We start from the raw sequence: 130580 nt of genomic DNA on the forward strand, positions 1-130580 counted from the left end.
ATCTGAATACGGTATTGGATTACAATTCTTTTATGTATGAAGAAAGTCTGGGGTTTTCATTTTAAAGAAATTTAAAAAAAAAAAAAAAAAAAAGAAAATTGAAGATAAAAGAAAAGAGAAACCTGATGTAACAGCCCTTTGATCTCTCACTACACCAGACAAAATTTCTTCCACTTGAACAAATGAAGTAACTTGATATCACACTTAGAGTGGTCTTCTTTGTTGATTATCACTAGAAGGAATAGGTCACCCTGTTAGCATTTGCTGATAGCAGCATGATAGCAGAGAGGAGTGTTGGGTTCTGGATGGAAAAGAATTGCCTTTCGTAAGGATGGACTATTCTGTCTGTTGTGATGGACCCCTTTTGGTCTTCTGAGATGCTTTGGTTTTGCCCTCTTCACAAATCTGAATATTTGAGTTTTGCAGTAAATACGTTATTTTTTTTATTCCACACAGAATCTTTGTCCTGGAGGGATTTGCAAAGCCCGTCTGTCTGCTGTTCTGGTCAGAGAAGTAGCTGATTGGGCATTTGAATGCTGAGAAACATCCAAGGAATGGCTACTATGTGTGGGCAGATCAGGAAGAGTAGTGAATTCAGTACAGCAGAGAGAGCCAGCTCAGTGCGGTAATTTTGGTATAACTTTTTCCATTAGGTGCACAGATATATACTGCACATATTTGGTGACCCTAGATTGAGTGCTATATAGTATGGATGCAGCCAAGTCACCAGGTGTCAGAGCTAGAGGATGGTCCCTGTCCCTCCTAAGTCACTGAAAGATGGCCACCAGCATTTTGAGGTATGTCCTAAAGACTTGTAGGATGGGTGTCAGTCACATGAGTTTTGACAGCAGTACAGTCTGGAGCCCTGTCAGTGAAGAGACACTAGAGTGCAGCTTGCAACCAGTTCATGTTCCTTCAGGTGGCTGCAGCAACAGCAAATGAAGTTGCAGTTACAGGGCAGGTTGCAATTTCTGAGGTGTTGGCTTAAATCTCAGCAATATTTGAACACATTATCAATGAAAGAATATTACTCTAGACCAGCAGCTGCCAGTATGCTAGCTACCAAGCTGGCAGTCATGCCTGCTACTGTGAAGGCATGAGCTCTCACCAGAGAGCTGTGCTTTTTAATGTGGGAAAACTACTGCTTGTAAAGCAAAGTATTGGTGTCCTTAACTTTCAGGAAACTACTGAAGGGGCTTTCCTGAGAACTTCAAATAAATGTAAGGGGCACATGTCCCTTATAAACTTTTGAATCTGAGGTGAGTTGTTGACTTGAAACATTTCAGATCAAATAGTTCAATTTCAGCAACTGGAAACTGTGTTTTGTAGTGGAAGGTACCAGGGAACTTTAAATAAATAGAGCTGCCACCCCTGCTTGTAATAAAAATTGCACATCCACAAAAGCACACACATGCTCTTCCTCAAAAACCTCATTTATGCCCACATGTCTGCTCCTGGACAGATCCAGCAGAGTTGGTCAGAGGCAGATGGGAAGGATAGAGAGTTATGAGAGCAAGTATGAATAGTCTGGAGTCAACCAGAAAATGAGACTCCCGCCTCTGCAGATGTTGCTCACAGGTTGTGGCTGTGCAGTATGTGTAACTTGAGAGCTATGAGTAGTTAGAATATCTTACAGGTTGTATGTGTGCAGACATGACCAAAGGGCAGCAGCACAGTTTGGACACCAGTTCTGCTGATAATACGGCGGGTGGCATCATTCCTTCTCATCAGCACTGAATCAGCTTCTCTGTTATATTCCCTGACTGAATGCATAGCTGTCAAACAGGACAAGATCCTCCCCAAGACAGGAGTCGAGACACACAGAGTGTTTCATTGCACCCCTTGACATCATTCCCATTAGGCTAGCTGCCATTAAGTGTGGATAGAAATGTGAACTGTGCTTCTCAGAGAGTGGGTGGCCTATTTAATGCTTACAGTAGTGTGTGGTTATTAATGTACCCTCTCAAAACAGAGGAAAACCGCTAAAGCTGCACGTTGAGGAGTTTAGGGGAATCCCATAGACTGACAGCTTCAAGGAATTCTCTCTAATAAACATGGGTCCCTAAGAAACAAACCAAATAGTAATATATTATGAAAATTAAACCTACTTTATTAAAAAAAGTACTTTATTATAGTATTTGGACTATTTTTCAGGTTTCTTGGCTCACACTTTCCTTCCTGCTGTTCCAGACTTTCCCACAAGCACTGTCACAGCTACAGGCTTCAACAGCCCTTCATCGACTCTTGAGGTTCTTATAACTTTTTTTCCCCATTAAAAACTGCACATAGAGCTCTTTACTAGTGCCAGTTTTTCTTTATTTTAATATAAAAAAGTAACTTAGACTGGGAAAACTTCTTTCTTGAAATGAGCAGTGACAGCAACAAATGCTAACATAGAAGGAGAAAATACCAAAAATATTCTTCTGTTTCTATTTTGCATACTATTTTTTTTCCCCTGGACTTGCACTTATATTGCTTATTGTGTTTCTCTTTTTGCAGTGGTGGGCTCACCTTCCTCACTATTCTGGTTTTCAGTCCCATAACTGATAAGTATGAGGGAAGAAAAAAAAAGTAAAAAATATTTGGACAGTGGTCAGATCCATGGCTCAGAAAACAATCATTCTCTGCTTTGGGCAGTGGGGGATTAAAGAGTGAGTGGGTACTTGTTTGAGCTGTTTGAGGAATGTGTAGGTTCTATATGTTGGAACCAATAATCCATTTACTAGTACTTAAATTTGGCTATACAACAGTTGCTCTCCAAATAGCGAAGCAACAAATAGGGTGGGAGTATAACTTTAAACTTGTTCCTATAAATCATAAATAATGTGAGAGACTGTTCTAATACTCTCATCATCATGGCTGGGCTTCGCGAACGAAGATTTGGGAAGGGCTCTACCCACATTTGCTGCAAGTGTGCTGGTGGCTAAAAAGGCCAATATGAGACAGGCATGTCCGGTTGCAAAAGGCACAGCAGAAAGACTCCTTAGATGGTATATTCTGCAAGGCACGATTCTTTCTGCATTGCCTTTTCTCCTCAAGGGTGATCCTGCATGCTTTCTCAAAAGCATCAGCAGTGTTATAGATGGTGTGTCTCCAGACCTCCCGATTGGAGGCCAGAGTAGACCAGTTATGTTGATCAATATGGCCAAGGCTGAGATGTTGTTTCAGGGAGTCCTTGTATCTTTTCTTTGGGGCTCCTCTCTTGCGGCAGCCGGTGGCAAGTTCACCATAAAGCAGGATCTTAGGGAGGCAGTGGTCCTTCATCCTGGAGACATTCTAATACTCTGGTACTTTGATAAATGGGCAAAAAAGGAAAAGTATCATCATATTATGAATAGTTAAGTCTGCAATTGGTTGCATTTTAATACCAGAGGGCAGAATTGAAAAGAGGTATTTGCATATATTGTACTCTAATTAGAAAACAGGATATCTATTTAATTTCTTGTCTTCTAGGATCATGACAGAGTTAGCTTTTTGCTCCCTTCATAAAATAAACTGTATAGAAGCATTGTCCGCTGGTCTGTTGGAGACATTTAAAACAGCAGCAAATATCTAAACAATACTTATGACATTATTCTCATAAGAGTAACAGCTGTTGTCAGGTCATATCTTTCCAGAAAAGACTGAAGACATTACATTAACAAAGATATGTTGAAACATTCAATATAACTTTGTATGCCTAAATGTGTTAACAATTTAACACCAAAGTGCTAAAAAGAACATCCTGGCAATAGTTTACAGCATGAAGAAGGTGGAGGGGTTTTCCCTTGAAATGTTCTGTTTCAGTCACCCTAAAAGTATACATAAATCTTGATAAATTTATATAATAGCTTAATTTGATTTTCTTCAAGTCAAATTTTTCACAAAATATCTGGTGTGAAGAACCTTCATCTGTTCTTTTTATCCAGTAGTTCAGGGGTTAAAGTACTAATCCAGGCAGTAGCTAATGAATTTTCTGGGTTCAAGTATTTTAACCCTTATCTTTAAAGAAGAGCTTGAAAGTTAGAAACCCTTCTGAAAGCAAGTGGGCAGACTCAGCTTCTTCTGTTGAAATGTTGTTATTTTATACTCTAGATCAGGGAGCGAAACACAAGCAACTGACAGTTGAGTGAGTAACTTAACTAGAACCAGCATTTATATTCCTGAGTATCAGGAACGTAAATCAGCCCTGTCCTACACGTTACTGGGTATGGTTCATTAGCCTCTTCCCTTCTTCAGACCAGTCACAAGACCAATATTGATACTGTCCTGCAGAAAGAGACGTCATTAGTTTGGACTTTGTTGCTCATACTCGTTGGGATCATGTCTTATCTTCAGTTTGGAAACCACTGGTCTAAGATTTACAGCATTCATCTGGAAGAGGATGATCAAAACTTAAATTTCTGTGATTCAGAACACATATGGCAGAAGACAGGATAGTGCTGGAGGCTCAACCCTAGCTTGTTTTGAGGTATGTCTCTCCTGTCACTTATACAGGAATATGTGCCTCACTTCTTAATCGCTGGAAAGTTTTCTGTTGGTAACTTTTACTTTCCATACTGTGGTTTCTGCCTAATACTTCTTGACCAGTGCTTCACTGATCGAGAAATCAAATATTTTTCTTCATCTGTTTATTTTAGATTGTCCCACCAGGTACACTTTTTAAAGTGTAACATTATTCATTCATTCTTTCCAGATAAACAACATCTTCAATATCTTACTCTGCTATTCCTTTCTTACTTGAACAACAATTTTTTCCTGAAGTGTAAGGCACAAAACTGGGCACAGCAAGACTTGATCAAAATAGAAGGATTCTATATTCAATCTCACATTAGAAAAGACCTTCCTTGATACTTCAGAAACTCATGAAGACTTCTTGCTCTGTTGTGATTTACATCTATCTTATAGAGGCCTTAGAGCCTTGTCCACACTCTTGCTATAGCTTCCTGCAAACACTGAGTGGGTTAATGATTAATTAAACTCAGATGCTTTGGCTTTTTCCTACATCTGATAATTCATTCTGCCACAACAATCATGGAATTATAACAAGATGAAACAGTCATTAAGAAAACAGGTTATCTATGGAATGGCCACTAAGAAGTTAACAGTCTTAGGGCAAGTGACTAATCCAGCCACTTTTTAGACCTTCCCTTAGCCAAAACACAGCATCAAATGTCTTTATTCACTCAACATAAAGTATCCAGGAAATCGTCACCCAGATATTTAAGATGTGAGTATAGCAGGCTGGACAAATAATTGCTTTTTCTATGTGACCACAGAATCAGAATATACAATGCAGTTCTTATGTTACTAATCAAAGTAACATGAACTAATAGTTTCTTAAATATTTCAGGAGTTAAAACAGGAATTCATAAGGAATGGCAGAGAGAACCATCACACTACATTCTGCCAGAAGAGGCTGGAAACACTTCAAAAAAGAAGCAGGTAGAGGGCTTGAGTAGGGCATCTTTTAAGGAAATACCCAAACTACTATATTGTGTCTTAACTATGAGTGCACTGACAGTGGCAAAACAGGGTTATGAAGGGCACCTTAGACTTGCTGTGAACAAACCCATACGATTTAAAGCATTTGGAAATTTCTGGTTTTCAAAATTTGTCTTTATTTTTCACTTGGCAGGAACAATTAAAAAAATGCAGGTCAAATTTGCAACTGTTTCTGAGTGATCTCAAATTGTATTTTAAAAAAAGGTTATGAAGGGGTAGAGATAATTGTTACTGGAAGAAAAAAAAGTCATCCAACTTCAGTAGTTAGATAGTGTATGCAGAGCATACATATGAGACTCTATTCAAAGCAAAACACTGGAAAAAAAGCCTGCAAATTTATCATGACAGTATAATAAAAATTTAGACAATATAAACCACTTTAAACTGCTATAAATAGTAACTTTTACTTAAACTCACATGCGGATGAAGTTTTCTTAGTATGGAAGGGCAGGAGATTAAAGATGTTCTGCCAAAAAGCAGGATTAAAAGATAGAGTTCAAATATATACTTAGGGCTGGGAAAGATGAGGGATGGTAGTAATTATTTTAGAGCTCCACCAAGCACCTTTGTCCAATTATCCAAATGCTTTCTTTTTCAGAACAGCTTAGAGGAGTCCAGAGTAGCTGGCTGGCCTATGGAGCAGATGTAAGTACTGTTGCTGGAGATCATTAATCTTATTGTCTTTAAATTTGGTATTCTGTAGAGTGAGAGAAGAATACTACCACTTATTCCAAAATGTTGAGGGCAGGTACAAGAGCTGTATAAGCACAAAGAGACTTTACTTCATAAGAATTTTAAAAATGTATTCTTTCACTTCACATTTTTTTCTTTCTCTCACCTAGACCTCAAGCATGAGATTCCTCTTTCAGGAAAAAAGTTTGAGTTGTCTTCCTAAGGGGCCCATTTCCCTGATTGCCTCAACAGTCTCACCCTGGATGTCTGTTTTTCTTGAATTCTCTAAGACTCTGTATGTGACAGTTTAAATGAACTAAAATATTTTAGTTAATGTGCAGGAATCTTCATAATAATTATTTTAGCAAATACTTTTTATTAAGCTGATCATCTTCAAATCAAAAATATTAAAGAGTGTAAGAAAACTCCATCCAAAGGTTGCTGCTAACATCAGAAGGTTCTCATAGAAAGCTCACAGAAAAACTTTAAATTATTACTAAGACTGAAAAATAACAACAACAATCATAATAATTGAAATTTTCCTCTCCTTTTCAGTATATATGAGACAAACTGTCAGATTAAAATATGAGTAGGCCATGCTCTAACTTTCTCATTGGTAGAAGAAGGTGGTTATTTGTGTATTGAAAAAAACTTAGTTCCAGAGTCCTGTTGCATTCTTTAATTACATCAGCTTCAAAGTACAAAACCCTCCCCAGGGGTTTTCTCTCCATCACTAGAATAATTAACACAATGGTAGCTGTATCACTAGAGCAGTTATTACCAACATAATGTGTCAGCCCTGTATTTGCTTTACCAAACAAAAGAGTTGGGTCAATACAAAATTATTAGCTAGGCCCTTTTATCTTACTCTTTTCACTTAGTTAAATTTTTAAATTAAAATCTTTTCAAATGCAGACATAAGCTTTAGCATTAAAAGTGCCAAAACAGAAAGATTTTCTTCTTTTGGCTGAAATTTTGCTCTGAATTCATTGACATTTGCTAGTTGTTTTAGTACTCATGAAACTCCTGTTCTGAATGAGTTTACAATGTCAAAACATTTCACCAGATGTACTTAAACAGTGTCCAAGTCACCATTGTGTCTTCTTTTTGATAACCTAAGCAGATTGAGGGGGTCTAGACATTTTCTCCAGCTCTCAAACCGTGTTGTAGCCTCTCCAATTTCTCAATATCCTATGCAAAATGCAAACACCAGAGAGATGTCTGCAGTGGTTTTTAGTATCCATCTCATGGATGGATTTGGAAGAAAAAAATAATCTCTCTAGTGTGTCACGAGAACAGAATAGGACAAATATTTTTGGGAAAATCCAAAGTATCAAAAGACACTATGAACACAGTGGAACTACTCCTCCTTTTCAACTGAGAATGAGTATAGATAGCAAGAAGATTATGGCTATGTCTGTGGACAATGAAGCAGGTTTTCTGTGAACAAGTTCAGAGCGCCCTGAGCATCTCATTGGAAGCAGTATGAAGGCTTGTACCTTTTAAGCATCATTTATACAGCAATGGTTTCAGAAAGATGGTGCCTCACTTTCAGAGAGGAGCTGATACTGAATGAGGAAAAAGCAGTTTCTCCCAGGACTGTGCTGGTGTACATCTTGAGTCTCACTGAGGAATGAAGGGAAAGATATGGAAATGTGAAACGGCCCATTCTTTGATCAAGCATATCTATTCCAATCTCTACATCCCTGTGGATTTAATTCAACACAAAGCATGTGCTGCCTTGAGGGCTCAGTGTGTGCTTACTGGTATTTTTGTAATGGAAATTAAGAAGATGGCCTGGAAATCAGCACATCTGAAGCTACTGGCCGAGGAAGGTGGGAGGGTTTAGTCTTCAAGCTCACACTCTTTCGACAAGCCTGCCATCAGTCCTATCTCCTGTGGCTCCTTTGGAAACAACTGTTTCACAGGGATATAAGCTAAGTCTACCATGAGAAACAGCCCAGCATTAACATCCCAAATTTTATGTCCCTGTAACCCCACTATACTGATCTTGCAGACACCTTCCTCTGCACAGGCAAGCTCAGTCACCAAGATTCCCACATCTGTTGTCAACCTTATCTTGATAGTTTTTGTCTTTTTTTAATTCTTTTTTTTTTTTCAAACTTACTTTATTTCTACACCCCTTTCTTATTTTTTGCAGCATTCTCTTCTGCCACAAATGCCCAGAACACAGCATGAAGTACATTGGAAAAGCCTATTTGCCTGGCATGCTCCGAAAGATGAAAAAAAAAAAAGGCTGATAAGAAGAAATACAAATGCAAATATAATCACAAATACATAGTGTTTTTAGCATCACTCTTTTGGAATCATCTTAGAAATTACATGTATGTAAAGAGTGAGGTACCTAAATTGAATCATGATCCCCCTACTGTGTCAAGTGCCAGTCTCAAAGCCAGTTAAATCACAGAAATTTGTGACACTCTGTTCGCCGCAGCAGACCGTCTACACCAGAAATATGCACCAGAGCACTTCCAGGAGGGGAAAAACGTCTCGGACAGGACTAAAAGGAGAAACTCAAAGAACAGTGGCCACTAGAGTGGAAACCTAATCCCGTTAAAGCCCATGAAGCATAGTGGAGCCAGGATTTCACCCCAGCCTCCTTTTTCCTGCTTTAAGTGTGTGATTTGGCAGGGGAAAAGTTCAACTGAAGGCACACAGTTAGGCTATACATACAACAAAGAGGCAGCGAAGGGGCAAAAAGGAGCAACACAAAGTATTACTTTAAAGTTAGACCTTGGCTCCTTTAGCTTTACACAATGAAGGACAGCACACAGGATAAAAGCAGACTTCGTTTTGTAAAGAGATCTCAGGATGAAACAAAGGACTGTAATTGTACCTTCTATCTGCAAATCTGAGGTGATGAAGGAAAAGAAAGTGGGTGGATGGTTAACAACTATAGCTTGAAACCCTGCTTTGTTAACAGTAAAATTAGCTTGCTGAGAACCTTTATTTTCCACATAACTTTTAACAGGAGCATTATTTTACATATCCCTACGGTAGAGAGGCCATTTACAAATTTGCAACAAGTAACCACTGAACTTGAGCTAATTTTTCTCAGTTTTCTGTTTCATCTGCTTAATTAGTGACAATACATTTGAGCTGGGTTGCTAGCACATCTATATCTAAAAGTCTGAAAGCATTTCCATTCTGTGCACCTCAGGCACTTTCACACTGTCTTAATTTCAGCCAGTGAAATCAAATCTGGAAAAGGCTTAGAGGTAAAAGTATTGTTTGGTTTTCAAAAAACATCTTTCATGTAGTTCTGTTTGAAATGATGAACCAACTAAAAACAGAAGAGGACTCAATTCACATGTCCTTTTTGTTTTCTCATTTTTGAACATATGAAAAGCCACAGGTGGGTCATACCAGAGATCTGCAGTCAGCTCAGCACCTGACTGCTGCAGGAGTTACAGTAGATGCTCAGAGGAAATAGATCCCCCTACCCTGTCCTGCCATGCCTCCCAGCTACTGCCATAGCATTGTCCCACGTGTTCATCATAGAAATGAGTTGAGATCTGATTTTCTGTTGTTTTTTTTTTTTTCTTTTACAGTGCTTGGCATCATAAAACCTGGTTCTAAGTACAGTTATATTATTATCAGTTCATTCTGCCATGTCTACAAACCATCTGTGGTGGGGTGTGTGGGAACATACTTTTACACTTGAACATTTCTGTTTGTGTGGTGCTTAGCACCAACAAACTGGTGAGGGCTGTCAGAGCTGCCATACAAAATCAGAACTCACCAGCCTGTTTTAAAAATCTGGCAAATTCTTTCTTTTCTAACCTTCTCTGCATTCTTGCAAATCCAAAATGCAGTCTGTCCCTGTCATTTGTTTCAAAACCTGATCGGTTTTTGGCTGGAAGTCCCCTCTACAACTTCTCTTTCAAATTCAGACATAGAGATTTTCCACTCTCTTTTTAGGACTTTTCTATCTTGTGAAGTGAATTTCATTATGAGTTATGTCATGGCAGGTGTTCATCTCCCCTCACCTTCTTAATGCAGGAAGCATATGGGGCATTACCCACAATAATAACCCCACTGAATGTCTCTACCAGCAGTGATGACGGGAAAGCCAACAGGCCAGTCTGGAGTTCCCTTTCATAAGGGAAATTCCGCAGGAGTTATGGGGCTTGTATAATAATAGTCTTATTCTAGGATATTTTCCTATATGAACTTCATGTTCAGGTTATGGGCTTGAGGAAACATTTTTTTAAAGAAAGAAGTTAACATTTCTGAATAGAAATTCAAGAATATGTCGATTCAGATTTAATTTCAAATTGTCTTGGTTTTGGGATTATAGATTCAGACTTTCGATCTTATCAGATTGTATTTTTTCATGCATTTCATTTTTTTAAAGCGTTTTAGTTCATTTAAATTTATTTAGCAGATCCATCTTTGGAGGAGGAAATCCCAATGTTATTAAATTCAAGGACTCAAAGAAAGGAAGGTAGAAAAAATATGTGTTACTTGGAAAAATCTGTTGATTAATACTGAAGGGCTCTCAAACCAATTTAAAAGTAAGATTAATCTGAATCCATGTAATATACGGAAAATCATTCTAAAATTGCAACTTGAGAAGCTATATTTCAGTCCTGAAAAGCTTTGTTTCTTCTGCTACAACACAGGGAATGTATATTTGCACTCTGAATTATATAAACAACTCATACTCCAAATTATTTTTTTAGAGTTTTCATTAACTGTACAGTAATACTTTTTAAATATTATATATCAGCATTTTTTTGGAATACAAGAGTCACAATATAAAAATGCTATACAAACCACATCAAATAATCACTTAGCTAAAGAATAGATAAATTTTGGGGGGTTTATAGTGCTTCTTTCAGTTTTGGAATATTTCCAAAGAATTTTTTGCACCTAATTTCCCTTTCTCATGTAACACATCAGCTAGTCTTTATTTTCTTCTGCTATTGTTTTAGCCAGACCGTGCTGCCCAATTCACAGTGTGTGGTATTGTTTATATTCTGCTCTCAGATTGGGACAAAGCAATCCATTTCCCTTGCAGTGGCAAATACAGAATTTCCAGTGCTCAGTGGAAGTGCTATTCTAAGGCAAGTTTCTTGCTGGGCCAGACAATGTCTCTACACTGCACAGCACAGATTGAAGATTAGTACAAATGCACAGATTTCACAGTGTTTCCATAAAATTTTATGGCAAAACCAGTCTAGATGTTCCCCTACTCTCCTTCTAGCCAAGAAATATTTGCCAAGCAATCACTGAGATAACGTGTCAAAACCAGACCATGAAAACTGCTATTTGTTTTCTCTTCTCTGAAGTACAAAAAATAAAAAGTACAAAAAAAGATAAAGGCACAAAAAGCACAAAAAATTAAAGGTGTTTAAAAAGTAAATTATTAAACTGAAAATAAGTATTGATAGCTACTCAAAGATATCTATTAACAAAGTTGAGGGCCTTAGAGACTGTGACTTGGGGTAAATATGACTTCCTATTGGTACCATGCTTCTGTAATAGGGAATGCTGCACCACCAGGCAGCCCTCTGCAGTGGCATTGAAGTTATAGCCAATAAACTTGTGCAGATGCTTACTTATCTAAGGCTGCAAAAAAAATCTTGCTAGTGCTAGATCCTGTGGTTTTGATTATGTATAACTTTTCTCCCATTATATGTGCTCAGGTATTGTAAGAAAGATTTAAGTGATATACTGCAGGAGGGTTGAAAATACTTTTATTTTCTTGAAACTTCGGAAAATTATATTAAACACTGTGATTCGGAACTGATGATTTGGAATCCTTCAAAATCCTTTAAAAATGAGGAATTCAAGGACACCTGTATATGGGATGAAGGAGTAAAAAAATGCAAGCTAAGACCACTAACTACGCTTCTGTATAAGCCACACTTTGCTTAAGGATACAAATAAGTAGAGCTTTGCTCTGGAGCAGAGCTTGCTTCTTTTGTCTTTTCCAGTTATGAAGAGTTCCCAACAACAATACTACAAGACCAGGAGAGGAGAAGGCTCCCAGTGCTATATTTTAGTGTAGTGAATAGTTGTAACCACAGAGACTGAATGGTATCTTGATGCCAAATCTTAAGGTTTTTTCAGTTTTCAAATTTCACTTCTACTAATGGTTTAACTGTTGCTTCCTTGTAATAGTACAGTAATGAATGCATGTCAAATACCTACAGGGAAGATGCAATGGAAATTTGTTTAATCTACTTTAAACACCAAACAGTTACAGATACAATAAAGTAATAACATTAAAGGGAACAGTAGATTTCAGAAAACAGCATCAATAGTACATTGTGATTATAAGGATTCCTCTTGACAGACTCTGCTCTCACACAGATCAATACCTCTGTATGAATTGTCATTGCGTTACATTTTAAATTAAGAGATTTTTATCCCCTCGATTTTTCTGGATCTAATTAATGCAATGTGAAGCAGGATATAAGTTTACTACATGAATTACACCATTTCTGACATCCAGTGGTCCTATTTCAGGCATGCAGAACAGACAAAATCAGGTTATCATCAGGATCTAAGGTTTTGTGACAATAAGGAGTAAAACATAAGATTGTTCACAGAAGATGGAAACTAAGATGGTTTGCTAATTAAACACCATAGCATTAAAACTAATGTTAGGACTCAAAATTGCTGGGATATGTACTTGATGGGAAGTGATCACAGCCCCAAGTGTGTCAGAGTTCAATAAACATCTGGATGATGCTCTTAGTCATATGGTTTAGTTTTAGGTAGTCCTGCAAGGAGTAGGGAGTTGGATTAGATAATCCTTGTGGGTCCCTTCCAACTTGAGATATTCTCTGATAATATCAACTCACTTTTGATATAAAGTGTTGCAGAAGAGTTTGGTAAGGTCCAAAACATACTCCAAATTGTATTGTAAGCAGCTGTCAAATTGTCACACTGTCAGTCACCTGACATGATTGATTCAATCACTATTTTTCAGCCAATTGCAAATACTGTTGAAATACATATATAATATGTCAGACGCTCCTGCAAATCACAGAACAGGTAAAGTTGGAAGGCACCACGGTGGGTCCAACCTCCGTGCTCAAGCAGGGTCAACGTAGAGTACATGGCACAGAATTGCATCCACATGATTTTTGAGTATCTCCAATGAGGGAGACTCAGCAACATTTCTGGATATCTATTCCAGTGTGTAGTCATGTGTGGTCACTTCCTCATATTCAGGTGGAACTTCCTGTGCATCAGTTTCTGCTCGTTGCTTCTTGTCCTATTGCTTGGCACCACCAAGAAGAGCCTGGCTTTATACTTTTGGCACCCTCCCTTCAGATACTTATAGACATGTATGAGGTCCACTCTCTTCTCAAGGCTGAACAGGCCCAGCTCCCTCAGCCTTTCCTCGTAAGAGAAATGCTCCAGTCCCTTAATCATCTTTGTAGCCTTCCACTGGATGCGCTCCAGGACCTCCATATCACTCTTGTACTGAGGATCCCAGAACTGGACACAGCAGCCCAGATGAGGCCTCGGTAGGGCTGCCAATGCTCTTCCTAATGCACCACAGGATACCATTGGCCTTCTTGGCACAAGGGCACACTGCTGGCTCATGAACATGTTGTCTACCAAGACCCCAAGGTTATTTCCTGAAATGTCTAGTGTTTTGTGTCTCCTAGCATTCTCATCTGTATATCTGGGCTTTACTAGTCTAATTCTTAAGTGTTAGAAATATATTGGTAAATACCCAGCCTCCCTGGGATCCAGTCTCAGTGAAATCTTGCAGCGAGTTCCACCAGCTAACCATGACTGGTATGAAGAAACATTTCAATACGTCACTTTTCCAATTGCTGCCAAGAAATCACTCAGTTTTTCCTTCTTTCTTTCAGCCAGTTGATCTTTCTACAGAACAAGGTGATCCACCCAAACCTAGCAGCTGCAACTTGCTGTGATTCACACTGAGAGGAATGTGGTGTTACATGGGATTTTGTACAGAGGCAAAAGCAAACCAAGGGTTTGGAGGGCTGATCTACAACACACACCGTGGCTATCTGTGTAGTCAAATTCTAAGTAACCTGTAGAACTAGTTTGCAGTTTGAAAGTGGATGAGTTAAGTGCCACTGAAGTATTTTTTTTAAGTGCCACAGGTGTTTTTAAAGTAATTGTCTGTATTCCTTTGATGCGCTTTGCCTGAAGGCTAATGACTGTAAACATTCTTGCATAATAAAAGTCTTCATTAGCAGATCGTTAGCGATTGTCTTGGAAGGAAAAAAATGTAAGAACTGTATGGCTTGAAGGAAACAAAGCCTTTTTTCTTCTCTTCTTTTTTTTTTTTTAATTTTTTTTTGAGAGTGCTGAATGTGATGATGTTTTGGCTACTTCTTCTGTTTAATAACGCTTTGTGTTTAACATGCTTTTCCCAGTGACATTATAAAACAACTATGTTTTTGTGGCACCAGGAAGTTATGAGGTTTGCAAGGCAAAAATTGGATGCTTATAATGCCACTATCTTTTTTTTTCCTTTTCTTTTTTTTCTTTTTTTTTGAGATCAAATTGTCTTCTAAGGAGTTTATTCACATTCTATAGATTTGCTCAAAGCTGTGAAATCTGGCTCAGTCAGTAGCATGGACTACTTCAGTTGCTTTCCCCAGCTCTGGCCAGCTAATGCTAATAGTCTTAATTAAGTGACCATGTTGTGGACTTTTATGAGTTTCTACCACAAGATATAGGTACAATCATTAGGAATAGAGTCATCCTGGAAAACACAACATACATGGCAAATGTTCACCCTGTACTTGAGAGGTTGACTATGAATACATTTATTCCATTTGCTTTTGAGTATAAAATGTCCATTATGTGATCTCTTGAAAGCTAAAGAGTAGCTAATTTTTTCCAAAATATCTTTGAAGGTTTTGCCCTTTTGTTGTTCTGGAACATTTGAAGGAGACAAGTGTGAAGTTTCTTTTTTTTCCCTGAGAAATAAATCTCTGTGGAAAGATATTGGTACAAAGTAATTTTTCTTCAGTCTTACTCAGGGAAATTTTAAAAATAGTGTTAACTGAGTAATAAGTGTAAAATGGAACAAATGCATTAAAACGACATGCGTTAGAACATTCTGAAAATGAAAAAGAAGTACATAAAAAGAGAGCAGGAACTTACAGACAATACAAGACATTAGCAGGCTTTTAAAAATGAATTGTTGATAGTTATGTAGACAAAACTTTTTCTGTATCTACTGCTCAGATAACCCTTTCCCAAACTTTATTACCTTTATAGTAGTTTTGGCATGGTATCACAACTGCTGTCAGCAAAGGCAAAAAGCACGCAGAGATGTTTCACTTCTAGAGATACCAAAGCAGCTACTTCACCTGATATGACCTACCTTTGCTCAACAGAAATGATCTCTGCATGCTCACAAACTCTGCTATTGATTTTACTGTGCCCCTTTCTGAGCAATTTGACATTGCGGAGTGCTAGCACCCAAATCCTTCAACATGGAAGTTCTTCATCACCAAGGTAAGTAAGGAAGCTACAGTTTCAGCAGCTGAAGTTTCTGGCATATGTCAGATTTTAATTATCTCTGTCCTGTAATGACTGCTAATCTCCTCACTTTGAGCCTTACTGTATCTGCTGGTCTCTGCTTGCTCTATCTGATAAAAAGCAGTGTTGGAGTCTACAACTATCCACATTCTTGAAAGATGCTAAAACATATATTTAGGCTTCATGTGTTAAGCTAAGAGTAACCTCCAGGAAGACTTGGTAGCCTGTCTTTCACTGATTGGTGCTGATTTTCTCTCAGTGAATTCAAAGTTCATTTGCTATTTTAAGAGAATCTAGTAAGATTTTATTCTATGAGAGGGCAGTACAGTGGGGAAGCAGTGAGGTTTGGCTTGCAGCCAGAATTAGCTGGAGAATTTCTGGGTTTTGGCTGCACTTGCAGCAATAGCAGATTAGTCTATGATGAGAGATTTACCAAGGCCTGCACAAAATTAGAAAACCAAATCTGCCTTTGGTGAAAACTTCTCTACCATGTCAAAGCCTGCTTAGGTGTTCTTGTGCAATCCACCACTACCTGTCTCCCTCAGATATCTGATGGCTGGATCATAACAAAGCCACCTGAGAAGAACATTTCTTTTGATCCTTTGGATGAGTTTTCTTGAACATATGAAAATGGAAACAAAGACAGAGAAAGAAGGGAAAAAGTCTAGAACTTCATTCTCTTCATTGTTTCTCCACAGTCTAGTAATTATTGAAGAGTTAAATGCCTGGATTTTAATATACATGGCAAAATATGTTTCCATTAATATTTGTGAATCACCTACAATTATAAAACAGTTTTGTTGACTCTGATTTTTTTACCAAATCTCTTCCAGGTGGACTATTTTTTGTCATAGGAGCCTGCCATGAACATTTTATGTTTAAGCATAAATTTATACTAATTTGTTTTGGGTTTGTATCAGTAACTCATTTTAGCTCATGACATTTTTCCTTAATTAAAACAATACAAATCTCAGCAGCTTCTGACAGTAAAGAGAACTGTGGAGTTCCTATGGATAGTGAAAGTCATATTTTTTTAAACAAAAAAGCTTTATGCATATGTCAATACTATTGATAAATGTTTCATGTCACAGTAGTTAGTGCATAAATATCCATTAAATTTTGGGTTACTGTAAGGGATTTCAATCATCATTTCGTAGCTTTTTTTTTGTCTTTGTACACACAATTTGTATATTTGTGTTTTATACTGACTAACTTTTAACAAAGTAAAGGTATTTGCATATAGAAGTCAAATTTAGAAATGGGAAACCCGAGAATGCTATTTCATGGAAACAGCATCAGGAAATTGTAGAGAAATAAATATTATATTTCATCTCTGACCATGAGGTCATAGTACACCCAGTAATGAAAAGTCGTTTATAAACTACTACCTCTGTGGTTTCAAGGGAGGGGAGAGTATTCTTAGTTTGCACCCTGCAAATCACAAAACTAAAGGATTCACTCTTATGGGAAGAAATTTGTGAATTATATTAGTCTAAGACTGGATAGTGTTCTTAAAAGTAGGGTTACATTATTAAAATAAATACATAAATTGAAAGCTGCACTGGGACAAGCGGAAGAAGTTATTTTCACCACAGGAAGAAATCCTCAGACCAAGCAGCCTCTTTTCAAAGTGTGATTGTGGAATGTAGCAGCTGCTCAAGATTCTGCTAACTGTGGGAGATTCATGACCAGTAGATTAATTTGCTTTTCACCAATTATAATTTATCTTACATCAGACTGTTTACAATTACTCTGTCATCTACATGCATTAGCACCAGGTTAACGTGCAAACCATGTACTAAATTACGTCCTGGATAAATCTCTCCTGCTAAATACCACAGTCCTTGTCCTTACTTCCTGAGAATAACCTTTGATCTTCACATCAACAAAAAAAATAATTACTATCTCTGTCTAACCCAGGGCAAGTCATTTCACTCCTAAATAATTGCACAGCTGGAGACAGATGTGTTCTTCTCCCTGGGTAGACCCTTCAGGGCCTTCCATGAGGCTTTATATCATACTTGTCATTCGTTTATCACTGTCCAAATGTTGTACACTGGAAATGTGTGTAAAACATTCTCAGAATTTCAAACAATAACAAGTCAGAATGGGGGAGGGGGGAGAAAAGGCTGCAGGAAAAAATAGAAGTCTCCCAGCTGTGCAAACTTAAGTAGCTGTATTAGCGGAAAATGCACTCCAAAAGTCACATTTTTGCCATCCTCAGCAAAAGTGAATTCAAGGAATACATTATCAAATTTTAAATCCAGTGCCAGATTAATGAAAAAATGTTTCAAATCTTCCTTTAGTATGTTTAAAGATATCCAGACTCTGGTATTCTATTCAGAGAAGTCTTGCAATTTTTTTTTTTCCCTCAAATACCTGGTGTTTTCTGATTGGGTTGTAGAACACAAAGGACTCCTAATATCTTTCATTTTTTTCAGTGAAAGAAGATTTTTCTGTGAAGTATAATGTTTGATTCTGGTTTTACTTTACTTTTACCTTCATGTCTCCTTTAGGCACTGTGGCTTTTTGTTCCTTAATCATATAAAAGACTGTATTATTTTTGTAACATTAAGAAAAAAAATTAAATAAGCAATATGATTCAGAGAAATTATGTATCTAAAATAATTTTTTATGATATAATAAAAAGAAAGAATTTAAAGGATAATAAAAATAGAAAATACAGATTAAAGAAATATTTTTAATAATGACTTGTGAAATTCAATATCACAATCAATATGACTATCACAATCAATGATATGGCTACTGATATAAAGTTTATTGCAGTTAAGCTTAATAAACATAGTTATATATCCTAGGAGAAATATAAAGATCTTCTAAGCCAATTTAATGTGCCAACTCATATTAAAGAAAATTTTAAACAACATTCTGAGATCAAATGTCGTATCAATTTGATCCAATATGACATGTACAACTCAAAATGAAAAAGAAACATGATATTTAGCAGTATGAATAATTAATTTTTTTTCTTTAATTCAAAAATCAGTAGGATTCAATTAGAAAATGTCAGTCATCTCTAAATGAGGGAAGAGTTGCCCAATTATGTTCATATTTGTTTTTCCTCTTCTTTGCAACCATTTACTTTGTCATCAATCTTCCCTGGTCCCTGCAGGAAGCATGGACAGTCCTGGGTTGCTGCTCCTTTGTTCATGCACAACCATTTTCACCTGAGAGTGGCATCTCTCCTAAGTCACTTAAAACATCAGAATGAAAATAAGTGGGAAAACAATCTGGAGGGGAAAAAAATGAATTGGACTATTTTCAAACGACCATGTTCAATTGGCTACTCTTTCTATACTCTGCTATTTGAGAAGTCTGGACAGACCAGCCTTCTCTGGCTGAAACAAAGATCTCATGTTTACTGACACTCTTTTTCATCCTGGAGGTAGTTCTATCTCCCTCTGTTAGTAAAAGCTACACCTATGAATAAAACGACCAAGCTCACTCTGTGGCTCAAAGGACAGATGGTGATGTTCATAGAGCTAAGTCCACTATGGATTCCAATCTCCTATGCAGAATGGCCTCACCCATTTTGCCTCTTGGAAGCAGTTGTCTAGCACATACCATCCCAGAACTGAGCCTATGAGAGAATGCTAACTAGCATGAGCCTAAACTGTGTCCAGAGAAAAACACTGCAGTTACTAACCAGCAGTTTGGAGATGGACAGCACGATGAACACAAAAACAAGACAATACCACGTTCTGTCCTTGTTTAAGTTAGAGCAGACATAGTTACAGTGACCGAAATTGCCATCCTGCTTAATGAGATATATTTCAAGTGTGTTGTGAGGCAAATGGAAAAATTTTGGTGAGCATTTACAGATCTAATGTGCATGGTCTTTCAATTTTTTATAGACAATTCTCAAGCATTACAGACAGAAGAAAAACACATTTTTAACTGACAATCATAGGACCGAACTAAAGCTAACAATGCACGACGAGAAGAAAAGAATCCTTTACTTATAAGCTGATTCCTGAAATACAGTCATGTAAGCAATTCCTTTATTTTCTGCAGTGTAATCTCCTGAAATAGTGAGCTGAGTCTGATGCAGCTACTATGTGAGGTTCTCACATTACATTCACCAGAGAAATGCAATAAGCTTTCTTGGTCTACATCTCTTTAACATGCCTGTGAATGGGAGGCTTCACAGTGACCACAGGGTTCAGAGTCCAGATTATATATCCTGAACCAAGCAGGGAGTATCACATTCTGCATAAAACATTTTTCAACTAATACGCCAAGCAATGATACTTTCAAAAACTTCTAAGGGACTAAAAAATGTAAGTTCTGTTTCCAGCCAGGCCCCTGGTCTCTATAGAGTAGGATCACCAAAAGATGAGCACCATAACCCCGAGGGTTTGCATATCTCACTATCCCAAAAAGTAATCAGCAAGAGTGAAGTTGCTGTCTCTGGGGTCCAGAAACTGAATGGAGAACTGACTGAGCTAATGAGCAGATAGTGCTAAAGCAATTTGGAAGATCCACCAAAGAAGGCCCTGTGTAGCTGGAATTCATGCCATGAATTCCTTTGGTAACTAATATTTTTGCAGTCTTAGCAAAAATATGGTATTGGTGGTAAAAAGTAATCATGTCAGTGTTCCCTTTTACCTAAAAAGCTGAGTGTTACAGACCAAGATGTGGTAATCTGGGGTTCAGAGCAGCTTGAGGGGAATACAACCCACATCTCCCACGTGAGTTCTTCAACCATGAAGGTAATGACCCTCATAAGTGTATTTTCTCTCCCGTATGATTTGAGCACGCTACTGAAAGAAGAACAATTCTGTCAGACAATATTAGGACCATTTTATCCCAAAATATCCTTGAGAAGAGAAAGTCCACTCGTAGTAGTTAGTTAAGGCATATATGGCTGAGAATGACAGGTTGTTTGGCACCTGTTTGGTACCTGGGAAAGCAGGGAGGGAATGGAGGAGCTGCAGGAACAGTCCATGGGTGGAAGATGACACTGGTTGCCCAGACTCTCATAGGGTGGAGTATGCTGGGCTGAATGCTCAACTAGATTCCAGGAAGATCTGGCAGTGTTGACTTCAGTTCTTGAGTCACCTGCTACCACAGAGAAAATCTGGGATGCACAGTGGTTTATATGATAAGGTCAGGTGATTTGGCCTCCAAATGGGAGGCCAACTTAAACTGCTCATGAGCAAACAGGGACAGATAGAAAAATGAATGTGCAAATCTTCCATTGTTGAAGTGACTGGAAACTGAACCTTCACAACCACTGGGGTGAAGAAAACATCTTCATTCCTGTGTTTTCCATGTAGTCTAATCTAACATTCTCTGATGTTGGGTTTCCACATCAGGCTGAGCCAGATGATGGTTCTGCCCATGCTTTGCTCCCACCCTTTCTATTACACTGACCTGAGCATTTGGCTGGTGTTGTGTTGAGCCCAGTCAGCATGCTGAGAGAAAAGCTACCTTTTGTCACATCCATTTTCTGTTGGATTTGCATGCTGAAATGACTCAGCACAGACAGGCCAAACAAACTCTGAAAGGGAGAGGCTCGGACACTGGCAAAAGCTGGGACCTTGGAATAGCTAAGGCAGGTTATGCTTCCACACCAGCCCATTGAATCAGCAAGGAAACAGGTGGGGAATGCTTGGGCTTTGCTGTAAGCGTAGGGCGTCAGGCTACTAAGCAAGTGCAGCCAGTCCTAGAGCTCTCAAGAGGAGGTATTTAAGCACTGTTATGGAACTTTACTGGAAGAAATTAGACTTCAGGCAACTTGAGAATTCAATGATGCCTATGTTAACATTTATCTGAATTTAAGTTTGGATGATGTTTTTTGCAGCAGTTAATTAGCATGTGGTTTCCTATATCAGTTTGAGATTTCTAACTCCTGATATCAAAACTACTTTTGAAAATACGATGGAAGTCCCTAATTTTTCTGGGTATCTTTGAGAATTTTAGCTCTTCTATTTCTAAACCATTGTAAATGCTGTAATAACTTCTATTGTACAAGAGACTCCTGATTCAAACTCCTATATAGGACTAAGTACCATATTATCCAGTACTGAGCTACAGCTTTCTTGGAAGACTTATTATCATTATGAATGTCATAAGTTCTCTTTGCAGATAACTATTTTTTCCATAGTGCTAGAGTAAGTGGACATTTCTATGAACACTTTTTTCATTATATAACTTATAGTGCTTACTTTTTTAACTTAGTCTCAGACAATCTTGTTTCCTGGTTCTTAAGAAAGACATTTGTGGTGGGTTGACCTTGGCTGGATGCTGTGTGCTCACCAAGCCACTCTATCACTTCCCTTCCCAGCCTGAGAGGGGAGAGAGAATAAGATGTAAAATGACTCATAGGCCAGGATAAAGCAGTTTACTAAAGCAAAAGCAAATGTTTGTGCATGCACGAGTAAAGAGAAAAATAACAGTTTATTCTCTACTTCTCATTAGCAAGTGGTGTTCAGCTACTTCTCGGGAAACAGGGCTCCCGCACATGGAGTGGTTGTTCCAGAAGGCAAACACTGTAAACAATGAATGCCCCTCCACCTTCCTCATCTTTTCCTTAACTTTTATATCTGAGCTGATATCATATGGTATGGAATATCGTTTTGCTTAGTTTGGGTCAGCTGGTCCACTTGTGTCCCCTCCCAGGGGGATAGGACAGTGGGGAGCAGGGTGCGGGGGGGAGGAATGTCGGGGAGACAGTGCTGATGCTGTGCCAGCTCTGCTCAGCAGGACCAAAACACTGTTGTGTTATCAGCACCTTTCTAACTATCAATGCAAAGCACAGAACTGTGAGAACTGCTGTGGGAAAATGAACTCCCTCTCAGCCAGATCCAATAAAACATTATAAAAAACCCAATCCATAACGTCTGATTCTTCATAAGGTACTTTCATCCAAATCTTGGTTAGACCCCAAGGACCATCCAGCAAAGCCAGCAGTCTGCCATGCTCATACTTTTACTTATTCTTCAGACCTTCTGAAATGTCTGAAATGCAAGTAGTAGCAGTGACAGCACAAATGTGTTAGGTAGAAGGACAATAGAGGATCATATCTTTATGCATTTTTATGCATTGTAGTTTATTATTAATCATATCTTCCTGTGGGTGTCAGAGCCTTGAGAAGTGAGAAAAAATCTAAATATCAGGTGAAAAAACACCAAAACATAACAGGAAGGATTCTAACTTCTCAAAATCTATTTCAACAGCAGTAAACCAGAAAAAGTCATTGGAGCCAAAAAGGGAAAAGAGTTTATACTGGCATTCTAATCAGATTTCCATCACTTATTAAAATTCTTAACTTGCAACATATGTAGTTTTCATCAAAACAACAAGAGTAAGATTAGAAATAATAGAAATTAAAGATTTTTCAATTGCCAGTACAACTCATGGGACTAAAATCTGAGCTTTTTGCATCTTTCCATTATTTATCATTGAGATAAAGGCTTACTGTTGGATAAATCCTGAATCCAAGTTTTCTTGCTGTGTGCACAGCACTGTATGATATGGGAAAGCTTTATTTTTCATTGTTGGAATGAGATGACAGTGTCAAATCTCTAGGTGATGCCAGTCAAATATAATAAAGCTGCTCCAAAATGCCGCAGCTGCAGATCTAACCCAAGAACCAAAGCTTTGAGTCTTATGTGTGACACCTCAAAGCAAATTAATTTACAGTAGTAAAAAAATACAAGCCCAAGCACTATTGTTTTCATGCAAAGACAACGTCAATTTGAGCTGATACATGTGGACCAAACACCTGTGCTCAACAATCCCAAAATAACAGCAAAACTTGTCTGAAGGAGGACAAGGGAGCCCTGAGGTATGCGCTACATTTGCAGTACTTCAGGAAGAAGTCTTGTTCTACTCTTGATCACTCTGTATTTCATACACTGTTTGGAAGAAGCCACAAATCAGCCAAGCACAGGCACATGGTCCAGAGAGATATGGCTTCTTCCATCTGATTTTTACCTATCTTCCAGGGAATTCAGAAGTTGAAAACAAAATGTAGAGCTTGAGACCATCCCATTTTGTTCTGACCTTTCCGGCTTTATACTGAGTCCGTAAACCAGCTAGTTTTATTTAGCAGTGCTTTGTTTATTTGAAATAGATAGAGGGGAAAAAAGGCTAACATCCTTTCCAAAGGCCAATCTGTACCCCAACAAGAGACATTTATTTTGTTTATACATGCAAGTAAAGTACAAGAACAATAAACATGACATGGAAAGACACACAGATACACAAATGCTGAGAACATATGTTAACACATAGACATCTAAAATCATTTTGCAATGATAATGTGTGAAGGGGGAAATGAAACTTGCAGAACAAATGACGATTCTGGGAAGGGTATAAATCAGTAAAGAGAGAATTATCATGACTTAGAACTTGTACTAAATCTCATGGTTTAAAGTAATATAAATGCAAAAATAGGTCTTCTTAAATATTCCGGGGTATTTTATGACACACTGGTCTGAAAGGACAGATGGTGATGCAGTGAAATGGACATCTTCATTGACACTCTATGTATAATAAAAGAAGATGTTACATTTCTTCGACTTTGGCCTTGAGCTTTGTACTGCTCAAAAGTCAATGATTTTGCCTTACCTTTCCCCTCTACAAAGTTTAGCTTAGAGAGCAATTCAAAGGAAATGGGAGGTAGATTTGTGGATCAGGTCATGAAGAACTGTGATTAGAAAAGGTGCAGAGATATTTGTATGAAAAATAGGCAGTCACACAAGGTTGCCTGCAAGGTTGGCATAAGGACAGATGTGCTAAGAAGTGAGTAGAAACTCGTCAGATAAATAACTGTTCAAACAAGCCTTAGAGTGAAAGGTGGTGAATTTTGATCACCAATGCAAAAAGAAGACGACCTAATGTGTGCTGGTACAACAGGCACAGGTGCATATTGGAGACCATGATGGTGGTGGTGGTGATAGGGTTGCACTTCAAGTGCTTAAATATTGAAGAGATATGCATGATGGAGTCATTAATGTAGATGTATTCAATATGCATTGCAGTTCACCAGCATAAACAGGGTTAGAGCCAGGAAAGTTAAGAGTAAAATTAAGACAAATATGTTTTTGCGTACATCTATGTTCTTCCTTACAGGCTTTTGGTCCCTTGAGATGTTCTGAGTCTGCCATTTGTTGTGCAGGAGATGGAACAAATATGTATAGCTAGAAAGCAACACAAGAACTAAATCCCTTTGGGGGTATCAGCTGACCAATATTTTAATTGAATGCACAGTCTTCTCATTGGAAGTTATTTAAGACAGTTGTCCTCTTTCTCTTGACCTCTTAGATGAGGTCTGCAGTTATATCTATCTTTCTTTTTGGTCTGAAAATAATGAAGAAATGATGGCAATGAATATTCTGATCCAGCAAGTTCACCATGATTCTGGACATATGCTTCCAAAGTGAGCAATTGTAGATGGCACTGAATGTGCATAAGGCCCAAACCCTTCAGGTTCTAGTGACACTCGATATCCCAATGGAGCTATACACTAAAGAATATTACTGTAACCAACTGCATATACTTCTGTTTGGCTTATTCACTCATAGGTCAATATCATGATGGAAATAAAGATCTACACAACTGCAATGTATATTTAGGCATTTATTTCTGTTTTCTCCTGCCCTGCACCTTGCATTATCATGTAAACCTCTGCAAAGACTGCTACAATGCAAAGAATCATCCCACTAGGTCACTAATCGGAGAAAGTTCCTCTCGGTTCCAGTGAGCCATCAGCTCTGCTCATTATGTTTTTCGTACTTTTTCACAATATGTAGAAAATTCAGAGAACAAGAATAATAATGTTTCATAGACTGGGGAAAGTCACTTGAAGGGAATTAATGTCAAAAAAAAAAGAAAAAATAGATAACCTGAGCAAATAACCTTCTTTGTTAATGACTAAAGAAGTTCTTTAGGATGTAAAAAATTAGTATCTTGAACTGAAGTGAGCACATTAGAAAAAAAGGTACCATTTTCTAATGAAAAAATATATCAGATAGCATTTGTATAGGCAAATAACAAATATGCACACACAAGACTATGAATATATCTAAGCCCTTCATTATTATTAAGGTATTTATCCTCTTAATTCTCCTTTGATATTGGTAAATGTTGTTATTATTGTATTACAAATGAGAACTGAAAGAGGCAAACATATCTTTGAAAATTTTGGTTTATCACAAAAAGAAGTGTATGGTAGATTAGAATTCAGACACAAACCAACAATATCTACTGCCACAAATTGCACTATTCCTGCTCTGCTGAATGTATCTGAATGTCCAAATGTCTCACAAAACCTAGTTAATTTCACTTGTCCTTTATAAATGCAGTACAAATACATGCAGACATGGAATATTTGTTTTCCAGAGTTTCATAGTGAATCAATGACAGAAACAGGGAAGCAATCCAGAACTTCTGAGCCCATCTCTTTTTTTTTTGTACCAGAGAAATACCTGACTCTGGTTTTCTGCCCTTTAAACTGTATCTGAAGTTTTAATAATTTACATGAAATGAACTGGATATGTGACTTCATATATCAATCCATAGTCTTTCTAAAATTAATTGACTAAATAGTTTTGATAGGCAACTGTCAGTCACTACTGTATTTTCTTTACCGTCCAGACAGAAATGGGAAGAAAGAACCCATATGTACTAGAACATAGCCAAGAGTTAAGTAAGTTTGACATGAAAATGATACAATTTCCTCTAGGAAAATCGATCCAACTACTTTAGTAATTTAACAATTTGTATCTTTGTGCATAAGCAAAGGTTAAATAAGGTTAAAATTAACTAGTTGGACTGTATTTATACTGTAGTAGACTCTTCAAAATATCTAGCATACAATCTTGACCTTTGAAGAGACTGAGAAGACAAGTGCTGTCAGTGGTTCTTACTCATACAAAACTGAGTCAGCATTGAAAATGTCAGAAGAACTTTTTATATTTTCATTTAATTCTCTCGGTGTTTTTATTGGAAATGTGCGTACATTTCAGCATCAGGCTGCCAAAGTTAAGGAATTCTCAGCTCTGCACTGCATGGTTAACCACTTCACTGCATCTCTGGAGCACTGCATAAAGCTGGTGACCAGATATGGGATCCTTAGAGGTGCAATGAACCAAAGATAAAAATACTTGGAAATACTCCTGACAGGAAGTTAGACAGAAGATGGTGCTATTATAACAGAACTTCTAAGGCAGCTGAAGCTCTACAGAATACCAAACCATTCAAGTTAGGATCAAGAGAAAGTAAACCCCAAGTGTAAATTAAAAGTTGAATTCAACGCAAGTTGATGCTCTGCATCTCACTGAATGCACCTTTTAGAAATGTACTCATTGAAACACTCTTTGATTCTATGCCTCAGCTTGCTTGCACTGTTCACATCAAAGGGGAAATGCAAAGGAAAACACACTTTCAGTTGCCATTCACAAACTTTTGCGAACTTGTTTGGATGTTCACTCATTTCAGAGACCCTTAAGTGATCAACAACCTTTTTATGTATTTCTACACCATATAGTGTATTTCCTTGCCAAGATGTAGGTTCTGATTGAATTGCTGTTGGTATTGAAAACAACCTAGAAATATGCAGCAATACAGTTGCATGGCCTCTGGAGCAGTATTAGCTCAAATATCTGCATAGAATCACTGTTCTTTGTCATACAAAAATAGCGTTGAAAACACTTCCTTTTCTCTTTCTAAGAGAAAATTATGGAGGTTGCCCAACTCTTCATAAACAAAATATTAAATTTTCTGAAATTTGAAAAGATTGAATTGTGAATGTGAAGGAGAAAAAGCTGAAGTTGGTGGGAAAACAAGCAAACAAAAATATAATTGCTAAAACATCTAGTTGCATGTAAATGAGCGCGGTACTTACCCACACAACAACTGGGTAATTAGAAATGTATGAAATTAGAGTAGTTCACAGGAAAGCTAATTGTAGTAATTTATGTGATGAATGATATGGATTCTGCAGGCTTTGGGCAATAGTGGAAACTAGATTATAGAGAAAAATGTGGAACCATTAAGCAGAAAACATCATTGATAGGTTTGCTGTCTGACAGAAATCTCTTCCATGCTGGAAAAACCATAGTGCCATTTTTAATATCAAGAATATAAAGAATGTAGATGTACATAATGAAAATCAAACGGGGGACAGGTGTTCTCATCATGTTAATGGAGAAATCACCATTCCTGGCTGCACTCCACTGCCCTTCTGAAGGATGTTACTGTATTGAGTAAACTTCTAGTGGAACAATCTGTTAAAAAAATTGCAAAAATTACATCTGTGAGCTGAAACAGCTTTATTGGCCTGGCATTCCTTGAAAGTTCAAGCAGATTGCTCTTCGTGAAGGCTGATAGGCCTTAGTGCTTAGAGTCAGAGCAGTGCTGCGTAACTAATGACTGTAAGGAGAGGATAATAGCTGTGTATTACATTTAGTTACCTAATCCAAACAATGTAAATTCATGCATTTTGCCTGATTTCTGCCTTAACAATTATTATTTGGCTCATTTCTTACAGCTTTTTGAACAGCGAATGTTGGTTAAGAGAAATGATTCAGAGGAATGAGAGGAAAACATTGTAGGAAGTATTTTGCAACACTACTTAGCTATTCTAGAGTAAATCCAGAGGAACATTGCTGCTTCTACTGCAGCATGTATTATCATCATGGGAAAAACTAAGAGAATGGTAAAAGAGACAGTCAGTTGAAATGGGGTGTAACATGATTGAAGAGAGGGGTCAAATTCTTTCCTGCCAAAAATCAGTAAACCTCTGTGAAAATGTCAGTGAAGCTTCACTCAGAAGTGTCAGGAGAAATTTTAACCAGAGTGGGAATTTCACAATGAATACATTTCTATTTTTGAAATGTAGAACCATATCTTTAAACACTTTTATGATTAAATGGAGGCATTTTCAGTGGGCTTTACTGTGCACTGTTCTACGAGATACCTCTCCTGTTTCCTAGCCGGACAGCCCACATGTCTGCACAGTGTTAGAGAAGGGAACCCTGCAGCTTCCAGGCTCCTTTCCACAAATGTGGGCTTCTGGCTCCTCGTCTGAGCATACTGGCACCCTGCAGCCACAGCTTCATACAGGGCTTCTGCCATCTATGAATACAGTCCTGGCTTCTCTGCCCGGACTGCCACTTCCACAGCACTGGTGTTGGGCTCTGCAGATCAGCAATGATCTTTTCAAAAACATTTTTAAAACTGTTTTCATCATAGTTTTTAAAAATTCTAATTAAAGTTTGGAAATTTCCACATTCAGTTCAGTTATGAAACATGAAAATATTTTCTCATAATTTTAAGTGACCTTCAGCCATATTGTTGTAGATGGGTTAGAGGAAACAGTAAAAGCATAAGGCTTTGGTTATAAGGAGTAAAAATTAAGCAGTTAATTGTATTCTGGTGTGAATAACATTACCTCACTGTCCAATACGAGTAAACAGAAAGAATCAGAAATATGCTTATGAGTACTTCAAGGACATTATTAATTTTGATAGATCTGTATGTATGCCAATGTAACTGAGAATAGAGATCTGGTCCTTGGATATACGTCCTGAGGTACAGAATATAGATCCTGCTACTTAGAAATGCTAAATTTTTACTAAATTAAGACATTTCGAAACATGAAGAGTAATCAGGCTCAGTAATTTTTTAAAAATTCTTTCCTTTATGGGCAATACAAGTTTTTTACTAGCTATATAAATTCCATTTTTAAAGAGGAAACCAATTAGGAAGTTTTGTTTCTTGCTAAATGCACAAATGCTTTTCACAGAAAGGTTACCTATGTGGCTTTATCCACAAGAATTCATACCAAGTCAGCAAACCAAGAAAAATCCAAGTGCATGCAAAAAAGAAAGAAAGAGTAAGCAAAAAGATTTCTCAAAGATTCACATCCCAATTAAATAAGTAACTGACTTGGCAGGTCTTGTCTTTGTTCTATCTCTGCAGCATAGTCTACGAAAGAGCATTCCCTGTGGGAGCTGTTGGCCTTGAATAATAAAACAGATAACATGCAGAGAAGGCTGAAAAGAGCCATTGCAGAGGTTAAGGGAGAAACACTAATTTTGGTAAGGAATTCCAGTGTTGGATGTAAAATTCGCTCAAATAAAAGGGAACACACGTTCTTGTGGCAAGACAGCTCAGCAACCAAGAAAATTATCGGGCATGAAAAGCTTTATTTTCCAATTAGATCAGTTTAGGGAGTTTGATATATGTGACATGTTTCTCCACCATGTCTCATTCAACTTTTGGTCTCTGTGCAGTTGAGTAGCTCCAGGTTCAAGCCTGGCTTTCTCCTTTGTCAAAGAATTTACAGAGGCAGAGATGCCAGAAAGAGCCCCCAGCAAGTTTTCTCCTTACAATTTAGTAAAAAAGTTTTCTCATTTTCACAAATGTTTCTGCTCACAAGTCAGTTGGAGACCCAGAAGAGACCAGGACAAGTTTTATAGAGAAGATCCTGCTCCCACATCTCTGCTTCAATATTATTCTCTGAGAGCTGTTCCCTAGAAAATATGTTGCTCTCATATCTCCAGCCAACATCTGGCCTGAGAACCCCTGCTACACAGATATGAACACAGTCTCAGTCTTAACACATTGCTGAACTTCCCACTGAGCAGGAGTAAAATGTAAGAAAAGGAAGGGATGTAACACTGCCTTCAATTCTACTGGTGCAGATTTATGACCCTGTTGAAAAGGTGCTCCAAAATCTGCTGCAAGATAATCCTGGTTAGTTCCCTAGAAGTAGTTTTAAAATATAACCACCCCCACATAGGAAAGGTGTGGTCTGTATCCTGCACACAAATAACTATGAAAATAGAAAAATACTTGATAAATGCAAAATATAGGTCCAGGTAACCCCTAGGACTGCCTATCTTCCCTTAAAGTTATGAGCTGTAGGGACCTGAGTGCCAAGTGTATGCATCACTGGCCAAGAGCATAGAACAGGGTTTAGGGCACTGGGACACTGGAGATCTGGTTGTTTTCCTTATACTGCCTCTCATCTGCTTTTCTCTTTGCCTTGCCTCTCCACTTTTCTGTACCTGTAAAGTAGCAATACTGATAACACATACTTCTTTTGTAAAGCATTAACATCTGCTAAAGCAATGAAAATATCTTCATTCATATTAATAATAATAATTGATGGTGCCTATCTGAAAGCAAAAATGTACAGGAAGAGAACAGAAAGTATTTAGCTGGAAATATAGCAGTCAGGAGAAGCGTCTGTGTCATGTGTTGCAAATATGGAAAACAGAATACAAAAGGCCCATTTAATTCGCATGAGATTCCTAACTCCTCATGTACCACGTTTGGTGCTGATTTATTTGAATTAAGACGGCAAGTAAACCTCCTCTCGCTGTTTTTCGTTGAATTTTTAGTTTAGTTTTCTTTTGTTTTTAATCAAGTTCTTGCTCAAGCCCTGTGAGTAAGAATTCAGCAACACATTGTAAATCACATTCTGCAAGTTCTGTGACTGCAGACGAGATAGTAAAAGATAATGCTCTGTATTTCACATATGTCTGGTTTGTCATTCAGGCACCACATGTCAGATTCTCCCTATACACAGCTGAATGTGTGAGCAGAAAAGCTGGTAGAGATTGCAAATAACATCATTTTAAAGTCCTGATAATTTGAATCCTTTACTTATTGCTGAAACAATATATTTTGAGTACAGTATTAGCACTTGGAGGTATCATTTGAAGGCACGATTTTTACTACTAGTGTAGATGTTTCACTATCTGCAGTTTAAGAAGTAACAATATGAAAGCAATTTTGCAAAATGTCTGTACTAAAAATGAACTGTAACAAAATTGGTGATCTCTTGCTTTTCACTTTAAAAGAATACATCAAGTCACTGCCATTTTGTCATGCATCTTAGAAGTAAAATCACAGCAGAGGAAAACATTATTACAGGTTTATTATGTCTCAAAATATAGAAATATATTCCAACAGCATATTTTAAAGAATAATATAACAATAATCTTCAGCTTCTTAGTCTCAAAATGGTACACCATTATTTAAAAATATATTACTTAATGTACCCAAAATTTAATATCCATCAAATTCCATTCAGAATAAATTGAGTTCAAAAAAAGCATATCCACCCACTCAATTTATACAGAAACCAGTAAATTTTTGAAGACAACCCAGGAATTTAACTGTTCCAAAATGGTAATTCAGATGGAGACATATTTTGCCATACACCCTTGTGCATAATCTGCAACTAAATGTAGATATGTAGGTAATGCCAGTATAAAATAGAGATGGAAGTGTAAAATAGAACTGTTCTATTAAGGGGAAAGAGTTCCCAAGACTGAAATCAGTACTACTAATTTATTTTCTTTTTTAACTGAGTGTATGCATTAAAAGGATTTATGTATTACTCCAAAAGCAAGATAAAATAAATTAGTTTCTGCAAAAACAGCAGCTGCACATTCACATGCATACACACAGTCACACGCACACACTGATTTTATCAGTCTGTAATAATCTGAGATTTCTGAAATATATTTTAAATAACCGGAGAAGTCAGAGTTACATGAATAGACTGTCTAAGGAGAAACTGATATGTCCTATGTATTTTTTAGTAACTCTCTGAGAATTGTTTAAATGAAGCATTTTTAGTGAAGTCAATTCCCAACAAAAGCATATATTATAATTAGTCATGTAATAGAGAGAAAACAGTTTCTGTTTTCCCATTTTCATAACAGTAAAACAAAGGGGTGTCCAAAGAAATTAAATGTCCTTAATTCAAAATAAGCATATATGTAGTAGTGGTGGAAATGTAATCTGTAATTGGTTATGCAATTCACAACCACAGGATTTGATTTGAGGCCAAAAATTTAGGGAGATTAAAAAGTTATTATATGGATTTAAGAATTATAACAAAGCCACAATAGTTAATGCAAAATAAAAGGAACAATATCCCACATTGAGTCTCATTATTTAAACTAATTCCCACCCAATAGAAAAGCAGATGGGACTGAAAGTAGGCTGCAAATTACCCAATGCCTTGTTATGAAAGGTGTTTTTCATCTTTTTCTGAAAACAGCCACCACTAGGGACATGACTTTTGATTAAAGAGGTGACAATTGCATACCCAATGCCTTCCCTCACACACTCACAAAACACATCCAGAAGTAGGAGCTAAATAAAGCAAAGCCCTTCCATACTACATCTTCTGTATATTTTGTGTATATAGTGTATATACTGTGTATATAATGGGAAGGATTGCGTGGTTTTTGTTTGATTTTACCTTGTGGTGCTATTATAAAAATACTTGCCAGAGCAGTGTAGTAAATAAGAGACTCATATTATTAGAGGTAAGAATGTTGTAGTTCAATTTTTAGTGTTAACTTGGAAAGTCCTAGATAAAGGCAAGAGTCTGTCTACATAGAATTTCCAAAGCCTGGAGCCTTTTGCAAACTCTGCAGCTCACAAGCCAAAAAGTAACATACTCCTCCAGTTACACTTATTTTGTTAAAGAAAATAGTTATAACAATTATGTGCAATTTTTTCACTTCTATTTTCTATCTACTATTTATTTACTTAAGCACTGTTCAACATTTCACTTTTTCTAATGGAGCAGAACTTCTAAAAGAAAAAATATGTTTAGTCGAGCGGTTTTGTTTAGGTTTTTTCCCTGTGTCTTTTTCTAAATAAATACCTCGCCACAGTTTTCATTGGCACAATATGACCAAATGTATTTTAGTTCCTTTAACAATACAAAGCCATTACAGAAGTTCTGGAGTTTCTAGTTTTAAAAAATTCTGTACAAAGGCTTTACCTTAAAATATTGAAACAGAATGAAACAGATTTCAGCACGATCCATTGAAAAACTAGTTTGTGAATTTCTACTGCATGGTGAGGTGACCCATAAAATAAATGGTTCTGAAATTTTGCTCATACAAAAGAAACTATATACTTTTAAATAAATAAAAGCTACTATATACATTATACTGTACAATTAAATGAGAGATGACATGAAATGGAATAAATTTAGGCCTGCCTTTTCATCAGCAAGGCTTATATCTTGACTTTATTACAATTTTGAATAAACCCCTCTGCTTTAGATTATCTTTTTATTCTAGTGGCAGCCACATGAACGTACCACCATATTCCTGTATTTTTTTAAAATAACATTGGAACTGTCATCAAAGTAGAGCACGGAGATTGCGTTCAGTTTTGTTGGTGCACAGCATGGCTTTGGTACATGATCAGGGAACATCAAGTGAACCTGAAAGATAGATAAATACATAGCTCATATATCAAACAGAGAGGTACAAGGACAACATCAGTGGAAAACATGTCTTTGCAATTCAGAGAAGGCTGTGGTCACAAATTTTCCTTGGTTAGCAACTTTAAAGCACAGTTTACCTCCAGAGCATTGCTCTGATTTCAATTGCACGGGCAGAGTTATACAATAAAAGCAGATGGAGAGATAAATGAGGAGAAGTGGCCAAGACAGAAAGTTGGTTTTCAGATGAAATTTAGAAAAGAGTTGGAGTTAGGCAGCTGCTCAGGAAAACATTTAAACATATTGTGCATACCATCTTTGGGGAGGACAGTGCTTAACATGAAGCAAAGGCTCAAGCCCTGAGTCTCACCAGGACCCAAGCATGTGTGAAAAAATGCTTTCCTGTGTTGGGATCTCAGCATGGAGGAAAATCTGTTGCAGACAGCAAAGGCTGTGCAGGCAAAGGCTCTGGAACTGTTCTCAGCCTATGAAATGGTAAGATATGTGCTCTTAGACAGTATGAGTGCATTTTAGGGTCTTATCTACATATCAGTGGATCCAATTCTACTTCCACTGAAGTAAAAATCAATTCATAAGGTGGGTGCCAGCTGGACAAAATGTCTGGGGAAAGGGCTGAGGAAGAAAAGTCTTTGTGTTCTCTAGGCTGAAATATATCAATGGAAGGTTAAAGAGAAGGAAAAGAGTTTTGAACAGCATCCCAGAACGAACAAGATCTAGTGGAAATATCTGAAAATGGGGGAAATACAAGTTCTTTGTACTTTAAAGAAGGTTGGATGTAATATTCTACACATGCTGAAGACTTGGAAACTGGGGAGGCCAGAGAAGAGGGAGTTGTAATAGAGAGGGCAAGAGATTATTAAGGCATGGATGAAGACTTCAGCAGTAATAGGTTTCATTTGTATGTTAAGTCTTTGTAAATCTGTTAGAGCCATCTGTCTTGCAGTGATATAAGCTCAGAGCCTTTGCCAGACAACAGAGAACAGTCTATCAGGAAACAATTTTTACATAACTGTTACCATGAGAAGGTCTTTTGAAATGAGCAATAATAAATCCTGAAGTAGCAGTTTAGTAAAGGTTTAGACATACACTTAAAAATGGTAAAACAAATGAGCAGCAAAGCACTGGAGAAAAGAATGATTGTGCCTCATCCAGGCAGATGTTTGCCCTGTCATAAATCCTGGTTCCACCAGCCCCTGCCACCCCAGCTGGAAGCTCCATGGCCCCGCTAACCATGGCAGCGATGGTCACAGGCTTTTCAAGTGTTTGTTAGCTACAAATTCAGCACGAGCCAACCTGCTGATCCACTGCCTCTCATGACCAGGAAGTCAGCGCGTCTCCTGAACCTGATCTGAAGGTGATGAAGAAAGCTTATAGAACACATTAAATGCAGCCTATCTTGTATTTATATGGATCTGTATCATCTGTTTGCCTAAGTTCAGCTAAGAAAAAAGGAGAGAGAGAGGTACTGGCCTAGCATTTCTCCCATTCTTATTACAAAAGAAAATAAAAAAAGAGTCAGCGAAATTTGGAGGGGTACCAAGGAACAATCATTTCCCAACCCAAAAAATGGGCTTTTTCAGAATGGTGTAATCAGTATGGCCAGGAGATGAATACATTTAGATTAGGGTGGGGCGTATGAATAATTGTTTCCCAAACCATCCCCATGTGCACACCTTGTGTAAATCTGAATTTTGTATAATTTAAACCAGAAAGCATTCAACTACTGTTATCTCATCTAATTTATGTGCAGCTAAAATTTAATTAGCCTCATGATTTTTTGGCTGCATAACTGAATGCATGTACTGTACATGCAGAGGGAAACACAATTCCAAAAAGGCCATAATAATGGGAAAAATTTGACTATCCAATTTAAAAAATAGGACAAACTACACACATTTCTTAACAACTGGAAATTAATCATTTTTGGACACAAAAGACACATAATAGAAACTAACGTTGGGCCAATTCTTATTTAACAGTCCATAATTGCAGGAGGGAACTCTAACCTGGGGATCTCACTGATATTGGCAACTTTTCTGGACAATGTTTACATAATGCTAAACTATTGCTTTACTGGTCTATTTCTTTTTATCTCTGAACTGTTCTTCATTGTCTCCTAAACACATTGCTGTATTCCTTGCCAACTGGCATATTCTGTTTCCTTTCACCTGAACCCTTTAACACACTTCTATTTATTTCCATCCTGACATTTTCCCTTCTTTTTATAAATCTTGCTGACTTGAATTCTGGTGTAGAAGAATAATGTTGCATTGGTGGCTGGACTTGGAAAGGGTGAATAAACAAAAGCTGAATGGAAAGGAAAAGGTCTCACCATATGATGAGTTTTTAAAAATGTCCCTGTCATAGAATCATAGAATCAATCAGATTGGATAAGACCTCTGAGATCATCAAGTTCAACCCTTGATCAGTATCATCTTAAAGACCTCCAGGAGCGGCAAATCCACCACTTCCCCGGGCACCACATTCCAATGTCTGATTCCTCCCTCTGTAAAAAATTTCTTCCTAATATTCAACCTTCTAGAAATACTTGACGATTTTCACAAACAGAATTTGGTTTCTATCAGAAAGATATCAAACTTCATTTTTGTTTATTTGCTTTTTTGGTTTTGGGATTTTTTTTGGTGTGGGGATTAAATTTGAGGGGGGTGTTTGGGGTGGTGTCCCAGGATGGTAGTAACTGCACTCCTTTCTGAAGGAGGAAAGGTTTTTAAGGCCCAGATTTTTTATGTGAAAATCAAAGAAAAAGATCATCTTCCATGGACAGATCTGTCAGCATAATCCAATGGTCAGGATACTTCGCTATTATCACTTTATATCAGAGGGAGCTTTAAACCCATGTTTCTCTAATTGCAGTTGAGTATCTTGACCTTTCCAGAAACAAATTAGAGATGGCAACCCTTTCCTGTTCTGATTTTGTACTGCTGCTCCCTCCTTGTTTATTATCCCTCATTCCTCTGCTTCTTAATCATTCTGCTAATACCAATGCTAATACCAGTTCTTCAGCCAACATAGGTGAAAAATCAATTTTTGACCAAACCAACCAGACTTCAGCCTCATAGCATTACATTTAGGCATAGTCTAAAGGTCATGATTTCTGTAGCTGAATGCTGCCAGGGTAGAGGAGGCCTAGCCAGCTGCCTCAGCTAAGATCATCTTTTTGGCTGCTTTTGTTGAGGCACAGGAGAAAACATAAGAAAAAGCAGAGGCAGAAAGCTGGCTGTGAATCCCCTTTTACATGTACCAGGCTGAGCAAGAGATCCAAACACACTTATTTTTAAATTGCATTTGTAAGCCAGGCATGACTGAACACAATTTCTTACATGCAAATGCATCTGTTTGCAAAGCTTCACATTAAATTACAGTGTAAGTATCTCTGCCAACAGTTGACAACAGAGGTCCACAGAGTGGCCAAGTGTCATCATTTCTGGAAGGTATAGCATGTAGATTTTAACACTGAGCTTCAATAAGCTGAAAAACTCTTGGAAGTCAGACCAGGGGGCCCCCTTCGTTCCTAACGATTCTCCAGTAACATGACACAGTACTCTCATGTGTTATCGCATTTAAAATGGAGGGGGAACCTGCCACACAGGTCACTCTGAGCAGCTCATCCTCTCCCCAACATAATCATCAATGCATGTTTTCGAAATGGGTTATCATTTACCCAGAAACAATCAAAATTCAGTAGCAGTAAACAGAAGAGTCAGACCCTGAACAAAGACACTAACAACTGCATAATAGGCAACTACAACATAGGCAGAGGCATACCAGAGTCTGAACAATGGCGTGGTTTGTTGCGTTCATGTGGGCATTGAGGGGGAAAGAACATTCTCCATCACAGTAGAATGCAGCATAGCCCTCTGGTGCAATAATCCAATCCTAAAACAAGAGCAAATAGATCCACTCAATATTTTTTTTTCTCACTCAGAGAATTTGGAACTATATCAAACTAAGACTTGTTCAATGACAAAAGGAACTTCAGAAGGTGGCATGTGAAACAACTTTTTTTTTTTTAAAGTAATTGCTTTGTTCATGCAGAACAGAGATGAAAATTAAATTAAACTTAAAAATCCATACTGAATACCAGCTAATGAGACCATAAGGGGAATTAAAGATCAAAATATGTTTGTAGAATACTTTTCCTCACAAACCAAAAATCTTGAGCATTTCTTGATGCAACAAAAGTAATTAAAATGCATTCTCTTCCTTCAGCATGCTCAATACCATTAACTGTATTATTGCGTGAAACTGAGGGTTGCTAGTAATTACGCATTGGCATGTCAATGAATCATGCATTTTGAATATTTCTAGCAACGCAGTATGGGCAAAAGACCACAAGAGGGAAAATATTTTAAAATGTTAATGAAAGTTGTGTGTTTAGTTTGCTGAATTACTCCTTTGCCAGGTAATGGAAGTGCTGCAGGAAGGATGGAGAGGATCAGGTACCTACTTCCTGGGGTTTGTATCTTTTTATTTTTTTTGTATGTCATTTCACCCTGGGTTTCACTGATCAAATACTGTGCAGTGTAGCTTTGGCTTTCCAGTTGAAACTTTTAACTCTTAAGGTACTTTTTGGGATAAAAATATATTTTCTTTTCTCTATGGCCACCTTGGCCACTATGGCCACTCATCTGAGAACCTTGCACATCTTGGAGCATATCAGAATTTACTGTTTAGAAAAATTAAAAAGCTGTTGATATCTTTAAAAAAATCTGTGATCTACAGAGACATAATGGCTTGCTTGTTCAGTAGCCTGAGTTCAATACCACAAGCCTACTCTGTGACCCTGGATGGGGTTATTTTGCTTTGAAGACTTGGGAAAACAGCTTCTACCTGCTGCTTCAGGCTGCTGTGAGGATAAATATACTACAAAATAACAGACAGAATAATAAGGCCATACGAGAATCTGAGCTAGATACATAAAGGATGAGCTGCCACCAAAGAGATAGCATACTTTTTCTCCTCATAGACTTGTTCTGCTCCTGGAGAGTTGTTTTAAAATAATACAGAGAAATGTGAAATGCAAAGACAGCCATCTCTGAATTCTTGCCTACATGTGCAATATGTCTAGGTTATAGGTTGCTGATGGCCTTCTTGTTCTTTCTTTATAAAGAGTTCCTTGCTTTCTGGAAAAAAACCCTAGATCGATGTCTATTTTCTTTTCTTGTAGTGCCCCTCCTCTGACTTCATGACCTTTTACTACTTTTTTTATTTTTTTTGTTACTATATGGCAGGATTCCCCAGTTTTCCCCAGAAATTATATAAAATTAGCTATGGTGTTATGAACACCACTAAGCAGTGACCCAGGATTTACTTCCCTAAGGATCCTACCCCAATGAAATCTCACTGACCTGCAGTAGACAGCACTGAACCAGGTTGAATTCAAGTGCAAATTAAAAAAGTTGCATTACTTGCTGTGGGTATTTTGCTTTCATTTACTGCAGATTCATTCATATCTTGAGTAATTGTTCAAATTTATCTTTATGTGAATGAATCCAGAACATAAAGCCACAAATGTGTGCAATATCTTTGAGAGAACAGCTAAAAAAGGTAAAGAGATAGTGAGTGATAGCAATACTGATAGGGATTTGTTACAAGATGCATTTAAAGAATTTGTCTCTCATCAGTGATATACGAATTACCAGAAAGAAAACAAGGTGTAAATAATGGGGGACTGTAAAATAGATAGTACCAATTGGAACTGAATAGGAAAAAGCATTTATAGTCATACCTGCCATCCTAAGTCTCGGAAGCTCACATAAAGTTCATGTTTCTTACATGCTTGCTTTTGCTCGCTCGTGTTATAATCTACAGGAAGAAAATAACATTAATAAATTTTTTAGAAGCATTGCTAGAACTGACAAGATTTAGCTATTTTTGAGATGCTGACCAAACTGTACAAAGGAAATAAAAAACATACTGTCATTTATATTCCTAAGGTTGGTTGTAAAGGTGATGTTTACTTGGACATGCAGATTGAACACAGGTAGATTGATACAATTGTGTACACAGGCAAAATAAGACATACAGCATTAGGGGAAAGAGGTTTACATGATGTCTGTTTGCTGGCTACCTGGGTAAGACCTCTGATAATATGCACCCAGGTAATCAAAGAGGACAAGGAGGAGCCTGATCCAAGATATGTGGAAGTCATCTGTATGCTGGCACAGTTTTAATTGCCAGGTAAAGAAAGTAGCCCAAATCAAAAGATAAATTAACAATGATAAAAATTGTCCTGAAACAACAGAATTTCCCAAAGTTTGTAATTTAAACAGATAATAGGACATTTCATATACCTTCATTTTTTACCATATTTTCTGGAAATATTCGCTACTTGATGATCTTTAGTTGGTAATACTAATGTAAACAAGTAGATTAACAGGTGCTTTTTAAAGGACTGAAAGTTTCTACACTGTCAGAGTCGTGTCAGGATAGGACACAGAGAACCTTCCCTACATGCTTCTCCATGACAATCGTAATCCTGGAGAAATTCTAGTACTTGTTCCTTACTGCTCCTTAGTAATAGGAAAGGAAGGGAACAGGGTCATGCCTTCATCACATTATCACCACAGAGCTGGTTTATAGAGCTATTCAAGTGATGCCATAACTGAGGTATGCAATAGAGCAGGGAGTACAGGCTGTCTCCTCCGTTTCCAATTCAAGAATGCTTAAAGTGAATTTTTTGGACCAAAATAACTATTCTGGAAAGAAAAAAAAGTTCACCAAAAAAATTCACAACAAGAAGAAAAAGCAAACAAACAAAATCCCATAAGACCCAAACAAACAAGGAAGACATGGAAAAAGAAACAAAGTCTTCAGTTCCAGGAAAAGATATTTCTTTAGAAACATTTTTTTTAACATTATAAGCCCTGAGGCTGGAATGGGAACGTCTCTGAAATTATCCTGAAAAATTTCAGGATATTTAAGAGATAGAGGCCTTTTCTCACATAAAATGAAAGGAAGGGAGTTCTACAGACTGTGAGATAACTTATGTAGTTCTTCACTATCCTTACAGAAAACTCTTCCAAATATACAGCCTAAAGGAACTTTTCTGCCAATTTGACAACTCCTTCTCATCAGCTGTCCTGATCTCTTCTTTCATTGCTTCTCTGGGTTCTCTTCAGCTTCTCTGTGTCTTTCCGAAGATGTGATGACCACAACTGAGCACAGTGCCAAATTAAGTAATTATTTCATATTATTTCCAGATTGTTTTCTAGTAGTATAACCCAGAATAGGAATTTTGCAGCAAAACCACACTGTCAAATGGTGAGCTTCAGAATCTTTTTTTTATATATTCCTGCCTAGTCACCTTAATAGTCTGTTGTAGTTGTACAAATCAATGAATAAAAAGCAGATTTTGGGGGTGAAGATGTTGATGACACCAGCAGCGTGATGAGGCTGCAGCAAACATAGTACAGTACAGTCAAGATTCTGAGGGATGACATCAACAAGAGCATTGCAACCCATTGCAAGTCAGGCAAGTATGGTACGAAGCCACTGTGGCTGACTAGAAAACTCTTGACTGAACTCAAATTCAAATGAAGCAAAAGTAATGTGAAATTGGGATGAACTACACAGAAAAAATATAAACACATTGCCTGGGCATGGAGGGACAGATATTAGGAAAGCTAAAGCTTAGCTGGAGCTGAAACTCGTGAGGTCATCAAGAAGTATCTCTATAGGCACATTCATAGCAAAAAGAAAACATAAGAAAAATACAGATTTGTGTTCAGTAGAGTGAAGGACCTAGTGATAAGGACTCAAAAAGGTTAAGGTACTCAATGACTTCGTCTCTTTTTTTACTCGCAAGATTTGCCCTTAGGACTTCTGAGTCCCTGACCCTGGTGGCTGAAGTTCTATCCATAGTAAAAGAAATAGAGTTAGGAATTAGTTAAACAATGAAGATACATGAGTCCGTGTAAACAGAAAGGATGAATTTCAGGGTAGGGAATGAGCTGACCAACATCATTGCAAAGTCACTTCCTGCCATTTTTGAGTGTTCATACACTGGAGGATTTTTCCAATGATTCAAAATGGAAAATGTAATGCCCATTTTCAAGAAGGCCAATCAGCTTAACCTCAGTTTCTGGGAAGTTTGTGGAAAAAATTCCTGTGGAAACTGTGTCCAGGCACATGAAGAACGAGAAGGTGTTTGGGAACAGTCAGCATGAATTTACTAGTTCAAACTCTGCCTTACCAACCTCACTGTTTTCTGTGATGGGCTGACAAGTTTTGTGGGCTTTTGAAGAGCACTGGGTATTGTTTCCTGTGTTTTTAGGAAGGTTTGGTCAATCCAATCAATAACTTGGGATAGGTAAGACTATACTGGATGGAAACTTGTCTAGGCTGCTGGGCTCAAAGGGCTGGTATCAGTGGTACAAAGTCTGCCTGGCAGCTGGTTACTAGGGGTCAGTATTGATGCCAGTACTGACTAACGTCTTTGCTAGTAACTTGGACAATAGAACAGAGTGTGTTCTCTGCAAGTTAACAGAGGATATGAGATCTGGGAGGAGTGCTGAATCATCCGAATTACCAATAAAAGGTAAAAGATTCATAAGAGATTCAACAAGTTGTCACTCAAAATACCCACACAAATTTTTCTCTTATTGGTAACATGCTCTTTGAATAGGCTTTTTCTTTGTTTTTTAAACAGTCTGTGTACCTACTTTCTGTTGAATACACATAGGCCCCGATACGACTCCCAAAATTGTGTCAAAAGCTATCCACAAGACAAGATATGTCCATTTGTAGTACTAAATAACCATCAGGGATATTAAGTTAGGCTTTCTAATCTATAATACCTCAAACCCTCATCCTTTTTTAAAGATGAACACTTCATTCTTTCCTATGGTATTTTCCTGGCTCTTCAATGACAGTCATTAAAGGATCTCCGCAGGTAGCTGCCATCTCAGATAATCTCGGTTGTCCCAGGTCATGCTGAGTCAAAATATACACCCACATCCCATGGGAGTTCTGTGTCTTTCTGCAGTAGCAATTAGAAGGAATGCAGGATGCCCTAAGAAATCACAGGATTTCAAAAATCTGTATGTCTTTAATATAACAAAAACCCCTAAATCATACTTTGTTCTGAGTTGCCTGTAATAATCCAGCATGTTCTGTACACACACTAGAAGTAAGGTGAAGGTAATCAAAAGTAAAGGAACTTTAGCTTTAGAAAAACAGAACTGTGTTTCACTGATAATTCTTTACAAGGATCTATACAGTCATTTTAACTAATATCAGTGCTCATAGGAAGTAAATATTGAGCTTTTCCCTCTCAATTACTAGTGGGAATTTAAAATTCATGCATATAGAATAAAAGTCACTTTGCAAAAAAAACTGTGACTAAAAAATGTGGAAAAGATATGCACGTGAGAAAGTCAGAAAACTCACAATCTGGTTTTAAATAGCACCCAAGCAGGCAAACAAATGAAAGCTGAAGATTTTGCTTTTGCCAGCTTTCTCTGTTACACGTTTTTGTATTTGAGAACATGTACAGACGTTTTAGTGCCAGGATGTAGCATAAGTCCTTACACTTACAGGAGAAAGTCTGAATAATAAATATGTAAGTCGTTGCACAGGTGTCACCGTTCTCTTGATACTCTGGATCATTTAAATATAGGTTAACTAGCAGTGGATGAGTAGTCACACCAGAACACCTGATAAAATGGTCTGAGTATACAGACTGCAAGCCATCTAATGAAGTCAGCTATGAAGAAAGTGACACTTCCTTGAATTCTATCTTTCATATAAGACAAATTTTGTGTGTAATGTAACGTTTCATGTAAGTGTCAAATGTGACATTTATAATAGGATCTGATGCCAAGGATTCAGTTTCACATACTGTAGCTTCAAGGCCCATATGCTTATTCTGTATAGAATCAGAACTGTAGGCTATTGTGACCTAGAAAACATTGTTCCTCAGCTATTCAGGGACTACAGTTGGAATCCAAGCCCCTGCGTAGTAGGAAGAGCTGTGGAAGGAGGGTAAGAAAATATATATATAAGAAGTTTCAAGAGGATTTTTTTTTTTTTTTCAGGGAAAATAGAGGCATGTAAACATGCCTATATGTATTATTCCAAAGTACTACATTTTTAATTAATTAGTGTGACATAAATCAATAAAATACAGGAAATGTAGACTTAAATATTGTTTTCTGGTTTTATCTCACTGCATTATTAACAAAAATTATGTAGCTTTGTTTTGCATTTTCCTGGTGTAAGTCAATATTCAGTATTTAAATCTGGATATTCTCTAGTGCCCAATTACACTGTAACTCTTTTTACAAAAGGTTAAAAAAATTAAAATTAAGCCAACTTTGATTTTAAGGAAGAGTTATGTCATGTCCTTTGGGAACGAGTTGTCTGGTTTGGGTTTGGGTTTTTAATAATTTTTTTTTCTACAGTTTGACAAAAATAAAACTGGGCAAATAATAAACAGTTCAATCCTCTGTGCACAGCAGGCAGTTGGAGTCTGAATGCTAAGATTAATTCTGTCTGTCTTTATACTGCATTGAGGTCATCTTCTCTTGAAGTTCTTAGCAACACAAGGATGCTGATTTTATGACTCTGCATCTTCATGAATAATTCAAAAATTGTCTTGTCCATTGGAAGGGAAGAGCTGAGTTGCCCAGTGGAGCTTTTTTTTTTCTGATGTGCTCAGAATGCAGTAAAGCTAATTGCTGAGGTCCAAGAGCTTAAAAAAGAAAAACGCAAAATACAAAAGGCAGGAGGCAAAAGGAAGATGATAGAGGGCAAGGGCAAAAGAGGAAAAAAAACAAAGAGGAGAAAAAAGGGGGAAACCCTCAAGAAACGAAAAATTAAGAAGAAAAAAGCAAGAAGAAAATAAAGACATGACTTCATAGTGAAGTTGAGATTGATGCATAGAGAAAGGTATAACAAAAGCCTGTGACATACAAATGATAACGCACCTATCTGGGTCTGACTACGTAACCTCTGGCTTTATAGGTGAGCATTTTTCGCTGTCAACATCTGTCTTACATGCTGTAGGTACATGATTATGGAACAAGCTTGGAAAAAAATTACCTCCATCACACAGTGACCTTTGCCCATCATTGTGTCTTTTATGTCAAGTGTCTTGCACTAGGGAGAGAATAAGAATTGAATGTAGTCTATTGAATCTTCCATAAAGATGATGGCCAGAATTCTTTGGTCTTTTTCCCAAAAACTTTTGCATTTAAATATGAAGAGATGAAGACATACTTTTGAAGTGCTGCTCATTACTGGAAGCTGTAGAGAACTTGGAGAATTAGCCTTCTCTCACAAACCTGAAGGGATGCAGCGTATCCCCCACTTCCTGGGGCTTGTGAAGATGAGGTAAAGGGCATAGCTTTTCCCTGATAGCAGGCTCTCCACATAGAGTCTGATAAGACTCAATGATTGAAGTAATAATAACATGTTCTCTTCTCTATGTCTTTTTTGCACACTGGAGCATCTGGATAGAACCTGTACATTGCCTTTGTAGCCTTCAGCAGGCTTATCCGTGGTATTTAATGAGTGCTGTTGCAGTAGCTGTTAAAAGGAAAAGTGCTGTGAATCACTTGTAGTGTGAAAAGTCCCATCAGTGATCATTAGCAGCACTCAAATAAAAGAAGTTTGTTGATTTGTGATGTGGGGATTGTTGAGGCAAACTGCAAGGCAGGAGCATGGAAGCTGATTTGCCATGGTGCAGGAGCTACACCTCCAAGAAGTTTTGCTGCAGAGAATGTTGCCATTTGAGACTGTAGTGACTTGCCTACCTTCAGCTTTGCCATCTATTCCAGCCTGTCCATATCTTGCTACCTCCATCTCCAGTCAGAGGTCAATGTCCCTGATTTTGATTCAACTCCATATGCAATTGCTTCTTAACCTGATTTTGTTTTAACAGTATGGTATTCTTGAACTGCAATCTCTTTTGAAAGAGATCTGTCATGGATCAACATATATAGTGATATACCTCTACGCTTATATAGACTTTGAAGATGTTAGGAGGAAATTTGTTTCATTATGCACATTTTTCTAGAGATGTTCTGATTTTTTTGTTTTACAGCAGCTCTGGAGCACGACTGGATGGATGGACAAGGCTGACATATTTTGAGACTTTCAGACAGCTCTTCCTGAGGTAATTCTCATGTCAATGCAACTTGCCAGCATGTATTAAGGCTGAATTTTTCCCAGGTTAAACCATCAAGTAGTTTGTGTTCTGATTTCCTGCCATAATCAAGAAGGTTTAAGAAATCTATTCAGTTCTCATTTCCTCATGCACTAGAAACATAGGATTCAACCTGAAAGTGTGATATTTACATTTAGGTATCATGTTTGTACCAGGTACTTAGATGATTTACCTGTCACCCAAAATAATGTGATTCTCCAAATTAGTAGACATTTTTCAGGAAATATGAAAAATTATTTAAATTATTTATTTGACTTCTATAGCAACTCAATAGCAATTTCTGGTTATTGTGGCAAAATTCATCCTTCTGCAAAAGATCAGGGAAAGGCTTTTGTATTACATTAGAGGAGTCTCTAACCTGCCTCTGTCAAGGTTCTGAGATGGATATAAGCAATGCATATTGCTCATAACGCTTCTCCTCAAATAAGTGAATTCCACTCCCAGGCTAAATTCCTTCTACTAAATAATGATTTGCTTACACGTAGACATCCATGGGGTTTAGGAATAGCATCTATATTGAGGTTTTGATATGCTGTTACTAGATCTGCCATGCTTCTAGAAAGATACATTTTCACACCCTGTTTCCAAAAAGTATAAATGTTTGTTCAAAAGTGAGAATATTTAGAATGTGGCTTTATGACTCCAGCTGGAAGGAGTATTTCAGGAAAGAACTGGAGCAAAACTTATTTAAGGCTCTAATGGGACTAAGACATTTTCATATGCATTATTGTCAGTACTTCTCAGGTAGGTAAGGGACCAAATTGACTCCGTTCAGGGATATACTGTGTGTTTACATCAGTACATGTCAACTGGTCTAAACTCATAAACCATTTACATTTTCTCAGATTGGTTAAGCTTCCTCATTTTCAGTATTCAGATTTTTGTGTTACTTCTTGTCTTCTTCAGCTGAGAGACAGTTTAACAAAAAGTCTAAACATTGTCCCTTGCTAGGCTTCCTTGACAAGTAGTTGGGGTGCAAACCTTCTCTTTACTGTCTATTTTTTGTTATGAATAGCAAAGAAATCATCCAATTGCCAAATGTGTAGTACTTGTTTCAAGCTCAGATAGAGCCTTTCTTAAACTACTTGGTCATTTAACCCTCATGGACTCCATGGTACATGTAACTGACCTGACTTACGGAAGGTAGATCATGCTCAGGGTCAACATAACAAAAGAGGACTGGGAGCACAGTTTCTGACAGTTCAGCCAGTGAGCAGTATCTTGTTGAGCTGCTGTGACTCCATTGCATTTGAGCAAGTGCCCACAACTCCTATAAACAGACTAGCAAAGCATAGCTTCATCTTACCCCCAACACTTGGTATCCTAGAAGACTCCTGTTGACTACTGGATTTGTTGCGGTTCTGATTTTTCCTTTTATTGTTGGCTGCTCGGACAGAACGGAAAAGCACTTCACTTGCCTTGAAGAATGCAACCATGAATGGTTGCTTTGACTGAGGCCCATGTCTTCCAATCAGGCCAGCAGATTTAACATTGATACTTCGACCTATAAAGTATCAGAAATTGCAAGTTAAAAGGTGAACTTCTGCCCCACCTTAAACCATAGTGGGAGTTAAACTGCTGACTGAAACATACCAAGGAATTCTCCATAATCCTGAATTTACGTGATTAAGAATCCTAACAGCATTTTGTTGAACAGAATTTAAAAGACAAAAAAATTCAACCATTTGCAGAAGTTTCAAGAGTTTTACAGATAGTTTGTTATTGCATAAAATTGCAGTCTCTGTATCCTATATATCTTACTCATTACACAGATATTTTAATTCAATCTCATGCACACATCTATAGAACTCAAAAATAAATGAGCCCCATTAAGGTCTATTTGCTACAGAAAGGATAATGTAATGTGGTCTTCTAATCTTTGCATCATTTCAGTGTGACATGTGGAACCTTATATGCCCAAAGCAAATCAGTAGCAAATAGAAGTGTAGATAATAAATATGCTTCTGCTTTAAAAATAAGTATTGTACAGTGTTACTCAAACTGATGTTCATTCACCAGTAAAGGTAGGAAGCCATTCAGTCTTTCAAGAGAAGAGTTTGAAATATGTGCATTATTGACTCTGGTTCTGTTCCCAGGGGATTTGCATATTTCTTTAAAATATTTGTTCAGTCAGGACTGTGTGGTAATCTCACTATATTATGTGGTCTAAACCTCACCGAAAGAAAGGAAAGCAAAACAAGTCAATGAAACTGCATCAGTGACATTTTAGCAAATAAACCCTTCCTCTTAACAGAATTTATTTTGGCAGCATAAACACTTTTGTGCATACGTGTATTATGCAGAGCCCTTCAACCGTCAGAAAATGAGACAGTGTCATGTGAAGTTGTGCAGCTGTGCTGGGTGGGGGACACAGAGGTCCTTTAAATGGGGAGGTGTGGGCACAGGCACCGAGTGCGCTGTGCGGCATCAGGGCGCCTGAGGATTCCTCTAAACCGACTGGAAAAGTTTGCTATGCGGGCGACGGAGGAGCATCTGCCTGACAAACATATAATGCTGTTAACTCAATCATCCTGAAAAAGAACTTGCAAACTAGCATAGGAGTAAACCTTATAGAAATAAGCATATAGGTTTCCTTTTCAAACACAAACTTACAGTGGCCGCATGCCAGAGTCTATATTTCTTAAAAAAACTCTATCACTGGCTTAAATGAAAGAGGCAGTTTGATTTGTGGTTAAAGTAGTTTCCATTCTACTTCCACTGTAACAAATGTATTAATTCAGCTCAGACTTCCTCCTTCTGGCAGCCCTTTTGCAGTAAAAAGAGAAATTAGAAGTTCCAGCCAAATACCATACCTTGAACTGACCCACTTCAATACATAAACACTTTTACAACATGTTTATTCAGGTGTAGCACTTTAAATTGGTTTAAGATGTTTCCAGTGACAGAGAACCCAGCAAAGGCAAGAGAAGAACTGAGAAAGTTAGCAGTTATGGAGCAGAGTAATTGGCAACATATTCTGAACAATTTTGATAATTACTTTTTTGACTGCAAGGGAAAAATATATTTGTTGAAGCTTCTGATTTCATTTTAAATGGATTTTTAGTCCTGTGTTTCTTTAAATCATCTTTTCATGTGTTTGAGTTACTATTAAATAATTCAGTAACATTAATTTCTATATGTTCCAATCTTCTATTGCAAGTCAGATATGAAAAACTGTACAGACTATTCTCTATTCATTGCAACATGGACAAGCTAGCCTCTTACCACAAAGTTCCAGGTTTCCCCTCTTTTCTAGAGGGAATATTTTTACTATTTTTCTTTATTTTTTGTTCCAATGACTCTCAGAATTTTAATTTTATCTGTAAAACATTCATGCCTTACTGGTGGACATTTTAAAAATACTATTAGATTTATATATTGAGGACTTTAAAGATGTGTGAAGCTTTTCTGAATTTAAATTTAGGTTCTCTGAATTTACAATGGTGGATATTGTGTGCGAAGCAAAATATTCTTCAAACCAATGTGAACTCCCTTTAAAATAACTTTTAATATTATTAAGTTTCCTCTGGGTTTCCTTTGGACTTCAGCAATGAGATGACTATTAAGATTCCACAAGTTAAGGCTTACTTGGTTATCCAGGATATAGAGATATACCATAAAAAATTAATCCTGTAACCCACAGCCTTTTTACACAGAGAAAGAGCTTCTGTGACTTTATTCCTTTATTTGCTTGATCTTCTAAGCAGCCAGCATGAGTTTTTAGAACTCGTTTGTTTAATTCATGAATGGTATATGCACTGGATCTGGTTCTAGTGCAGTCAACAGGAAAACTTTTATTGACTTCTGTGGGTTCATGATTAAACTTTTCTGTCTCAAATTTATCATATACCTTAGCTTAATTGCAACTTTCACAAGACAAAGCAGTCAAAATATACACTACCCTTGAGACACTACATTTCTTCCAAGGAGGATCTCTGAACTGTTTGGTTTGGAAATTCAAACCACATATGTTGTCTCCATTTTAGGTTGGTTCTTTGCAAAAGAAAGTTTGCATTTACAGACCTTCTATTACCCTTTATTAAAAAAATTAAAATGGTGTAGATGTGGGAGATTTCCTTCAGTATAAGAACACAAAGCTTTGCCCCTTCCTGAGCAGGAGGTATTTCAAAGTATCCTACCTCTGAATGCATCAAGCTTTCTGCCACACCAGCAGCTCCACCTGTGTGCCCTAGTCTTATTAGGTAGTCCTTACCTTTGTAGTGTGAAATTCAGAGTACAGTAAGAAAAACCTTACTCTAACCTGAACTGCCCCTTGTAGCAAAAAGTACTCATGGGCTTCATTTTTGTAAATGATTTTAGTCTATCATTTCTTGAAGTCTTTAGAAAACTCTTGGCTTCAATGGAAATTGAAAATCCAGGTCTCTCAGGCATGCAGTTGTTCCATCCTGTGGCATTAGAGCAATATTTTCTAAAATCAGCTGAGTGACTCAGGTTAACCTGCTTAAGCGCACCTGGAGCTTCCCCCAGATGAAACTCATAAAACCAAAACAGCAAGCTGTAGGTTTCTGCTTCTCTTGGGCATCTCTGAACAAGAATTGAATATGGTCAAGCATTCTGAAAAATGGGTTTGTTTTTATCCTTCCATGTCTTTAATTCTGAGGATTTCAAAGATTTTTCTTCAGATTTTAGAAGAAAAGAAGAAAGTACAAGAAACCAGAAATTAGCTTGTGCCTACTCCACTGAAGCTAGCATCTGCAATTGCCCCTATGCCTAGGAGTTAAAAAAAAAGCACAACAGATGGACTTACTCAATGTTGTGACCACCTGAAGCCTTTTTTTATTCTTCACATTCTGGCATGCACTTCTCAATCCTGCTATGACAATTAATTATCTCTTCTACATATTGACAGGTATATTCAGAGACTTAGACTTATTTAAAGCATTATGCTCCAAATTTACTGAACTCCTTAGTCTTTATTCATATGATTCTGAGTCTTTGTCAAGATATATTTGTTTGACTTGGCATTTAAACTTATTTTTGGCTTTTATAATGTTTGATAGTAAAGTGCCCTTAGCAGTTTTATAAAAGCTTGCATGGAAGTGCAGGTTTGACTCTCTGAACTGAATGAATATTATTTCTCTTCTCGTTCTGTCTGTTTCTCTTCTCTTCACATTCTGTCCCCCTATAATAAAGGAATCACTGCTGCAAAAATAATTGTGAAGTTCAAGTTATAAAAAAGTCCTACCTCAAGAATCCTGATGATTTTTTGCTTTTCTGGTTTTTTACCTACAAAATAGGAACAGCACTTAAGGTGATAACTGCAGAGCTGTTTGCTGTGTCACTATGTCTGCTTTTATGCTGTCCCATGCAGTCATATCATACAATTCTTTTCATGAACTGATCAAGTTCCATCTTAAAAGTTCATTTCCCCCTCAGCTGCTCCAAATGGAAATGTGAGATGTCTTCAAGCTTTCAATAACAATCTGCCCTGCAGTCCTGACCTGGAAACATCTCCTTGTTTTTCGCAACATTCAGAAAGCTGACTTTTTCTGAGATCGCCAGTGCGGATGCCAATGACAGTGGTAAGATTTGTATCTTGACTGTCTCTTCTCAGGCAGTATATATTTTATGTAAAATATTGATCAGACACTAATTTTGCAAGACCTTTCAGCCATTATGCATCTTGGCAGGATTTACGCTGGCAACACAGTACAATGAGTAATTCCAAAATCCATTATTTTATCCTGAGTCATCAGACTGCAGCAAACCACTCATTTTGTTATGAAAAAGCAGCACTTATTTACTTTCAAAAGTGCTCAAGAAGCCCCAAAAAAAACGTTTTACAGATTAACCACTACTTCTATGTCACAGCAGCTATTTTGGTAATAATTTCACATATCTGTAGTTAGAAATGAAAAATGTAGTGATGGTGAGAATTCATTTCAGAACAGCTTGCTGAAAAAAAATTAAAATTCCAATGCCACACCTATGGTTTCCTCCTTGTAGGGAGTGACATCTGAAATGAGGATTGGGAAAGGCCTTTTGGAGAAAGACCCAGAGTATACAAGGTCCAAAAACATCTAATATTTGAGAAAAAAACTGCCTTGAGGCTCTGAGTCTGAAAGCTCATGTAGTAGTTTTCAAAATTAGATAGAAACTTTTGTGGCTTCTCATGCCTGAACAGTGTTCTCAAGAGCAATGGGACTTGCAACAAAAGATTTGTGGTAGAGTTTGGCTACCTAAGCATGAATGAAGGCTTATTTAAAAAAAAAAAAAAAAGAAAAAACCTACAACACATATGTGACATATGTATATATAATACATCCTCAACACTCCAACTCCAAAGTATTTGTTACTGTCTCTATTGTATCTCTACATAAACTGTTAAGCAAACTTTTCCTTTGGTGGACACATTTATCTATATCAACATAAAATATGTTTTTGAAAAAAGTTTTATGTGTTTTATTAACTCTTCTGCTCCCTGGAGGCTTTAAGGAATTCTGACAAATGGGTGGTCTTGGATGCTATGCTCTGCCTTTTCTAGGTCTCACAGCTTTAGTCGGCAGTAAAGATTCAGCCTTTGTTTGTCAAATCTTACATTTAGTTGGTTTTATTCAGTTCAGCTGAAGGAATTTTAAGTATCTTTTTTTGTTGACTTTGGTATTCATAAAGCTCTTGAAGAAAGCACTTGGAACGTATAAGGAAGTCTGATATGCTGTATAATGTGGCAGTACCATATATGCTTACACAAAAAAATCACATGTAATTATACACAAAATCACTAAGTAAGTACTTGATTTATCCTTTCAAGTTAATGTACTTAAACTGTGAGAGGCTTGTGGGAGTCCTAGGGCTTTTCTTCACCACTAAAAAATGTGTTCAGGAAGACAATAAAACAAGGAGAGATTAGATTAATTGGTCATCCACTAAAGAATAAAATGGATAAAAGCCTTTCGAATGGAATGAAACACAAATGCCATTATCTCTAAAATAACGGTGTTGAGAAGTAGATACCTCCTTCATCTGTCTAGGGAACAGGGTGGAGGGGAAGTTGCACAGCTATACAGCCAGGACCAGTGTGCACCAGCATGCAGTGGTGGCAGAAAACAGAGTAGGAGCCCGTTTCACTCACCTCCTTGATTCTTCTGCTTAAAGTCAGGGTGCCCTTATAACCGAGGGTCTGCTCACTTGCTACAAGCCGACACAATGTTGACTGTATTTCTGACCCAGCTGGAAATGATGGTTACACCTATCTGAGCAAATTATAGTGCTGGAGCCGAATCATCCACTCTGCTCAGGGTGAGAGTGTGCTCCTCATGCACTTATATCCTGTGCCAGCTCCACCACAGAGTCCCCAGCACCTCAGGGCAGTGCCACAGAGACCTTTCCCACAGGGACAGATGCCATGGGGTCACCCTGTTTTGGAGGCTGAGAGAATCATCCCTTCGGCTTGTTTCACATGACAGCATTCCTGAGCATGTTTAATTTACTAGTGCAATTTTGGTCAAAGTCAGCTCCGAACCAGAACGTGTGTAGCTGTACTTAGGCAGTGCTTGAGCCCAAACTAATAAAACCTGCTGAGGGGCAGGATGTATTAGCTTGGGTTCAGTGCTGTGCTAACATGGCTATATGGCTTCCAGATGGCTCAGAATTTAGTCAGAGCTATTGCCTGCCAAAGTCCATACGTATATCAATATAAATACATATATCCTAAGTACCCCCACTATACCCTTGTAAATACCAGATCCATCAAGAGATTTAAAGGTAACAACCCAGCATCATCTTCCAGAGTACTTGATGGCTACAATGGTCATGTAAATTAGGTGCCAAGGTTGTCTAAGGGCAGCTGCGTGATAAGACTGGTAACATTTAGGGTGGTAACAATGAGGCCAAGACCAATGTAAAATATGCAGCCAAGTACATGAAGAAGCCAGGGTGCTGCCAGAGGTTTCTGTGGGTTGAAAGCAAACCAGCCATTCTATGCAACAGTGAGGATATGGTCCTGTTGCCTTTCTGAAGGTTTAGTAGGAGAAAGGGACCTTAGAAGAACCAGGCTGAAAGGAAAAGAGGTGAAAAAAGAAGAGCATGTTTTTAAATTTCTCCCCCATCATTTATGGGGAAGAACCTCATCTATCCTTCAAGCAGCATGTAGGGTTAGGATCCAAAACCTTTTCCAAGGGACACGCATCAGAGTGTACCCAAATACATGCTGGAGGAAGAAATGGCCTTCCCCAGGTTCCACTTGTATCAAGGAAGGTATTTCTTTCAAGTTTTTCTTTGCTCTGAGGAAAAAAATCCTGTTGCTTTCCCACCTCAAACAGCAGGAATGCCCAAAGAAACCTTCCATGGAACTATGTGGTAATAAAAATCACCTTAATCAGCTTTGGCTTTTCAGAGTTGCCAACATGTTCTTCCCCACTGACATACTGGAAAATAACTGAGAGTTGCAGCAATCTAATAAAAGGCAAGAACTACATGAGTGTGGGGCTACCCGGGATGTTGTATTGAGAGCTCTGTATTTGGAACCTGTTTTATTCTATGGGTCACCAACAGTCATTGTTACATGTTATCTCCTTCTCCCATTTTCTATAAGCAATGCTAGATTCTCTTCAGCAATGACATAAACAGAAAAAGGGCTACTCTTGTAGCTGTTTATACTCCTTCAGCAAAAGTGATGTTTAGACCATTGCTAACTTCTAATTATAAAAATGCTAAATATTAATAAAAAGATGCTGATTCACTGGAACATGTTTTAAGTCTTAGGAGACATATATTATATATATAGGAGAAGTTTTACATGGAGCTTTTTGAATTGTTTCTGCATCTGCACTGATTTTATGCTGCAATTCATCTGACACCCGTGCATCCATCAGTGTGAAAAAGATCACCTATTGTTTTAAACACCACAGAGAGTTTTGGTGTCAAGAGGAGGGAATTGGCTGAAAGGGGATGCTGTAGAATGTTGAGGAGACATTAAAAAACAGAATCAAAAAACCATGATCCTTAATTTACCACAACCCAAGAGAAACAGTGCATTATATGTTGACAGCTTCCATATGTGTCATGCAAATCTTTATTCTTACTGTTCAAAATAAAACATCACATTAAGAGAAAAAGTGTACATTTCATGTTAAAAAGGGATGTATGATACCAAATACTGTCTTAAAGAAAAAAGAAAACACATTCCAATGTCATGCAGCTTTTTGTACTTTTTCAGGATTTTCAAAGGGAGAAAAATATGAATTACAACAACCAGACATTCTTCCAAAGTTGTTTTTTCACACTGTTATATTAAATAGTTACAATTTCTTTTTATTCCTTATATAGACATTATTATTAGTTATGCACCATCTTCAGGGATCCAAAGAAATATATTTACACAAGTAATTGCCTAAAAAGTCTCTGAAAGATAACTATAAGAAATTGTTTTTAATAGTAATGATAACAAATAGTAGCACCCTGGAGTGTCAGCAAATATTGACAGCATGTTTTAAAGGCGCTTTATGAATAAATCTAAAAATTAGTATGTATTTACAGACTTGATTATCCAGGCCCCTAGTGGCACCTAAATACCTCAAACAGAGATCCTCTTACTTAACAGAATCCCATTTAGTTTAATGGTCTGTTGCAATAGAAAGGTTAATGGATCAGGTCTTATAAATATCTCTCCAGTTACAGAGGCAGAACTCCTCTACCTCCTGTGAACTCAGCTGACAGCTGGAGGCATGGAGAAACATCCTTCAGACCTGCAGGGCCTGAAGTTCACTTGGGCCAAGGGAAGTTTTTTCTGTTGATTTGAACCAGTCTCTGAGCTTTCACAGAGACCTGGTTGGAGGGAAGGTGGGTGGGGTTTTCTGGGTTACAAACCAAGTCCACTACACACTGAGTCATATATAAAAATTCATGTTCCATCTGTACACAAATGTGTCATTCAACTGCTGGTATTTCTAATAGCTTCCAGAAGTAACAGCAACCCAATAAAAATAATCAAAGCCTTAAGAGCAAAATTGTAAGACTATGAAAGGATGATTTTCCTTATGCTAAGCTGAAGTGGTGCAGCCGAGGTCTTCCCTATATTTCTGAAAACTTTAGTCCCTAGAAGGGCACTCTTCTTGCATGAATAACCTGAAAAGGGAACAGAGAGTGAGAGAAAAGGGGAATTCCCTCCTCAGTCAAGCAGCTGTGTTGAGAAAGTCAAATAAGTGAGGTGCAAAAGGTAAGGCTGCTTATGGCTTTGGAATTTAAAATAGAAAATTATTTACCACCTTTCTGATCTTGGGAGTAGGACAGGGGAAATATTTACGTGAACTATTCTTTTACAATTTCTTCAGTGCATTAACCTAAAAGTTTCCTTTTACCCATACAAACTTTCCTGCTGTTTACTGAACGGATATAATTTTGAGGCTAAAACCAGCTGATTGGTGGTTCCAGGGTTTCTTAATGAATGTCTTTCATGGATATTTAATTTTCAACAATTTCTGTATTTGAATCTCCTCAAAATAAAAAAGCCAAGGATGGAGTTTATTCTGGAGCAGAAAAGTTGGCCAGAAGGCAGTCCACCTATTTGGATGCCTGATGGAAGTGTCACCTCCTCAAAATTCTAAGGGCTTTAAGATGGCCTCACAAAACTAGGCTGTCTAAGAGATCCACTCCCCATACAGCCCAAGCTTAGATGTGGTGCCTACAAATGCTGATTGAAGGCATCAACAACATGGTCTACATTACATTGCTGCCTCCCTTTTCCACTTACTGTATTCCTACAGTATAGGTAATATTAGATGAAATGGTCAGCTGCTCTGGTGCAAGCCTGCCAACTCTGTTTTTAAGCATCATGCCTAAAGGACAGTTTTTTCATAACTCTCCAGCAGCAAGGGCACTTGCTGAAAAAGTACAAGATGCTTTGTTCACAGCCCAGCTGAGCCCGAGGGAGAATTTAGACCAAAACCAATGAGAAAATGTAGACAGAACAAAGAAAAATGAAAAAAAATATTAATCCTTACACCAGGGTTTCTTCTGCTACTCATTAACATTATGTCAGTTAAGGTTTAGATTAACTGGCATCATAGATTCTTTGACCTCTGACATAAAAAGCTCTTTGACAAGAAAGAGCTAAATCTGAGAGTTTGCTTGTAAAGTAGTATAGATTAAGTGAACCATCACAGAAAAAACAGTCTATAAGTCTCTTTTTATTAGTTTCTAAAGAAGTCTAAATAAAGAACATTTCTTCTAAAAATATTATTTTGCATTGAGATGCATTTTCAATTTTAATGAAGAGCATAACTGTGAATAATACAGTAGCCCAGTAAATTTGTATTAAAATCCCCACAGCTCTGACTTCAGTTTTGATAGTGGTTTTTCTAATTTTCAGTTAATTAAAATTCTCAAGATTTCAAATTTTTAACCCAATTCAAGATTAAAAAATTAATAATAATTTTTTTTTTAATTACAGAAAACAAATTCCCACATTACCCTATTGTTAACCTTTCTCCAATATCACTATCAGCAGCTATGAGATACCTTCTGAACTGTCCTGAGGTTATTTTGTAACTTTCTCCATTCTTCATCCCAGAAAATCCTTTAGAAACTTTCTAAAACAAAAATTCTGCAAATCTGCCTCAGTTTCCTGAATGTAATGATCAGTGGAAGAACATTAAAATGGAACTTTATTTTATATGTAAGAGCTTTCATCCCAAACCTCACATAATTTCGCTTGATTTGGTCAGCTTTATAATTGCCATATTCTCCAGAATTAAGAATAATAGGAAGTTTGCATACCATAACTACAGCAGGATAAGGCTTTTGTTCTTTGCTTATAAGCTCTCAGTGAATTGTCACCCAGTCAAACTAAAAAAACACAAAATGCCCATCCAGAAAAGATTCCTAGCAAGATATGACAAGAGCATATAGAGTTTTATAATCTACAGTTTCAATCTTACCGTCCTCTGTCTCAGCGCAGAGTTGCAAACCCAGATTGTTCAGTGGATTAATCACCCAGTGATTGCTGGTCACAGTAATGTCAAACACAAACCAGCCCACATCAGAAGCTTGAGCCTTTCTTGTGTCTAACAGGAACAAGTCTGCATCCCTAAGTTAAAGAAAATGGAGAGTTAAGGCATTCAAATATTATTGTTTTTTGTCCTTAATTTTCTTGCTAGCAATAACTTCTTGGAGTCTAAATGAATAATCTTTTGACATATCCTCATCATGACACAGTACAACATGTGCTGTAGCTAACAAGTAATTGTTACGTATAATAAAGGTATTTTCCCCAAGAGGCCTTTCTGAAATGAGTCTCAGCATGTAAAAATTACAGCTACGGAAAATCTGAAAATTCCAGCTTCCTGATAGAAATACACAAAATATGTAATTGAGGCTGTTTATAAAGAATTCATCTTTCACCATTAGAATGCCTTAGGAAGATTAACTTTTGCAAACCTTTCAGTGTAAAAGACAAAATATGTCAAACCCTTGTTCCAATTTCAACTAAAATTCAAAGGCATAGTATCTGTTGTTAATAACATATGACAGCAGCAGTATGCTATGACAAAACATGAATAGATGACAGTTCAGATCATTTCCTATTAGTGCTGATGTTTAGAAAATATTTCTATATAAAAGCAGAGATTATGTATCTATTAATAAAGTAATTATTACATTTTAACCCTCAGTTCCCTGGTATAGTCTTAAATTTGTTCCCATGAAATCTCCCCATAATTCAGAAGGGTTGCTCAGACTAAGTTAGTATAATGATGTTACTAAATTTTTACCATGGGTCATTTATTTGTTTTGTTTTCACATATCTCCTAACACAATTGGTTCCAGAACAACATCTGTATTGCAAATAATTTGCTACAATGACCACACTAAACCCAAGATATTTAACTCTCATCAGTTTCGTTGTACATGCTTCTACAAAGCAGGAAGCATTATTAAAAACTGTTTTCACCATTTAATATTTTAAACCTAAATCTATAGGTATAGAAACCTATTTATTTTCTTCCATAAATAGTAATCAAAACAACAAGATACAAAAACAAATGTTTTATTTTAAATTTTAACTGTACAAGTCAACTAAAGATAGTCTTGGCTTACACAGATCTGGGAATCATGTTGTTACTTTACAGACAGAATGACTATATGCTTAAATAGGAAAGACAGACAGAAATAGTAGGCTTTGTGTCTAAAAGTGGGTTTAAAATACCTGTGGTCCTGTCACTATATTTTTATGGTGTTTAATTGCAATGACAACTAAGAAAGTTACTGTCTTATCTAGATTAAACACCATAAATGCACCTAAAATGTCTGATACTGAAAAAAAGCATCATCTGTATCCCTTGAAGCTGTGGTTGCTCAACACTGAGGAAAATAAAGCCAAATAAGCTATGACAAACATATGTTTACTTACATGTATATGTAAGATATATCTGCAGAATCAGGTTAAAGAGCTCAAAAATTATAAAGGAACATTGTTTTTAAAAAAGGAATTGAGGGGGCTTTCTTTCAAGTCACCATTTTTTTTCTTCTATTAAAGGATAATCTTTTACTGGTGTTTTATCACTTCCATTCTAGAACTGTGCTAATGACCACACAAGGAGAAAACAATTGCATTCCCCCTCTGGAGCTAACACGAAGAAAATGTTACAATTCCAAAGAACCTGATCTACTCTGCAAGCACTGAAGAAATTAACAACGTACCACAAGCTCATAAATAGTACTCTCTGGAGTCTTAAATGCCAACTTTTTTCTCTAATAAGCAGTTTATCGGAATTTTAAAGTGGAAAAGTTTAATTCTGACTGAAATAGTCTTTGAGATGTTTATTTATAAATATTTTTGTATCACTCAGTAGATTTAATAGAAAACTGTAAAATTGCTTGGAAAATATTAAAATATCACAGTGGTATAATTTCACACTTTTCTCCTCCTAGAATACATAATTGTTTTCTTATATAGATTCTTTCCATTCCAAGTTTTGCTGGGACTGATACGAAATGTTCTCAAAAGCCAGGATGTACAACGTCTCACAAGCCAAATCAAAATAAGGTACTACTACTACTACAGTCCAGAAATTCTGCTGAAGGACAAATTTCCTCTGTGGATCTCTCCTCAGGGTGATATTACCACTTTGCAGTGCAGCAGAAACTCACACCAAAGTGTCTTTGGCATTGGCCAAGATAATAGACTCAAAACAGGCAGAATGCTCTTACCCATTAAGTCTGCAAATGAAACTAAAATGAGTTGTGAATACCCAGAGAAAACCAGAACTGATCCTTGAAAATACATAGAGAAAGTGTCTCTGTACCAATGCTAATTATTTAGCCTACATAACAGCAATTTCCTACAGAATTCCAAAGTATTTGACAGGGAAAAAAATAGCTTCTTTTAGAATTGATACAAACATAGGGCGAAAACTTGACCCCTGAGAAGGCAGTGAGAGCTCTGGGATCAGGGCTCTCCCATTAGTTCATGTCATTAACTCAAACTTCTCATCCCATTTTGTGGCATTTTTAATTTTAAAATTCTCCATTATTCTGTGAAAAGAAAAAAACTGTCACGCTTAAAACAGCTGCAAATTTTGTCTGTAACTTATAAAAAATATTTATATTTAAAAGATTGCCCACAACACATAATAAAAAAGTTAGTCATTATGTCATAAATAGCCTGAAATGCAACAGTGAACACATTCAGGCAGAATACAGCTGATTTCCTTTACCTTTATGGAGCCTGTTTAAGTTTAGTATCTAGTCCCAAATTACCAGTTGTCTACAGTAGAAATGCAACCACTGTCAATAATTTCAGCAAAGAGGCTGTGGGCAGGGTGTCTGAGAAGCTCCACATGTCCGGAGTCATTCAAGGAAGTAAAGGTGGAATAAACCGTCCATATGTTCCTTGAAACCCAGAACAGTTTTTGATCAGATAAGTCATGATTACTATGTAATAGGCCATCCTGATAATGCTGTTTCATCTCACATCTCATTTCAGAAAGCTGCTTTTCTATCCTAATGCCACTTGAAGATGCTCTAACGTGGAAAGAACCCTTGGAGTTTACTTACATTAGTGGCTAGCTGCCATCAAATCGTGGACTATATTCATTTTCACCATGAGAAAAAGTCCAGGTAGGAGTACCTTGGCAGGTCTGTGTAGGAAAGTTAGCCTACCATGGGCTGTGCTGTACATGCTTCCTTAGGAAAAATAGAAAACTTCACTCCCAAAGACTGGAATTTCAGCAAACTCCAAGGGAATTAAACACACACACATTTGAGTAGCCATGATGCCACAGAGACAGGAAAATGCCTGAGACTACAGCATAATCCTTAGTTTGCAACTTGGAAACCCTGAACCCTGGCCACTCCTTGCCTAAAAGCATAGCAGTGCTGTGTTTGGGATTGCATTGCCCTGTCAGACACCCATATTTCCTGTTCAAAGCGAAGAATCCTCACCCACTCTCTGCATGGGCAGATTATTTGGTGAGCTCGGACATAAACCTGGAATAAATTATATTCAAGATCATTTTAATTCTTTCTCAGTGTTTGTTGTTGTTGTCTAGGAATTAATATTGCACAAGCCACGGTGATAACAAGGATGCCTTACTAGGTGTACACTCATCATCAATTATTGTCTCCCTACTTAAGAAACACATGAGATGGGATTCAACATGTTATGTGTTCATGCTGAGCGGGTACCTGTTTGGATACTCCTTGATGATCTGATATATGCTAATCTGAATGGTTTCATTCTCAAAGCGGCTGTTGCTTCGATCTTTGTATATTCGGAACTCGGCTGCTGTCACTGCCTCTCCATGCGGGATCTGAGTAAGGTCAAAGCGAAACTCTTTATAGTGCCTTCGCTGGTGGGAGAAGTCCTTGTCCCTTTCAACTGTGAGAAAAAGAGTTCAGTGTAAATTAAAGACGTGAAACGAATGCCCATTTCCCATGATTAATGGAGCTTGGGAGTAAACAAACATGACAATATAAAACTGTGCAAATAATAAAACCACAAGCCCAGACATACTTCCAGTTAAAGGAAATTCCACCAGCCCAGTGTCTTCAGTTCAAAAGAAAAAAAAACCTTGGTGGCTTTTATATAAATTCCAGAAGTTGGAGTGGAAAGAATATAAAAAAAAGCTGAAAGGAGGCATGTTGTAAAGTAACTAGAAATATGGACAAACTAAAAGCTGTGAAAGGATTTAGGACTTCAGTGTAGTCATAAGCACAGCAGTAGCAATGTCAGAGCTATAGATGACTTTGGAAAACACTAATTGCCACTAATAACCAGGCAGATGAGAGGAATGCTGTTCATTTCCATTTAACATAACAAATTTTAAAGTGGTACTAAAGCATACTGCAACAACCATATATTTAAGAAGCAGTTAAGTCATATAAATTAACACAAGTTGTACTCTGATGGCATACATGTCATCTTGCCAGTGTCAGAAGAAGGAGCCATGAGCCGAGGCTGAGTGGTTCTGACATCTCAGCAGCATAGGAAGCACAGTCCTGGCTTGAGAAGTCCCCTCAAACCTGGGTGGGCAGATGCAGGCTTTCACTGCTTATGACACTGCCACAATTTAAAGTTAAAAAGTAAACCTCATTCTAATTCAGAATTCTACAGAATGTAAGAGGGAGTAAATAGAGGATTAAAATTTACTTGAGTTTATAACTGGTTTGGGTCTAATTCCACTGTCTGCTGCCATTCTGACTGAGTTAGGAGCAACTTTTGCAATGGAATATATGTTTTGATGTGTCAGCGGAAACTACAGGCCACAGTACTGGCTGATGAACACCTTGTGGGATTAATACTTCAGATTTTAAGGATGTAGAATGAAAAATGACCCAGGGTTTCCACTGCCACAGTATACAACATATCATTGACCTTTGAAGAAGCTGTGCTCCATTGGAAGACAGAATTTCTCTCTTCTGGAGAAGTTCTACCTGCCTTGTGAGAGAGGTGTTTCATTTTACTGATGGTGGACAAACCTAAAACTCAGAGCTGGGATTTGGTTTAGATAACCAAATGGCTGCACCCAGCTCCACTAAATGCTCTCTGCTGTAACCCCTGCTCTTTTATTTCATTTTAGTCCTCAGATCTGAGGAACAATGTCAGTTCTGAAAAAGCTCTCATTTGGATTACTAAATGCTACATGAATAAATAATGTGTAAATTATTACAATATTTATGTATATTTATACCTATAAGTGCCTCCCAAGAAGTTTTGTCTACATATACAATGTGCATGTGTTTGCATGTAGATACATATAATTATATAATTTATATATAAAGCTGCATATCTGTTTATTATAAAGTATATGTTGTCTTACAAAATACAAATGAACTAAAAGAAAAAGAAAATATCATTTTGAGTTTGCCATATTAGAGTACAGTTACGGACATAATAAAGTGAGAGCTATTGAAGGAAAAATATTTAACATTATTTTCAGAGCAGTAGTTACTAGTTAAGTCACCTGTGGTCATATAGTAGTCCTTTACAGTGTACTTTCCTTTCACCCTTTCAAAAATGTAAACTCTCTTTGTTTTCATTAGCTTTTTTTTCTTATGTACAAATCTGTGTTGCCTTAAAAACCACAAAAAATAAAATATATAGTATATAAGAACACTTTATCTTCAGTGAAAATTAACTTTCTCCTGGCTGACAAAAGGAAAATTGTCTGTTAACTGTGAGGTTGACTTGGCTCAAGTGCATATTTAGCTTACTTGGGTTTGCCATGGAACACTATGTTGCAAAAGTAAAACAGAAAAGAGGTGGAAGCATGTGAACTGGCTGCTCTGTACCTGAAGATGAATGGGCTGCTGCTGAAGAGAAACAGGATGCAGTCTATTTAGCAGCTCCACTGACCAGTTCTAAACTGTGGGATATATACAGAGATCTGAATTGAGGTTTGGGAGTTGTTGCTTTTTTTTTTTAAATGTCCATGTAAAGCCTTTCATTTCAGGGAGAACTTGGCAGAGATTAGCATATGCAAAAGCACTGAGCCAAGAGGCTTTTTTTCTAGTGCAAAGAGTCTGCTGCAATTTTCTAAGGTTATAACTGAGCATTTCAAAATTGACGTGGAACAGATACGTCAATAATCTTCAAATGAGACTATATTAAAGACAGACTTAATGTAGCAACTCCATATGCATGTGTGACTAAGCACTACACACTAGGAGTAAACACTGAAGAATTAGACACTGAATAAAAGCGCCTAATGCCGCTACATAAATAGTGCCACAATAAAAGTTTAAATGCCACTAATCCTGGTCTGATTTATTGTTATTTGGATTTGAGGTTTCCTTTTGTCTAGTTTCTACTAAGTACTTTCTAATTAGTAACATTAGTTTAGAAACAGCAGTTCTCTCCCTGTATGTTATAGTTTGGACAAAAACCCCTAAAATACCTTTCAATTGCATTGGTGGGGTTCTCTCAGGACCACTCATGACTGCTGAAAGAACATTGATAGCCACTTCCTCATGGGCCTGAAATTAATTATTACAACTCACACAGATAATACTTATCTGTGTTTTCCTGTATACCCAAGGAAGACACAGCACTGTCATCTGAAAGGGACATAAGTTAAAAATTTCCTTGGGTCAAGACACCCTTTACAGGAAGGCCAGGACTTTGCCTGTAGAAATGAAGGGTTGTAGGAAACAGGCACCAAACACCAAGAAAAACCCTGGGTCTCACTCTCCGCAATAAAGCCAGAGAGGAGATTCCACTCTCCACAATAAAGCCAGAAACTCTAACTGCAAATTTCTGTTAGCAAATGTACAGAGCAAAAAAAATTTTTTACAGAAGTAGACAAATTAAAATCTTATATAGTAAGCTGTAAAATAGCAGTGATGGTGGTGGTGATGTCGCAATAATGACTAGTGGCTAGAATGATAGCCAAGTTAAAAAAGAAAAATGTTATTTAATGATATTGAGTATTTTAATACTCAAAATAATACAAAAATCTTGATCCCCTCTGCATCTAATAAATGTTTTGTCAGTTAAGACTGTGAATGCTCAGTAGAGAACCTCTAAGATCCTTTGTCCTGCTGAAATAGCATGAAGTGCAGGGAGGCATCATGTCTCAAATATTTTTATTTCACAGGCGAGAGCTTTTCAACCCTGGCAGCCCAAAAAATACAGGTTAAGATTTTTAAGTATTGAGTACTTCCAGAGTGTTTTCATGTCATTCCAGCCCCGCTCAGTTCATCTGCCAAAACGCATCTCTGTGGGACCGATTACAGCCTCTAAAAACCGATTGACCAGAAAATCAGTAAGTATTTTTTTTAATCATTAGAGGAATACAATTTTTCTAAGTAAAAATAACTAGAATATTAAGATTAATGCTGATTACAACAAAATTCTTCATTTGCTCTGATTGGTCAGGTTTCTTAGCATCAACTTTTAAAAATGGTATTTTTATACCACCTGAAACTAATATATGCAACACTATGCTTACATCAGACAAATCATGGCTCAGGGGAATATCACAAACACCTGTGTGTAAAATGGGAAAGAATGATATTTTCCACTCACGTGGCAAACTGATTAAATGTTCATACTGTATTAACACTAAGTCCAACTCTAAGAAGAAAGAAGTCAAATTTATATAAAAAAACGTATTTTGGAAAAGAGGTCTTCTTTTACACCGAGAGAAAAATATCATGCACTGATTTTCATTAACAATATATACGTAATTTAAGAAAAAAAAGAACTACTAAAAGCCACCCAAAGCACATATATGGATGGACAGTATAACAAGTAATCAATATTTTATCAATTCCACTATAAATGTCTGATTATGTTGACTCTGCTTAAAAAGTATAAAAAGTGCTAGCAATGAGTTTAGGTCATAGTGCATGAGGAACTGTTAGATGTGTTCTTTCTCCCCACCAATATATGTTTCTCTTTTCCTGAGGATATTGGTATGTGACACATGGGGAAAGTGAAAGCTGCTTTGGCAAACTGATAATAAAACCACGATATGCTGTAATATGGTGATTTTACGGTATAAGATCCCAGAATCCCAACTGGATTCACAAATAGTGAAGCCTCACTAATCAACTTAATGTCACTGTTTAACTACTAACTATACCTGCCAGGGTAAAATGGAGGGTCTTACAGACTGGGTAACTATAAAGGGCCATTTACACTAATCTCACTGAATTTCACTGTTTGACTCGAAATTCTTTGTATAAGTACTAAGTAAACCAGTCAGTTTTAATCACTTCAAGGTGATAAAGGTTACAGTAAGCTGATACACTACAAACGACACTCATTTACATCTTGAATATAATTAAATGATAGTTTATCTACAGTGAACACTTGTGGTTATCTGACCAAAACAGGTCAAAGGTTCCAGGCGTTTTCTCCTGAAATTACTCAGTGCTGCCTCTAATGACTGATAATTGAAAACAGAGACTGGAAATATCAAATGTGGTAGGTGACAGATAAGCAACAGATTAATGCAAGTACTCTGTTACAGGACACTAAAAGGTCAGAGGCCCAAGGAATTAGCTATTGTGCTACTGTGAAAAGACAGACATCAAATAGCTGTTTACCTCATTCTTGCTCTTCTCTCCAACATTCAAATTCTAGTAGCATAAATTAGACTGTTTAAAGTGACTCACTTTTTACAAAATAAGGCAGCAAATATTTTGTAGGGTATGTGGATAGGAGGAAAGTGATTCTAGAGAAGCATACAGGGGTAAAAACCCCACCAAAATAAAACAGCTATACTAGGTGCAAATATTTAATGAAGTGCATCTGAAAGAAGTTAAGTATGTTCCTCAGAACGTCATTTTCAGTTGAAGAGATCAGATAATAGACTCTAAAATATACATTTTAAAGCTTTGTAACTTTTTAGGCTTTTAGATTGTAGAAAATGAATATAATCTTTAGAAAATCAGATTAAGATTATCTCGGCAAGCATATCTTTCATCTTTTTTACTCTAGAAGTCCTGAAAACATAAAAACTAATTAATATTGAAGTAAGTGCCTATTTCATTCTGCCTATTGGTCTTTGAATAAGTACTACAGTCTTCTAAAAAAGGTTTTAAATCAAGTGAACTTTTAAAGCCCAAGTGGGAAGAAAAATACCTTCCCAAATCAGTGACTGAAAAAAAAAAAAAGCAGCAGACTATGATTCTACTTGTCTAAGCACTGTTGATTTACTAGGTTTTACAGAAGGGTAAGAATCCTGATCTGGACTCAGGAAATCTATTTTGAGTTAGACATTGAAATTGTTAAAAATAGTCACCTGTGCTTCAAGCATTGTTTTGGACACCATAGACAGCTGCCTGATACAGTCAGAGGAGAGACAATACTGTTTGTTAAAGGTCAACTGTCTTGTACCAGCAGTAAGCAAAACAGGGGAGTTTATCTACATTTCCCCTTTAGCCCTCTGCAGCTCCAGAGAATTGGACAGAGATAGCTCTTGTTCAGTCAAAGGACATTTCAATCCTTATCAGCTGATTTCAATGACCATATCCTAACTGTCGGTATGCTGAGTTGCCCAGCAGTGGAACATCCTGGACCATTGCTCAGAAGAAATGCAGGGGATGATGGAAAAAATGAGAATTGAGTAAGTTTTTGTTCCCACATCTGGTTTTTTTAATTCATTTGACATTAGACATTTACCAGATAATCATTCAGCTAAGCATTTTAACTACAAAACTTCAGAGTTATATGCCCCATTGCTTGTTTCCTTTTAGTACCAAGTATTTTATATTCCTTTTTACCCATTTTCATCAGGAGAGCAAGTGAGCATTGGTGCCCTCCTGCCTATTCTGTAGCCAGTAGTAAGGGAAAGGGGGTGATTTGCAATTAATAACCCTTCTTTTCCCTCCCCATCTGCCTACTCAGGCTGAGGTGGGAAAATTCATTGGACAGGTTTCAGTTATGTATGTCTGTGTTTCTTGGGGAAGTTCAGAATTTATCTTTCAGAACTGAGATCTTTTGGGAAATCATCTCTGATGAGGCATATAAGGATCACAGAATATGCTGACTTGGAAGGGATCCACAAGGATCATTGAGTCCAACTCCTGGCCTTGTACAGGACATCCCCAAGTGGCTGAGAGTATTGTCCAAACACCTCTTGAACTCTGTCAGGCTTGGTGCTGTGACTGCTTCCCTGGGAACCTGTTCCAGTGCCCAACCACCCTCTGGGTGAAGAATCTTTTTCAATTATCTAAACTAAACCTCCTCTGACACAACTTTGGGCCGTTCCCTCGAGTTCTTTCAGGGAAGAGATCAGCGCCTGCCCTTCCTCTTCCCCTCACAAGGAAGTTGTAGACTGCAACGAAGTCTCCCCTCAGTCTCCTCCAGGCTGAACAGACCAAGCAACCTCAGCTACTCCTCATACGGCTTCCCCTTGCCGAACTTCATAGGGTTGGTGATTGCCCAGTCCTCTAATTTGTCAAGGTCTCTCTGAAGGGCCTCCCTGCCTTCCAGGGAATCAACAGCTCTTCCCAGTTTTGTATCATCTGCCAGCTTGCTTAGTATCCCTTCCAGTCCAGTATCCAAGTCATTTATGAAGATGTTGAAGGGCACAGGGCCCAAGATGGAGCCCTGTGGAACCCTATTAGTGACAGGTCACCAGTCTGATATTACCCCATTCACTATTACTTTCTGTGCTTGATCTGTGAGCCAATTGCTCACGCACCGCATGATGTGTTTATCCAGCTGTGTGTAGGACATTTTGTTCAGAAGGATACTGTGAGAGATAGTCTTGAAAGCTTTACTGAAATCCAAAAAGATGACATCAACTGGCTTCCCTTGGACAACTAGGTGGGTTACCCTGTCATAAAAGGAAATAAGATTTGATAAGTAGGACTTTCCTCTCATGAAAGCTGTAACCAACAGCTGCATTGTCTTTCAGGTGTTTTTCAGTACCTCCCAAAATAATCTTCTCCATAACTTTTCCAGGCACTGAAGTGAGACTGACAGGCCTGTAGTTTCCAGAGTCCTTCTTCTTGCCCTTCTTGAAAATTGAGACAACGTTCACCATCTTCCAGTCAGTTGGGATGTCTTCAGATTCTCAAGACAACTCAAAAGTCATCAGGAGAGGTTTTTCAATGACATCAGCCAGCTCTTTGAGGATTCTGGGATGAATCTCATCAGGCCCCATAGATTTGTAGGGATCCAGCTGGAGCAACACATCCCACACAATTTCAGGATTGACTGGGAGTTTATCATTAGCACGGTCATGGTCCTCCAGCTCAGGGCACTGAGACCCCCTTGGTCCATCATCTGTGTTGAAGATAAAGGCAAAGAAAGTATTAAACACCTCTGCCTTGTCTCTGTCCCTGTTTGTGAAGTGGCCATCCTCATCCTGTAACAGGCCAATGATATTTCTATACTGCCTATTGCCATTAATATATTTGAAAAAACTTTTTTTATTGTCCCTCACGTTTCTGGCCAGCTTCAGCTCCAGCTGAGCTTTGCCACTCAAATTTTCTTCCTACAGCAGTAAGTGGAATTTCTCTGTTCTTCTCATGTCCCCTAACCTTGCTTCCACTGGACATACATCTTCCTTTTTTGCCTTATTTCCAAGAGAAGATCTTTGATCAGCCAAGTTGGCCTTCTGTCCCATCTGCTTGACTTGCGACATATGGGAATTGCCTGCTCCTGTGCCCCATGGAGGTGATGTTTAAAAAGTGACCAGCACTGATGGACCCCAGCATCTGCAAAAGCATTCTCCCAGGGGACCTTAGAACCTTACTAATCCCCTGAGCAGCCTGAAGTCTGCTCTTCTCATGCCCAGAGTTGGCACTTTTCCTCCTGTTAACAGAGATTTTAAACTCGATCACTCTGTGGTCACTCTGGCCAAGACAGCCACCAATCTCCACTTCCCTCACAAAATCCACTCTGTTGACAAGCAGCAGATCAAGGAGGGCATTTTTCCAAGTTGGCTCCCTTAGGACCTTTTCCACATAGTTGTCTTCCAGGTTTTTTAGGAATCTTCTGGCCAGGGTTGTACCAGCTGTGTGACACTCCCAGTTAATTTCTGGCAATTTGAAGACCCCCATAAGGACAAAGGCAGTTGATTTGGAAGTGTCTTTTATTTCCTCAGAGAATAATTCTTCGGTGTCATCATCGTGGCCAACAGAGAGCCATGACCTCTCTAAACTCTGCACTCATCATGATTGAGGCAGCTGCTCAGAGTGAGCTCCAGTGGAAACTCTCTGTTGCCCTGGTATCAGCTGCAGGATGTACCCTGCTCTTGCACCTGTATCGGAGGGCAGCAGTGGGCACCCCTGTGGGACATGTGTCCAGGAAGAGGAGCTCCTGTGCTCAGTGATAGAGCACCTGAAAAAGGTAAAGTAGATTGAGTAGTATCAGGGAGAGTGAGAGAGTGAGGCAGACTACTGGAATTGCACCCTGCCTTCCCTGGGACAGGCACATCAGACAGGATGTATGATAGGGAAGATTCCCTACCCTCTATCCAACTGGTTGAACACAGCAACTGAAGGGACAGGAGGCAATGGAAAAAGTTCCTGCCCAGCGCACCATCTCCTCTGGTGACCACACCTGCAGCTGCCCGGGCACAGTAGGTGTGAGACTCTGCAAGTGGAACTGAACAACAATGAGGATGATGGCCCATCTAGCTTGGAGGTGCTACCAAGGTTAAGTCAGTCTACGCTTTGCATCAAAACTGACTCCATAAAGAAAAAAAGTAGTCTTCATAGGAGACTCCCTATGAAGTCTCCTTAAAGACTTAAAGGGTTAGAGATGTGAAGACAAAGCTTCTTACTCTGGTACTGCCCTCAGATGAATATCCATTATTTGTTTTTCTGGTGGCCAATGATGAAGCTGCAACAATAAGAGCAATCAGCAGAGACTTCAGAGCCTTGGGATGACTGGTTAAGGGATCAGGAGCACAAGCAGTGCTCTCTTCTGTCCTTCCAGTAGCAGGGAATGATGAGGGAAGAAACAGGAAGAGCCAACTGATAAATAGCTGGCTCCAAGCCCAGTATCACTGGCAGAATGGGGTCAATGATATTAAAGGTCTTTTCCAACATAAATGATTCTATGATTCTGTGATACCTTACATAAAAAACATAGGCAGGGGTTGAAAATAGGTCCCCAAAATTACATTCCACACGTACCTTATCTTAGACAAAAAGGTCATTGTCAGAAACTTAATCCGCATTCTGATCCCCCTCCAACTGAAGCAAAACCATTTCTGTAATCAGTGGGGATTTTGCTTAATTAGAAAGGGCGAGTCTGCAGAAATTTTTCTTTTTTTCCTCTTACAACAGTTCTGTTTCTTAAGAACTGCTTTATTGCAGTACTGTATATTTGAGTTTCTTTTTATTTATTGTTATTATATAGGTTGTATTTAAAGTAATTATAGAAATACAGATGTGGTTTTGAAAGAATTATATAAATTACTTTAACATAAAATACACTTTCTTATTAAAACACAAAGCAGAAAGTTTGATCAGTCATATTCTGAAGCTAATTACACTGCTGTAAAGCTAGTTATTTCACTAAGTTCTTTATTTTCAGTTCAGCTACTGACATCAGTGAGTAACATTTGCCTATTTTGATTAAATAAATTAGGGACAGTTTGAAAATCATTTGATGAAATACTATGCAGCTAGTGACAGTTTTAATAAATGAAATATTGTTTATTGAATCGAGACGTTTGATGGTAGAACATGCCTTCCATAATTGAACAGAATTACTGACCTGTATGAATTGTAAAGTAATTTAAATCAAGATAAATTCAATGAAAAAACCCTTCCACAACTGCAACAGAATCTAAAGCAAGAATAAAAAGAAAAAGCATAATAAAAAATCAAGCCAACAAAAAAAAAAGTTACCTGTCCTTTTTCCAAGCACACAGTACACTTATTTTCTTTCTTTAACCTTCAAAGAAATGAATTTCAATATCCCATACTTTATTAAAAAATAAGTTAGAATATTCATGTATCTTAACCAAGCATTTAGTATTACATCTTTTGAGAGCACAGATCTAGTATTAAAATATTAATTTCTTCATTTTGTTGTTGTAGTAATAAAGACCTGATAGATTCTTACCAATTAACAAAAAACACTTTTGAAAAACTCAAAATAGTTTAAAACACTATCATATTACTAAGGTGGACTTTGAGATTCTGTGATTTTTACTTTCTAATCCTCTTAAAATGTACATGCGATGTATTCAACTTTAGTAAGTAGTAGGCAGCAACTTGGTAAATAATGAAAATTACAAACCAATAATAGAATAAAAGTGAATATTTAAAAGGATAAGTATCCTTTTTTCCATCAATTATTTTAAGAATTAGAACTCAGTTAATAATTAAAAGCTTTCAGCGTTCCCTCTGAGAAGGAAAGAGTTCCCAGCAACCACATAACAGTTCCTGCCAGCAACTTTTATAAGCAGAGACCTAAAGAAATGCCTCAATCAAAGAGGCATAACTGTGCTTGGCTTTCTCACACATAATCTCCCAGGTGATCTGTACACTGTGAGATTATTCATGATACCTTCTCGTTACTTTACACTAAAAAAATTAAATAAAATAGATGTTTTAATGAAATTGCTGGTCTTCATTCAATAGCCGATGTTTTGCTGAAAATTTCATAGCTAAACATGTGTTATTCATTCAATTTACTCTTCTTCCAAGTCAAATGCACTTGCTCAACAAGTCAAAACAAGTGCTGCACTGCAGCTGCTCCAGTAATAATTAAATGCTGGAAGGCTTTCAGTTGTTGATTCAAAATAAGTGGAAAAGCAACACGCAGCTTTTCTTATGCTGGTTTGAACACGGCCAGTGTAACTAGAACAAAGAGATAGAGTTTTGGAAGTGAATACATAAATATAAGGTATAAAAGATAGTTGGTTAAACAATTCCTCACAATCTACTTTTTCTGATGATTTCAACAGTATAATACACTGTATCCTTCAACCTACCAAATGCAAAACTTTCATTCCAGTTGTTTAGCTGTAGCATGAAGCACAGAAAAATACAACTGCACATATGTGCTTTTTCATTTTTAGTAAGTAAGGACCCTGTGGTTTCTTCATTATTTTAAGTCACACTATATTACAAAGGCTCTCCAATCACAAATACCTATGTTAACCTAAATCTGATAGATTTTCAGTTATTATCAGTTTCATCAGTGATAAACAAATCTTTATTTGAAAGAATAGATCAGATCAAAGTTTCATCATGTAGTTCTGAAATAATACATCATGATAAATCAAATACATACAGATAAATTAGCTAATCCTTACACTGGCATGCCTCAGGTTGCTATTTTTTTCTGCTTTTTCAGCAATGTCTATTTTGCCTCATCTTTGGTGAAACCAGTACATTTTGATGCCATCTGTCAATAGACTTCCATTTTTTCCCATGTTTAATTTTGTTTTTCTATAATCAGATCATCACAAAGAAAACTAACAATTATTGCCAGGTTTCTGACTGTGTGTGAAAGTCAGAATGTCAGATCAACACAACCTCAAGGTTAACAAATGACAGAAGAAAAGATCCCTCTTGGGTTCAGCTGCAGCTGAACAGAAACAAAAGTTATACCTCTGGGATCCAATGGTCAGAAAATAGGTGTAAGTTATAACTGTTTTGGCACTGTAAAAGTATACAGATGGAACATAACTTCTGAGGAGGGTGAAAGGGCGTATATCATCATAGGACGACTGGCAGGGAAGGAAAAGCTAAACATTAAAGCACACTCTATCTTCCCACATCTCCTTAGTTCCTGCTCATATTAACCCTCTGCTCACTTCACCCACTGGTGGCAAGTCACTCTACCGCTTACCATTCACACGTCATCTAATAAACTCCATCTATTTTCTAACATGGAATTTGTTGGAAATACTTCCACCAAAGTTTTGTCTGCTTGCCAGACTGGGTACGAATGGATAGGCAGTATTTTCTCCTTAAGCTGTGCTCACATCTGAGTATTTAAATATTGCCCATACACTGACCAAACATTCCACAAAAAACAGTCTAGCTGTAACAAGGATGAGGAAGGAAACCCTCAAAAACATCACATTTAGAGCGTAGAAAAAGGCTTCATTACATATAAGAAATTAAAAATTACTTTGCTAGGCTACATCATAGACAGGATATTAACTACATTCACAAAAAATAGCTGCTCACAGGCTATGTGCTTAGCTGGTGTGCCAGCTTAGCTCAAATGAGTTCAGAGGTTCTCAGATTTATACTTTGGTTGTACAAGCACATACCAGGCTAATCACTGTACTGACAGAGTCATCACCATAGAATTAAAAATGTAAAGAGACTGGAATTTCATCTTTTATAAACTGTTACCACTTGTTTTGAAGGTTTGTCCTATGCATTCTTCCTGTTGGCCAACACCAAGGACCCAACCAGGAGACTCTAAGTAGTGCTGAGAAACAGAGCAATAGAGCCAGAAGCACAGCAGAGAGAGGCCCTCCCAGACATTACACCGGAAGAAAACAGGAGGAAGATGAGGAGGAAGAGCAGACAGGAGACTGGCCAGCGGTGGTGAGGAATGGCACTTTCAGGCAGCAGGTTTTAACAGCTAGTTTGGGAGCTGGCTGTGATTTTAACAGTCTGTTAATACTGATTCAAAATGCACCCTTTCCTCTGTAGCTCCGTCAGTCTAATCTGATAATGATTTATTCTCACAAAGAGAGATTGTTTCACTCCCATATAACTGCTCATATGGAATAGGTACCCTCAACAAGAAGGAAAAAAAAATGGACTTTTTTTCTTCCTGAAGGAAATTTAAAACTTACTACGATTAATGAATTTGAACCTCTTTCAGGGAAGAAACTCACTGACTCTTAGTGAATAAAATATCTCTGGATTAGCCATCCAGCATTATACCTGCATTGCCAGAGGAAAGGAAAGCTAATCTTCACAAAAAAATATTTGTGCCATGAAAGAGCTCGGATTAACTCCAGGTGATGTGACAGTAAGTTGTGATCCCTCACAGTAGATTACTTTGGACAGACCTGGGGAGACAGACACAGGAGTCTCAAAATGACATAAAAATCAAGAAAATAGTTTCCAAAGTAGAAAGAAAAAGTATGACACTTTGAACACACAGCACTGTTCATTCAACAATTGTCTGATGCCAGATCATCACTCCCCTCCAAAAAATAAAGTAAGAATTATTGATACCCAAGTATAAAATGAATAAGGTCCTCATTCTTTGTAGTTACTCTATAACAGAACCACAGAACGGCTGAGGTTGGAAGGGACCCTAGGAGGTCATCTGCTCCAATCCCCCGGCTCAGGTAGGGCCACTTAGACCTGGTTGCCCAGGACTGTGGACATGCTTGTAAAATTTCTGCATTTCCGGTGTTATTCCACCTGGGACTGCATTTCTCACATTCCTTGCCCAATTACTTACAAACACAATAAGCAGTCTGACTGTAGAGGTGTGACACATTTCTGGAACAGCAAAGATGGTCTGAAGCTTGTACTATATGCTGAACTCATTTGTCTCAGACAAAACTTGGGCATTTTTCTGAGCAGAGCATAAGTACAAACAGGGAGTGGGAACCTGACCATCAACATAGTGCTAGTACAAATGCAATCTTTTTGGTTCAACACCACTAAGAATATTTCACATGCATTTTACAGCATCTGATCAGCCTTTGCCTTTGTACATGTATGTGCTAAACTTTTGTTTCCACCAGGGCTAGAAGTGAGAACTGCCCTAATCTTCAGGGGTAAACCTGGGGTTTTTATCAAGTAAAAAAAAAAATCTGCTCATCCCCCAAAACTGGAAGCATCACAGTCTCTTCTTTTGGGGACATGGTTTCATTTCCATTTTGATGAAAACATGGTCCCTAGCTGTGGACAAGCTGAAGCAGCATTGTTAACTGGAGTTTGTGGTAAATCTCACTGACCCAAGGTGATATAATATTAGCAAAAGAAGCTTCATTACTGTACAGCAGCAGATGGTAATGTAAACACAGAATGAACAAGACGGTAACGTAAAAACAGGATGAACTTGTTTGGGAGCTATGCCCACGGAGCCAAGATTTTAGTTTGTGTGTGTGCCTGTATATTGATTCAAGTCCTGTGATGAACCCATTTTACATAAGGCCTGTCCTGTACACATACATATGCTAGTAAGCACATCCTTTGTATTTTGCATTTCTAAGGAATACATAAAAATATGGAGAAAGCAGAACACAGCTGCTGGGAAACCAAAATGGTGGCAATATGCTGTTAATGACATTATTCTCACCACTCTGATCCAGTGAATTGCAACATGAACTCAAACTACTTAGAATTCACTCCACAGCATCAACTACCTCTGGATTTTATATTCACACACACACACACACACACATATATAATAAAACAACATTTAAAATATATTTACTTACATTAAAAATTTGATATATAAAAAAAATGTTTCTCCCTGTAAATGTGATCTCATTATGATATACAACCTCATTAAACACGATTCTTAATTCAATAGTTTAAGAAGTGATGAAAAAAATATTACTTTTTGAAGACCCATAGTGTATAGCTATAGGATATAAAAAAGGAGCTAACCAAGGAATCAGGAAAAGAAAAAACTTTTTTCTGAAATAGTACCTAATTTTAAATTACCATGATAAACAATACTATATAGTGGCACATTATACTACCTCTCAAAATTCTGAAAAACAAACCAGCCCTCCCTGAAAGTCATCATATGTCATTGTGTGATTTCAGATATACTTACTATTGCTTAACTCCAAAGGGGATTTAAACATTCTGATCTTTCAAATACCTTATTATGACATTGAGTAAATTCTGTGTTTTATTTTTAACCATATAGGCTTGTAACTAAAATCAATACATAAAAAACATTTAACTATGTAAATGTAATTTTGTCTAGTTGAACTGTAGGTTTAACCTTTGCTACAGGAAAGACAGCACTTTTAGCTTTCATAACACTGTTCGTTTCAAGGTGAGCTGTGGGTAGTACTGTGTAAGTCTAGAGGCTCATCTAAGTAACTTGTCTTTTTTATCTAGAATATGACTCATGTTGGATGACAAACCGTTACAATAACGCCATAATTATGTGCAGTTTACCACTATAGACAATTAATTCTTCATGGCACTTCATTCTCCAATAAGTCTAACTATCAGAGTTTTAATAAAATAAAATTGAAGGTATGTTCTTTTGCCTTGTGTTCCTTAAAGTCTTGGGACTGGACCTACACTTCATAATAATAATGTTATAGCTTCTGTTTCCTTTTCTCTTCATTCATTTTAGGAAATCAAGTTTACTATAATCCTATAAATCAAATTTATGGTAAGTGAGCTATGGAACAACAGCAGTAGAGGAAGCAAACATGTATGCCTCATCATTAGTGAAAAGCAATATGTTCAATGCCATGTGTTTCAAAAGCCATCAGATATATGAAAAGCATTGTAAAATAAGAAGGATTTGAAATTGCTTTCTGAGCCTTTGGAGTGCCCATTTTCGAGAATCGCAGCTCTTTCTGGATGTTAATTTGTTTTAATTTTTGTTTTGCTGCAGCTACAGGGGATAATTGCTGCTCTTTAATGAAACTTAGATGTGCTCAGAAATCATCAATGCACAGAAAATCTCATAGCAAAGATTACATAACTCTCAAAAAGCTCACGGGAACTAGTAATTCTATGGAAGCATAAGGAACTCTGAAGTTTTGCAAAACCACAGAGAAACCACTTGTGACAACAGAGGGTTGTCTCTTTTATATCATCATATGTGAATCTCAGCCCTTTCAGTACTGTTGATAGGTCTTTCACTCCTTTCTTGATCTCTTTGGAGAAATATCCAAGCAGTCAATCAGAGAGGAGAGGCCCTTCTCAGAACAAAGAAAATTGTGTGATTTTATTCACAGGAGTACCAACAATCCTACATGGATTCAATTTTGCAATCGACTGGACAAGCCGCAGCTTTTATTGACCTAACTATGAGATTACTCGGCACCTCATATCACTGAATTCTGCTGCTGTTTTAGTCTTCAGGTCTTTGGAGCAGATCCATAAACTCTCCTCCTTATTTCAAAATGTTACAACAGGATGTAATTAAGTACAATTAACAAGGAGGTCAAACGGTCATCTGATAAACACTGGTCCAAACAGGCAGCTTGAAAGGTCAGGGCTGGTAAAGCCACATAGTATAGATGGGAAAGAATATAATGATTTAAGGGGGAAAAAATCCCAGTGACTAAAACTGAAAAGATTTACGTGCTTTCTATATTACATATACAAAATCATGCACACGGACTGATATGTGTGCACACATGCCTCAGAGAGGTACAAACCTAAATTCTGAGAACAAGAGGTAAGAGGTATCCATACATCCTCTCCCCATTGCACCAGAACACGAATCTCAGTTTTTGTGTTTAAATTCCAGTGTTTCTTTTTCATTATTTTATAAACTGTCTATTTTAAGAGCACTATACTTGTTGTCCTTTTAGAAGGACTTTTTTTAGCCCTTTCTAAAATAACACTTGAGATCACTATGATGAAATGGAAGGTGCTGTGAGATTCTTGGGAACAAAGTATTTTACAGAATGAACAGTTAGAGTAAAAAGAGGCTTTGCAAGAAGAAAGCTACACCAGTTCTCTGCAAGGCCAAAGAATGACAGTGCACAGAAACGAAAATGAACACAGAAATATTTGCCCATCCTCATTTTATGGACTGGAAAACAGAGGCACACTGTTTTCATTCTCTATCTGAGGCTCTTCGAGTTTTTCCTGTTTGGCTGCTCATACATTTCACCCTCTGACTTTCAGGTTTAGGCTAGTTGGGGGCCAGGACAGACTCACTGCAAAGCTTTTGCACACATGTAATATATGAAGCAGCAAGGTAACCTGGGCAGGAGCAGCAGATTAACCTTTGGGATCACTAGCATGTTATGACTTGTAGTTACTGACAGATATCCCAGCTGAGGTAACCTTGGGAACAACTTTCCCAAAGCTGTGTTCCTGCTGGATCTCTGCCATCATAAATCACCACAAAGACTACAGTTGTCATGGGGTTGTATGCTGGGCTTGGACTTGCTCCCATAGCATTATCATCCACACTACTGTTCTCCCACTCTTTCAATTTCTCAGGTAATGTTTTTGCAAACTGCACCGCTAGAATAGCATGGCTCCAGGCACCAGGTGCCATCAGGCACGCTGCCTGCTACTCCAAAATCAGAGTCCCTGCTTATTCAGCATCCCTGCTGTTTCTTTTTTCTCTGGTCCCAAAACAGAACAGAATTTTTTTGCCAGAATTTTGTTTTTTGCCAGAACAGAATTTAACACCTCTGGCTCCAAAAATGGTGCCATTCACAATTGTAAAAGTCAAACACAATATATTATTGAAATTATTTTGCAGTACATTGTAGTTGCATACTGCACCTGTATTTCCCCTCCACTTTTAAAAGACGAATATTTTAAATGGATATGCTTAGCCAAATTGTTCTTAATTTACAATAGTTACTCTGGAATAGGGATACAGTTAACAAAGCATAAGAATTTAGCTTAATTAATTTGACTACAATCAAATACCTATGAATTAAAACAACAATAATCTCATTTAATAGACACAAAGGGATATAATAACAGAATCACTGAAGTTGGAAAAGACTCTTATGTTCTCATGGGGTCTGAATAAGTAATATTGTTAAGTAAGGTAAAGATAAACCTAACAGAAATTTCATCTGTTAAAATTTCTTCGTCTTTCTGCTTCTCCTTGAAAAAGAGAGTTAGGTGGAATTTTACTTCTGCAGTCACTTGTTGTCCAGCTATGGATACATTTCATGTACCAGTACTAGCTGTCCTGGTTAGTTTTCTAGGTTCTGACTCATTAATAACTGTTGTCTCAGTTTGCCCTGAATTACAGCGGGAAAAAAAGTAAAACCACATTTTGGTAAGGTACGACACACGTCACCAAGTTGTGGTTGATAAAGTCAAGTCCTTGATCTATTGCACCAGAGCTGTTATTCAAAAAGAACTGGAAAATTAACATTTAAACGCACCTTTTGGAGCATCCTTCAACAAGAGTGGGAAGTTTCTGAGTGGATAGCTGATCTGTAAAACCTTTCCATTTCTACTTGTTTTATAATCATATTTTGTATAGAAACAAATTCATAACTCAGTACAATACACAAACCAGCTCCTGCTTGGTGTACCCCACCCACAAACTTAAATAATGTAGTTGTCAGGGTTGACAAGGTCTGCCTGCTATAGCATTTCTGTGTTTTATAGGAAAGTTTAACCAGGGGTGTTATTTTAAGAGATGAGCAAATGGGGAAACCCCATGGCCTAGCCAATAAATATGAACTTTAGGTGCAATGGAGCACTCATAAATATGACTCAGAACAAGGGGATTCATTGTTTCTCCTGACCCCTTTTAGCTGCTCCTCTGATCTCAGCCTCTCTGTGTGCGTCATGGCAGCTCTTATCCTTTAACCTGTGGTTTTTAAAAGCTAGCTTCTAAGTTATTTATGACTGCAAATGTAAGTAGCCCATCTGTGTACTCCCTGCACACACATACTGAAGGGTGGGGGGAGCTGAATTTTATTTTGCAAGGATGAAAAGTTTTGCCCAGGAAGCCAAGTGCCTGGGGAGGTTGAAGTAGTTTGTCTGCCACAAGGGATTGAGAAGAAAAGTACTCCTTTTGCCTTCAAGGCTTACTGAGAGAAGAAACCCATACCTGGACTCATTATCCCTTTCATTTGTACATTGTCTATCTTTACCATACTCCTTGCCCTCTGTCTGTCTGCATGCAACTTCTTCTCTCTACCATAATAAACTTCCACTTTTGTAACTCTGCAGGCACGGGAAACGCTCTGAAGTGCTACAACATCATGCTGCATGTGAGAAACAGAGGAGTAGGACTAAATCTTCCAGTAATACAAGTTCCTGCAGAGGCTGTTTTTCTGTTATGGACCTTACCCATGCCCAGCAGGCCTGTATCCAGCCCCCATTGTTGGCTGTTACCTACTGAGAAGAAGAGGTAAAGCCTGACCTGTGCTTTGCCTTTTTTCTCTCATGCCTGCTCTCATTCCTTCCCTCTCCGTTTCCCTCACTGTCGCCTAATCTCACCACTTCTTGGCCTTTAATCCTTTCTACAGCCGAATGTCACTGACATAAAACTAAAGTTCAGTGACCCTGCCTAGACTGTGGGGGTTAGAGACAAGGGAAAGGACAAGGAGGAGAGGATAGGAAAAAGTGTGGGAAATAATTATGAAGTCTGGTAGCAGCCAAAGCCCTCCTGAAGCCCTGGGGAGCCTTTCTTTAGCCGGAGGCTGCAATTGGCACTTCATAAACTGTTCATTCTCAGCTATGTGGAAACACCAGATGACACCTAGAATGATCAGACTGCAATCAATCAATTTTCTGCAAAAGTATATTAGTTTGTACGCCTATGAAAGCAAGCTGAAAGGAACCACCATGGTTAAAAAGAGAAGAAAAAGGAACTGACCCTGTTGTAATTACCTCCTTAACTCAGGCAGTAAGTAGGCAGATAGCCATGGTAAAATTCTTTGCATAATTTAAGACTCAAAGAAAATAATAACAGGAGCAATAAGTGTGGGAGATCACATAGGTGCCAAAGTTGTCCTGTTGTCTAAACAAACAACCCAGAGTTTAGGGAGCACACCAAGAGGCTCTTCATCCAATCCTAATGCCCTCCACACAGAGGTGTCTCCACAACTCTCCCTCTTTCTCTTTCATGGCTAGCCAGAGTCACTGCAAGATTGCATTTTCCTGGGAAAATATGCACTGTACAATACATACAATCACCACAACCCCACCCAAAGTCTGTGTTTAGTCTGGAAAGGAGTGCTTCCTAAAGAAGAAGCAGAACTGGGTCAGCCGTTCTTCCCAATTGGAAAAATATTAATAACAATATATTTATATATATCCATAAATATATATAGCTTTTCACCATACACGTCTAACCATCTGCTAAATCAGTTTCTCTTCAGTTATCTGCAATTTCTTTCAAACCTGTCGGCAAGGAAAGTCAGACAATTTTATACCCCAGTTAATGGAGAGCTTGACATTTTTTTGGCTAGTTAGATACAATAATTTACTTGGATTTAAAGTGTTAACTTTGGCAAAAAAATTAATTGGCAGTTATAGAAACATTATTTTGTTAGGTGATATTTATGGATCACACACAAGCCTATTTTGAGGTAGAGCTATATAATTCATAAGATTCATGTAACTTGAGAGATTTCAAAGGAAATATAAAATATTTCAATATAAAACAACAAATGTAGTATAATTCCAAAAATGAATATGGAGAATATTTCTTACTCAATATCAAAAGCAAACTCTAACAACCTGCTCTGTCATCACACAAAAATTGGTTAAAACTGCCTAATGAATTGTAAGGATTGGAAGAGGATTTTTTAGGGAATGTCATTCATTTGTTCTAGAAATGAATAAACTTATTTCGCAAAAAGCTCTATTAATATTTAATTTGATAATAGAAAATTATTTCATAATTAATATTTATTTCCAATGTCTGACTGAATATCTAGGTCACAAGAAATTCATTCCACTCACTGATTGGGTGAAAAAATTTTATAAAGGGAAAAAAAAAATCTTAGAATTTCAAGATGTCAAGTGATATCTAATTTGGATGAAGGTTAAATGAGACCAGCTTGATCTAATTTGCTTTAAATTTTATGTTAAAGAGTGAAAAAGACATCTTTTACCGTTCAAAAAAACTTCACAAATGTTTTCTCATTTTTTTCTCAGTATTGCTCCCATTCCAAAATTAAAGACATGGGGTCTATTTGTTATTTAACAAGTTTTATCTCTGTAATAGCATCCCTCTGTTCAAGGCAAGATAATAGCACTATTTCTATCACTTCAGTTAAGGCTGTGTCAATATTTTCATTAGAAGTCTGCATTTTACGAACTAAAACTGTACTACAGACAAGGAAATTCACCTACAGTTAAAATTACGACAGCAACATCTGAAATCTGGTGGAAAAGAAAGAAAGAAAATATGTTCATTTCTAAACTTTGAGGAGAAAAGTTAATGATCCCAGCTCCCCTTCCACAGCTCCTGGCATTTTATAGTTTAGCACTCCATATCCCTCGCTGATGATATGTTAGCTGTGAGTGGAAGGTTGTAGAAACTGAATTAGTTTAATTTAAGAAATAAGCTACTATATGTGCTCAAGGTCTGATCGCAGTTAGGAATCCTTTCTTTTTCATATGTAACAAAAATACATTTGTGCAGGTATTTGTTGTGGATCAATATATTATAGACTTCTCAAAGTAGCTGTATAAAAAGTTGTTCTATGCCACATTAGCATTCTCCAATGCACACAATGGGCTGTAAATCTTTTGAATTCATATATTTGCTTAGTGATTCAGGTTTTAAAAAAGAATATGAACTTTAAGACAGTGTACAAACTTGGAGTAGAGAAGATGGAGAAATATGAACAGCCCTCTGCGCCTCAGACCAAAATTTCCGTTGATTTCAGTGTCTGATTTAAGAACTGAATGCAGCACATGTGTCTTGAGGATTATATGATTGTGGAATCACATTATGTGTGAAGAAGAAAAACTGTCTTTCTGGAGTGTACCAGTTACTTTAAAAACCTTAATAATATCGTATCCTTCTTAGCATATGTAGGGCAGAGTCACAAATTTTATTTCATGTTTTTGAGATTAATTTTATATGGTAAGAAAGAAAACATAACAGAAAACCACAAAAGTTGTATGTATTTCTCCCCTATTTTATAGAAGGTTCATATCAGTTAACAGGAATATGTGAAGAAAGCAAATAGACTTGCTTATCTAATGAAACAATCTGCTAGGAGAAAAATTGACAGATGTGTTGTAAACAAATGAAAATACAGACCATTTGAATTGCATGAAAAGGAACACTTAAACATAGTGGATTTAATGATCACTTTGATGACAATGGAGAAATCAGTATTTTAAATGTTTAAATGTAGTTTACAAAAGTGCTGCTGTTTCTCCAAGCTTCAGATGTGTACACGTTTTTTTATTAAATCCCCCTCTTTCGGTGAGAGGTGAAGAGTGGGAACACTAACATTTATCTTAGAAAAGTTCTTCCCTTACTAAATTTTGAGTGAGCAGAAAAGTGAGTAGGACTACATGAATATTATTTGCCTGTTCTCTGAGGAACAGGGTATCCTATATATGTCATTTTGGGAGACCAGCCAAAAAGAAGATGCCAGAACTCTAAACAGTCAGGGCTTTGCAATAATATAATAAAATATAATAACAGGATAAAAAAACAGCCAGTGAGGAAAATAAAGTTCTGAATTTGTAGGTGATATAATCAGATCTTTGAAAACCCCAGTGTGTTTAGTGGAGGATTTATTCTTTGACTGCTGGACCAAACCCAGTTAACTCCTCTGTTACACTCATCAATATTTATGGAGAGTTGCCAACACACACGGTCTTATACAAAACACAGGACAAGACATAATCTCTGTCTTGTTGTATCTTTCAAGAAAGAAAGAGATGGAAATTCTGATATAAATTCCAGTAGAAAGAACAGGTGTTTACAATTTTAACTTCAGGAGAAGTAAATGCATTCTTATTTTTCTCCCTGATTGCTTGACAGAATTATGATTGCAGTTCCCTTGATGATTATTTTCTAATTTTTTTTTGAAAGTTAGGCAGTTGCAACTCTGACAGCTTGATTTTTAATCAAAATTAGCATATAAGTTTCAATTTTTATTCTTTAATATAAAATTATTTCTCCTTGTCTATTTTTTTACTTTACCTTTTAACCTTATTCAGTCTTTTCAATTTTGTGCTTAATAATTCCTATCTAACATCTCAGTTACATAGTTATTGTTTTAGTACATATGTCTTAAATTTTTATAACTGGCTACAACTATATACAAAAGTTTCAATTTAAAATATCATCATGATTAATAGAGTTTTATAATTACACCTTCTGTAATTAATTGTGTGCAAGTATGAACATGGTGAATACTATTTTCAGAGCACATTAATTTGATGCAAGTTGACCGAGGCTTCAAATCTAAAACCAGTTGATTTATTACTATGCTGCATCAGCATTTATTGATTTTAAGGTACAGCATTAGCATTCACTTATCACTGCATATTTTTCCCCATTCTACATTAAAAGAGCTTGCCCTCATCTGTCACAACCTTATACTGCATAAATCATATAAAATGATCACTTAGTTCCGTGATTTACGTCATTTTAATGTTAATTATACTGAAACATAGGATTGTTTAATAAAAATGTTGAAGCTAATCTATATTGGTCATCAATATTTTTTACACGTTACATGGCAGAATGTGTGATAAACCACAATATCCAACGTGTATGGAAGGGCATTTAAAGTGAATTAGGATTTAGACTAACCTAGAGCTGAGACACGTTTTAATTTTACAGATGCTGAATAAAACCTGACATTTACACAGTATTTTCTTATAAGTTAATGGTGTCTATTAATCATAATCACTTGAAAAATACAGCATCTTACCCCCAGTTTTCACAGTTTAGAAACATAAGATGTGCTTTAGCTTCTCAGAATTACTTTCTTAAGGCAACACTGACTTCTCAAAAAAATGAGTCAAATATTAGAAATTTTCCACCCAAGGTAAGACACTCAGTGGAAACCTGCATTCTTCTAGACAGGCTTTGTGCCTGAGGAAGTGCAGAAGGATCAGCCTAGGACATATCTGACACTGAGCTTCAAAGACTTCTACTTATTCACTGGAAGAAACCCTCTTGAAATAAAAGACATTTTGTGAAATCAAAGGCTGGGTCCCCTGTAAATAGTCCTCAGGGTTGCTGATCGAATGGTCTGCGACGTATTTACAGAGGGTATTTCTCAGGACACACAAGGAAGATTTTTGCAGAATCAGCACCTTGACTAATGCTGCAGAGATCAGAGCATTTCCTATTTTCCTGTATTATGTTGCCATTTTAAATTCGGCTGACTCCAAATACTCTGGGTAAATCGAGGCACGCAATGTTGACTTAAAAGTAATTTGTGGGTAATATGTAACTGTTTCTTAAGGACAAGGAACACATTTTCAAAAAAACAGATTCCATTTTTTCCTAGCCTGCTATTTAAGGAGCAAGAGCAACAAGCAAATGTATTTAGAGGTGTGGACGTATGCTACCCTTAAGGAAAAAGATCTGAAAATTGAACATCTCCTTATCTGCCAAAAAACTAATGAAAAGTGATTTTATCAATACGAGAACTAAACTATAGTGTGTCACTTTCCTAGAAGTTTAAATTATTAAGGATTTTAGTGTTTGGGAACATTTTTAATTCTGCAGCAAGGATCAAAGACATGATAGACATAAAAGGTACACAATGTGTGTGATAATCTGAAAGTATTTTGGAACATGTACTGTTGTACCGAAAGTATTATCCTGGAAAACAAGAGTTCATCAGATTTTGTACCAGTTTATTGAGAAAATTCAAGATTTCAATTAAATTTCTTGCTGTTCAGGTCAAATAAGAAGGGTTTTTTTAGCCAAATTTAGGAGTTCTGCAGCATTTAAAACACTTATAAAAACAGTAAATGCATTCCATGAATTATTTGCAGCTTTCTAAATGAGATTTAAGTTGCCTTTTAGTAAATAAATCTGTAGCTGCTTTTTTTAACTGCACTGTAACTGGTAAGCATGCTTATTACACTCAGAAGCCAATCTAATTTAGTTTTATCAGGTTTTGTGTCTGAATTGATATAATTTTCAAAAGCATTCTTTGCTTGCATGTTTCTGGTGTTTAATACTTTACTTGTTATTTAATTTATGTATGACACAGAAAATAAGAACCATTGCAGACTCTGAGCACCATGGCAGTATAATAAAACACAGTCTGTAGTTATTAAATAGAAATAACAAAGAAACAGCAACAGATTATTTAAAATCCAGCCATCCAGCTGAAAAGATAATAAAACTCTGACTCTAACCAACAGAAAAAAACCCCACTAAATAACCTAAGAATTTTTTTTTAAATGGCTTAACTTTTCCCTCTTCATAATTTTCTAGGCTTTAAAATATTAACAACTGATGCTTGTTCGTGTGTGAGCTTTAAGGAAAACAGTGGGGGAAATAACTGAGCAATAGGCATAAGCGTTTGATTTTTTGAGATTACAAAAAAAAAAAGGAGTTAGTTGGCCTAAGGCTAGAATTTTCATTACATCAATGAAAGAAAGAAAACAGAAGCCAGCAGAGGGGAGTTATAGAAACTGACTTTATATAAACAGTGAGAAAAATCCTTTTTCCATGGCCACCTACAACGTAGCTACTTCACCGTCAGTACAATTTTTCTTTTACCAGTGGCACAGCAGCCCGGGCCTGATCCTGTTGTTTTAGAACAGGTTACAGTCTGGCCGGGAGGTTTGCCCCTCACAAGATCTAGCTAACAGTTTGTCAAAGATAGTAGAAACAAAAAAAAAATTACACGTACCTAAATTGACAAAGCTCATGACCATGTCAGCATCATTCAGAAAGTTGGTGTCGTGCAGGCTGGCTAAGGGAGGATTCTGTGTGGTCAGGGGGATCATGCGAGATAATTGTATTCTCCGTGAATATCCATTTGGAGAGGCACGGTATCCTTTCCGTATCCCTCTGCTCTCCCCTGCCATTGATCCCTTTAGTGAATACTCCAGCTCCTCAGTATTCTCTTCATTTGTCATGGCATTATACAGGTCCAGCATGAAGAGGGGTGCAGAAGAAGCCTGCTTTCCTGGTGAAAATGGTCTGGGTCTGTGAGGTAAACCCAGGATAGAGAGAATCTCTCTCTGAATCTCCCTTCTCTCATGGTTCCGCAGCCTCCTGTAAATAAAACTCGAATGGACATGATTGTCTCCTAAACCTCCCTGTGCGTGACCCACCAGAACCCAGCAATTCCAGAGCAAGCCCACGAAAGCTTTGAGTGCAGTTAGGTTCATCTTTGAAAAGCAAAAGAACAAAGAAAAAAAATCTTTTCTCCTACTTGTTCTGAGTTCCTATGAGGTCTGCTTTCCCAGTAGCTGAAAAACAAAATTTACCTATTCTTCATGTCAATGTCATCTCTAAACGTAACATCTTTGGTGATTCCTCTCCCCCCACCCTGTTTAAATATTATGGAATGTGTCAGGTTGCAGTTATTTCTAAGAAAGCTGAAATTCAGACTTCCAATTTTCCACTGTTGTTATCGGTTTTTCTGCATTTATGGAGCAGAAGACCAGTATTTTGTCAGCTGACCTAGGCATTCCTATATAAACCTTAGATAACCAGGTCTTTGGTGGGGAGCTGTATTAGCAAGAGCTGTTCTTCTGACACATTGTAGTTCCCAGAGTTATCTTCCCTTGTTATTCTGAGTTCTTCGTACACCTTGCGCTCTTCCCAAGATAAAATCCTGAGTCACAGATTTGTCTTGATCTGTACCTTGGTGGTGTAACACATGTTTGTCCAGCAGCCTGGTGATAACTTTAACATCGTTTGAATCGCTTGAGTGTAAAATAATTCTAAAGCATGTACTAATCAAATTAATGTGTTGCCATGAATTTACTCGCAAAAAATAACCTTCCGTAAATCCATTCAACCCTTTTCAGCTTCTGAACTGTTATTTCCAACTGTAGCAGGCACAAATATAACAGCTCTCTTCAAGAGAGATCTAAAGACTAATGTAAGCACAACCCTGCTGGGAAAGAAGAGGCTTCTCATTGTAATTTGAAACGGGTATAGCAAAAAAGTCCTTAACCCTTCTCTTGCCAGACAGAGCTTTAAATCTCTCTCTTCCTCCCCAGTTTACAGTAATATACCTAATTCTGTCTATTGGCTGTTTCTTTCCTAACAGCTTGTGGAATCAATTTTAACTGTAACAATTTTAAGACATATGGATAGCTAAAGGCATGGCATAATACAGAAGCTCTTGTGAGTTTTCTTATGAGCCTATAGTTTAGTAAACTTCAATACGAAACTCTCATAACAAACTAAAATAGCATCTCACTAATCCAAGAAATGTTTATGTTTTAGATAAGTTTAGCAAAAAAAGGTGACTTTTTTAGTAAATTCTGTAGGAAATTTTGTTGGTAAGGCTTGATTCATTCTTTTCTAAAAATGTTGGGAATGCAATCTGAATGAAACAAATTTATTCAGCAAGCAAGATTTCAAATTGTGCACAGCCAATGTTGTAATAATGGATATAGTCACAACGTTCATAAACTGTAATTTGCAATGATAATTTATTCAAAGTACATTTTTACTCATACATTGTTATACTACATTTCCCACTAAATGTCAGAAGCTAGGATTTAATCCCATAGCCTGCTATTAACTGGAGAAGGAAACAGCTTAACTGAAGAAATAAAAATATTAAATAGGTTTTAAAGCTGCTGCCCGTGAAGTTAAGGTTCGACTTAGCATTTTTCTACAGCCAGTAACTGGTGTTTTCTTCTCACTGAAACAAAATCACCATGATGAATTTCATACTGCTAAGATTATTGGTGGTCATTTTCCTTGCTCCTATGATTTGCCTTTAGCCATGAGGGGATTTTCCTTTGATGAAAGGGAGAAAAAAGGGACAGAAAAGATTTTTGTCAACATGACACTGAGGAAAAAACCAGGTATATAAAATCCATCCCATCAGGTTTTCCTTTACATGACACCTACTCAGCAAATCACACAATTCTTGAGTAAACTTAGGAGTGTGACAGCAAGTATAGTCACACCCTAAGAAGCAAGGAACAATTTATCTAGTACATTAACCACAAATGAGTTTTTCTCATATTTGTGAGTCCTAGCTTATATTTACAGTCTAGTCCAGACATCATTAAAATACAGCTGATTCTCTGTCATAAATCAGCACATGTAATGAAACAATGCTTCTCCCAAGGAAGGATTTCTCTCATACTAGACCTGCTGAATTAACACTAAAGTTAGGAAGCTATTTAGCAAAAGTCTTGTTCTTCTCAGCAGAAGAGCAATCACAATCAGAACACATTTTCTTTCCTCATTGAGGTTTTCCATTAAAATCCATTTGTTATAAGAAAAGTATTATTTCCCGGTTTTTTTCTTCCTTTCACTTGCTCTGCTCAGACAATTCCAATGGTACATAAGACTTCACCAAACATATGTCTTTTTTGAATTTGGCCATCACATATCCTGCAACAAGGTTTCTTCCTCTTTTCCAGCAAAATATTTCCTTTTTTCCCTAAGCATTTGTAAAAGCCAGTGGATTGCTTGCTCAGAGGATTTAAGTCCTCAGCCTATCAGAATTTCCGGCTATAGAAACTTCCTATATTGTCCCACTAGGGTGTCTGGAGGTCCACATTTAGTTAAACTTTTTGCATTAAAAAAAGCCAAAAAATACCCTCAAGTTTGAGGATGCTTTTATGTAGTAAACATCTTTCCAGACAGAAACTGAATAAGAACACATATAAACTAATAATCATATGTTCCATGAAAACAGCTCCTGTTATTTTTTGACATAGCCACAACTAAATCAAGTAACCTAAAAACAAAGGATTTATTTTACATTAACCTACCCTACACTGAGACACTAAATGTCCTTGATTGGAATACAAAAATAAGAAATTTTCATTAATATAAGTGCAATGTCCTTTATTATAAACTGCTGTTTCATAAACACTCATTGCTAGCATGATTATCTTATACAGGGGAGAGAAAGCTCTAAAACTGAAAGTCTTTGCTGAAGAAATGAAAGGTATCTGCAATTGTTCATATATTCTATTTTGTATTTCCAACATGAAACAACATACTTCTAAAGAAAAAAATAGAAGTCCAACATGTCAAGATACACAGAGATAGACCTTCTTTCTTCCCCAGGTGCTCAACCTGGTAGTAACATAAGAAATCACCTTGCCAGCCCTTATCCAGTCCTTTAAAAAGAAAAGGAAGACTAAAATTCCTCCAGAAGTGAGCTCCCATTAGGGGTAGATATCTGACACAGGAGTACCTGGAGAACAGGGTCTCAGAGGCAGGAAAGCAGCAGAGCACCGTGCAGGCACCCCTGGCAGAGCGAGACAGGAAGCAGCTGCATGATTTCTTAAACAATGTGGCATGAATGCACATGGTGAGTGAATTCAGAGCTCACTACATTTATATTAACCTAAACAATATTAGAGTAAACATCATAAGGGAAGTAATGAAATCTGGGAATCCAGATCTTGGCAATCTCAGATTCCAATGGATCACCATTCACTGTAATGGTGAAAAAAATTGGTGAAAAAAAATGATAAGAAGAAAAGCTATGCAGCAGGTCACTCTAATCATTGAAGGTGAAAGTGTTTTCGTGGGCAATGCCCACTACCCAAAAATATACAAAAATCAGCAGATAGCTACTGAGGGCAGAATCCTTCCGGTTCTCAATATCACATCCCCTGAGGGTGATTCCCCACAGCAATGATTCTCTGCAACTGTTTGACAAAATAGACTAAAATGTAGACGTTCTTTAAGACATTTTCAGTGTAAATCAGAAACCTATGCATGCACACTGAATGATTCTGCTGGCTCTTTCCCTTCTTAATGACCAGCTAAATTTGGCATTCAGATCAATATTATGCATCAACAGATGATCCAGCATTAAAAATGTTTAAGTCTGTCCTTGTTATGTCTCTGCATGGCTATTGTTGCAAAAAGTACATGGAGAAAGACTTTTATAAAAAGGTTTCATGAGAGCAGAATAATTAGTGGTTAAAACTGCAGATTCCCCAGCAAAAAGAAAGCAAGTAGTTTGGATTCCTCCTGGCGCAAAAATGTGACACTGACACCACAGTTTGGCAAACCTCTTATACTACCTGTATCTAAGTCAGATTTACAGTCATATAGACTGCATGAGGTATATATTTTAACCTTTGGACATGCATATTGTCTGGATGTTCCAAATGTCCAATCAACAAAACCTGTATGATAGCTTCCTCTTAGTTCTTTATTTTGTTTTATTGGGCTAGATGTTATATGACAATTGTATTCTCACCCTACCAACATAAGAAAGAAACACAAATATATTTTTCTGAATCAATGAAAGATGTGTCTCCTAATGCAAAGGGAATTCCATTTGTAATGGACACAGTGTGAAAATTGGTAGAATTAGCTGCAGAAACTGGCAGTTAAGGCATAAATTGTCATGTTTGTAAATGTTGCATATTGATATAATAGAGTATTATTTATTTATAGAGAGAGTATTTCCATTTTATGCTGCAGGAAGAGGAATGCTTTGCTAAATAACACGCTGTGTGGAAGTGTTCAATACTTAGATTATAGTGTTATTTATTCAGTTACCAACCAGTTTCCTGTAGAAAAAGAGTTTTTCATCCAGGTTTACAGAACCTCAGGCAAAATCACAAATCAGCCTAGAAGGTAAGCACTTTTTTGCAGAAAGGGCTCCAGTTTTAAATATAATAATGTGTGAAGTTTTTTTATTCATAGTACATGCACAATGTTGTAAATCTATCAGCACAGAATACTCTGCAGTATTGAAATTATACTTTTATTTAACATTAAGAAAATTGAGGAAAAATAATTTAGCAATCTGCCTGAGAACTTTTTTGGAAACTTTTGTGCTCAAGAACTGGGGGAAAAAAAAAAAAGAAAAACTTGTTTCACACATATGCTTGAGAGTATGTGAACTGTAAAACATACAATTAATAATATGATCCAACATCACAGTGTTGTCATTTGCATGATTTACAAACCCAAAGAGCTCCCAGAAATCCCCTTTGGTCTACAATAACCCTCTAATTAGCTAAAAAAAAAAAAGAAAGAAAGAAAAAAAAAAAAGGACTGGAACTGCGCTGAGGCAAACACAAAACACTTGGACAAGAGCAACATTTGTAAGTAGCAAAGCACTTTTAAAGAAGATTATTCTTGGCTCAGCTTGTAGAACGGTTTTATTGTGCCCCAGCTGCCAACTGGTACCTGCTGGTCTCCTTGTTCTCTGGCTGCATGGCCAGAAGTATCTTGTGCTGTTCCCAGACTGGCTGCAGCGCTTTTTCAGGAAACCTCTTCTGCCGCTTGCTGAAGGTCTTTTTGTTTTCAGCTACAGATACAGATAGAAATTAATTCCTAAATGGATGGCTTCTAGATAGCTGCACTGTATTGTTCATATAGTGAAATACTCTACCAATCTAAATATAGGAATTACTTCTTACCTTGAGCATTTTGCTACTGTGTCCCATAGCTGTGGCTTTAGCACCTCTACTGGCAGTGGGGTGATGCAGCAGTGTCTTAATCTCTAAATTAGTTTTGGGGTTTTATACCTTTTTCCTGTGCTTCATTTTATATACACTCTTCCTCACTTCCCCATACTTACTCCCATTATGTCTCTCTACATTTACTCTGCCACTTGGATATGCTGCCTCTGATCCCACATGGACTTTCTTTTCAGCTTTCTAAACTTTAAATCTTTTTCTCCCCACTATCTCCATTTTCACGTTTCTTCTTTCTCTCCCCACATATCTGTAGACAGATGTTATTTTCTTCTTTTAAAATTACTTCCTTTGTTTAGCAAAGTTTCCCCTTTAGTAAGAGATCAGCTGGCCTCTCAAGTAGTAAAAAAGGAACTGCTGCTCCAGTACTTTCAATTGAAAGTAAGCACTACCATGAATTATGCAGTCCTTGAGAGACTAGTAATCTCTTGCTGTTGGAGAAGGATTGTGAAAGAAAAAGATGTGCATAGGACAACTGCTAGATTATGCACACCCTAAAATCTTTGGTATGTGCTAACTGATCTTTCTACATAGAATCATAGAATAATTTAGGTTGGAAAAGACCTCTGAGATCATCAAGATCACCATTAACCCAGTACTGTCAAATCCACCACTAAACCTTGTCCCTAAGTGCCACATCTACACATCTGTTAAATACCTCCAGGGATGGTGTCTCAGCTGCTTCCCTGGAGCAGCTTTTTCAGTGACTGGCAGTCCTTTCTGTGAAGAAATTTTTTAATCTAAACTCCCCCGACACAACTTAAAGGTATTTCCTCTTGTCCTGTTGCTTGTTGCTTGGCAAGAGAGACCAACTCCCATGCCTCATTTGAGGTAGTTGCAGAGAGTAAATAGATTCCCCCTGAGACTCCTTTTCTTCAGGTGGAACAACTCCAGCTCCCTTAGCCACTCCTTATAAGACCTGTGCTCCAGATCCTTCACCAGCTGTGTTGCCCTTCTTTAGACTCACTCTGGTGCCTCAGTGTCTTTCTTGCAGTGAAGGGCCCAAAACTGAACATGGGTTTTTCGGTGTGGCCTCACAACTGCTGAGTATAGGGGGACAAACACTGACCTGGTCCTGCTGACCACAGTATTGTTGATACAGGTCAGGATGCCTTTAGCCTTCTTGTCCACCTGTGCACACTGCTGGCTCATGTTCAGTGGCTGTCAACTAGTACCCCCAGGTCCTTTTCTGTCAGGCAACTTTCCAGCCACTCTTCCCCCAGTCTGTAGCACTGCATGAAGTTGTTGTGACCCAAGTGCAGGACGTGGCACTTTGCCGTACTGAATCTCATACAATTGGCCTTGGTCCGTCAATCCAGCCTGTCTAAATTCCTTCCTAACCTCCAGCAGATCAGCGTTCCTGTCCAACTTGGGGCAAACTGACTGAGGATTAATCCTCCCGTCCAGATCACTGATGAAGATTTTGAACAGGACTGGTCCCACTGAGCCTTGGGAACCCCACTAATATCTACCTGCCAACTGGATGCAGCACCGTTCACTACCACCCTCTGGGCCCGGCCATCCAGTCAGTTTTTAATCCAGCAAAGAGTGCACCTGTCCAAGATGTGGGTTGCCAGCTTTTCCAGAAGAATATCATGGGAGGCAGTATCAAAGACTTTACTGATATCCAGGTAGACTATATCCACAGCCATTCCCTCACCCACTAGATGGGTCACCTGGTCCTAAAAGATCAGGTTGGTCAAGCTGGACCTATATTTCATGAACTCCTGTTGGCTGGGCCTGAGGCCCTGTTGTCCTGTATGTGCCATGTGATTCTGTGAAGATGATCTGCTCCATGACCAGTATTTACTAGAGCAGTCTGTTCAAGCCAGAATTTGATAAGATGGCAGGGCAAAGGAATGAAGTGAAAAAACAGTTTATGCTGCTGGTCTACAAACCCTTTATGTAGCCCGAGGCCTGAAAACATGATCTGCATGATCTTAAATAGACTAATCCACATCTCTTGTAAAGCAGGCTTTGGCAAGAGAAGCATGATTTACATTGCAACTTTAGCATCTGAAATTGCATTTTAATCTAAACATGAAAGAGATATATGAGTTTCATTTTTGCTTCTATAGTTCTACTACTTTCAGTCCTTGTTCCTTAGCATTTAGACCTTTAAACTAGAAAAAACTGTATTTCCTGAAGGAATTCTAGTTAAACCATGCAAATTATAAGACAGCTACAGATGCTGACTGAGACTGCAGAACAGTCTTTTCCTTGGGAAGTGGATTCACAATGATATTTTCATAGGTTTTGCTATTTGTTGTTCAGTGCTACTCATCCAAAAATATATCTGCCTCTCTAGAAACACAATACTGAATCATAAAAAAATCCTGAATTTTGTTCATTAATAGCTTAGATTAGATGATACACATGATAAATATATTTCTGCATAATCCAATCAGGTGTACCTTCTCACAGTGATTTCTCAGAGCAGATGCCCAATATCTTCTGTGTTTATTTTCTCCTCTTTATCACTTTTTGGTGATAAAATGTACACTGGGACAAATCAATGAGAATTTTCTGCGACTTTGGGCAGATATTTTCTGTATGCTTCCATGAGCTTTTCTAGAAGAAGCAGAAGCAATGGGTTACCAGGAAAGCTTCCACCTTCGAGATGCTGTTGCCTCCAGCTCTGACCACATCTTCCTCTGGCATGAGAAGAGGACTGGAAAGGGAAGGTCAATCTCATGGCAGAAACATTTTGCAATGATTTATTCTGAGGCCTAAGGTAAACTAAGTTCTCATTTCTTCATCGTAATTCAAAGTTAATCAGTCTTCACTATTTCTGTAAAGAATTGTGAAGTTTGTCTTCTTGTATTTATGGTCCTTCAAAGAACTAAAATTCTCTGCTTTTAAGCAGTGACTGATCCTCTTAATGAAGATGAAAAAAGAAAATATGTTTATATTACAGAATGGCCAGAAAGCTTAAAAATCATAAAACTTCTCGCTTATTTAGTGCTCTCCTAAAAAAACATAAAGATGACCAAACAGATTATTTGTATTTAAGGAAAAAAAAAAAAGAAAGAAAGAAACAAAACTTTTCAGTCTAAGAATTTATTTTCCAAGTAAGTTACAATCTAAAATCATGTTTTATAGCTACATTATAAATTGCTTAAAAATGGGGTTTATAATGGAAATGGTGACAAACTTAACTATGGCAGCACTAGCAGGCGCCAGCATAATTACAGTCTTCTCAGGACATAACTTATTACAGGCTACACAGCAGAGCCAGTATTTTGTATTTTAATTAAGAAACCTGGATTTTGTTTGTAATAATTGACTGTTATGCTACCCCTCTTGCCAGGACACTCTTGTAAAAGATACTTTTGCCTCTAGTAGTCTTTCTTTGTTAAATATTTAAAATACATTTTATATTTTTGACTGGAAGATTGCATTAATTTTATAGGTCATTATTAACTGTCTTTTGATGACTTCAGTTGTTCTATATTTTTTAATGGAGAATTTTGTTCCTCTAATCTATGACCAGAAAAAGTTTATAGTTTAGGTCTCTCAGAAGTATAATATTATATAACATCTCTATTATCTGCCTAAATCTGTACCATGCAGACCTTCCGTAAGAAAACATGTTCTTTGGTGATGGTCTCCTAATGCCCTAGGTAGGTACTACAGACTCTGTTACCCAGAGATACCAAAATACTTAGACCATCTCTATGCTGCTCTGACAAGGGCATCATGTCATCGTGTGGCGTCTCTGCTGAGATGCTACACCGAATTTCAATTCCTGGCACCAAGCTGTATTTCCTACTTACATACAAGCTCCTTGTATGTTGTGTAAACAAAAAAAGTGGCACACAGTAGCCTGAGAAACATTAGCTGTTTGTCAGCAGTGGGTGGAGAGCCAGCCAGGCAGTGGGGTGATGCCACATGGGTTGCTGCCACTTCTCAGCATCACAGACCCTCAGCGGCCGCTGCCACCCACACTGCCCTGCCTGCCTCATCCTTGTCCTTTATGTCTGCAGCCCTTGCTGCTACAGATATTCTCCCTCAGTTTTCTGGTTTTGCCTTTGTTTCTTGGTTTCTTTCAGTTGTTCTTCGTGTTGCAGAAGTGTGTATCTCCCACAGCCAACAGTGACAAATGGCATCAGCTCTTTACATGTATGGTCCAAAAGTGCTAGGTACCTAATTTTGACAGAAAAAACATGGAGACAATTAGATATTCAGAGAAGGACCTTGATATGCACAAAATTAAGTAGGTCACAAGAGCATATGTGTAACTTAATATGCTGTAATTTAACAGGCACATGTATAAATGAGATGTATGGAAGCATTTAGCATTTTTAACTGAAAACAACGTATGAATGGAAGCAGTTCAGGACAAACAGAATATTTTTCTTAAATTATTAATTTTTCTTCTATGCCTGACTGGAACTGAGTACAGCAAAGACTCAGCTGAAAGAATTGTTCACAGTCTCTTTCTTTCTCTCTATTTGGCCTCAGAACAATGCTGTTCTAACAAACACTATTCAGTCATTTTCCTCCAGGACTATCCACCAACCAGAGAGATTATCAAAGTTAATTATGTCACTTCCTTTCTTTTCTCCAACATGCTTCCAGACTAAGAAAAGAGACAAAGGAGTGAGCAGATCTCTCTGCTTTCTCCTACAGAAGTTTGCCTCCTTCCAAGGGGAACTTCAACAAGTCTTCACTGCCTTTGGATCTTCCAAATGGAGTAGAGGGAAAAGATCATAGGAGGTAATCTACCACTACATGGCAGAGGAGATAAAAAAAAAAGCTAGAGAAAAGAGGACTTGTATTGTGATTTTCTTTTGGGTCCTGAAACAGTTATCAGTATTACATTACCAAAGACTTATAATTTTGGCCAAACACATGAATGAAAATGAAAAAAATATTTTTTGTTTTTATTTTATGTCCTTGGAGAACAAATCCAAAGTAAAGAGAAAGTAAAGGGAGAAATAAAGAGTAAGAAAATTGATAGAAAATACACAGAAATTATACCACAGATATTTCTCAAACATCTATATTTGAGGTTTCAAATATCTCAAATATCATTCTTCACCAACTACTTATTAGGTGGCATTGATTTCAACTGTGTGAGGAAAAAAGGCTGGAAAACATGCTATAGTGATAATGCTCAGTCAGAAAAACTGACGAACAAGCAATAATCTGTGGGATGACTGGAAATGCTGGATCTGAGTCTAGGATGCCCACATCTAGCCAAGGTCCTCTGAGGTCCCTAGGAAAAGCAAAATCTGTTTCATGCGGTGGTGGATCATTTTCTGGATGCTGACTTGCACTCTGCTTTTAATTATGATAAGGGGGGGAAGCTTTCAAGGTGAGATTTCAAGCAAGTTCCAATCAGCTGTTGCTATGGGAGGGAAGGAGAACCTTTGTTCAGGTTGTCCAGCGGTAGAGGCGCCCAGCGCCTCCCAAGCAGGGTTGTGGAGCTGAGAGCAAGGAATCAGGGTGGGGTGCAACCACCAGGATTTAGAAAAGCCAGTAGATTTGAGGACTGCTAATGAACAATTATTGCAGTAGGTGCTGCTGTAGGTTCAGTCCCATAATTTTTTCTCTGTTTTGACTGTATATTAAAACACCTTCAAATGCAGCTCAAGCAATATTTCATTGCTCAGAAAATGAAAGGAACCAACAACCAACTTTGTGTGTGACAATAAAAAAGGAAAAAACTCCAGCCCCATCATCTGAATCCTTTATCCAAACTGACTAGACTGATTGCCTTGACATCATGTTTATCAATTCCACATGTTTTATGGTGTTTGAAGCCTTTTTCCAATTCCCAGAAAAGGATGCCTACAGAGGTGAAAGCAGAAACCAGTAGAGTCTATCTCTAATCTAGTTTCTCTGCTCTAGGAGTATGTGTTTGACTGCAGACCTTTGTTACTTTGTGCTATAGCAAGGACGTTAATAAGACCTTTTAAAAGCAGCAAAAAAAAAATTGAAAAAACCCATGTATTTCAGAAACAAAACCTATAGAAAAGGAGATGTGTCATAAAAAGCAAATAAAGTATAATTCCGTCTTCTATGGTCAAGAGACAGAAGTCTTTGATCACCAACAGTTTTTCCTCTTGAAGTATTTTGCTTATGAACCTGTTATTATCAATATTTAGGCTACTCAAGAAGCAAAGAGAGATAATACTATTAGGAGTTATTATTGGAAAACCAGAATTAGATATTAGCCTTACAAAAATGATATATAAATAGGAAACTAATGAAACTAAATCTCTACCACCAGATATCAATAACAGAAAATCTGTAATAGGTAGAATGAAATACTAAGAGTTTTTTATTGGAAATATAATGCTATTTTTACAGGATTTGTCGAAACAGAGCTTCCTATACAAAATGTACAAGAGCTTAAAGCAAAACCTTAATTTTGCTTACTTGACAGTAAACCTTTTCTGTCTCTTGTCATGTGTAAATAGAAGGGTCATTAAATCTGAGAGTTCAACAGGAGTTGAGTAGCAGGATTATGTGCTATCACTAGCTATTGTCAATATATGTTCAGGTTCTGCAGTCATCTTCCATTTGTTCTCCTAATGCACTGTGGAGCATGACTTCTTCTTAGCTGGAATTGTTCTGGTGACTTCTGTCATAACATTGGAATGAGAGGAAATGTTGGCCAAATCATGCAGGCCTTAGTCAGGCAGTGCACCTAATTAAGTCAGTGGGAGATTTTCCCTTCATATGAAGTGTGGAAGTAGGCCTGTTTTCTTTATTAACTCACAGAACACAGTTCCATGATTCCTATCTTCTTCTTCTTCTTCTTCATATTTTTCTTTCTTCTTGGTGTGTGTGTTTGCAGTACTGGAGGATGGTCTGAGCATTGTCTGGCAGTTTAAAGCAATAACAATCCTGTCCACTGTCCACAATCACCAACTCCATCCTGCATAGGGGTGGAGTCAGATACAAAGGTGTGTGTTACAGCAGACAGGCAAACTCATTCTAACTACCAATAAAATGTACTTTGGCCCCCATCTCAGCAGAGCACTCAATCATATGCTAATCAGTTGAAAGGATAACTCAAATACTCCAAATTATGAACATGCTTTTATGGCTTGTTGCATCACACCCAGAGTGTTTGCACCATTAGCTTGGATTAATATTAACCATTAGCTTGGATAAATATTAACCAAAGCCTGAAAGAGATGAAATGGGAGAGAGAGATTTAGGGCAAAATGACGTTCCAAACACTGCAACATTTTAATCATACTGAAATATTTTAATCTTACTAATACTTTTCAAATGGTTATTTTACTATCACCTGCTTAACAAATGAGATCTCTAATCAGAAATTTAAGTCTCAGATCTTCAGTACTAATTTTTTAAAGAAATAATCTTGTTTTTAAGTCATCCCAAACCATTCCACTTGCATTGAAGTTGCCTTCAGTATTTCAGTTTCCTGAGCTAAATACTGAGAATATTCTAAGATCTTTTGGGGTTTTTTTAAATTATTTCTCTTACTTGATGTGGATGGCACAATAGTCATAAAATCAGAAACTCTTGCAGTTGCATGAGGCAGCCCCAGCTGCCTGTGGGTGATGACCGAGTGAGCTTACCAACAGTGCTACTTATCAGATTCCAGTCTAGCACAGCTTTTCCACAGCCTTTCCATATACCTTTCACCTTCTGAACCACAGGTTTGCCCTACTTTTACCCATTGACCTGCTTGTAATGAAATAATACCTGAAGTCTGAGAAATATTTGTATGATAAATTAGTAAAGAAATGAGTGCTTTGTATGGATGATATAAAATAAGTTGATTTTTAGTCACTGTTATTTGACAAAAGGTAGTAAGAGGAACGCATCAAACCAGATAACTTCAGGCATTAAGAGTTAAAAGACAGTGGCTACAGAGAGTTACATTTGCACAAATGAATACACAAACAAGACTTAATACTTGGAAAATTATGTAGAATTGGAGATAATCAGAAGTCTGTTAAAAGCAAAAGTAGGAGAGAAAAAAAGGGGAGGATTCCAAGGACATTTAAATGAGAAAATTATGTTGTATGGAAATTTTTTCACTGTACCTCAGGAAAATACAGGGAAATGTGAATAATTATTCAGTGCAAGTTTCTCAGGAAAAAAAAAAAATCAGAGTTGATGTTTTAGACCAAACCTTTGTGGTTGCTATCACTGCAAATATGTCATCCTTAGGTTACAAACCAATACTTTTTGTAGAACCTTGAAAAAAAATTAACAAGTCTCCACCACCTCTTTTAATGGCAGTATGAGGCAGATACTAATGAAAGTGGTTCACTTCCATGCTCACTAGACATATTTATCAAAAGAACCAAGAGCAAAAGCAAAGATATCCACACATAATTAACTCAATAAATGAGAAGTGAAGAAACAGAAGTTGGCTTTTACATAACGTTTATACTTGTCAGCGAAGTTTGCACAGACACTCATTTATATTTCTTAGTTTACCTCCCATTTACAGCAATGTGAACTACCTGCCATTTTATTTAGATTATTACTAGCTGAATAAAACAATCTACAAATTGCCTATTACTTACGTATCCTCTTATTTCCCATGGAGGCGACTTGGACAACTGGAAACTGATCTCTGTTATTTTTCATCTTAACTTCACCATTACAGTGCCCAATTTGGTTTGACAGAAACCAGCTAGTTCCCTGTTGGTGACTGTTAGGGAACTTTGTAGGACAGACAGCAATTTGTCATTGGGGCTCATATCCATCCTGCCTAATGGCAAGCACTGCATGAGGCTCCAAATTATGATCATCATAAGGCTATGCTCTCCACAGTCAAACCAGAGAAATGGGTCTAGGCAGGATACATTTCATGCCTCAGGTGACCACACCCTTCTCAAGAAATTACAAGCCACTAGAATTCTGTAGTCTGTAATTCTCCTCAAGGGACAGCATTGCTCCCCAAACACTCCATCTTTTCTGTTTAACAGGAGCTAGCTGGGTAAATGATTTAATAAAAAACAGTTGTGCAAGGATTTCTATCATCTGTTTTTCTATCATCTTTTCTCTAAATATAGAGAAAAGGGAACTAATGGAATATACCTTGTCAACAATCTGAGGTAGCAGATAGCATCTATCTGACTTTATCCAATGCACCTAGAGGTCATTTTCAACATGTGCCATTTATTGTTCACTGTACAAATACCAATGCATCACTCCTAGCTAAAATAACTGTGGTACCTTTACAAATGGAATATGCCTAGAAGACAGAATAATACTGATAATTAACAATGTCTCATAAAAGTCACTGACATTTTGATTAAATTAATTGAGGAAACTATTTATTAAATATCTCAGTGAATTATTAAACCTAATAAATCAAATATCTAAAATCTATAAATAATGAATTTTAAATCTGTCAGAGTATGGGTTAAATATATGATATGATAAATATTATTCATCACCAAGAATAAATTTTCTTAAACAATCTTAATCCTGCTTGCTGGTTTATGCTAGAGTAATATATGGAGAGCACTGTGCTTTCACTTTGAGATTGGTTTTTTATAATAATAGAACTCATGTTTTTGGAGAAACACAGATTTACAATCAAGGAGACAGCTATATGACAATCTTGATAGAGAAGCTGGTCATACTGTGGGCATATTTAATAAAGAAATAAATCAAACATTAAAATAATTCTCTGAGGAAACTTACTTCATTTGACAGGAGAAATAAAGGTTCACCAGTAACCATAGTGAGTTCATATTATTGCCATTGTTTTTATAAGTTGTTGCCATGACTTTTTTGACTTTTGGGCTAGATTGGACTTAAAACACAACAGATGGCTACAATTATGTGTCTGTAACTCTTTTTTAGAATAACTAAACAGAGCACAATAAAATAAACAGGCTTATATTCCAAAGAGACTCTCACATTTAAGAGGGCTATACATGGTTATTAAAAAAAATTAAAATCCATAATATTCTAGACTCTATATACAATAGGAATAAAGTATAAATGATAAGTTAGTTTCACAATGTGCTGTATTCCATAGGCACATGATTCATATGTAGAGTCTAATTCTTTTGACTAGCAATTTCAGGAATAAAATGAAGTCAGTATATAATTTTGTGATTATTTGAGGTCCAAGTGTGCATTCCTTTCAATGGCACAGGTTCCACTGGATTTTGTCTTAACAAGAAGTACTAGGCCAGGCTGTTTGTAGGGTAGCTTTTATGTAAGTACAGCTTAATTTCAGTATTTATTGTCTAGAATAAGTATTGAAGAAACCTTTGGACCAATTGCTTCCTAAAAAGAAATTTATTTGATTACCTCATGACACTTCAATTTGTGTATCAGTGGACTTAGTAAAGGGGAAAAAGCAAATTTAATAAGGGGATGGAAAAAGGCATGGAAAGGAAGAGAGTACTGACTAAACAACACCCCACTGAATCAACAAGTCAACATTATTTTGCCCTTAAGTCTTTGTTATATAACAGATTACTTTAACAGAAGGCACTTTGAAAAGCCTCAACTACTCTGTTGTACCCTGAAAAAAGCAGGGTATATCTGAACGGAATATCAGAACTTTCTAGCATTTGAACTTTCTAGCATTGTTCTTTGTTATTTGATTTTTTAAGTGAGGCAGCTAATTAATTTCTTCTGTATAACTTTTCAAGCAGTTAAGGCATTTCTAATCATAGATTTTAGACACATGTAGGTTACTCAACACTTTGGGTATTACTAGCAGCATCCTGGTCACAGTCTGCCTGTGTTGGCCAGCAAGGGAACTTTCATGGCCTGAGAATGAGCCTTTCTGCTCCTGTCACACTCCAGGTTGCTAAGTCCAGCCCATACAGCATATTCCCAAAGTTCTGTTTCCCATCTATGACTGAGTCAGCAACTGGGTTTTTTTTTTCAGAAATCACTGTAATCTGTTCAGTGACTACATGTACATACCTGCAAGATTGATATATCAAGCTGAAGTTTTGCAAGTTAAAGTCAATAGCTTTGCCCTCATCAACAAGACACCTTAGCTGAACTTCACAATTTGTGTATCCTGTAGACAAATGCAGAGCAGCAGGGACTTGGACAGGTCTGTCTCAAGCATCCGTGCTCTATTCATGTAATCTTCTATTTCTCCTATGGAAAGTAACCATAACTTGCCCAATAGGAGTACTGTGGGGATCTGGATCTCTTAATGATGCAATGTCTTCATTTCTTCAGATTTGTGTTACTCTAACACATTTAAAATATTTTCAAAACCATCCAAAGAGCTCTGAATGGACCACACTGAAGAGTTTTTGACATGATGGTGGCAGCACACTGAAGGATCGAGACAGTTTGTAGTAAAATGTCTACTTATCTCAAAAGATAAGAAAGCAGTTTCTTGATTTCAGTCCTGTTGACTCAACAGTTCTGATTAATTTTCTCAACTTTTATTTCTTGTTCCTGCTCTACACAGCTTTCAAGGGACACTTTTTACTTTAAAAAATGACATTTTTCACTACTTATCAAGAGCAAAGTGAATTTTTAAAGTAAGAAATTATCTAAGCTGTGAAAGCAAAGGTGACAAGCATGAGAAACTTAGACAGCATAATAAAAGCATGATAAATCACAAGATACAAGCAAGATGTCCAGTTCAACAAAGCCCTCCAGCATATGCTAACCTTTAAACACATGCAGAAATTCACTGAGGTCAATTCCTCTTAAGCACTTTATTGGATCCAGGATAAGTTGTAGAACACAGTAAGTAACAAAAAAGGGCAACAGACATGTCATATGTTTCAAGATTTATTTATACATATTTACCAAAACTTTTTATACAAAACAAAGTCACTTTGCCTTCATGGTGTCCACAACAAATTATTATGTTGATACCAAGCTCGTATTTGCTGTAGTGCTCTAATTTTAGTCAGAGTAAAATTCTTGGTAAATCTAAACATAGACAACTTCTTCAGTCTGGCTTTACATATATTCAAAAATGCTGAGGAAAATGGGAAAAACAAATTTGCTGTACCACTGACTTTTGATTCAGAATTGTTGTGGAAAACTGCAAAGGGCAAGAGGCAATAGTACTGTTTAAGGTTGGGTAGATAAAGACTGACTGATTAAGTTTAATCACCAATAAGCATTTTAAATTTGCAATTTGCTGTCATCTTGTCAGTATGGTTCATAGAAAAATCTTTGCTGAAGGATATTCAGATACACTGTAGAGGAATCATTTTCTGCAACTGATATTCCTTGAATTATGAAGGAGTATAGCTTTTGCTTAGTTTGGTTCATTTTTCAGTTTAATATTGGTTTCTAATATATCAAACATGTTTTGTTCCTTACTTTAACAGTTCCTTTAAAGTCTTCTCTTCATTTTAACTCTGACTAGTTAAATGTTTCTAAGAATCTTTATAAGCTGATGAGGACTACCTGAAAAAACACTGAGGATGCCACATGAAAAGGAAAACTCCAGTTCCTTCAAACCAAATTCAATCAGCTTGTATTAAAATCATGAACTCACCACTTTTTTTATGAGAGTAAAGTTGACACTTGTGAACACAAATACACTCCAGAAATTTTGTTTTATAATATCTGATGAAAGATGAAACAGCAAGGTCTTAGATTTTTTTAATAGGTGAAGAGATAGGACCACATCAAAGTGTAAATGGGAATTGCCAGGTTGGTGCAAAGAGTTTCGGTTCAGTCTTGCCACGCTGTTTATATGAAACTTCTTTCTCCTACAAGAAAACTGATGGGGGAGTTTTCTACAACTTGCCCAAACACTTCATGGAAAGGAGATTAGTTTGGCTTTAATTTAACCAACTAAATTGAGTGTTATTACTGGAAACAGCTCTAAGCTTTTCAATTCCCCTAATGAGGTCCAAACTTCTATGGATGCTATCACCTGAGACTACTGTAATATTTTATTTGGATTTAAATCTTTAACTTGGCAGCACTGCTGCGTCTCCGTGGACACCTCTCATTTTAGTTTTATATTCTCCCAGGTGGTTGATTACTTATCCCTGTAACAGGATTCCTTTTCATATCGAGGAAGCTCTGACCTCCATTCCAGCACTGTACTGAAATTTTAGCAGACACAGGATGTTGCTTTTGTTTGTTTTGTTTTGCTATCAAGACCAAACAACCCATTATATTGGATTTATTTGACATATTCTTCAAGGCACCTTAATTTGCTGAGCTTCTTTGATTCTTAATGTCATTTGGAACTAATCTCTTCTGCTAACATAAAAGCAAACTAAGAGCCAAGATTTTTATGGGAGACAGGAAACGTATATTTAAAGGAGTGCTGTGTTATCTTTTACAGCAACAACAAAGGGAAAATAGGCCCAATTATACCCCCAAGTGACACAGTTGATTTTTTAACTGGTTTCAAGTGTAAGTCTTCTTGGAATATTTATATGGTATCAGCAAGAGCATTAAAATCTGCATAGAACCACAAACCCAAAGCAACATTACCATCTGCTAACCTGCCCAGAACCATAGCGGATACCTGATCAGTTGGAAATGTCATTAAAAGAAGTTATTTCACAGAAGGAATTTCCCTTTGTTTAACACTTTCACTCTGTATTATGTTTAAAAATGGAAAACTAGAAAAAAAATCACCTAGGCAATTTTTCCAACAGTTATTTATATATATTCAAACAGCTTATATATATTAAAACATACACAAGAAAGGCTATTTCTAGACATTAATACCATTCTGTGTGACAGACCTCACTGAAAAACTTCCGTAAAGTAATGTAGAGAGTAATAGCATTATAGTATTCAGAGAATGTTCTTCCAATTTAGGAATAAAATATGTTTATTTAGCCTGATTGGTCTCTATGAGCTGTTGAGGTCCAGTTGACTTCTACAGTGCTGTTAAGATATTGATGCAATAATCATTTCCTGAGACAGATGATTTGTGAAATAGTAGATCTGAAAATGTCAGCTGAGAAGGCAAGGTTGAGTTCATTTAAGAAATATAGTTAACAGACAGCAAATTGCTTCTACAAGAGACATGAGTTAAAACAAAGAAAACAAGTTTGACAATGTTTATATTTTCTGCCTGATAAAAGGATGAAGAAGTGACAGAAATATCCAAAATAAAGGGCAATTTCCAGTAAGTTACAAAATATTTTGCCTGTGTCAGGGTATCATTTCAGTAGCTTAAGGTAATACAGTGGGCATCCTCAAACTACACAATAGAGGGAAGGGCTTCCTTTGAAAAACGGTTTGTGCTTTGTTCTTCCATATGCAAGCAAGAATTTAGAAGTTTTTTGGGTAATGCTAGGGTAGTTTTCTCTGATTGCACTCTTCATGAAACAATTCTTACAAGAACACAACCTCCTTCTAAGGCTCACAACAAGCTAGAGAGAAAACAGCATAGCTAAATTCCAGCAACATATCGCTGTCTTGTATTTTGGTGTTTCCTTTCATCTAAATAAATCTCTAAAACTTCACCTTGACAGAATAAGAGATTTATTCCATTCTTAAAGATATGTGGCAGTTCAGGAGTTCTAAGGAACAATGAATTCTTATTCAAGATGGACCAGCATACTCCAAGGAAACTGCCTTTTTTCAAGAACTGGAACATAGGATTGTCACTAAGCTGCAGGAGCTACTCTGGAGACTCTGCCTGATGCCAAAAGTACTGAGTTGCCTTCAGGTGCTGTCAGGATGTCTCCTTTGTCAAGCAAAACATTGTACCTGAAACCAGTTTATGCTGAGAATATGCACTCTTTTGTGCTCAGCCAGCCCAGTTTTCCTTCTGCAGAACTGCATGTCTGATTCTCTCACTGGAGTCTTCAGGTCAGATTCAACCAGATTAGAAATATATATGAGCTGGGTTACCCCACCCACTGGCAGCAGATTTTAAAAGACAGAGCATATATTATGCTTAAGAAAGCCTATTCAGGGAGCAGCACGCAAGCAGCGGCTGACATAGATGCAGACATCTGAAATGGGGAGTGATGAATCCAGCCTGCTTCTTTCCCATCTCTGGCCACAGTCCCATGGACAGAGAGCAGTGTGCTCATTCATGCTGTGGGAATGCCCTCCCTGGTAGACCTGTGATGCATAGGTATGCTCCCTGGAGACATTCATCCAGGAAAACAAAGGAGATTATACAGCCTATGTGCAAGAAAGATTTTGCAAAGGTCTGTAACACACTTTCCCATGAGTAGCAAAGGTCATATTCTGACTCTAAAATGCCTTTCCCTGCTTGTTCCTTCTCAGTGTAATTTTAAATCCTAACTCCAGAGCACAAGGCAGCAAGAGCCATTCAGAGAAAAGATCCCAGACTTTATTTTATTTCTAAAAAACATGGAACAAATAACTCATTTTCCCCAGACTTTCTTGGAAATGGCTAAACCATCTTAGCCAAAAATTTCCAAAAAGTTTGGCCTGAGGCACAGCCAGGATATAAAATACTACCCTGAAAAAGTGTTACAGTTCAGAAAATCATAAGGGACTGAAAAATGAGGGCTAGAACTGGCAATATTAAAACCATGGGTGATTCAACTAGTCTCAATAATAAAAAATTTGCATAATATGTGGAATATATTTTAAGTCACAAGGACAAGTTAACAAACTGTCAGCTAATTAAAGCAAACTGAGGTCCAAGTGTTTCGGAAACTTTCTACTGATACTCAGCAGTTCATCTGTTCTGTGGATATAAATCAGTAAGGTAAGTTTTACCTAATTTAAGGTCTTTGACCCCCTTTTGCTTTCCACTGACTGTTTCTGAATACGTTCTATTAGCCTCAGCCTGAAAGGTAGCTAGGTTTTCAGTGTTTCCAGTCTGCAGAAAATATTGAAGCCAAACTTGTATGAAAAACATTCACAGTAAGTGGTTGTATTAACAACTGTGAAGCTTTCGTGATGCTGAGCATCAGACTCGATGATCCCTGTGAGTTCCTTCCAATTCAGCATATTCTATGATTCAGCGAGAGAAACACTTAGGGAAAAATAGGTCAAAGCATAGATACACATTTACATACATGCATGTATGTAAGAGAGAAGGAGATTTCTGTGTATATGTGAAGTGATACTTGCTGCATTATTCAATGAAGATTCAGCTGCTGGAGCTGCAAATGCACTAGGAAGAGCTGGCAAAACAAGGATTACTGCCTTGTCACAGTGTTGTACCTAAACCGTGTTAAACTGAATATCCATGCAAATGTTAGTGAAAACTGTTACAGGGTAAAAAGCTTGCCAACTCAATATGCTTTGTATTGACAAAGCACTTAAAATACATATAGTATATTATATATACAGACTCAAAACCTGATACACATTATAATGGAAACACTGTAATGGTAGTATTTGCATCAGTTTCATTGCACTTTTGCAGCTTATTTTGGATAAGTAGATTTTTCCATACAGAAATTTCTACAAGCCTTTCAGATTTCAATTCCACATAAGTAACAAGAGAATTTTGTAATCAAACTTTTGCAATTTAAATTTATCATGTATTTGTGGGACTGTATACTTACACTGTGGGACTGTATACTCAAAGGAATCTGGATAATATATGCCCAGAAAAACTTTTAATAAATAAAGTCTCTGCACTTTTTGGAAAAATCTAGTATTTAAGTGCAGTAATTCTGTATTTTGTTTAAATTGCTAAATATTCTGGTCCAAAGTATTTTCTGCCATCTAGTGGGGAAAGCACCTCAGAGGCTGGCTTCAGGCACATGGCTTCCCTGATGCTCAGAAGCTGCAGATAAATATGTGCAGTGACTGGAAAAGCAAGTGTAACTGCTTTTGCAAAAAAAAAAACCAGGCTCACTTCTGAAATCTTCTTCAATATAAGTATTTAATCAGAAAAATTGTCATTAATATTGGATTCTATAAATGAAAAATTTAAACACTGGATGTGTTTATTACCATAAATTTCTCTCTTGAAGTACTTCAGGGTATAATTAAAGTTAAGCATACTAGGTACATACAAAGAACCAAAGTGCCGTAATATCAGGCAATCTGAAGGAGGAATTCAGAATAACAACTTCAGTTTCAACCAAAAGCCTGAGATGGCTTGCTGTAAAAACGTAAAGCATTAAAAGTCAATGTGCCCATATACTGGTTAAAACCTCTCCTAAATAATGGCCCAGTGCTTTGAAAAATCCTCTCAGTTTCTTTTAGATTATCACATCCAGTATGTCCAACCTAAAAAAAAATATTTACTCCAGCATACAGAGATGAAAATTTTACATGTAGTCCAAACAAAACCAGATGACATCATAACTGTAGCATCTCTAATCATTAGTTTTCTTCTTAGCTGGTCTTCACAGAATCAATTATGTTGGCAAAGACTTCTAAGATCATTGAGTCCAGCCTATGACTAAACACCACCAAGACAACTAGACTGTTGTACTAAGTACCAGTCCAGTCTTTCCTTTAACATTTCCAGGGATGGTGACTCCACCACCTCCCTGGTCAGTCCATTCCAATGTCTAATCATCCTGTCTGTGAAGAAATTCTTCCTAATGTCCAATCTAAACCTCCCTTGGCACAGCTTAAGACCATGCATGTCCTCTTGTCCTGTCACTATCGCCTGGGAGAAAAGGCCAACCCCCATTTGGCTACAACCTCCTTTCAGGTAGTTGTAGATCTCTTCAAAGGAATTTAATACCTCAGATAAACAAATCAGAAGTGTCAGTCCTAAGATGCAATATTATTATTGTATTTACAGACACACTCACAATCCTGATCTTGAAGTGTACCCTGGAAAGCTGTGCTGGGAAATTTTGTTGGAGAAAAGTGACAAGAATTCAGTAGAGCTACTACAACATTCCTCCACGTTCCCACAGTCAAGCAATAAAGGAAATTACAGCTTAAGTCCACAAAGACTGTGCACTGAGAAGGGCCAGTGCTAGATTCAGGAGCCCTGAATTCAGCAGAGAAGAGGTTGTTCTGATTCACATCCAATCAGAACAAGACTCACAGTTCAGACCTATCTACACTGGACTTTTTATCCTCATTGTGCCACTGACTAGATAGGTGTTATTTCTCTGAAATCTCTCACTGACACCAGAACTGGGCTAAATCTGGCCACAAGGCCTCACCTGCAAAATGAAGGTGTAAGAGACCCTGGTATCACAGTAACAACCATTATGAAAGGGTTTGTGTGGTGGGTTGGCCCCGGCTCCCTGATAAGCTCAAAAACACCCATATGCTTACTCCTCCAGTCGAGTGGAACCAGGGAGAAAATAGGACAAACAGGAGTGAGAAAGCCTGTGGGCTGAGATGAAAACAGGGAGATCAACTACTAGGCTCTATCCTGGGCAAAAGAGATTCAACTTGGGGAGCTTAATTTAATGTCAGATAAAATAAACATTTAATAACTGATCCAGATACTGGAAAAAAATGTAAACATCAAAGAACAAAAAGGAAAAAAACCACCATCCTTCATCCTCTCTCAGGCTAAGCTCCCCTTCACAGGTATCTCTCCTTCCCTCAGCTGTTCTCCACATCACTCCTTCCCTGCAGTCCTTTCTCCTCCTTCCTTGTTCTTACCACAGGTCCATTCAGTCCCTTAGTGCAGGTGATGGGTGGTACAGGGAATGTGGTTTAGTGCAAAGTGGTTCCTCTCTGCTACTCCCTCTTTCTTTTATTTTTCCTGTGCTCTGGTATGTTCCCTCCATGGGCTGAAATCCCTCTGGGGTGTGCCTGTTCTGCTGTAGTGTAACTCCTACTCCTCTGACCCTTAATTCCCTCTGTTGTCTTTTCCTCGGTTCCCTTCTCCTCCTCTCTCCCCCTCTCTCCCTCCCTGTGTGTCCCACAGTGGCTTTGCCCCTTTTTAAATAAATTTCCCCAAGGTATCCCCACCTCAGCTGTGGGCTCCGTCGTGCCCTGTGGTAGGTACAGGTTGGGGTCTAGAGGAGCTGACTAATATTAATCTAGGTTTTACTTAGTTATCTTCTATAATATTGAAAGCAGCAGTAAAGGAAATCATATATCCTACATGGGAAGGTTATTTATTACAGTAAAGATTAAATTAATCCTAGAGTAAGGCTAACCAGGCATGTGTATGTTGCATTATTTGTTTTCCTTCCCGGGGGTCCCTAGTAACCAAAAACATCAGGGAAGTATTTGTTTATTGTCCCCGTCTGGCTCAAACCCACATTTTTTTAAGGGACACAATGGTCTAGGAATTTATTCTAAATCTTGCAAACAAATATAAAAACAACAGCAAATCAAATATATTGGCTGAACTAATTTCTACTGGGTGACAAAATATTTCTGCCTTGGGTATGACAGCACTATCCAGCTCTCTGCTCTGTGGCCATCTTGTCAACTCTCTAATCCTGAAACAGGGACAAGAAAAACACCTGAAATTCCCTTTTCTGAACTTTTAAGTCCCCATATACTTCCCAGCAGTTTCTTCCAGGAACAACTCTGTTTCAGGTGGTCATGTAGGGATGGGGGAAAGCAAATTCAGCAGACACAGTGCACACCAGAAGATGACTTGAATTAGCATTGAAATGTTCAGATGAGGATTACCCAACTGCTCTGCACGACAAGGGAAAAAAAGAGTTGAAACAAACTGTTCTGTATTCACATCCAAACTTCACATATTTCTTCTAACAGAAAACGATCAGGAGAAAAAGGAAGGGACAGCCAAAGTTGCATTAGCTTATGTCTCAAGCTGCCATCCTCTCAAGTCACACAAGAAGGTACATTTTCCACTAAGGAGCTTCTCAAGCAATTTACAATAACTGTCATTTACAGATGTAACATTATAGAAAACACCCAATTTGTTAGTGTACCTCAAACCTACGGACTTGTTCAGAGCATACTTAAAGCCAAAGGTCATCACAGAAATATTTGGGAGATTCATCTGGCATGTGAATACCTGCTACAGATGGTACAGCTCATGCTTGATTTAGAGCAGAGACTTAACTGCTGATTATTACTATTTGCTATTTTTCACTTGAAAAAAACCCCTATATGTTAGCTACCTAAGCAGCTGGCCTGAATTAGGATTTTAACTCCAGAAGAAGAAATATAGATGAGGAGAGATCTAGATCTGGCACTAGCACAGCAGATTAGGAACAGCACTCTAATATTAATATTATTTACAGATATAGATCATGATAAGTTTACAGCTAAAACACACAAAAGGGAATAGTCTGTAGAAAAAATACTATTCTTTTTAATATTATCAGATTCATTAAGACTGTTCTTTGGTTGAAAATCCAAATACAAATGAACTGAACTACCTTGTCATCCAAGGCTAATTACAAATCTTTAACAGAGAAGTATGAATAGATACTATTCACAGATAACATAATGAAGGAAATAGATTAAAAACATTTTTTCCTCTGAAAACTACGTAGAAGCAAAATAATAACAACAACAACAAAAGAACAAAAAAAAAAAAAAGACTGAGAGTAATAGATAGAACTAGTTTATTCCATGATCTGGAAGTTTTTTCTATTTATGCAATATGTTTCTAGATGAACGTGTAACTTCGATTTTCTATTTCCCTCAGAGCACTGTTAAAAGTGTTGCAATCATGTCTGATATATTGCAAAGCTTCATAAAATAAGAGTTTTAAAATTTACTAAAATTGACCAAGAAGAAAAGGGTGGAAACAGAAATCAAGGCTTCAAGGCTTCCATTCTTAGCTTCTGTCCCAGACGGAAAGGCAGTCAAGTGAGAAAACAAAATGTGTAAGTTTATGCCTTGATTAACTTATTATGATTCCATGGGTGTATTGGAAAAACACAGAATGCTGTCTTATTTAAAATTATAATGTGATCCTAGAATTAGACATAATGTTGCAAATCATCCTGATGAAGCAGAAATAAAAGTCTATACTTGATCTTAAAACTGACATTTTTTCTTGATTTTTTGCCTAATCAAACAGCTTAATTTTTTCTTACTTATATTTATAATTAAACAGTTTTAATTTGCACCAAGTTTTCCTTCTCATTTTTCCTGACTCACTAGCAATCAGGTGCAAAGCATAGTTTAATAGGGATAAGACAAAGATGTCCTAGTGAGATGGGAATCTCGGAAGTCTTTACATCAGGAGGTGCAAACATTCATTGTGTTTCCACACTTGTGCAACCATATCTTTATATTCTCATACACAGCAGGGACTAGTTTTCCTTGAGGTATTAATTATCCCAAAAGACAATGTAGAAAAATCAGAGCAACTCTAGTTTTCTGCAGCATGTGCCAAAACGTTTCTCTTTGTTGAAAATTACTATCTTTTTAAGGATCAGCTTTATACTGTGAGTTCCCACCTGACTGTAGAAAGCAGTTTCAAGATAAATAATAGGAAGAATTTTAAAATGCAATTCACTAGAAGTTTACTTTAGACAATTATTTTTTCTAAAGGGACTGTAATAACTATTTTGTAGTTTTTTCTTTGTGCAGTGCATACTGTAGATTACACATAATAAATAGTAATAATCACTATAAGCAATAGCATAAACTGACTTTAAAGCTCCACGAGAGTCATACTGAACAAGAGTTGGTCATAACTGTATTTTTAATTACATTCACTTTTTAATTACCATTTAATAAAACAAATGTCTTTTATAGTACTGCCTACACCCTCTTAAGCAATCAGTGTAATTTTTTTTCTATACAATCTTACCAAAAAGGTCACAACAAAAGTAAGCCATTAAGTTATCACAGATAAGTCTGGAAGTAATTATGTAAAGCCAAACAAATCCTGACAGATGAATTAAACAAATCAAAGTTCATTGTTAGGAAGAACTAGAGCCTGACCTAGTAACCTCGTGTGTTTGTTCCTCAGATTCCATGAGAAGAGAAAAAGAAGTCCTCAGAAACCCAAGATAAGAAAGACTAGTATTAAACATGTTTATTAGCCTGGCAGTCTTTCATGACCAAGGAGACTCAGACCCCATTGTACTAGATATTGTAGAGGCACAGAACAGCAAGTATAGTGCCATTGTTAGAAAGTCACTCAACTAGTTCACCTTAAATTTTTCCAAACTAGAAATCAACTGTTAAAAAAAGACAACTTTTTAAAACTTCATTAGAATTGATAAAAAAATTCTTTACATGGAAATTCAGAAGCAATCCCAAAATTATTCTTGTGGGTCCTGTCTAACTCAAAATATTCTGTGATTCTGTGATTGCTCCATTTCTTATCAGACTTGATATAACTGGGGGTTGGGTGTAGACTGAGTTGGAGGGGTGTGGGGTTTTTGCTTGCTTTTAAGACACTAGAATTCTATTTACACTTCAGAAAATGTATGTATTTAAGCAGCCCATCTTTCCTTTTTTTTTTTTTTCAGATTGCTTGTATTTGTAGTAGAAGAATCGTTTTATGATGCCTACCATGTGACAAATGTGATATTTGAGGAGCCAGTTTCACTAGTTTTCACAATACCATGATCACCCTTGATCAGTGCTTATGGAAGATCAGAAGACATATACTAAAAGACTAATGCAAACTCAGAGTTGCTTATTATGAGATCAAATGAAAGCTGCTCTTCAAAATCTGCTATTTAATCAAACTAGAAATTAGGAAACAAATCTTTACCTAATTTAAATGAGTGAAACATCCCCTAAAATCTGTCTGGGATGAAGGTCTGCTTTTTGTATTTTTAAACTTCCCTTTGCATAAGGTACAAGCAGTAAGAATGCAGCACCTCAGTGCAGTGACTGTCTTACTAATATAACCACAATTTTTTTGGTAGGATTATATTCAATTTTATCTCTTAGCTTAGAGATAATACAAGATAGATATTCCAGTCACACAGGGAACTGATAGCACCAACATGTAAGTAGTTTCTGTAGCAATTGAAATGTATTATTTCCATTGTGTGAACTCACAAATGTTCTGGAAACCTCTATGAAAAAAATTGCATTGAAAAGTACTATAGGTTTTAGTTCATTGAGTTCAATAGGTTGATTCCAGGAAGTAAGTATAAAATGATGGAAGACTTTCTGTCCAAGGACATTAGATTTTAATTAGTAAAACTGACATATTCAAAATTTTGTACACCAGATGGCAATATATTCCTAAAAATGGCTGAATGAACTGTTTCATGGAGATCATTAGATCATTGCTGCTTATTGCTGAGTACTTAACTTGTCACTGGAAATAAGACTAATCCAGAAGACATTGATCCAACTGCTCTGATGAGCAGATTCCACTTGACTTTCCACCTGATACTCTCAGCAAAGACCTTTCTAAAGGTTAAAATTTCCACTTCCTATTTTAAAGGCCAATTTTTACTATTATATACTCCAATTGCTTAAGTTGAGATTTCAGGTTTATATGTTGTATTGTAGGCACTTTTTTATTTGAGAATTTCTCAAGCAGTCTAATGAAAAAGGATTCTCAGAACAAAAAGCTGTAGTGAAAGAGCATTAGTGTTCAGCTGCAAGTCAGCAAGTCTACAGGGGTTCATCTGACAACATTCAGCCTTGTACTAAACCTTGTCATCTCAAAAGTTGTCAAAGAAAGGTGTCTAGCAATATTCAGTAGAAGAAGAGTTCAAGGCATATGTGAAACCCTAAACATTTCCTTCTATGTAAAAAAACTTTAAAAATCTTGAATGTATTTCTTAGATTTTTCTTCTCAGCAGTAACACAGTTACTAGCTAAAGCACACTGGCACAAGCTTTGTGTGGTGACTGTATGTTTTACAATCCTTTAAAGAGAAGTTTAACCCTAAAAATCAAATTAAGTATTTAACAGAATACCATAACAATTAAAACTGGTTTTTACAGAAATTCCTTTCTTCATGCATTGAATTGTCTTTACCACTGTTCTTCCTGTGGCAAAGAAAACTGAAGTGAGTCTTCAAACATAGGGATGAGAACTACATCATTCCCCACAAAGAGAAATCCAAACAAATGTTTGTTCCAGTAACCAAAATTACACCATCTCCAGATACCAACATTTCCTTTACAGTTCATGTGATCTTTGTCTTTCAGTAGAAGGGACTTAATGTGTCATCAGATACTGAGTGTGGATCCAAGCTTTTTTTCCAGAGTCTTGATCAAATCTCAGTTTTCCACAGTCATTGCTGGGAAACTCCCTGATAGTCTCTTCCAAGGGCCTCATATTAGTCAGGCAGCTGGAAGCCAGTTTTAATCCTGCTTATCACAGGATTTTCACTGTTTCCCTGAAATTACAGGTTCCTGTCTTTCACCTTTTACCAGTTCCACCCAGCAAAACCATAGCCCCACTTGCCACAAATTTGTAGTTGGTCCCATATCAGAGTCCCATTCCAGGAGAAAACAGAAATCATGCTTTTTCCTTAGGGAATCACTGCTCATCTTGTGTCTCAGGTGTTACTCTGATTCATAGCACATTCCATGCTTTCACTGAAGAACTTCAGGTCTCACTTGCTTCCTAATTTATACCACAAGTATGGGCTTTACTTCTGCTTCTGCTTGCTGAGGGATGCATTGCTTTCTCATTATTTCAGGTCCGCCTAAACATACACCTCTTCTAAAAAGAAAGGCATATCAGGAGCAAGGTAGCTTGTAAACAGTGTGGGTAGCCTGGAGAACAAAGCCCCAGAACAACGTCAGGAGATACTCAAAATTGGTGTTGTGCACATCTCTACGTGTACTGATGGGGGGAGACATCAGCCACTGAATCAAAACCATAACACTGTGGTGGGTTGACCTTGTCTGGATGCCAAGTACCCACTCAGCTGCTCTAACACTCCTTTTCCCAGCCAGACAGGGGTAAGCGTAACATGGAAAACAACTCACGTACTGATCAACCAACCGACCCTCCTTGCTCCTCAGGAGCTTCGTGGTAGCATACAAGTCAGTCTAGGGATGCTGCAGCAGATTGCATGGGTGGATCTCAGCAGTTCTTTTTGCATGAAATAGTTCTAGGTCATGTGAAACTACAACAAAAAAAGTAACAGTAGAAACAATTCTGCTAAGGTACCTTTCCAAATGTATCAGGTACCCTTCAAATTTAATGATTTTGAGACTAATCTAAATCAGGATTAATTATGTCTTTAAACTCACCTTCCTTTCAGAAGTAGTCCATTCCAGGAGTAAGAAACCAGGAACTATTGTTAATGTCATGATGTACCTCTCTCAAGTCATGACACATTTGTAGAAGGAGGAGCTTAGGAAAAAAACCAAGAATGCATACTTTTAAAATGAAAAGCTATTTACAAAGAAATCCACTATTTAAAATAAAAACAAATCCTCCCAAGCCCCCAAGGAAAAACTTACATTTTCAAAACCACATTCATTTTCCTCCATTTTTTGCATATATTAACCAACATGGTATTTTTTTCTTACTGTTTTTCTCTCAAAGTATCACCCTCTGTTATTAAAAAATTGGGCTCTGAAACTGAGTTGCATGGGATGCCATCTCAGTTTTGCTAATGTAAGTGCTCATTCCTCCTGCTTACTTTGGACAGTAAACAAATAACTGGGTTTCACTGATATGAAGCAATATATCTTACAATTATTGGCATAAAAATGCATTTACAAAATAAATTTTATGCGCTTGGACAGTGGAAACTACATATTACTTTCAGCTAATGTATACATATGTTGTCCATATGGCTACAGGTTTTAAGCCTGTCCTGAAAACTCACAAATATTTTCCAATAAATCCTCTCTGTTCTTTCTTATACAGGGATTTTTTAAATTTTTATTTAAAAGCTAAATATTTTGAAAGCATCAATTATACATATTTGAGGACTATACTGTACCCCACTGTGAGCTGTAGTTCATCTATCCTGATTCCTCTGACCACTGTGTTTTAAAGAAGATTTCTAAGCACAGTTCTAGAGCCCCTGGCACAAGCCAGGCTGTAAACAACTGTCTCATTGCTGGATATTTTACCAATATGAAAATTGCTAGTCTCCTTTGAAGTAAAAGCAGAAAACTTTTCACTGGAAATGATTTTGCATGTGAAATGTAAGTTAAATGGTACTCCCTGAAGTTATTGCACTCTGACCTCTTAAGTTTGCATGAATCATGGCAGTAGGTTCAAGGGCTTGAAAAACATCTACAAGGAAGCAAAATTCTTCATTAACTGAATTCCACAGTCCATGTGAATGCTGTAATTTCCCTCTTTTCAATTTCTACACTATTCTGAGTTCCCTTAGCACCTGCATAAGAGTTCACAACACTTCCCTGAAGTGAAACCTGCAGGGAGGAAATTCACTTTGCCAAACATCACACTAAGAGAAAGAAACAGGCACCTCCAAAGTGCAATTCTGAATAGGAGCAAGGGATAACCTTTTATAGTAGTGTCCCTCTTTCGCATAGGAGTTGGATTTAAACATTTTGAAGCCCTTCCTTTCTTTTAGCATTCTCTATATATGGGAAGACAGAGAGACTACTCTCTGTCTTAGGGAGATGCCTACAATTTGACAACACAGAATGAGCAATATGTCTCCTCCCCAAATATATTCTAGTAATATAGACTATGTTGCACTTTCATGGCTTTAGCTGAAGATACTTTCACTGGTTAGTGGTGATATTATGAGAGTCTTTGTCAGTGGAGTGTAAAGCAATATCACACTTTCCTTTACAAATAGAGTAACTGTTTCCTCAGGCACATTTTGTTTCTATTGAGATTTAAATAGGTGTTTAATTGAATGAAAAATTAAAGAGGAGAGCACATTATAGTGCAACCAAGTATGTCCCTATAACAATTTAATTCTAGTCTTCAAAACCCATGTGAAAAGAGAACCATCATCTACAGTAATATTAGTTCTTGAATATTCCTCTTAAAAAATGTGCAAGGACTGCTCTGCAAATGCAAGTTCAAACACTAAACATCTTGATATAGTCCAAAATTAACTCACAGTGATACAGAAAAGCAAACACTGAAGACCTATTTTTATCCTAATCATTTGGGACATTGCTGACATGAATAAGAGGATCCAGCTGCACAAAGTTTTTCCTACCTTTCAGGCACTGGTTTCTTTAATAATATTGGGTTAGAGTTCCCTGTATCCTTATTTTGCTGCGTAAGTAAAAACCCTAAGTTCTAAGCAATCAGCAATTTCATTTAAACCACCTTATCTGGGAAAATATTTATTTCCAAATAAAACATTGCTAGTAATAAAAGTATTGATCCTGCTGCTCAGGGGCAGGGTTTCACAACATCATCCCTCAATGCAGCTGCTAGTTCAGAGCTCTTGGCCAGAAAAAAGTGACCCTGACACAGTAAATACATCATGTGGGTTAGACAACTATGTTATCTGTATTATGCACAAGTGTTTAGTGCATAATATATTAACTGCACATTGTTAAACACATAGCAATGGAAACTTGCATCTAACCATGTATGGTAAATTGGAGTTTATATTTCAGTTCATTTGCAAAGTATGGGAAGAGGAAGAGCCTACAATAAACACTTGTCCACTTTGTTAAACATCAACAAATGATTCAGCAGTGCAACTCCTATTTAAGGGCATGTACATGTTGTTATGTACAGTCTAATGACAGAACAAATTCAAATAAACTAGGGACCTCTACACACTTCTCTTGTCTTCTGGCACTCTTCTCACTGGTGCCCACATACAACTGCATTGGCCTACTGCTGGGAACACCTATTGTCCAGGGTGTGATTGCTTCCAAGCGCAGTAAAGCAAACAGCATTATCACTCAGCAGAGAATACACTTTGCCCATAACAAGTATTTAAGAATCAACAAGAGGAAGTACTTTTTCACACAACACGTAATTATATTTTGGAACTCATTGCCACAGGATGTTGTTAAGGCCAAAAGCATAAATGGAGTTAAAGAAGAGATTAGACAAATTCATAGAGAAAAGGTCCACCAGTGGCTATTAAAATATGATGGTCCAGATGCTGTCTCTAGTTTAGGAAATCCCTAAGCCATTGATTGCCAAAAGCTAAGGAGAAAGGGACATATAACAGCAAGAGAAGGCTCAGTGCTGGTGTGTTATTCTTGTGTGGATACTTAGTAAAAAAAAAAAAAAAAAAAAAAAAAAAAGACATATAGTATACTCTGAATCCCACCCTACCCACAAAATTCTGATCTCAAGGTAACCAAAACTTAAAGAAATTTAACAAAGATCTCATGAAGTTGGTGGAAATAGGCAGATCAATAGAAGACAGATTTTTTTTAATGCCTCAAAGCTGCAGCATCAGTTCAGCTTTTATTAAATATCTACCCAACACAAATATGTAGGAGGTTCAACTGCATTGAAACCGTTTGCAGAACTATGTGCTACTATAATTTATAAATACTGCATAACTTATTGCAATGATTGCAACTGAATGAAAGCTATAGTGAAGTATAATGAATATTTAACATTCAACAGAGGAGAAACCCTAAGAAAAACTACCCTTGAAACAATAAGAAACAAATTTGTTTACATTTGATAGTAAAAATTAACCTTTTGCATTGCCATACATTTCCAACCACATACCACAAGGTCACATCTGCACCAAATGTTCTACTCCCTCTCTTTGATCTCCTTTGAAAGGTTTCCTTGGTCTTTTTAAAGGAGTGCAAAAATGGCTTCAGACAACTAATTCATGATCTGTTTCATTTCTTGTCAAGATTTCCTTCCACATTATTAGGAGAGACTCAATATTTAGCTAAACAAAACAATCATGTTGGAAAAAAATTAATGATTCATTTGAAAAAAAACATGCTTCTTGGCAAGAAGGAAAGGAAATTAATAGGACACAAAGGCAATAACTGAAGTACTTCCTTATAGAAACAAGCCTGCATGAATGTCAACACTAATTCCTTATAGTCAGCACACATAATATGAATTGTATTAACTCTTTGTGTGTTGTACAGTATATATGGTAGAACACTCTAGACAAAAACATTTGAAACAGTCAATGCTGGTTCATGGCTTAACCTTTTATCCAGGAAAACATCATCTTGGCATTCCTGAGAGAGTTAGAGAGTCTATAAAAGATAGAAATAAAAATCTGTCTTGTTAGAAGTTATTGCCCTTTTGGGGAAACCCTAAACCTGAACACAAAGCGTCAGTATAGGAAGACTACAATGCTTGGCTGGGAAACAAGCATGCCTGTGGGATTGCTTTTTTGGATTGGCTCTGCCTCCAGTATATTTATTTCTGAATCTCAAAATTTTTAGCCAATAATGGTCCAAACCCACAATTTCATCTTTAATATTACATCAGAAGTGTTTTATATACTGCCCAATTTATTTTATAAATAGAAATAAATCAACAAGAGCACCCTGAAGACCAAACTGATTACAAATGGCTCAGTTCTAAAACTTTTGCTTGTAGTCTCAATGAGTTTAATAAGGTAGTTGAGTATGTTTAAGTGTGAAGGCTCAGAACACCCTGGAGAAAATGAAAAGTGGATAATTGTTTCTAACATATCATTTACATGTTGTGAGCTATTCCCTGTTGTCCACAGGGATGTCACTCCTTCATGCCTTCAAGACTCAGAGAGGTAAGGAGTCTGGATAATAACCTGACATTCAGGGAATACTGAGCACTAAGACTTGTTTGAGATAGCAAATATTTAAATTTGTTTTACAAAGTAATGAAAATTACATCTGCAATTTGCCAATAGAAAAGAAACAACTCTTTTAGTGGAAATTTAATAATGAAACAATTTTAGGAAAATAACTGCTTCAGTGCCTACAGGGCTCAGTGAATGTATCACTGCCTGTGCGTGAGGCAGGCAGCTCAGACAGCCGTGGTCTCGTGCCAGCATGAGCTCCCTTGCCCTTCTACACTGCAAAGCTTCCATCCCCACACAGCTGGTTAGAAGGAAATATTTGATTAAACCTCAAGTCCATTCACTCCTTAATGTTCAGCATGGCAGTACTCAGGGGAAACCACACGTCACTGAGATAAATATCTCTTAAGATACTTCCATATCATTTTACATTGATTTCAAAAGAATGTCTAGCTAAAGTAAAGGCGTATTAATTTTAACTTCTCCAGCAATTGTATAATTGCCTGATGTAAGCCCATTGGAGTCTACTGGAATCTTTCCAACTGCTTTAATATGTCTGGAGATAAAATACATCAGCTGAACTGACTAGGTAGTAACACTGGGGCAGATTGCCTGGGAGTCAAGATGAGCCTGCCGTGAGTTCCCACAGCTCTTCCCCCAGACAGTTCTCCGACTAGGAAACAGCAACAGCTATACTATGTTGTCTTTGGATAAGGCAGTAAGGCTGTGACTACTGTGTGTATGCTGTGAATTGAAGGCTTCCTTATGATAAGTGTTTGAAGGATAGATGCTAATTATTTTTTAGGAGCTTAGGTTAATAGTATAGACGAAGACATAGGAAAAAACGTATAAGTCAGAATGTAAACCTGATTCACATGATTCTGTTTCTCAAGATATCTTTCTAAAATAAAGGGAAACATTTTCATTCTTTTTCAATAAAACAAATAATTCAATTAACTTTTCCTCACACAGGCATCCAGTGCCATTTGGGATATTCATTATGGTCTTGGAAGCAGAGGAGTGTTCTTTCTTTTGGAATAAATAATGCATTTAAGATAATCTAATTCTGAATTACAAAGAACAAATATCTGAGCAAAGTTTAAGTAATCAACACTATCATAAATAGGTAATCTCATCATGAATGCCATTAATTTAAAAGAGACATTCCTGAGACACATACTGGAGAAAAACTGAAGTACTGCCATCTCTACTTTCCAGCATATTAATGCTAAACCTGAAAGAGAATTTCAGCAGAGGTGATTTCTCTCGTTGCTGGGCTTACTGGGTCAAATATTAAATTTTACTCAAGTAGTCACATAAAACAGCAGATCAGGTAACACCTTCAACACTTACAATATGTTTTAATTGCACCCCCAAGAAATCTTCAGTTAATTACTGAGTGCTCAGTTCAGGCAAAGTCATCTAATGTACAGGTGGGGTGTGAATACATAAATTCATCTTCACTAATAAGGAAAAAAATGTAAATTATGAAATTTTTCAGCCTGATGGACCTCTATACAAATATTCAAGCTTCTATGTACCATCTGCATCTGTAAACCTCTTTCAAAATTCTTCCAAATAAGACTAAATGCCACTGAATTTTAAACTTCTAAAAGCTTATGTCCCTTTTGTAAGGAAATGGTTATTTTAAAATATTGTAATAGTTCATTTCAACTGTGTTTGCATTCCTTTTTGTTTGTTTGTTTTGCATCTCAGAGACTGACTTTAAATAAATATTATAGACTACTGTTTGAAGCATTTATTAATTACAAGCCCAAAGCCTTGAAATCCAATTATATAAGACATTAAGCTATTAAAGGAGGGCAATGAGGATGGTGAAGGGCCTTGAGGGGAAGCCATATGAGGAGCAGCTGAAGTCACTTGGTCTGTTCAGCCTGGAGGAGTCTGAGGGGAGACCTCAGTGTGGTCTTCAACATCCTCAAAAGGGGCAGTGAAGGGGCCAGTACCGATCTTTCCACCCGCATGACCAGTGACAGAATGCAAGGAAATGGCAGGAAGCTGTGTCAGGGGAGGTTTAGGTTACACATGAGGAAAAGGTTCTTCACCCAGAGGGTGGTTGGGTGCTGGAACAGGCTCCCCAGGGCAGTGGTCACAGCACCAAACCCGTCTAAGTTCAACAAGCGTTTAGACAATGCTCTAAGGCACATGGTGTGACTTTTGGGGTGTCCTATGCAGGACTAGGAGTTGGACTCCATGATCCTGATGGTTCCCTTCCAACTCCACATATTTTATGATTCTACGGTAAGATACTTTCAAAGAAACACACCTGTCATCCTCTCAACTTAAACTGAAGCATTTGTTAGTATGATAAGCTGTAATCATTCTTACAAAAGTCACTGATCAACATCAGTTTTACAAAATTGCTAAATAAGTATGGTATCTAGATTTGAGAAACCTTTTTTTTTTTTTTCAGGCACTTTACAAAGCAAACTGAGATATAAAGTTTGCATTAAAAAGGATTCTTCCCATTGTCTTCAGTCTGTTTCTGAATTAAACCATGTGAAGTCAAAGAGACCCAATCTTGCAAACTGACTTAAACTGGAAGACAAGAATTAATTTCACCTATGTACACACTACCTTCACGATCCTGTATGTGTCTTTTGGACTCCCTAACATCTTCTGTCTACACTAACAGCACCCTCTAATGTATACTGGCCCCAGCTCCACAGGTCCTTGTGCCTGTTTATATACAAGCCACTCTACTTCACACTAGGCACATCATGGACTTTTGCACAGACTACATTTTAGACTTCTGGGGTCTCTTTTTTATTCCAGGAACTATTTTCAGGCTGAGGTGAAAACCTCCAGTGAGGTTACCCAGTAACATACACATAGGTGACAATGTTGTGGAGTTCTGTGATTGCATGCCCTCCCTCAGACGTAGGCCTTCAGTCAAACTGTCTTTTGGTGGTCTACATGACCTCTCTCTGAGTGAGAAACATTTTAACTTGCAAGAAGAAAGCCATGCCAAATGCTGTGCGTGAGGGAACATGTTCCACTCCAAAACAGATGTTTTTAAGCATGTGTGCTACATTATCTCTAGATAATGTAGGAGAGCCATGGAGAGAGTCATACTGAGAAGGTAGGTGTACAGTACATATGTTTGCCCCTGTGGGCACATAACAATTGAAGATCACAGTGTGATCCTATAGAACATCAGATCAGTTTGCCAGGAAACTATTATATTGCAATGGATCCTTGAACCTTGTTAATTTTACAAAGTAGAATGGAAGAAAATTACTCATCTTACTCATTCCTTCATGGAAATGGGCAAAAACAGCTAGCACTTTAAGTTAAAATAAGGTTGGGGGTTTTTTTCTTCCGTGAACATATGTATCACCAGCTTCAAGTTCCAGTTACACAGATCCATTCGAACAGGATATAAAACTAGAAATAAAACTCATACAAATCCACCAAATTCTGACTGAATCAAAGTAGGTTTTATATAAATATTTTTCCCAGACTATAAATTATTCTAAGGTTTGAACCAAATCCAGTTTCCAGAATACTTAAAGGTTGGCCCCAGCTTGATGGAACATGACCAAGAATCACCAAAAGATTGGCAAAACCTAGGGAACCTAGCTTGAGAATAAAACAGAAGCAGAAGCCCAGAGTGGTTCACGCCGATAAAGTGTCAGTGCATTTCACTGTCACCGAGACAGTGACTGCCCTCCCCCCAGCACTGTACTTGCTTCTTTAGCAGATTGTAACTTGTGTACATCTGAAAAACATTAATGGCAAAGGATTGGTGAATGTTATCATAAAATATAATGTTTAACCAAAACAGGGTAAAAGCATTCATATGACAAAAATGGAATTTATTGCAGTTATGATTATTTTGGTTACGAATGAAAGTGCCACGTTTGGAAACATAAGAAAACACAGCACATCTGGGATCTGAGGTACTTCTCTGTACATGGCACTTTTAATAGACGTTCCAATTCCACCAGTTCCCACAACTCCTTCTGCACACGGCTCTGATTATCAGCAATGCTGCCCTGCTGCAAATCAGGTGACTGACATATCTTTGCTGCATAACACAAGGCAGCTGGACATAGAAATCTCATTTTCTGTAGGTGTGAATTCTGTTAATCAAGTACTTGCGTTCCTGACCCATTAATATCTAAACAGGTCCTGAAGACATAGCGTAGCTTTAGTAATGAACTGGGTCAGATATTGTCTAGAATATCTAGCAATTAAATGGCACTTTTTAATTATTAGATTAGAAAAAAAATAGGTAAGTACACTGATAGTAGGCTAAAAAGACGAAAGTAAAGGTGACAGAGTAATTCCAGAGTGTAAATGTAACCAGAATCTCTGAAGTTAAAGTCATGCACAAGTCATGGAAACTGCCTGTTAGGGATAGTTGGAGAAAAGTATGCATATAAGCAGAGACTCACTTTAAAACAGTCTAGTAGTCAGAAGGGCTGGTTGTCCAGAAGTCCCTCTAATTTGAAAAAGGAATGGAGTCACAGCCATTTTAGTGTGAGTTATTGTCATAAATAGCAACATCACCTTCACCTTTCTATCATTATGTATCCTTGCACATCTTTGAAAAAAGATATGAAGTCATTTTAATGCAAGAAGAGTTGACAGAGTCCCTTCAGTTTGGACAGAGATAAGAAAAGGGAGATGTTCTGAAGATCTATAAACACATGAAATATGTGGAGAAATTGAATAGAGAAGCACTACTCACTGTTTTTCTTAGAATAATAATCAGGGAGTACCCAATTTATTTACCAGGCAGAAAGTTTAAAACAAACATAGGAAGTAATTTTTCACACATAATTAAATCACATGCAAAATTAAACTGTAGAACTCATTATCACAGGATGTTTGGAGGTCAAAAGCCCAAAAGGTTCCAAAAGGCATTAAAAAATTCTCATGGAGAATAGATCTGTCAGAGGCTACATAGCACAACAGTCCAGATGAGACCCACAGTTCAGGAAGTGCTTACAACCACTGATCATCATAAATGAAGAGCTGACTCCTGGGAAATGAGCAGGTTTAGCATACTGTATTTCTATTAAATTTATATTAAATGTCTGCTACTGGTCACTGCAAAGTACAAAATAACAAGTATGATAGATAGATGATCTCATTCAACATGGCATTACTTCTTTTATGCTTGTTATTTATATGAATGAAAAATAAATATGGAGTGATTGCCATTTTGACTTGGTAGAATCTTAAAAATAAATCAAATTGATTAAAAGACAATACAAGGTGCACAGTAATGATCAGATCCTCCCTGGAGCACCATGACTAGAAGAGTTCCAGTTTTCCTCTTGGTTAAGAATTCAAAAGGAAAAGACTATGTTCCTTTTATGCTCCTCCAAAGAAGCATAGTTTGAAAGACCTATGTATTTCTCTAATTCCACATAATCAGCTTCCAGAAGTATTGTATGTATTTTTCACTCTAGTAGTAAGGAATTGACAAGTTTTCTTATCCTTATACATTGCGTCATCTAAATAACTTTCTTTAAAAGCAAGTTTTCTTCAAAGATCCTGTTTATATTTATGCAAGTTGAAAAGAACAAAAAAAAATTGAAGAAACAGACATTGCTGCATATTGCCATTAGTGCAGGGAGTGTTTCAACTGCAAAGCAGTGTAGTTATAACTACATGTTCAAAGAAGACAACGTACATGAGCTTAGACCACATGAGGTTAAAATACAGTCCAAGGCTATAATAATGTGTCTTAGCAAGGAAATTTCCAGTTCTTCTTACCATGTTTAGAGAAAGAAACGCTATGTTTTAACATCAGGCAGGAAAGTAAGTTTCCATAGGCAACAGCCATAGCAACAAGTTACAAGATGCATTTTGGTAGCCAACACATATGGTAGTTCTATTAGCTTGGAGATTTCAAGAAAAATATCACCAAAGATCAGCTGCACACAGGAGCTGCTTAATTTTGTGTCAGCTACATGTACTTTTTTCCAACTCAACAAACTGTGCAAATAATTTGGCTAAAAATTAGATGGTTCCTGGCAATTTTAAATGCTCAGAAAAAACATAAGTTAAGTAACTTTCTAGTTTGTTTTGCCCTCAATGTATTTGAACAATTAAAGAAAAAGAAAAAAAAAAAAAGAGGAAAAAAAAAAGAAGAGGAAAAATAGCAAGGGTTAGAATACATTAGAATACATTACAAATAAATAATCTTCAGTATTAACTAACAACCAATTCTGATGAGTGAGGTTATATATAAGTTCTGAGGACTTGGATTACTGTAACTGTGTTCTGAGATCACTTTTGATTTTGATAGGCTTATGACATTGTCTTGTTCCTTCATGGTTAATTTGGAATATTCTATGACAGAGTGGAACTATGATGTAAATTCTTGCAAATCAGGTAACATTCACTTTGGTTAATAATTAGAGATATCAAAAGGAAACTAAAGTTTTTTGCTGCCATGTCACCAGCAAATAGTTTTACTATTAGAGCACCAGCTATTGCTTTGAACAACAGTAGCTATTAGTTTCAGAAGTAGATCTGAGTATCAACTATATATCCTGATCTGACTTCAACAAAGCTAAAGGAGAAGGGAACTAGCTGTACGGAACTCTAAGCAACCAAAAGCATAATGGTTCAACTAGCATCAAATGTGAGAATGATCTAATTGAGTTTGTATAAGCCCCAAAATAGAGATGCTTGTAGCAGATCGAAAAGCTAAAGGCTGTTTTGATGCACATTTTGTACAGGAACATGTGGTGTGTATGGAACCCTTCTAGTATATTTATTACTTGCCCATGCCCTTCCTATTTTCTTCTCTCTCCTCTCCCTCAAGAATAACATAGCTAGAAAACTAGATTTGTGTGACGGAACTGTGCCCTCCAATGATGCAAAAGGTCAACAAAGTGAAGCTTTCCCAATCTATCATCTCTGTTACTTCTGCCTTAATTGGTGATGAGTGGGTTTATAACATTTAACTCAGTTTTTCTTTTCCTACTCTTGTCTGTTGCTCAAGAGTATCTTTTCTGTTTTGGTTTCTGGTCCATTCATGTCTGAAATGTATCCAGTATTGCAGACTCTTCATCAAATTACAGGAATCCATAAAACATCTATAAAAATAAAATTGCAGAATACAGAATATTAATAAAACCCAAAATTTCTGCTATCATATGAAATAGGAAGCACGGTCCATAACTAAAGGGTCCTAAAAATTTCTGATTTTATGGTTCAGCAGCTTGATCTAACTTCAAAGTTGGCTTTAATTTCCAATTTGCCCTTCTTTGAGCAGAGAAACTAGATTACTTCCAGAGGTCCTTTCTAATCCAAACTACTCAATGTTTTTCTGTTTTGCAAGCTAATCCTGGCTACTAGCATTCACTAGACCTTCCAAATTACATAATTATAATAACCACTTATTTGTATGCATTTTCATAATCACTATCTTGTAGAAACATACTCTAGGCTCCAATGAGCATTTTTCTCTCCACAACCACCTAAAAAAAACCATGGAAAAAGCTAAAGTGAAAAGGTAGTGCAGAGGAGTTTCCTGTCAAAGTTACAGAACAGCAAAATGAAGATCAAAATAATATGCAAGGACAAAAATGATGGGTCCTCAATGTTTTATTGAAGGCATCTCTTTGGCAGATCTTCCACTGCTTCTGTGCAAGCTGTGTTCAAACAGGGATTCCAATAAATATAAGGATCTCCTGATGCAGACTTTTGAAAGACTTGGGTCTTACATCCACTGAAAGTCAGAAAGTAAAAGAAAAAGATGTGTTGCAAGAAGTATGTGTTTGCCCGAAGCAGAAGAAGATCTGGAAGTGTGAAGGCTCTTGCTTATCTAGGGAATCTGAAGCAACTCCACCAGGAGAGAAGGAATGTGTCTGCTCCTCAGGCAGGAAATGCTGCTTGCTTAGTCCCAGCCGCCAAGGCCAACAGTTGATAGCTATCTTGGTGACCTGCAAAGAATCTAACCTAATTATTAAAAAAAAAAAAAAGCCCTAAGGCCTCTGCTGCTTCTTTGTTGTGGTGCTTATACA

General features: G+C 37.2%; 1 protein-coding gene across 3 annotated transcripts; it reads right to left on the minus strand.

Annotated features, from left to right (window-relative positions):
* Positions 1–31575: 31575 nt before the first annotated feature.
* Positions 31576–88684, minus strand: BMP5 (bone morphogenetic protein 5). Of its 3 annotated transcripts, none has more exons than XM_027645112.1 (8): positions 88444–88660; positions 87482–87849; positions 61761–61953; positions 58016–58164; positions 47425–47622; positions 39678–39754; positions 37715–37825; positions 31576–33907 (listed from the first exon to the last, which is right to left on the minus strand). In XM_027645112.1, the coding sequence occupies exons 2-8, from the start codon at positions 87729–87731 to the stop codon at positions 33758–33760; spliced, it is 1128 nt and encodes a 375-aa protein (XP_027500913.1). In that variant the 5' UTR covers positions 87732–87849; positions 88444–88660; the 3' UTR covers positions 31576–33757. The 3 variants fall into 3 exon arrangements, with proteins under 3 accessions (XP_027500913.1, XP_027500912.1, XP_027500911.1); XM_027645111.1 differs by having other exon boundaries at positions 88065–88660; XM_027645110.1 differs by having other exon boundaries at positions 87482–88684.
* Positions 88685–130580: the final 41896 nt, after the last annotated feature.

This window comes from Corapipo altera, unplaced genomic scaffold (genome assembly GCF_003945725.1).
Source record: "Corapipo altera isolate COAL_440 unplaced genomic scaffold, ASM394572v1 2, whole genome shotgun sequence".
NCBI classification, from domain to species: Eukaryota; Metazoa; Chordata; class Aves; order Passeriformes; family Pipridae; genus Corapipo; species Corapipo altera.

Coding starts and splice junctions, on each gene's coding strand:
- BMP5 (XM_027645110.1), bottom strand. CDS start 87,965: ATGAACCTAACTGCACTCAAAGCTTTCGTGGGCTTGCTCTGGAATTGC. Junction 37,826..39,677: donor TCCGAGACTTAGGATGGCAG/GTATGACTATAA, acceptor CTCTTGTTTTAG/GATTGGATTATTGCACCAGA. Junction 33,908..37,714: donor ACGCCATTGTTCAGACTCTG/GTATGCCTCTGC, acceptor TCTATCTTTCAG/GTTCACTTGATGTTCCCTGA.